The sequence below is a fragment of the Thamnophis sirtalis genome, unplaced genomic scaffold (genome assembly GCF_051295495.1).
Source record: "Thamnophis sirtalis isolate CommonGarterSnake01/CBP01778 unplaced genomic scaffold, rThaSir2_p1.2 scaffold_1, whole genome shotgun sequence".
Classification (NCBI taxonomy): Eukaryota; Metazoa; Chordata; class Lepidosauria; order Squamata; family Natricidae; genus Thamnophis; species Thamnophis sirtalis.
The window spans coordinates 35,968,605-36,112,783 of record NW_028261381.1 but is presented as its reverse complement, the minus strand read 5'-3'; the positions used below and the strand labels follow the sequence as shown (position 1 = coordinate 36,112,783).

Below are 144,179 nucleotides of genomic sequence, written 5' to 3'. Positions count from 1 at the left end.
TGTGCATGTGCAGAAGCATTCCACGCGTGAGTGCACACAGCGCACCTAAACCAATAGTAAAAATATTTACAACCCACCACTGGTAAAGAAGTTTGAATAGTGTAATGTTTGATTTAGTATGATACATGGAGTTTTTCTAGAACTATACTGTGACCCAAAGGTGTTTTTTCAAGAGGTAACTGGACTTTCTGGCTTTTCTTTGAAGACATTTCTCATCCCCCACCATCCTGACTGGAAGTTTAATTGGGATCTGATTGCCAAGAACAGAATGCTCTGAAATCCTCCTAAGGTATAAGCACACTACAATGGCATTTGCTTTACTAGCAATGAGGAAACCTTCTTTCTTTTTTCTTTTTCCTCCCATAGAGTCAATTATTATGCAAGGATTTTCTAATACCCAAGACTGTCAAGCAGAGCAGGTATAATTTGCACATTCCTATTTTGGCAGGTTTTCTTTTCCCTTGCTAGTATCTCATTTTCAAAATATACCCTTCCTCACTTCACCAGAACTTATTGCAACTATTTGGAATGTTTCATTTCTTCCACCCAAATGATGTCACTGGAATGAATATTATTGTTTCTTTTTGCACGTGAAAGGAAGGACCGAACGAAGGCTGCTTTGCATCCAGAGTGTAATAATTCTTTAGCAGCCTGTTTCCTGCTTTCAGGTAGCTGTATGTTTTATTCTTATTTGCCTCTATGGAAATTATGCCCATGCTGGTAGGTGAGATGTAATTTCCCTGCTATAAAATTTCCAAAAGGGATTATGCATAAGATTTCATGGCAGCTAATTAAGCCGTGCTGTAGGTTACTGTGACTTCAATGTGATTATCATGTTGGTCTTTTTCACTAAGAGATTTCACTGAGAGTTGTTTTGGGTGTTATACATGACTTCAAATCAGGCTTGACTTTGGACTAGTCCCTGCAATTTTGGAGGAGGGTGGACACCTTTTCCGGAAGTGGTTTGCCTTTGTCTTCTTCCTATGGCTGAGAGAGAAACTGGCCCAAGATCACCCAAAGTCAGCCAGCTGGCTTTGTGCTTAAGATGGAACTAGAATTCACAACCTCCCAGTTTCTAGTCTGGGGTTTTAACCAGAGGGGGTATTCAGCAGGTTCTGACCAGTTCTGGAGAACCGGTAGTGGAAATTTTGAGTAGTTCGGAGAACTAGTAAATACCACCTCTGACTGGCCCCGCCCCCATCTATTCGCTGCCTCCCAAATCCCAGTTGATTGGGAGGAAATGGGGAGTTTGCAGTATCCTTCCTCTACGATGCCACGGCCATCAAGCCATGCTCACAGAACCAGTAGTAAACAAATTTGAATCCTACCACTGATTTTAACCACAATAACAAAGCAGCTCTCAAGAATATATTTATTAATTAAATTAAGTAATCTCTAACTGGTCTTTTTAATGTACTCTCTTCCTAAGTACCTTTTCATTCTGAAATTAGATCTTGAGACATGACTCTCTGGGTACCTGTGTACATTCTAGGCCCGGGGCTGGATCCGGCACATAGAATGCTTAGATCTGGCCTCCGAGACTTGAACTGCCAAATTGCAGTCTGCCAGCAGTCAGCAGAAGTAGCCTGCAGTACTGCACTCTAACCACTGCACCGCCACGGCTCATGAAGCCTGTTCCTTACTAGCATATCCTTTAGATGAGTTGAAACCTAATAAATAATTTCCATACAGGAAATGGCCCTGGTCTACGGATATAATCTGTTTTAAAAAATGGACTTTATTGGCAGTATTATTGGAATGCATGTCCCCTTCCTGATTCAAGAGAAGATGAAAATATGTTTTGCTCTTCTATAAATCAGGCATTGAAATTTTTGTCTATTTCCCAGTGGGATAGAATTTTAAAAATATTTGAAGATAATTTGGAAGAATTCCTTTGGATCTGAGAGAAGTGGGAGCACATCTCTTCTCCACTACTTTGTAAAGCAATTCATCTTTATTCAGGTTTCCCATAAGCCAGGCAGAATGATGCAGTGGAGAGGTAGATTCCTTTTAATTTCACCCCCCACCCACCCAGGCTTGGGTGCACATCTGAAAAAAAACCAGCTACTTGCTGCCTCAGTGTATATGAAAATACCTAAGGAAACTGCTTCAGATCTCCTTTGAAAACAACTTTCCTGTGGACAGATGATTGATGAATGGGCAAATAAATATTGTGCAATGTGGATTTTTAAAAAAAACCTTCATGTTTTCCGGTTGGCTAATCTTAGATCCTATGGTACTGTTCACAAATGGCAAAAACTTTTTTAAGAAGAATTGTCAATATATGAAAGTTCTTTTCTCCCCCAAGGATGGAATTCTCCTTCTGCTGAAATCTTCAGTTAATGGTTTAAATCAGGGGTGTCAAACTCGATTTCATTGAGGGCCGCATCAGGGTTGTGTTTGCCCTTGGGGGGGGGCATGGCCCAGGGGGAATGGCCAGCTCGACATCACTTGTGTTGGGGTGCCTATGGATGCACGAGCGCTCTGCCAGTGAAACGGGCTCCTGAGCTCTGTTTTTGGCTGCAACAGACTCCTGAAACCCCCTGCCAGCAAAATCAGAGGCTCAGGAAGGCCACACACGGGTTGGTCCTTTGCTGTTTCCAGGTTGCCCCGTTGGCCAGATCTAAGAACCCCTGCAGGCTGGAACCGGCCCTTGGGCCTTGAGTTTGACACCCCTGGTTTAAATCTCACCTTTAAAAGTATTTTGAAGTAATATTGTAATATCAGCTATATAGTGTAGTACATTACTATAATACAGTACAGTACTATCAGCTATATGGTATAGTACAATAATTATGTTCATTGCACTTTATGTACGTTTGTGTGGCACATACTGGTTACATGATTCAGATCTGGACTGCGGTATGCATATGTAGAATTTGAAGAGAGAGAAAAATAAACGCTGACCTTTTCAAATTCAGATCTTCATCTGACATGTATTTTTAAAGGAAGTTTATCAGAAGCCACATTTGAAGAAGGCAAACATGGTGGCCCACAAATCATAGCTAGCTGTACCAAGAGCCTTTACATCATTGCCTCAGAAGGATAAAACTCTGAATTTATACTTTATTGTTGATGTTTTATAGAGATCAATAAAAAAATCTTTAGAAGCTGAATTTTGAATAAATACTAATGCTATCAATAGAGTTCTGGGCATGGGGGCGCAATTTATACAGAAACGAACCAACACTGCAAAATGCAGCTTAGCAGAAAATTGATTTGAAATCATTGTTTCTGCATTGCTTTCAAGAACCTTCTTGTCTAACTTACTCCTTGATGGCAAGTCGGGGTGAAAGTAAGTGACTGAGTTCACAAATTATGCTAAACTGCTATGGGGCCCTGGTTTAACTTTGGCACAAACCTTTCATGCTTTCTCCCAGTATGTCAATCCTTAATTTCAGTCTTGCTACAATACCTCAATATTTCTACCAACAACGTTGAACAAAAGGTTATTCCTAGTTTCATGATAATTAATTTTGTAAGTACTTTATAGAGCTACTATAAGTTGGCACAGGAAAGAAAGAGTTTATACTTGATTAATGAGTTCATGCTGGCAGAGACTCAAGTTCATAGAAATAATTCTCATCAAGCAAGCATTTTACTAATGAGTGTTTACCCCCTATGAGGGCTCTTGTGTGAGAAGAAAATAGTGCATGAAATTTTGTCAACAATAAACATCAATTGACCTTCTCTTGGGATGGGTAATAAGGTTGCCTGGCCCACTTTTTTTCCAGAAATAAATGTGGGAATACATTTAATAGCAAATTGATGAAGTAATGGCAATATAAAACAAATTTATTATGTCCAATTTTCAGCAGAACTTGAATTAGATAATTCATATCCATTATACCAGTTTCACAGTATTATACTCCATTACAGTATGCAATTACACCCACAATGTGCTGTTGTGTGGATGCTACATGTAAACCTAAGACTGTACAGCCAATGGTTAGAGACTAAAACCTCTGGAATGTACCAATGGCTGTACAGTACCTGGTCAACAGGATTGCAGTAGGATCGTGTGCTTTTTTGGGAGAGAAAAAAAAAGGTTGACCAATGCTACACAAAATATTAACCTAATTTAGTAGAAAAGGGCATCGTTTTGGCCAAGGCTCCAGAAATAGTCATCCAGCCATCCCCGCAAAGCTGTTTGCAAGATTCTTAGAGACCTTACTAAAACTGCTGCCTTATTATCATTTAGTAAATGAGTAGGAAAATCTTTAGTAGATGAGTAACTCCTGTTTTAAGAATGCTGATTTCCCATGGCATTGCACAGGCAGGATCCAGTTTCTATCCAATTCATTTTAAATAAGTCAGTGGCCACAGGGTTTTCGGGGGGAGGGTTTCTAAGAGGCTAATTTCCCCCTTTCCTCCACTAATCCAACTTAATAGGAAACATATAACTCTCTAACGATGATCCAACAAAAATGTTACTGCTTGCATTAGAAAAACAATAACTTTGCAACTGTACAGGCAGTATAATACAGGTCCAGGAATAAAGGTGAATAACATTACAGGATGAATCTCTTTGTGTCCTAAGATATTTGCTCAAAGCAAGCAGTGTTTTATTGCACTCATTCCCATGCAAATAACAGGGTGTTCTCCTTAAAGATACGATATGGTTCAAAAGTACATTTCTTACTTAAATAAAACAATTATTCCCCCCCTCCCTTAGCAATGAAATACACTGCAATAATTGATTCTGCAGTTGTATGCCTTTTCATACCGTTTTCTGGATTGGATTTCCAATCTACTTTTCTTCTCACTCTAAAAATCTCAATCAAAATAATGGAGATTTCAGGCAAACTTTCTCCAAGCATGCCAATTAATGATGTGATCCAGAGGTGGGATTCTATCGGTTCGGACCAGTTCGCCTGAACCAGTAGCTCTGACTTCAAGTTGAGAGCGAACTGGTTCTCTGTTTCTCTGAAAGTGTGCTCATTCATCCGCCCCTGCATTATGCTAACCTTTATTTCTGCTTCTGAAGCCCAGCCGAGCAGGGGTGGCAGATGGATTTGCTGCTCCTCAACTGTTTTCCTTGCTCCCTTCCTTGTTTTCAATGCAAAACTTCAATTTTCTGTTAACTGCGCCAGTGGTGGGTTCCTACCGATTTGGACCGGTTTGGTTGAACCAGAGGTGGGTTTGGTGCCTGGGTTGCTGGAACCGGCAGTGACCCAGGCATGCCATGCCCCAAACCGGTTCTCTGAGCGGCGCCATAGGCATCACCATCTTGTTTTTTGCTTCTGCGCATGCACAGAACAATTTGTGTTGCACCGTGCATGCACGCACAGCACTCATCAAGTGCACACATACACACATGAAGCTTACATGAGTGAACTGGCAGTAGTGCCTGCTGGAAGCCACCCCTGAACTGCGCATGTGCGTGAAGCACGCGCTCAGCAAACTGGTAGTGAAGCCGGTAGGATCCCACCCCCGGTGTCATTCCAAGAACTTGCAACCCCAAGCTGAAGCTTGGTAGACTATCTTTCCACAGGACAGAGAAGCTGCCATTTCTAGCTGCCATGTGATCTTGAAAAAGACTAGGCTGGTGTAAAGAGTTTCACAGAGAAATCATACTTTATCCTTTGCCTGCTCTGAAACATATTTTTAGAATCAAATCTGAAGTGTTGCCCAGCACTAGATCACATCCATATTTTGAGGACAGCTCCACTTAAAGATAAGAATGACTTTTTATTGAAAGAGGCTGTGAAACCTCTTCTTGGGCATTTTTCAGGGAACTGGATGTCACAGGTGCAGCTCACATGTTGTATACACACACTCAGTATTCCTGTATTTGTTTCATCCTGACCCTAGCATGAGCCAAGCAAAAACACCATGGTGCTGTGAGGTCTTTTCAAAACTCAATCTTCTAATTTTCGTTTGTCAAAACAAGAATATAAAACTTCAATAAAGACAATCTCCCAATCATGCTTCAGACCAGGGGTGACATTCAGCAGGTTTCTGACAGGTTCTGGAGAACTGGTAGTGGAAATTTTGAGTAGTTCAGAGAACCGGCAAATACCATCTCTGGCTGGCCTCAGAGTGGGGTGGGAATGAGGATTTTGCAGTATCCTTTCCCTTCCACGCCCACCAAGTCACACCCACAGAACGGGTAGTAAAAAAATGAATTTCACTACTGCTTCAGACCTCCCCCCCCTTCCCCCCTCTCTCATATTTTTGAAGCATGCAAAGGGGGAGATGAGGAAAATATAATTCCATAGCACCATTCCCCCCTTCCCCCAAATGAGCAGTAACAAAAACCAAATGCTTATGATGGAACTAATTGCATCTCAGCCATGAAGCCACATTCTGCTCTTTTTATCAGTCAACAGGAATCCAGGCCTGGCTTGTTTGAACAAGCAGACTCGACACCCACCCCAGAACAGCAAAGTTTTATTGCAGGCTCCTTGGTTGCAAGGAAAGATGAAGCTTCCACCTTTTGGGGAGGGGCCTCTTTCCCTGCTGTGTGACTACTGTGCGACATAGCCCAAATGCTATGTGAAATATTGTACTTTATTTAGGGTTATGAATGACACATACCTATTGGTGATGTATATAAATCCAATAAACAAACAAACATGTACTGTATGAAATACTTATGAGAATAGCGAAAGAGATGCCGCACAGCATTAGATGGTGTTCCCAGAACTGTGCTGAGTCATTACAGGTTTGTCTTCTTTTCTGATGTGGTTACTACATAGTTTGAGTATTCTTCCAAATATGCAGGTACAATATCAGCAGTTTCCTAGAAGGCATCAAGCTATATATTAGCTCTGTAGGTTGAGGTATCTTCAGCTCAAGGTGAGCTCATGTGCTTAAAGTGAAAGAAAACAATGTTTTGTCTGCCATTTCTCACAGATACAAGGCTACCTTTCCTGAGAATTCCTTGGTGCTCTCTGAGCCTCAATGCTTTTTGGCAGACATTTTATTACCCAAACTAGGTAACATCATCAGTGCTAGTAGGGACTTGGGTTTGCTCTCAATATATTAGAATATAATCAAGAGCACCAAGAACACTTCATTTCAATCAGTGATGGGATTCAAAAAAAAATATTACCGGTTCTGTGGGTGTGGCTTGGTGGGCGTGGTATGGCTTGGTGGGCATGGCAGGGGAAGGACACTGTAAAATCTCCATTCCCTCCCCACTCCAGGGGAAGGGTACTGCAAAATCCCAATTTTCTCCCGATCAGCTGGGATCAGGAGGCAGAGAATAGATGGGGGTGGGGCCAGTCAGAGGTGGTATTTATTGGTTCTCCGAACTATTCAAAATTTCCGTTACTGGTTCTCCAGAACAGGTCAGAACCTGCTGAATACCACCTCTGATTTCAATCCTGAGCTACAAATATTTTTCTTTTTTGATACCTTTCCTGCTATCTTTCTCAAACACACACTTTTCCATTTGGGGGGGGGGGGATAGCCCTGCTTCAAAACCCCAGTTCTAAGCAATTAGTTCCCCTCAAAATATATTCCTTTGCAGATGATTCCTTAAACTAGTTAAGTACGGAGAGCATCTTGTGAACGGGTTTATTCCCACTGAAATAAAGCTGCTTTAGTAACATTAGCAACACACTATCTTCTTGTTAATGACTATTTCTTGTTCTAAATTTAAGGCTATTTAACGTGGGAGTGGTAATTATATATGAATTACTCCCTCTATGCTAATTGCTCCAGCATTCCAAAATGAAAACACAAATAAAGCTTTTACCCCGGGCTTTGAAGAGGCCTGTTTCATATTCAGAATATTTCCACTGTGTTTTACAAAATGCTATCCTTCTCCTCTGTTTTTCAAAACCTACAGTTCCTGCATGAGCGGCATTTCTCTAGAAAAGTCATAGGTTTGGTATTACGATGGAGTTGCTTCCTTGCAAGTAAAATACCTCCTCAGACTCCTCGTTACAGAAAAGTAGCATTAAGTAGGTATTTGTATTCATACAGCAAAAGACCCCTTTCTTTTCGGAATATGTAGGTGTGCCTTACATTTTTAAAGCATATTGTGGCTGTTCAAAGAAGATGGCTGAAATCCAAAATGGGCGACTTATTCACAAAGCTGTTGTTCCAGTGGGTATGTCACAAGACACTAATTTGCCAGGTACAACCCATTATACTTTCTAGGTCCTAAGTTACTCATGATCAGTCCCCAGTTTATCTACATCTGTGGTCTCTAGCTGGTGTTCCAGTCATCCCCCAACCCCAACGTCTGGTCTAGCAGATCTTAATTACAAAAATCCAGGCAGAATTTTCTATAGTTCCTTGCTTCCATCTAAGACATCTGGATTTTTGCCATCCTGTATCTCATAGCTCTAAGGAACATATATGTGACCTATCTAGAAATCAGGAATATTCTTGGATATTATGATGATTCATTATGACTGATGAAAGTTGGTGCTTTCCTGTTCAGCATGTTACTTCCCATGTAACTTTTGCTTTGAATTTTAAAGCATGTAAAGTTGTAAACATAGAGTGTCATTGCGCTGGTTAACCACAAGAAAGTTCCTAATGGACGGATTGCTGTTCATGTTGGGGCATCTTGCCACAGATAAGCCTTGTAGGGTGCAGTTTTTAAATATACATCCATATCAATGTTATAGAATTACTCATTAGTGTATGAAACCTGATATTTACAAGTTCAGCTTTATGTCACCAATCCCTGGAAAAATAGGCAATGACTACACAAGCTGGAAGAGAAAATTGCTTGTTTGCTTACTTGCCTATGATCCATCCATCCATCCATCCATCCATCCATCCATCCATCCATCCATCCATCCATCCATCCATCTTCTATCCATCTATCATCTATCTGTCTGTCTGTCTGTCTGCCTGTCTGCCTGCCTGCCTGCCTGCCTACCTACCTTCTATCTATCATCTCCCCTTTTTACAACCCTTAATCTAGATGCCCTTCCTGAAACCACATGGAGTTTGCAGCATCTGCCACTGCCTAGGATTGGAGAACTCTGGCTGGTGAACAAAATAAAAACACAGTTAAAACAACTTAAAACAATGCACAACCTTGAATGTGAGATTTACATTTCTCCACATTCCTCCCCCAACCATCCAATGCCAGAGCCATCAACATCTTGGCCTCAATGCTTTTGGCAAAAGCCAGAGGTTCACCACTTTTCTAAAATCTTTACTGTAATGTTGGAGCCATATCTCCAAATGGGAGACAGTACAGCTCACACAGCAGTGGTGGTACAGGAGTGGACTAAGTTGCATCTGCTATTGTCCTTGTGACGGCATGGTTCACCTCCAGCTTCTGCAGCTCTTCATGGGCACATCCACATAAATCACATTGCAACAGCCCAACTGGAAGGCAACTGGGGCCTGAGTGACCACTAGCATTAGCCCCTGATATAAGGAAAGGTGCAACTAGTGTGCAAGAAGTGCAAAGACCCTCCTGGTCATAGCTGCCATCTCTTCTTTGAGTAGAAACCATGAATGTGGGAAAACTCTTAGACTGCACACCAGTACTGACTAGGAGAGGAATGTCATGACTGACCAGAATTAAAGATGGCAAAGCAGTTATGGGGGATCCCAAAACCCCACAGTTACTTTGCCTTGTCGGAGTTTGACCCAAAACTGATTCTTCCCCATCCAAGTCCACATGGCCTCCAGGCATAATTTGGAGTCCCCCCCCCTTTCAAAAACTTTTATCTTTAGAATAGGAAGCGGTCTTAGGATTCTTAAGAATGTGATCTATTGCAGGAGGTAGGAGGTAGGCTAGTTTTTCCTGTCTATTTTTTCTCTTTTGTTTTACTCTGGAAAAGATCATTCAACTTCGAGGCTGTCTTTCTTTTGGTTAAATAGAAAAATGTCTTTTATTTGAGTGATTTTTGTCACAGGGCAACCAGGTTGTTTTACAACTGTTTTGATTTGCAAGAATGGCAGTTGACAAAGAGAAATAAGCCTGTGGAGGCTTTCATGTTTTTACTACATACAGTAAAACTATTTACAACAGGTATTTACATTAGGTATTTACAGCAAGATCCTGGCTTTTACCTAATCTTAGTCTCTCCCCCTCCCCCCAGACTTCCCCCTCTAACTCTCCTAACTTTTTCACTTTCTCCCCTTTGACTCCATCTCCCACCCTGTTCTGAGCTTATCAAGGCAGAATAAAAAGAAGGGAATGTGCTGGATTTATGAATGGATGCGCTTACCACTGCTCATCTCTTTTTCTTGGATCTGCTCACTGTCTGTGTCTTCTCTGTTGGGTAAGAAACATCTCTCTCCTTCCCCAGAGACCAGGGCTTTGCCAAAGACATACAGCTCCCTGCTTCCTACATTGAAGATGCCATCTTCTCTGGAACTTCTTGTCCTCTAGGGCAGCTACCCTAGAGGGCTGGTCTTCTCCCTCTCTGACCAGGAACCAACAACCGCTCCACATACTCACATAACTTTACTCTTCGACTTTTTTTCTCCAGCCATTCTCTTCTACAGTCTTTTCTTCTCTTCATTTCCTCATTATTTCTCCCTCTCTCTAATTTTGGGTCAAACCAGCAGCGTCAAACCACCCAGTAATTGAGGAACATCTAATCCAGGATTCTAGCTCCTACCTCTTATAGGCTGAGCTGGACCAAGTGAACTGTGGTGAATCTTCCCATATCAGCTCCAGTTAGCAGCTAAGTCAACTCATCAACCTTCATGAGAGCACATCTGTCCTTGAAGTCCAAAAGTCAGTTTCCACACTTTTCTCTCTCCATTTGCTGACCTGCAGCCATTCCAAGCCAATTAAAAAAAATCCCATATGCCACAGTTCTCTAGGAAATACCCTTACATATTATTTGGGACATGGTGGCTCAATGGCTAAGATTCTGAGCTTGTCGATCAGAAAGGTCGGCGGTTTGGTGGTTCAAATCCTAGTGCCATGTAACAGAGTGAGCTCCCATTACTTGTCCCAGCTTCTGCCAATCTAGCAGTTCGAAAGCAGGTAAAATGCAAGTAGAAAAATAGGGACCCCTTTGATGGAAAGGTAACAGCATTCTGTGCACCTTTGGCATTTAGTTATGCCGTCCACATGATCACAGAGATGTCTTTGGAAAGCGTTGGTTCTTCAGCTTTGAAGCGGAGATGAGCACCGTCCCTTAGAGTCGGGAGCGACTAGCACATTTGTGCAAGGCGAACCTTTACCTTAAGTTTTTTGGAGTTTGGTGGCATCAAAATGTAATAAAGAAATAATGTATAGAGGAACAAACTTCCTGACATCTTTTAACTATTATATTAACAAGTGTGGGGTGCTTAATTCAGATGTCTTGGTACACCAGAACAAGACTTTTGCTTACTTGTGAATAAATGGAATTGTTCCTAGGAGAAAAGAAGATTATCTACCAAGGGGATGTGGTGGCTCAGTCACTAAGATGCTGAGCTTGTCGATCAGAAAGGTCAGCAGTTCAGCGGTTTGAACCCAGTGATGGGTTTCCAATTTTTTTAATACTAGTTTGCTCGTGCACGCACGCTCGTACACATGCGCTTGCACGCACCGCTTTTGCGCATGCACAGAAGTGTCCAGAGGGTGGTCAGAGCTTCCCGCATTGCTACTACCGGGTCACCTGAACTGGGAGCAACCCACCTCTGTTCCAATCCCTAACGCTGCGTAACAGAGTGAGCTCCCGTTACTTGTCCCAGCTTCTGCCAACCTAGCAGTTCAAAAGCATGTAAAAATGCAAGTAGAAAAATAGGGACCACTTTTGGTGGGAAGGTAACAGTGTTCCATGTGCCTTTGGTGTTTAGTCATGCCAGCTACATGACCACCGAAACATCATTGGAGAGTGCTGGCTCTTTGACTTTGAAACAGAGATGAGAACCGCCCCCTAGAGTCGGGAACAACTAGCACACATGTGCAAGGGGAATCTTTACCTTTACCTTTACCTTATCCAATCTTGGCAGCTTTAAGACTTGTGGACTTCAACTTCCCCATGGCAGACGTGGGCTTCCACAAGTCTTAAGGTTGTCAAGGTTGGACACTCCTACTTTAAGTTGAAGAAGGAAAAACATTAAAAACAAACAAACCCCAATACACAAATTGGCTCTGCCCTACTTGCCTGGAGTATAGAAATGAGGAAAGGAAAAAGAAAGGCAGGCTTTTAAGACTGGTGTCAGCCTTTTGAGATAATCCAGGTTAGAAAGCAGACCATAAATCTGATTGGAGCTATGCTTTATTGATGTAGGCTGTAGTAACAGAATATTGACAGATTATAACAAAAAATGTTCGTTGTAAGGAAGGCAATACCTATAGAAGGAGAAGAAAAAGTGTGAAATTCCCTTATAGATTAATTCTAAACTAGACTCTTTCAGTGGACACCCTAACTTCCAAGTTTAACAAGTAGATTTTGGTCTGTCGTTTGTCCCTCATGTCCAATACATTTGAGTTCTAAAGTGTGATACAAATTTTACATCTAAAATATGGAAGGAACTACTTTATCGTAACTGCAAATTACCATTTACCTTTGAAATAATTTGAAATGGAATTTTAACTTTATTTTTCACGGCCAATTAAACAGGAGAAAAACCCCATAGGTAAGAGAAGTGTAAATATTTTGCATGTTGTATTTGCGCTGACCCAAAGTTCTCAGATTATTTCCATTTCTAGAAAGTGGTTTTCTTTACTTTCCATTTTGGCTAGGCTGGTTTAAGCAGCTGGCCCTCGTATGTCATTTATCAGCCCATATGTTTTATTCTTTTAAAAAGTACTTTAAAAATAAAATATTTGTAATGATATTTTAAGCAATTAAACAAGCTAGTCACCTGCACTTTTAAAGTGAAACTACTGCTTAAAAGTGGAGATAGGATGAAAGGGAGACAGCAAAGAATGTAGATCAATAGAAGACAAAGTTGAACATAAAACCCAGCTTCCTCTTCAGATGGTCCTCTAGGGAAATACGTCTGAGCATATCCCTAGCTGTTTTGAGTTCTTTACCCTCTCATTAATTTAATTCCACATACAATCTTATTATTCCACAAAGCTTTAAGAATGTTACTTCAAAAGGCTGCTGTTGTCATTCTGATCTGAAAAGCAGTGGGTTGGGTTTTGTGGTAGGCATTTTGTTTTTAATTCTAACATGAACCTTTATCTAAAGTTCATTGAATGCTGTTTTTTTTAACCTGTGGGTTGTTGAAAGGCAAGGCAAGTGTGAGGCCATCCCATGCTCTTCTCTGATCTTAAAGATGATAAAATATTTGGGTTCAGTTAATGAGCTGGTTACAGGTACTTAGTTCAGGTATAGAGATTTCAGGTAGAGTTCTAGCTGTAATTTACCCAATCACAACAATTAACAAAAAAGAGCAGGAAGATCTGGAGGGGCAGGGGACTTAAATGCATCATTAGCTTGGAATCATTTTGTTCCTGCAAGTGCTTCAAGTCCAACCCCTCCTGGATTCCATTGACACTTATCTGGGGCCAATTTAGTATTGATCTTTATTTGACCAGATCATGTGTGTAGGCTTGAATAAATCTATGCTGCAATCTTACAAATGGTCCCGATTCTTTGTGCCTGTTGTGATGTCATTGATTGTGCTGGTGCCAGTCTTATATGGGATTGAATACAAGAACAAATGAATGAATAAATAATGTAGGATGGACATTTAATAAATCTCTCCCTCTATAAAAATGGCACTCTGTGTCTGTGTGTGTTTCTGTGTGTGTGTGTGTGTGTGTGTGTGTGTTCCAGCATAACTCTGGAACACTTCGAGCAATTTTGAACAAACTTGGTACACAGATGACCTGCTCTCTGAAAACAAATTGTGTGAGGGTAAGACACCCCTAACACCCCTTGGGATGTGTGTTCTGTTAAGATACAGCCTATTGTGCCCGTAAAATGGCTTCTACTGTACAGTGCAGTGGAGTTGCCATGGTACCGGCTTCACAATACTCCACAAGTGTTAAGGGGGAAAATCCAACATTAGAAATTACATTTGGTCTGGACAGTTTCACTCTTTAAATAAATACCCGGGCAAAGCCAGGTTATCACCAAGTAAATAATAAAAATGATAGCAGATAGGTTGTCCAATCAGTTACTAAGCATGGTTTTTCCATCAATTCTATTAATGGAATTTCTATTATTATAATTAGAAATAATTATAATATTTAGAAATTATTAGAAATAATATTATTATTTCTATTATTACCTCAATCTTTCTTCTATCCTCCAATTTGTCATTGTACTTTTGTTCCTTTGAAAATGTATTATAACTGTCTTTCAACCCTATTTCAACCCTTTTTGAAATCTCAGGTTTGGATTTCAGTCAAGACTCTCATTTTGGCCCCTCTTACAAGAATGATTGCATCAAAAACACTATGACACATCCAGGGACCTTTTCATCTAAGGGCAAAAGACTCAGAGATGCAAAGGTCAAATAAAGCACAAAACCAGTGGAAGATCTGTCAAATCAGCCTCAACAAATCATAATCTGTGCCAGACTATTCTCTTATTTCAAAATTTACTGTTGGTGAGCTAAATTGCCTTGAAAACTTCAGAGGAGAGAAGAATGGGTGCTTTATTTAAATGGAAAGAGCCAATGCCAACTGTTCAGTCATAAAAGCAAAAGCCTAAGTCTAAATTTGCACAAACAGAAGAAGCATCTAAATGTTTGAGGGCAACCTCAATATTTCTCAGACTCTAGATGTATTGAACTTTGGCTTCAATATTTATCAGCCAAAGAAGCATGCTGGTTCTACACTCCGCTAATCGAACTTCAATACAACTGGTAGGATGACAAGAGGCTCTTTCGTATAGCAGAAATGGGCATCATGAACCAGTTACAACTTACTATGAAAAATGTTCTGAAACTTACATAACTTAGGTAAAGGTAAAAGTTCCCCTTGCACATATGTGCTAGTCATTCCCGACTCTAGGGGGTGGTGCACATCTCCATTTCAAAGCTGAAGAGCCAGCGATGTCTGAAGACGTCTCCGTAGCCATGTGGCTGGCATGACTAAATGCCGAAGTTGCACGGAATGCTGTTACCTTCCCACCAAAGATGGTTCCTATTTTTCTACTTGCATTTTTATGTGCTTTCGAACTGCTAGGTTGGCAGAAGCTGGGACAGCAGCACTAGGGATTCAAACCGCTGAACTGCCAACATTTCTGATTGGCAAGCTCAGCATCCTAGCCACTGAGCCACTGCATCCTTATTTATATAACTTAGATACTGTAGTTACATATATTCAAGAAAAATTTTTTTGGAATGACCTCAGTGAATATCAACATTTAAGCAATCACCCTGTTCTTCTAAGGGAATGACACCAAGGGACAATGCATACATGTGTGGCATTAAATCTGATGCATGTCTGTCTCATCAAGAGATATATTCTAGCCAGTGTAACCAGCTGCTGGCAAGGAATTACAGCTACAGTTTGAGCATGGACAATATAAGAGTGTCTCCTCATATCTGAAGCACTGGTGCTATTATACATCATCTGCCATGACCTGTAAGCATGGTGCTGACTTGAATCATTGCAATCCTATTTTCCCATTGATCTAAGCGAAGCCAGGAGCTTTATCTCTGAAATGTTTTGGTGCTGTTTTGTATATTTGATAACTGTGCCCATAGATCTTAGGATGTTCTTTCTTATATTTTCCAGGAAAATATCCCAGAGATCTGAGATAAAAGGATGCTATGAATCTGAGCGGGTCACATTTTTTTAGATCAATGTTCTGACTTGAAGGCAACTTCACAGAATGGAAGAGTTGGAAGGGACCTTGGAGATCATCTCTTTCAATGTACTCTACATTGAGGTCAACAGTAGTCTTGATAAATTTTTATGAAGTATAGTGCCTAAGAGAATTTCAGAGAAGAGAATAAGAATGCCCATCTAGGACAAGTTCCATTTCTTTGAAATCATAACAAATAAAGCTCTACCCACTCCTTCTAAATTCTGCATGTATGTTATACAAACATGACTCACTTGCCACAACTCATGATAATCCAATCTTGTGTATGTCTACATGGATGTAAATCCTACCTTTCAGGAGTTCATACTTGTTCTACAATAAGTGAAGTTATGATTGTAGGCTAAATCAGCCAGATTAAGTACAGTTGCTCCTTTCTTTTGTGAAGTATGGCCTAAATTGCTCAACAGATTATAAAAAATAAAAGTTCAAAACTCTGGTTCATTATATATGGAGGGGAAAAAAACCCTCATCATCTTTGAACAACCAGTTGCTGAAATATTATGCTACTCTTAAGATACAGCTCCACCTTAATTGTAGCTATTTTCTTTCATGTTTACTGTAGACAAAGAGCTTTATTGCTTTCCCCTTTGGTCCCTGGGTCAAATTCAGTAGGGTTGTTGTTGTGATGGTTTAGTCACTGGGTGGGCTGTCTCTCCATTGCATAAGGAGCTGTCACTTAGCTCATTTATCATTCCTTTCCTCTCCTGCGGTGGAGTCTCAGATGTTCCCGAATGTTGCCATCCTAGCCCCTTACGACAAGATCATTAGGTAGACATGTTGCACTCTTAATTGCCTCACATTTTACTTTGTCACAGTGCTTAAAACAAAGATTAAACATAAATCCTTAGGATAGCATTTGATGAATATCGAAGCAGGGGAAGAGAAAATGCAACACAGTGTTATTTTACTTTGCTTATGTTACCTTTCCACTGATGATAAATATTCGTGTCCAGCTCAGTTAAGTTTAGGAAAGCCTGTTCCTACATCTTGGGAATGCTGATTGCTCATAATTTCTCTGTGCAATTTAAACTGTTTCCGGATCTAGTCAGGTTCTCAGAGAGTAGCTGGAATTAGGCAAAGCCTTGTCTATAAGGCTAAAATTTCCTTCTGCTTTGGGGAGGAGACTTGAGAACAGTAGCTGGGATTTAAAGGGTGCAATCTGTTTTGCTCAACCACAGTGTGTTGTGTGGTTCCTACTTGCCTGTAATTTTTCCAATTCACCCAGCTACATGCGGCATTTTACAGTAATTAACATCTTACAGCTTGCTTGATTGGAATTCATGCATATGTGATTGCCACGAAGGCAATCCATTTGTGGCACAAACGCTATTTTCTAGAACAACTTGGTAGGCCCATTTGTCAGGATATTAAGGGGCAAGGAGTAGCTCTAGGAGCATCTGCACAGCAGTGGGAAAGTAGAGGTTGAAGGAAAAATAATATATTGCTAACTTGTATCTGCCAACACCTTCAATCTATGGTTGTGAGGCTGGTGTAAATCATAGGTCAGGTCCCAGTCCCCCACACATCTTCTATCATAGTTTAAATGAATGTTCACTCGAAAGTTTCTGTTTAGAGCGAGAGATAAGCCTCGATTGGTATTTATGGAAGATCCCCTCCCAGAGTGAATGCTGGCCTCAGATAGATCATTTCTGCCAGGATCACGAGGGTTAGAGAGGGAGGCATTAATGCTTTTTTGTCCCTATGGCTGATTTCCTGCACTTTACAATTCTGCACAGCGATTGCATTCCTGAATGACAAATTACAGCTCATTTGACCCTAACGCCTTTTTCACGAGTCCTGTTACAAGTGATGTGCTCCTTGTGACACTTAGGTGGGATTTCAATGCTGGAAGCTGGATCATGCAAGCAAAATGCAGAAACAAAAGCATAAGTAATAGCCCGTAAGGTGCAAGAGGGATTCATTTCAGGGAACAGGTATTAATATTTTATCCTGAACCAAAACATCACTGCATCGCTTAGGTTTTTTTTTTTTTTTGGCGCTTTTGTCTTTTGTTCTTCGTTCTGCTAGTCCTTTTCTTTGTCAGCCTGATTTTGCCTCTGGGATTCACGTCATCGCCTGCAATAAAGCGTGGGGCTGAATGCAATTTCAGAGGCACGTAATAGAAATCGGCGTGATGTCCTGGGACATGCAGGAATTGAAATTAGTTGGCATCTTTTCTGGAAGAAAGCAAACAGCCAACAAACGGTAATCACCAAGACTGGCAAACGTGCCATGGTTTCTACTGAGTCTCTAGTCCCCTTCCCACCATTTCTATGCAAGTGTTATGCACATCATGCTGCCTGTACATCAGTCAAAAATGTAAATGATCTTCAGCCAGATGGCTGATGTTCTGCGCATAGGATAATAACAAATTCCATGCCCATGTTGGGGCATAAAATTCTGCAAATGTGAATCCTATTGTTTCAAGTAGTATTCTGAACACATGGCACAAATTGAAATTGAAATTGGAAATCTTCAATGTACACAAATTATTACTGAATTTTCTTCTGTTTTCCCTTCTCTGGAGTTTGCTTGGAAAATTCAGATTCCTCACCCTTGCATATCCTTGACGTTAGGCTTTGCATTTCCCACATGTGGTTAATATGGAATGAAACCATTTTAATGGGAAAGAACTTGCACCTCTGTGGTCTTTTTTTTCTGATATATATATATATCAGAAAAATATATATATAACCGGGGTCATATAACATTAAACAATAAACACAGCCATTCCTCTTGTCAACAAAACCCCCCAAAATAGAGACCCAATGTACCTCTTCGACCCTCCATACACCCTTTCTTTCGCCCCCCTCCAACTTTCCATCTTCCCTCCATCATTCCCCTCTACCCTACTTCCCCTCCCCCTCTACCACTCCCCTCTCCCGGTACACTCCCTCCCTTCCTTCTCACCCTCCCTCCAGTCCTCTCTCCCACCCTCTCTACCCCTCTTTCTTCTATCCCTCTACTCCTCCCTTCGGTGTATTTCTACAATCTATTAATATATTCAGCTTATCCTATTTTTACCGTGGGTTTAAAGAGCAACAGTATACAAGTGCAGTCACGTTACTTTAAAATCTAACACATACTATATATCCCCCCTCCCCCCTCCCCCCTAATACCCCACCTCCCTTCCCCCCCACCCCGACTTCCCAGTGGTCTTGATTTTATTTTTTATATTCATTTTGTAGATTGATCTACCTTCACCTCTGGCTCAAAGCTACTATTGTTAGACAAGTCTCCTCAAAAGTAAATGTGCTTTTGTTCTATTGTACTAAACAAATAAATAAATAGAGGGTTTTTAAAAAAATCCTCATGATATTGTCTGAATCCTTGAACTGCCCAGTCGTAAGACTTGTTCTGCATCACACCTTATTCTGCAGACTCTTGATCAGGAAAAGAAATGAAATGAAAGTGTATACCAGTTTACAAATAAGACTCTTGCAAATGAAATGAAAGTGTACATCAGTTTATAAATAAGACTCTTGCAAGAGAGTCTTATTTTTTAACTGGTGTACATTTCCATTTCATTTCTTTTCCTGAAAGAGGCTACAGAATAAGGTGTGGTGCAAAGCCAGCCTTCCGATTGGGCAGTTCAAGGATTCAGACAGTATCATGAAGATTTTTTTTAAAAAAACAACTCTATTTATTTGTTTAGTAAACAAAACAAGATATAGAAAGTTCTCGATTTAGGACCACAATAGCACTTAGATTTATATACCACTTTATAGTGCTTTCCAGCCCTCTCTAAGTGGTTTAGAGAATCAACATATTGCTTCCAACAATTTTGGCCCTCATTTTACTGACCTCGGAAGGATGGAAGGCTGAGTTAAAATTTTTGAGCTCAAAATGTCCACTGCTAAGCAAAGAGTTGTTAAGTGAGCTTTGCCCCATTTCAAGACCTTTTTTGCCACATTGTTAAGTGAGTCACTGCAGTTTTTAAGTGAATCATGAGATCGTTAATGATATCTGGCTTTCCCTGTTGCCTTTGCTTGTTGGATGCTGGCTGAGAAGATTACAACTTGTGATCACATGACTCCAGGACAATGCAACTGTCATAAATACATGCCAGTTGCCAAGTGCCCCAATTTTGATCACATGATCAGGAGGAAGCTGCAACGGTCTTAAGTGTGAAAACTGGTCATGAGTTACCTTTTTTTAGAGCCATGGTGGTGCAGTGGTTAGAGTGTAGTACTGCACGCTACTTCTACTGACTGCTGAGATGGCAGTTCGAATCTCACCAGGCTCAAGGTTGACTCAGCCTTCCATCCTTCCGAGGTGGGTACAATGAGGACCCAGATTGTTGGGGGCAATATTGTGACCCTGCAAAACCTTTTAGAGAGGGCTGAAAAGCACTGTGAAGTGGTATATAAGTCTACGTGCTATTGCTGTTTAGTGCCATTGTAACTTTGAACAGTCATTAAACAAATGGTTGTAAATCGAGGACAATCTGTAAACATTTTACAGTCTGAGAGAGATCGTTGTGAGTGTGCCTGCTTAATGTGCTGAAACAACTTAGGGACTGGGTGAATTTATCATTATTGTTACCATGGATGTTGGTGGAGAGTGCCAGTTGCTTTTTTTGTTCCAGATGGCAAACGTCATGGTTACCTCTGACAGATGTGTGTGTCAAGGATTGGTATCCTTCCAGGTATTGTGGAAATCCAATTTCCATTAGTCCCAACCAGCATGAACAAATACTAGGACACAGTCTAAACTACAGTACATTTCACAAAGTTTTTTTCCCCTTTAAGGATAAAATTAATTCTAAACAGAAACGTACAAGGAATGAAAATGATGCTTTTTGAACTCTGATGTCCTGAGAATGTCTGATGCTGTGGTTATGAGTAGGAAGAAAATTAAGTTAGTCAGGCTGGGATCAAACAAACAAACAAACAGGGAAAGAAAAAAAAACCAATTAACAACAGGCAAATAGTTCCAGAAATATAAAAAGAGCTTTGAAACTTGTGTTTCTTGATCAGCAGCCCCTTCCATGCATATCACTTTAAAAAATATATATGAACCTGTCTTGTACTAAATCAAAAGACCTGTCTAGACAGACTGATATGATCTACTCTGACTTTGGTGCTCCAAGAGGAGATCATGTAGATTACCTGCTACCTGATGCCTTTAATTAGTACAAAGCGTCTGCTACAGAATTGTGTTAGCACAAATGAATGGGTGTCTGCTATTTCATGTTATATGTTGGTATGTGTATATATGTATATGTTGGTTTGTGTATATATATGTATGTATGTGTATATGCCTACACACACACCCATACTCACACATGAGAAACCCAAACCTCAAACGCTTAAAGGAGATCTTTGAAATTCACTCATAAAGTTCATATTAATATATAAGAGCTTGGTAAATTTGCTTTATTACTCCTAAAATAGACTTTAAGTTACAGATAATCCTGAACTTACGACCATTCATTTAACGCTGTTTGAAACTACAGTGGCACTGTGACTTGAGACCAGTCCTTACACTTACAACTCACACAGCATGCTCAGAGTTACAGTACATGATCAAAGTTTGGGTGTTGTTTGATCTAGGCTTCCCCAAAAAGCCCAGGCAGAGTCCTGGTCCCGACAAAACCCCTTTTATTAAACGAATGTGAATTCCTCTCATTCACATTCAGCAAGGCCTGGAAAACAGTCTTTCAAAGCAATATTTATGACTACAGACCAGAGGTGGGTTCCTACCAGTTCGCACCAGTTCGGTAGAACCGGTTCGTCAAATCTTCTGAACCAGTTAGAAGAGGTTCCCCCAGTGGACCCGGAAAGCAGGTCACACCTACAGAAGAGGTTCCAAAAAATTTTGAAACCCACCACACACACACACACACACACACACACACACACACAGACTCACACAGAGAGGGAAAGAGAAAGAAAGGAAGAAAGGAAGAAAGAAAGAAAGAAAGAAAGAAAAAAAGAAAAAAAGAAAGAAAAAGTGAGAGATGAAAGAAAAAAAGGAAAAAGGGACAGAGACAAAAGGAAGGAGAGAGAGAGAGAGAGAGAGAGAGAAAGAGAGAGAGAGAGAGAGAGAGAGAGAGAGAGAGAGAGAGAGAGAGAGAGAGAGAGAGAGAGAAAACACATGGCCGGTAAGCCACTCCCACCAGGTCACATGGCCAGCAAGCCACTCCCACAAAGGAGGCCACACCCACAGAGTAGGTTCAAAAATTTTTTGAAACCCACCACTGCTACAGACCTTATCTACCTTGGAAAGCTGCTATGTAAATATTTTCCCAAATGAAGTACTGAGCAAGGAAACACTGGGCACAGAGTCTCTGAGATTCACGGACAGATCTTCACACTCCTGAAATGAATCCAATGACTGAACGAACAAATAGTTTCCTGCAAAAGCCCACTCCCCTTTTGCTCCTCTTTTATTTCTATGGGAGAAGCCAATCACCTTCTACCTGTGACTTTACTCCCAAGTCTACCCTGATTTCTGAGTCATTCTTTTCTTCTGGCAGCTCTGTGCATGCGCACACTGCCCAGCCTCCAGGACTGGCCCATGCTCCTCCCCAACCTCCTCACTGTCCAACTCTGCTGCCAGCTCTGCTGGCTGCTGGCAGGCCACAACAAGCGTTTGGCAACTGGCACGTATTTATGAGGTTTGCAACCTCCAGGAATTGTATGATTACCATTTGTGACCATTCCAGCCAGTTTTCAACAAGTCAGTGGAGAAAGCTGGATTTGCTTAATGTCTGTGCTATCCACTTAACAACTGGAGTTCCGCTTTACAAATGTGGCAAAAAAAAATTATGTAAACTGGATGCGATTCTGGCAACAACTGTGTTGCTTAGCAACAGAAATTCTGGCCCCAATTGTTGTCATAAATCAAGGACTGCCTGTAATGAGCTTAAAATGCTTTTCCAATATTTAATAATATGCCCCTTAGTATAAATAGGCAACAAACATACAATCAACCTTTCAGAGCAGGTAAACGGTATTTTGCTTAAACCATTAAAATGCAAACACGGTGACGTCTTTTAATAAAAGAGCAGAGATTTTGTAAAAAGATTGAAGACTTTAAATAGATTTCCACTATATAAGTCCTAGAAGACTTGAGATTCAGTGCTGCATCAGCTTTTACGTAGAAAGGATGGTACCACTGGGAGTCCTTGTTCATTCAAGGATGGACTCATTAAGAAACGGCTTCTCTAGGCACCTTGATTCAGGCAGATTCATGAGAGAGATACAGTTTCCATTCTCACTTGTAAATACGGCTTACTGACTTTAAAAACTTTCTTAAAGGAAACATCCTTGATTTCTGTGTGCACACTTTTCTAACCATAAGCAGCAATTTGATACCAATGTTGAACTTAATTTCCATATTTGGGCTTTGTTATCAAAATATTCAACCCCCCCCCCCCTTTAGGTGCATAGTACAGGTAATCCTCGACTTGCAACCATTCCTTTAGTGACGGCTTGATGTTACAGTGGCAGTAAAAAAAAAGTGAACTACAACTGGTCCTCGCACTTACAACCATCAGAGTCTCCCCATGATAACATCATCACAATTTAGAAGCTTGGCAACTGGCCTGTATTTATGACAGTCACAGTGTCCTGGGCTCACTTCATTGCTATATGTGCCGTAGTGGTTAGAGTGTAGTACTGCAGGCTATTCTGCTGCCTGCTGGCTGTCTGTAATTTGGCAGTTTGAATCTCACCAGGCTCAAGGTTGACTTAGCCTTCCGTCCTTTTGAGGTGGGTAAAATGAGGACCCAGATTGTTGGGGACAATATGCTGACTCTGTAAAATGCTTAGAGAGGGCTATAAAGCACTGTGAAGTGGTATAAAAATAAATTTTTCTATTTGCAAATTTCCCAGTCAGCCTCTGGCATAGGAAAAAGGGCTCAACATCATGTGTGATTCACTTAACCATCACCTTGTTTAGCAACCGAAATTCTGGTCCCGATTGTGCTCTTGAGGACTACCTGTACAGCATATTTCAATTTTTTTCAACACTATGAACTACATTAATTTATCTTTAAATAATTTCCGCCACTGTGATGTTGAAATCACCTGTTTGAGTATAGGTTATCATTTACAAGAGTAAAGGCTTATCATTTACAAATAAAAAGCAAGCCATACTGCCAGTTGACATTCTTCCTTTCCTTTCCTTTCCTTTCCTTTCCTTTCTTTTCCTTTCCTTTCCTTTCCTTTCTTATCCTTTCCTTTCCTTCTTTCTTTTCCCTTCCTTTCCCTTCCCCTTTCTTCCCCTCGCCTCCCAGCTGAGAAATTTGAAGGCACTGTATCCCTCCATTGTGCCCCTTACTGTGAGGGGGATTCTAGCACTCAACAATGGACCATTTTTGGCACCAAATTTAGGATATGCAAAAATGCATCCTTTGAGTTGGAAAAAATAGATTTAGAGGCTGTGGATTGCCTACACACAGAAGCATCTGCAGGTTCTTGATGCTTTTATCATTCTGATAAATCCTTGTGGTACAAGATCTGTCTCTCTTGGGTGTGCATGGTGACACACATAAAAGAAGTAGGGATTACGTGGATAACAAATGCAGGAAGATACTGAAGTGCAGGTTTTGGAGATGGGAGCCACAGCCAAAGAGTGTGCTGGAGTGTTTGACTAATTATGGATTATAAATTTTCAACATGGAATATAAATGGAGCCAGTGTTCCTCAAAAAGAAAAAGGATCTTTCATTATTTGAGAGGGATTAAAATTCACTTCGAGTTAAAATGCGAAAGAATATGGTCCATCATTGGTATTTAACACCTGATAAATTGTCAAAGATGCATAATGGTATCTCAGACATATGTTGGAAACATAATTACTCTGAAGGCATCTTTTATTGCCTTTGGTGGACATGTAAGAAGGCTAAGAATTATTAGGAACAAATGTGTATTTTCATTCAGAAATTTTTTAAAAAACAAATGTACAATTGAAACTGGAGGTTTTTCTTTTTAGGTTAAATGGATAAGCAGTTGGAGAAAAACTATGGGACTTTGTTTACATATGATAACTCCAATAAGACTTTAATACGCCCAGTGATAGAAAGACTTACAGATTCCCACAATGGAAGAATGGATGGTGAATTGTCCAATTTTGATTAAAGAAAAGATTGTGTCTAGTTTTGTTTCTGCATGGAAACCACTTTTGGATTTCTTGCTAGAAACCAAAATAATTTCTAAATTAATTTTGGTAGTTGATGATTAGAATTATTAATGATTACATAAATGCTGTGTAATATTGGATTTCAGACAAAAACAATGTGTTTTTTATTTGTACTGTATTAAAATAAGTTGGAGGTTATCTTTTTCTCTTTTTTATTTCTTTGTGTCTTCCCTGTCCCTATTCTTTTCCTCCATCATTCCTATTTTTGCTTTTCATGTTTTATCTTTTGCAGAAATTTAATAGTGGTTTTTTTTAAAGAAATGGATACTGTAATGTTGCTTTCATCAGTCTGATCTCCTTCCCCACCCCATCCTCCATGGATGCCACTGTCCGGATCAGATTTAAGCAATTGTTGCTGAACAAAGTAGAGTAACCCTTAAATATCATTTATATTAATTGTTCAGTTATATTGTTTTTATATGTCCTCATACAAGAATCCATGCCAAAAAAATAAAAACATTTTTTAAAAAAATTAAAAGGAAACCAAGTATAATGATAGATTTTATACAACTACCGGTTCACAAAGATAGACCAGGAAATTGTTCACTATCTTCCATATAAACTGGATAAAATGGCTGTACAGCATTATGTGAAGCAACTCCATGGTACATAATTATGTACTAACTCCATGGTACATAATATTTCCTGATTTTTGTTGTTTCTTTTTCCCTCCCTGTTCATTTTTTTAAATAGCCAAGTAACAGATGGCCTTAGGTTTTACTAGATAGTGATTAATGAAGGGCTCACTGCTTGCTTGTTTCATCTCTCGTACAATGAGTACATTGAAACATAGTTTCTTTTTTTAAAAAAACTTTTAAGTGCATCACAATTATGTTAAATTTGCTTGGCTCTACCAGGATCCTTTGAAATGAAAATGAAAAAGACGGCAGTAGACACTGGAGTTGATAGGATCTGTGATAGACTGGACAGTTCAATAGCTCTGTGTTCTCTTTGGGATGGCTTCAATATTCTCATTGTTGGTTATTGTCTGTCAGTGCAGGGAGAGGATACAAAATTGAAGAGCATGTCTTTTTACAAATTGGAGAAAGATATTGCATATCTGACTACTAACAAATTCAAAAACCACAATTTTGAGTGCTAAATAATGGAATGATTTCTTTCCTTCTTCTATATCAGAGATTTATCATAATAGGTATAAGTATGAATGATAATGTATAACACTGCTGAAAGAAAAGGATAAAAGTATAGTATTAAAAGAAAAGGATAACAGCCTAAATTGGCTGGATTCACACATGATTTAGATGGTTTATTGGATTTTGAGCTAGAGTGATATGTGAACAAAGCCATTGTGTTTAAGTGTGTTCAGAGATGCTATTCAGTAGATTCTGACCAGTTCTGGAGAACCAGTAGTGGAAATTTTGAGTAGTTTGGAGAACCGGTAAGTACAACCTCTCACTGACCCCACCTCCATCTATCCTCTGCCTCTCAAGTCCCACCTGATCAGGAGGAAATGGGGATTTTGCAGTATCCTTCCCCTGTCACGCCCACCAAGCCAAGCCACGCCCACTGAGCAACATCCACAGAACTGGTAGTGAAAATTTTTGAATCCCACCACTGAGTGTGATGTATTTGCCAGATCATCTTGGGCTAATTGCCCAGTTGCCAACTAAGCCACTGAGAAGCATTCAAAGCTTGCTTTAAAACACTCAATAACTCCATTAGTTTCGCTCTGTGTCGCCACTTCCACAACACACCAAGCCACGATTTCATGAACAAACAAGAGTGGATGGATTCACACATTATAATAAAGCATGGCTTATAAACACACTTACTATGTTTATAGAACATACTACTTTAAGTCCAAAACAAATAACAATGTGCCTTATCATATCTGAATGCAATACTTGCAGACAAACACACACTACCATCAGTGGCACCACTTGGGAATTTTAAATCCTTATCTTAATTGTCTTGGGGGGTGGGATGTATTGTAAACTTTAAACAATGATATACACTATTTGGAAAATAACTACCAATTTGCTGCAAAAAAATGTCTTTAACGGAAAAAGTCCCTATAATTATGAAGACATCCAATTACTGTCACTATATTCCCACTAGCAACATGAACTTAATCAAATGAGCCTTGGTAACTCTGCAGGTGCCCAGTTCCCATGATTACAAAGTGTTGTTTCACAACTAAGGAGAAAGTAAGGATCTTGCTCTAGGGAACAATATTAGTCTTAAAAACCATTCAAAATACTATGCAATGGATTTCACCAGCATGTTTTCAACTTCTCATTTCCCATTCAGTGGGAGTCCACACGATGTTTTCTCCAAGCTGTGAATATTCCACGTTATTTAACCTTGTGATGACACTTCCCTAACTCATGACTCTCATTCAGTATTCCTTGCCTAAATTATTAACCCATATAATTTGTACATGTTTCTAGTGGTTTGTCTTTTCAAAAGCAATTAATGAGGATGCATCCATGCCAGGCAAGCAACCTGGTTCCTGGCTCTGCAAATATCTAAGCATATGGGTGCATTGAAACATGAGTTAGCACAGCCAACAACTGATGAGAAAAGAGCAACTACTTGTGGAACATAACTATGGATTCAACAACAGCAGTTTTTCATTCCTCACCTTCCCAAAGCATGAGACATGTTTGCTTCACTTAGAATTGCCTAAAACAACTTTTAAATGCCGATACTCTTTGGTTGTGAGTGATACTCTAGAAGTGAAAACTCTATGGAATTCCCAACTAGGAGAAGAGAAAATGAATGACAGCCTGCTGTCAACCGTATTATGTCAATGAAGAGGTCTTTTATTTATTGTGCGGCCTGATGAAATGAAGACTATAAAGAGCAGGAAAGCTGTGGTATAAAAGAAAAGTGAAACATTGCTTTCCTTTAAAGTAATAAATCTTTCAGAACATGTTTCAGGTAAAAGGAGATTAAAGGTAAATAGGTTGCTTAGTCACCTTAGTGTGTTCTCTTGAAGCGTGGAAAAGCAAAATATATCTATCATAAGTGTGCTTCACACTCAAATTCCATCATTGGTAAACCGAAGAAAAGAGACCAAATCAAAAACAAATTAAGATGTTAATTAACAAAATTCTGCATTTCTCTGCTTTCTTTTCAGGGGTTTTCATTCCAGCATGTCTTCCCTGCATATTAAGAAATTCATGACCCATTTGAACACAGTTCATATAATGAGTTGAAATTCAGTAAACCTAGGGATATAATATATATTCATTGTTTTCCAGGAGACTTTGCTCATGATTGTGATTTTGAACTTTCTTTGCATGCACACTTATATGACAGTGAGTTATAAAAATGACAATAACATTCATAAATGATGCCACATTTTTAATGACTGTCCTTGGCAAAATTATAATCAATACTTAAGGTTTTCTTTGTAGAAAAAAAAACCCCTATCCTTCCTCTGTGTATATTTTATACATCCAGGTCAATCAAATTTCTAACCTGACTTTGTTGGAATATTGCTTCTATTAATTTCAGCCATTATGACCAGACGCTAAGGTTGATGGTAATCATAGTCCAACAAAATTAGGGACCCAAAGTTAGATAAAGCCATTTTACGGTTATGAATATTACTGACCTTGATTGCTTCTGAGTTACTGAGTTAGAGTGTGTGTGCGTGTGTGTGCGTGCGTGCGTGCGTGCGTGCTGAGATTTGCTAGGCAAAAAAAAGGTAAAACTGTTGCATATTATATTTAGTTTGGTAGTAACTGAAGCCATTTTGTAATAACCTATTGAAAATGTGAGTTGCGTTGCAGAAGTCCCTGTTAGAAAATATCCTCCTGAACATAAGCAGAGTGCTGAAGGAATGCCGAGTAATTAAGTAGCAGAAGATCCCTCTGGGACAAAAAATAAAATAAAATAAAAGGCTCATAATATACTTGTGTTGAAAGTGGCATATGGCTATAGCCAGCTATTAATGAATGCTAACAGATGTTCATTAGAGTTACTAAGATATAAAAAAGTCTCTTCGCCATCTGAACTGCATCCTGAGGAGAGGAAATCACAAAACAAGAGAGAGAGGAACAGGCGATTCTGTTTTTTCCCCTCATAAATCGAGATGCGGGTAACTAACATTAAACCAGGGGAGAAACAGATATGAAATCCAAAGATCTTTCCTTTTATCGATCCCTCTCCAAACAGCTCACCTATACAAGGAGGTGATGGTATCTCTATAGAACTTCAGCATGATCCTTCTGTTTGCAATTAGCATGGTTAACTAATGCTCACTGGTAGATACTTCAGTATGCTTTCTAGGCATTCAGATAGCATCCAGTTCATGCAGGCTTGTACAATGCTTTGCTTAACACATTAAGACCTCTTGATATTCATTCTAGGGGTTGGTTTTTTGAGGAGGGGGTCAGGAATCTCTCTTACACCTCTCCCTATGCGGAATAGTTTCTTTATTCTGCTCATTCAGGCAGGTTCCCAGTGTGCGGTGATTCAGCTGGTAATTAAAGATTAAATCCACGCAAGATACAAGATGGCCTGTGTATTTGACGTCATGGGTTGAACAAAACGGAACCACTGTGGATTCTAAATTATGAATATCGGATTAGCACAAAGTGGTTAACCTGGAGCTCCCAGCGCCCATTTGCAATCCCCACTAAACCCCTTGCTGGAATTCTGTGGCAAAATAGCTGATTTCAATCAGCACGATTTTGGTTTGGGAATGCATCTGTAATGAGATTTTTGGAGTTCTTTCTGAAGCTATTCATTTGTTATAATTAGCGATAACAGTATGAAAAGCTTTACTTTAGCAGACTGCAGTTATGTCCTTAGGCATTTTTTTTGCTTCAGTGTTTCCTGGTATGTCCCTCTCCTTTTGCTTATCTCAGTTAATACATAGTAAAAATTGGAAAGAATTTATATACATTTTCTCCAAATGGATCAAATAACTCTTATCTGGACATCTAGACTTGCTCATAAAATCAACAACCTTTATATATAAACATAACTCAGAAGGTAAATTAAACAACCAATGTCAATCTGGTAGTATTCAATATTGACAGTAGACTTTATTCCACTATCATGAATAGCAGTTAGCAGTTAGACTTATATACCGCTTCATAGGGCTTTCAGCCCTCTCTAAGCGGTTTACAGAGTCAGCATATTGCCCCCAACAATCCGGGTCCTCATTTTACCCACCTCGGAAGGAGGGAAGGCTGAGTCAACCCTGAGCCGGTGAGATTTGAACTGCCGAACTGCCGAACTAGCAGTCAACTGAAGTAGCCTGCATTACTGCACTCTAACCACTGCGCCACCTCGGCTCTGAATAATACAGAGATGAAAATAAAGATAAATCTTAGATAACTAGGGTTCTTTTTTCACATTTCTCAATCATCCCTCAATGAAGGTTTCATGGATTATCTTTGCATTTTATTAATGAATATTTTATTCTTTATTTATTTATGTATGTGTATCCCGCCTCTATTATTTTTATAAATAACTCAAGGCGGAAAACATGTCTAATACTCCTTCCCCCTCACATTTTCCCCCACAACAACAATCCTGTGAGATAACTTTGGCTGAGAGTGAATGGTTGGTCCAAAGTCACCCAGTTGGCTTTTGTGCTTAAGGTAGGCCTAGAACTCACAGTCTCTAGCCTAGCCTGATTCTATGATCTCATTAAATATTTTTTCTTGACATTCAAGAAATATAATACAACCTAATTTCATTTTTAAGTTTGTTTGGAAGCTCTACTGAAAAATAGACCTCTGAAGTCATGGCTTTTTGACCAAAAGGAAACATAGAGGGGACCCATTATAACAAGTCTACATCTTTAAATATTTGGAGGTAATTGTAGAGGGCAAAGAGAATTGTCTTGGAAGATAGAGGACAGTGCCACTACCAAGGCAACAAACAGATAAGTGGAGCTTGAGCCCATTCCAAGAAACTAGTTTGAGTAAACTTCTCAGGCAAGCCCCTCCCTAGTTTATACCAAGATAAAATGAGGCTGTGGAGGAAAGCACATTCAGAATTTGCAAGATTTTGTTACAATAAAAATAGCTTTGACTGGCATTGGTTTCCTAGACTGGTCTATCTTATAGATCTGGCATTAGTTTTCTATCCCAGGAAAACTGGATGGCTCACCATGATTATGTCTTCCTGTTGGCATCAAGATCTGCAATAGCTGTCAAATGATTCATTTTTTTTACATAGTTTGAACTAGTACTGGTTGCCTTACAAACACTTCCAAGATAAAGTCTTGGCTCAAATGGGTCTCTCTGTTGGAAAGAACTCTCAAGAAATGGTTCAGACCAAGCCAGAAATGTGGGGGTAGTGGGGGTTGTGAATCCCTTCTTGAATGAGAAACAGAGATGCATAGAATAGTATGGAATAGAATAGAATAGAATAGAATAGAATAGAATAGCAGAGTTGGACAGGACTTTGGAGGTCTTCTAGTCCAACCCCTGCTCAGGCAGGAAACCCTATACCTGTGATGGCAAACCTATGGCACGTGTGTCACAGGTGGCACGCGGAGCCATTTGTCAGGGCATGTGAAGCGTTGCCCTGTCAGCTGGCCAGCATGCATGCATGCACTGGCCAGCAGACTTTGGCCTTCTTTTGAGGCCATTTTTTGCCCTCCAGAGGCTTCCTTGAAGCCTCTGGAGTGCGAAAAACCGGCCCTATGGGCAAACCAGAAGTTCATTCCCGAACTGCCGGTTTGCTCGTAGGGCCGGTTTTTCATACTCCGTAGGGTTCAGGAAACCTCCTGAAGCCTCCGGAGGGCCTGGGGGGGGGGAGGCTGTTTTTGCCCTACCCAGGCTCCTATAAAGCCTCTGGAGCCTGGGGAGGGCAAAAAAGCATGCCAAAAATGGGGAGGAACACTGGTCATGCGCGCATGCATGCTGGGGTAATGCACCTACCATTATGGGTGTGGCACGCTCGCAGACGAGCCCCCTATGCTCCCCCCGCTTTTGGCACGTGAGCCACAAAAGGTTCGCCCATACCATTTCAGACAAATGGTTGTCCAACATCTTCTTAAAAACTTGGAGCATTCACAACTTCTGGAGGCAAGTTGTTTCACTAGTTAATTGTTCCAACTATCAGGAAATTTCTCCTTGGTTCTAAGTTGCTTCTCTCCTTAATTAGCTTCCACCCATTGCTTCATGTCCTGCCCTCAGGTGCTTTGAAGAATAGCTTGACTCCCTCTTCTTTGTGGCAGCTCCTGAGATATTGGAACACTGCTATCATGTCTCCCCTGGTCCTTCTTTTCATTAAACTAGACATACCCAATTCCAATTCGTGGACTAGGGCATGGAGGCTGAAGTTGAGCTACTGATGAGACTCGAGTTTTACTCCTCAGATTCACTTCCACGAATAATGGTTGATGATTTTCTTTCTAGTTGGAATGTCATCAAAAACTAATGATATAGGGCAGGGGTGTCCAACCTTGGCAATGTTATGACATGTGGACTTCAATTCCCAATAACAGTATTCTGTGCACCTTAGTTATGCCGGCCACATGACCATGGAGACATTTTTGGACAGCGCTGGTTCTTCAGCTTTGAAACGGAGATGAGCACCGCCCCCTAGAGTCGGGAATGACTAGTACATATGTATGAGGGGGAATCATTAAAGTCACCAAGGTTGGACACCCCTGATATAAGAGTTTTCAGCAGCATTCATATAATCCTTGGGGTATAACTGTTGCCAAAGATATAGTTCTGCAAAGAATAAATAATATCAGGTTGCAGACAGAAGTAAAAAATTGAAGGAAAAACCCTTTTTGCACATGAAAGTAGGGCCTGCATGATAAGGGGGTTTGGGGAAACAGCCAGCTATCTCTGTCTCTTTTTTATATTTCCAAAAGTAAGGAAATGGCTAGTTATAATATTCTGCTCTCTGAATTATTACAGGGAAGGTATTCCGAGATCCTATCTGAGAAACTTATTTGCCTACCAGGAACTGGAAATATCAAAATGGTAACACATCTTATCTCTGCTCCCTCAGTGCTCTGGAGAAACAGAAAAATTTTATGTGGTTTTACTTTTCTTAGATTTCAAACTATAGCAAAATACGGTGCAGCAGAAATGAAAATTAGGCAAGGTCACCCAGAATTATAATTCTGACAATCTAGAAGTTATTCAATATTTTACTTAATTGCCCTTCACAGTATCTTCTGTTTTTGGTCTTTAGTCACAGGGGAAGTGTAAGCATCCAGGTCTCAAATCATATCTTCCATTAGCCTTTGCCTTGATTTTAATGATAAATTATCCAGTTGCCCTTTTTGTAGTCTATGAAGCTGCATGTGGGAGAGAAACATTTCGTTCATAATGAAAATGCCTTTATAGCAGTGCCCGGTGATCCAGAAATACACGTTTTGTCTCTTTTCATGACCTGTATTCTATTTTGAGAATAGTATACCTCTGCCTCCTGCTTTATCCCCTTCCTTTTTGGAGTTGAAATTGGCTAGTGACTGAAGAATGGACATACATCAATTGTTGATTCAATATCTGTCAGTAGATGGAGCAGTAATTTATTAAAGCTGAAGTATGCTGTTTAAGCTATAATTCACCAGAGGGTTTTCAGCAGTTACCGAAATGACCATAAACTTTATCCTCAGATTGAAAGAAGAGTAAGACTATAAGGTAAAGGTTCCCCTTGCACAGATGTACTAGTCGTACACAACTCTAGAGGGGGTGCTCATATCCATTTCAAAGCCGAAGAGCCAGCTCTGTCCAAAGATGTCTCCATGGTCATGTGACCACTGAAGGCACACGGAGTGTTGTTTTCTTCCTACCAAAGTGGTCCCTATTTTTCTATTTGCATTTGAACTGCTAGATTGGCAGAAGCTTGGAAAAGTAACGGTAGCTCACTCTATTACTTGGCTCTAGGGATTCGAACTGCCAAACTGCCGATCTTTCTGATCAACAAGCTCAGCATCTTAGCCACTGAGCCATTGCATCCCCTGAGTAAGACTATAGGTCTGGTTTATTTTTAATTTCTATTTTTTCCCCTTACTGTTGAGAACCAATGGCAAAAAAAATTGGAAGTAGAACCTACATTTAATTGATATTATTTGATATGATTAAACTTTATTGAATTTGGCAAGGAGCAGAAGGAGAGAAAGATAATGTGGAAAGAAAGCAAGAAGATCATAGTAGCAAAAAGAGATGAAATAATGGGAAAAATCTAAGAGCCCAAAGCCCAGGGAATTAAAACAAAGGGGCATGACTTAAGGCAGGGGTGTCAAACTCAATTTCATTGAGGGCCGGATCAGGGTTGTGTTTAACCTGGAGGGCGAGTAGTGTGTGTGTGGCCAGGGTGGGTATGGTCAGCTCAACATCACGCGTGTGGGGGGCCCTGTGGGGGCCCAAGCACTCTGCCCATGAAAATGGGCTCCTGGGGTCCGTTTTCACCTATGACAGCCTCTGTAACCCTCTGCCAGTGAAAATGAAGTTCGGCCCTCCTGAGCTCTGGCTTTACTGGCAGAGGCACCATGGACCAATCCTTTGCTGTTTCCAGGGTGGCCTCACGGGCCAGATCTAAGCACCCTGTGGGCTGGATCCAGCTCCCAGGCCTTGCGTTTGATACCCCTGATTTAAGGAAACAAACCAGACTTCAGGAGAGAACTAGGTCCAGACTTAGCATCAATTACAGATAGAAATGAAGCAAGGCAAAATAACCTAGAATTGGCCATCCAACATGGAGAGAAGCTTCATTTTCACTATTGAGACAGATAGTCCTTGACTTCCAACCATTCATTTACCGACTGTTGCAGTGAAAATAGTGACTTACAACCGGTCCTCAAGTGACAGTTGCAACGTCCCCACGATCTGATATTCAAGTTTGAGGTTCTTGGCGACTGGCATCATGGTTGCCGTGTCCCAGAGTCATTATCACCATTTGCAACCTTCCCAGTCAGCTCCTGAGAAGCAAAAACAATTGGGATTCACTTTTAACAACCACATTATTCACTTAACAACTGCAGTGACTCCCTGAACAATCACAGCAAAAAAGGTTGCAAAATCCCATGACAACCAATTGAATGGAAATCCTGTTCCCAACTGTGATCGTGAGATAAGGATTACCTGTATCTTCTATCTGATAGTGATCTGAACACAAAGGAATATTTCTGAATTAAACATACATTACACTGGGCTAGTTCAAGTCTGAATGTGCACATTTGTATGAAAAACAACAATCCAATAATTACCTGAATAAATTGAAGAACTTCTTGGATGAGAAGCAAAACATTTTCAAGAAAAAATATAAGGAAGTCCACTTGCCTTTTGGGACAGCAGCTTTGGGACAACCACGACCTGGATGACTGAGAAACTCCATAGATGTATAATTACTTTTTTCTAACTAATCTGCAATATGCAGGAAAAAGTCCTCACCTTACTCTTGGAGTAAATCTGGAGACGAGCCCCACGTTTTCATACAACCATCAAACCGCTGATAATAAAAATCTGTGCCCTAGAACTCGTTGACATGACTTGCTAGCCAAGGCCTAGTAGTGAATTTAGCAAATGGATATAGAGGATGTGAGCCCTTCTCAGCCCAACCTCTGCCCCAATGTTTTATAAAAGAAAATAGGAGGAAGGAGCACTGCTGGGTATGCTGCTTTGAGCTCCTGAATGAAAATGTGGAATATAATTATAACAAATAATTAAATCTTCTACTTGTCTTGATAATCCATGGTTAGCAAAAAGAAGGAAACAGATCTTTGCAATGCCTGTGGCATCCTGCATTCCCCTCCCAGCTTCCCAGTGCTCAGAGGTGGTATTCAGCAGGATCTGACCAGTTTTGGAGAACCGGTAGTGGAAATTTGAGTAGTTCGGAGAACTGGTAAATACCACCTCTGATTGGCCCCACCCCCACCTATTCTCTGCCTCCCTGAGGCAGGAGAGAAAGATAGTATAAAAGAAAGGAATACAATATTTTGATAAACATATAAAAGAGAGGTCAAGTGGCTGAGCTAATGGAAATTTACTTTTTAAAAAGAGAACGTGCTTAAATGTTGCTTACAGAAATAACTTGTTTAATGTAACCTAGAGTTGAATGGCCTATGTCTAAAATAATTCCTGTAACTGACCATAAGACTTGTGCAAGGGATGTGGACCAAAAGTAGCAGATGGTATAAGGTAAGACCCACCCATGTAACCCACCCACATATAGAAGTATAGCAAATTCATCATTTATTGAATTTCCTCTTTTTAGTTACGCTTCTCCTTTCTTGTGTTTTGTATTGATAAAGAAGGTAGCCTAGCCTAACGCCCGGGCAGTGCCGGGTTTGAGAAATATATAAAAGTAACATCCTGGGCATAACCCGGGGTTCAGAATTTGTCACGTTAATGCTCTGAACCGTTGCGCAAATAAACCTGAGTTCTCCAAATCTTCGTGGTCTTGTGTCCTGAATTGGTGACAAGATTAGCTGCAACATCCCGAGTCCCAGCTGATCTGGAGAAAATAGGGATTTTGCAGTATCCTTCCCCTGCCACGCCCACCAAGCCATACCACACATCAAGCCATGTCACGCCCACCAAGTCACACCCACAGAACTGGTAGTAAAAAATGTTGAATCCCACCATTGACAGTGCTGTTTATGTAGTATATTCACACAGAAAACCAAACAAATGCTTTACACTCTTGCTAATAAGGAGAAGCTAAAAGTAGATAATTTCTTGGAGAGGAATATTATTAACTTAACGGGATTTTTTTAAAAAAAGCTTCACTTCAGCCCTGCCTGCCTGTCGCTAGCATGGTCATGGAGAAGTGAAGGCATTCTGATGCAGAAATGTTTTACTTTAAAGATAGAATTGCTTTATGCCTAATGGGACCTAATAAATGTTCTCACAAGATGAAGCCTTTATAGTTTAAAGTATTTCATCTGTTGCATATTTTAGAAAGTGCTTTGAGAAGAAATATACTTTAAAATGGCACCATGTGGGAAATACTCTGAAAAGTAATCAACTATTGAGTGAAATATGATTTACAGCACAGCTAATTCATCATTTCAGTTTCATGGAAATTAAAGCTCAAAATGATTTTACAGAGAGCGAAAAATTCCTCTTGGATAGCTAGTGTTTAGTGGGAGTGTGAAAATCAAATGCTTTCAATTATGAGCCAAAAAGTTCAAATGATGGTTGCACTCTCGCAAGTTTTCTTCCCTTATTCATTATTATTATTATTTCTTTTATTCATTAAACATTAAATTCAGTCAACTGAACATTTAAAGATGTTCTGGTGCTAATGGTTCATACGTATTGGTGCCAGCATCCTAGGTATCAAGCAAGTATCTTCTTAAAATATACAATGTTACTAAGTAGCGGAGATTTATGCAGTTCCGCTGGTGTTATTGTAGGAAGCTGCAATGTCTTGATGTGTTCTGTAAAATTCTTGGACATGGTACCAAGTGCTTTGATGACAACGGGTATCATTGTTACATGTTTCATCCATAGCCGTGTAGTTTTGATGGCCAGGTTGTGTGATATTTCGTGATTTTTTCCAGTTCTTTTTCTTTGACTCTGGCATTTCCTGGTAAAGTGAAGTCAATAAACTGTACACTTCGGCCCTCAACAGCCGTGATATATTATTATTATATACTTTATTCATTAAATATGAAGCTCAGCCAACTGAACATTCAAAAATGCATTACAAATACCAGTGACTGGTGCTAATGGTTGATATGGTTTGTTGTTGTTGTTGTTGTTGTTGTTATTTGGTTAATATTTGGTGAGATTCCCAGCCTTTGGGGCTGGTTGGTAGCTCAACAGCTTGAGTCCTAACCAAGGACCTAGGAACTGTTAAGGTAACGTCGGAGGATATAAGCTGTTCCAAGTAGGATGGTTTTTTGTAGAGTCAGAATGTTCAAGTCTGATAAATTTAGAATTTCCAAATAGCAAGATAGCTCTTTAGGTATTGCTCCAATATTATTATTATTATTATTTCTTTTATTCATTAAGCATTAAACTCAGTCAAGGGAACATATAAAGATGTGTCACAAATATCATTGACTGGTGCTAATGGTTGATATGGGTTGCTGCCAGCGTCCTAGGTATCAACCAAGTATCTTCTTAAAATACCGTATTGTTCAGAGTATAAGATGTACTTTCCCTCCTCCCAAAAGAGGATGAAAATTTTGGTGCATCTTATACACTGAATGTAGCCCCATACACACACTGGCCCCCACCCTTTGGCCTCTGCCTCCCAGCAATTTACCTCCTTGCAGCAAATGGGGAAAATGGGGCTTGTGGACGTGACAATAGGCTATGGCAATCCCTACAGCCTGAAACAGCTGATGATCGGGAGGCCCATGCTGAAATTGAAAGTGAAACTTGCTGTTTGCTGCACAAGGCAAATTGCTGGAAGGCAGAGGCAGATTTTTTTTCTTGTGCTAATCAGGCTGTTTGCTGTTTGCTGCAAGGAGGTAAGTCAATAACTATGAATGCCTATAGACTTATTTTTTAAAGACTGCTTTATTATTGTTCTAGACAACTTAACAAAATGAAGAAGCTTTTTAAAATAAATGCTTGATCTGAAGAGGCCCAGTGCTATTGTATCTTCTTTTAAATAGCAGAGAATAACTATACTTCCAGAAAGCCACATCAATTTTAACAGCATCTGTACAAGTATAGTCTGAAATGTAACACCACAAACAGTGTATATCATCTATACTGTTTGTTCTTTGCTGCAAGGAGGCAGCTTGCTGGGAGGTAGAAGCAGATTTCCCCCCCTTGTTTTCCTCCCCAAAAGCTAGGTGCATCTTATATTCCAAATATGGGCGACGCCCATAGAACCAGTAGTAAAAACAATAATTTCACCACTGAGATAGGCCCTAGGTCATATCTGCATTTACCATTTAAGCTGTGTTTTATTATTGGTGGACTTTTTCTAGTTTTTTCTTTATACACTTCCCCAAGTTGTTTTATTTTTGTTTAGAGGCTGGCCATGTCAGATGCCTACATAAATAAATAAATAGTTCCTGTCTCGTGCTGACTTGACTCTAAGTTAGCTTAAGAATATCCTATCTGGGCTAAGACACTATGGCAATGAGGTACTATTTCATTAGTTTCCAAATTATTTTTTTCATTAAATCTATATGCCTTCCATCTCATTCTGAAAAGCAATTCTAAAATTATCTTTGTCTTTAGCTGTTGTACAGAACTGAGATGAAACCCTTCTATCTCAAAGGATAAAGGATGAAACAATGCATCCCATTTTATTTATTTAGAGTAAAAAGCTAGCCAGGAACAAGTAGGACACTCAAGGGTTGGAGAAGGGATTAAAGAACATTTTAATTGGGTTCTAAACCAACAATTGTCTATACACAAGTGTTGTAACCATTATTATACTATTGCAACCATCATGATCAAGGTAGTTTTATTAGAGATTGTGGGAAGTATCCACTCTGTTGAAGGGGCATTGGAAACAGCCAATGAAATGTGGGGGTAAACTTGCAACAAAATGAAACTTGCTATCCAAAATGGTTATGTGCACTGAAGGTGACATAATGTGGAAAAGTGTTCTTTGGAAGTAGAGCAGAAAAAAACTGTCCCGAGGTCATTTTATTGGTGTGTGTGTGCGTGTGTGTGTGTGTGATTGTGTGTGTGTGTATTAATAGAGAACAGACGGTGAAAGCCAAGTTGGGTAATGCAGCTACAGCAAGTCCTTAAATTACTCAGGGTTACCTATCATTGTTTATTTCCAAAAACAAAACTTACCTTAGTTTGCTTTCATGCAAGCATCAAGAACACTTTCTTAAAAAATTTATATTCCTACCTTAAGTTTTCTCTCTCAGCAAATTCTTTCTTCTATGTAAAATTCTCTTCTCCCCAATACCTCATAATCGAATTGGTGCAGGAATGCCGCACTCTGCTTATCAGAATTTCACCGACATTCTCCCCTTTGGATTGAACATTTAAAAGCAATTTTTCTTTTATCATCTTGAATAAGAAATAAAGTGGTGGTGGGGAGAGAACTGCAGAATTTTCTGCATCACAGCAACACACACATACACAACACCACACAGTGCTGTATGAATTGTGACCAGTGAACAAATTGCTTTCTTGGGCATTTTGCAAAAGTGAATATTTATAAAAGAAGAAAGCACTAAGAGGAAGATAAATATCAAATTAAGTAGACAAAAGTAGGCAAGGCTCTAATAATGAGGAGTGCTGGACAAGTGGATAGTTTTCTACATTAAATTGTGTAAGGATTTCTATTTAAGGATTTCAGCTGAAGTTGCTGCACGTCTATAAAATACAAAAGAGAAACAAACTTGGAGGGGCAGTCTCAGTCCTTGCTTTCTTTATGTTGTCACTACAAAGGCATATTTCTTTACCAGCTGCTGCCTGAATTGATTTAAACTATTTTTGTTTAACCACAGCTGTCATGCAAATCTGAAAAAAATAAATGAGCAGGGTTTCAGTTCTTAGCCAGTAAGGGGGGGGGGGGGAATCAGCGTGAGCAACATTGGTGTCAGGGCCCAGTGTAGTGAGAAATTAACGCAAGTCCTTACTTGCAATGTAAACATTTTGAAATGTTGGATGTTTTGAGCCAAGTCCAAATTGCTAGCATGGACTACGAAAGAATTTGAAATGGGCCACTAAGACGATACAGGCAGCCCTCGACTTACGACAGTAATTGAGCCCTAAATTTATGTGGCTGAGCAAGACAGTTGTTAAGTGGATTTTGTTCCATTTTATGATCTTTCTTGCCACACTTGTTAAGCGAATCACTGCAGTTGTTCAGTTAGAAACATGGATGTTGAGTGAATCTGGCTTCCCCATTGACTTTGCTTGTTAGAAAGTCACAAAAGGCGATCACATGATCCTAGGGACACTGTAACCATCATAAATATGAATCCCTTGCCAACCATTCGAATTTTGATCATGTGACCATGGGGATGCTGCAACGGTCCTAAGTGTGAAGAATGGTCATAAGTCACATTTTTCCAGCGGTTTTAACTTTGAATGGTCACTAAATGAACTGTTGTAAGTTGAGGACTACCTCTAATTCCCCCTGAAGCCCAATGGCTGTACAAGATCTCTAAATGCTCTGGATCAGCCCTCAGGGAAGCCTAAAGAGGCCTGTGACATGTAGCTTTTGATATAAGGAACAATCATAATAAATATACATTGCTAAGCTTAATTTAGAATAGAATAGAATTCTTTATTGACCAAGTATGATTGGACACACAAGGAATTTGTCTTTGGTGCATATGCTCTCAGTGTACATAAAAAGACAAGATACATTTGTCAAGAATCTTAAGGTACAACACTTAATGATAGTCAAAGGGTACAAATAAGCAATCAGGAAACAATATCAATATAAATGATAAGGATACAAGCAACAAAGTTACAGTCATACAGTCATAAGTGGGAGGAGATGGGTGATAGGAACGATGAGAAGACTAATAATAATACAGCCTTAGTGAATAATTTGACAGTGTTGAGGGAATTATTTGTTTAGCAGAGTGGTGGGGTTCGGGAAAAAAACTGTTCTTGTGTCTAGTTTAGTAGCATTAAATCTGATTTTCTTTTTAGGATGAGGCACCATCACTCCATTCTGAGGCCAATGGAAGCTTCCAGCTTGAACAAAGTTGCACACCTCTGCAGAAAGAGAAATATTAAACTTGATGGAACAGTAATTGCTGTTATAATGAATCCTCCGAGATGCAAGTGGACATTTGCTTGTGCAATGAAGCTTTTCTTCCTTGGTTTGTGTGTGTGAGAGAGAGAGGGGGGGAGGGAGAGAAAGGGGGAGGGAGAGAGGGAGAGAGAGAATGTATCAGGAAGCTTGAAGCATGATTGGGAGAACTATCTTGAGAAAACATTTGCTCAATGTTCATACAAGTCTAAAATATTTCTCTTTCATCAGTCTGAAATAGCGTAGCAGTAGAATGGCACAAATCACCACATGTAGTAAAGAAGGTTCAGAGGTACAAATCATAAATAACAGATTTTATACTTGAATAGTAGCAGCTAAAGGGAGAAAATATCACTTTAATCCCTTTACAGCTAAGGACGACTTAAGCCTGTCTCACTCATGGGATGGAGATACAACAAAGCAATGTATATTGGCAATATGGCAGAAAATTAAGATGTTGCCAATGGAGTTTATGCCACTGTTAGGTGAAAGTAGGGACATGGCCTGTGGGTAATTTAAGCCTAAAGCAAAACAGCACATTTTTCCCCAGACAAAATGCAGCTGAACATTATTGGGCCATTTTTCAATTAGTCGCTGATCGGAGAGTCCCTAAACATAAATTTAGAAGCAGGGGATGGTTCACTTTTGGTTTAAAGACTGAAATGAGGCCCAAGGCATTTTGAAAGTTGAATCCAAATGCTCACCCTCTGAAGATGATAAAAAAAATATTATGCTAAGCCATCCCAGTTGAATGCTGGTTAATGTGACACTAAGATCTGCTTCAAGCAGGCTAACTTAATCAGCTTTACGAGGCACAGCTTCGTAGTACACACTTGCATCAGAGGGCCACAGGTTTGATGCTTGGCATCCTCGGGGGTGGGTGGGTGTTATGGGTGCACTTTTGTGTCAATGTTTTCTGGTGGCAACTACCTGGATGAATTCCTGAAGGTTTCTTGGCAAGATCTTGGAAGTGAATTGCCCTTGGTCGATCCTAGGACTGAGAGAAAGTGGTCACCAAGCTTCCTTTGTGCCTAATGCAGGGTTAGAACTCACCATCTCCCATTTTCTCCAGGTGTAGCTAGGGAACATTATTTAGCTTTAGATCACTGTCCATCTCACTCAAGCTACTGTGACCAACTAACAGGAATTAAAATACATTACAAGTACACAGGACACACACACACACACACACACCTTTAAATAAACTACACTATTCCATAGTTGTCAAAACTCAACCAAATTTGGGTTGCAGGGTTCTTAGATCTGGCCCATGGGGCAGCCCTAGAAACAGGGAAGGACCGGCCCATGGTGCCTCTGTCAGCGAAAATGGAGCTTGTTTTCAGCTGCGACAGCCTCCTGCAACCCTCTGCCCACAAAAACAGAACTCGGGAGGGCCGCAGGAGTTCCGTTTTTGCTGGCAGAGCACTCAGGCCACCACAGGTGCCCCTAGCACAAGTGACGTCGAGCTGGCCACAACCTCCCCAGCCGCCCCAAGAAGTCAAGCACAGCCCTGATGTGGCCCTCAATGAAATCGAGTTTGACACCCCTGCACTATTCCAACCAGATAACACAAAGTGGCTCCTAACGACAGCACTCTCCAGTAGCATGGGCTTGGTTATTCTCCCATGTCTCCTTTGACGTCCGCATGTCTGGGTTGGATGAAAAAGTGGTTGGATTTGTCAGCTTCCTAGAATTCTAATAGATGCAGTAGCCATGAAGGCTACCTTTTCAAAGCTACCAGTAGGCCTGTGAGTGGTAGAGACTTGTCTAGATCATCATGGAAGAGGGAGAGAAAAAGATTAAATCAGTCTCTTAATGTTCCAGCAAAAATCAGATCTCTCTGCCTTTGTTAATAAAGGGGAAAAAAACATGTCCAGTAATAAGCAAGACATATCTAACCAGCCAATTTAATACAGCAGAAGGTGGTGGACCATGCTGGCTTTGAAATATGGGATTTAGTTAGTGCTTGGAGAAGATATCACCAAGCAATCCCAGAGTTCTAAGTCAGACTGGAACGCTAGAAAGAAGTCAATAGTAAATCGTGTCTGTAATGGACTCAAAGGAGACTTTATTATTTATTTAATAGATTTATACAGCCATCCATCTCAAACACATGATTCTGGACTCCCCTACACATACATCCAGGGTTCCCAGGTTCTAGCACAGATCCAAGCCTTTTGGCCCTTGGGAAAGACCAGCCAGGACATCTGACCTGCCTTGGGATGTTATTCCAGAGGGAAGTGGATTGCCATGACAGGAAAGATTATCCTAACTGTTGGATAGACTTGGAACATGCACGCCTCTTCTGCCTGACCAGTTTTATTTTATTTATTTATTTTATTTAGTTTGTCAAACACGTAAAAGATAACAGGTATAAGTATAAACATAAATATGAACACAGTAAATGGGTACAAATAAATGGAGACAGTAGGTCAGGGACAGTAGGCACACTGGTGAGCTTATGCACACTCCTTACAAACCTCTTAGGAATGAAGTGAGGTCAACAGTAGACTATCTTAGGTTTAAATTATGGGGGTTTGAGGATGTAACAACAGAGTCAGGTAGAGCATTCCAGGCATTGACCCCTCTGTTGCTGAAGTTGTATTTTCTGCAATTGAGTTTGCAGTGGTTTACCCTGAGTTTGTATCTATTGTTTGCTCGTTCATTATTGTGATTGAAGCTGAAGTAGTCATTGACAGGTAGGACATTGTAGCGGATAATTTTGTGGTTCCAAACCACAGGGTGGTCCTGTAAGCAAACAGACTTTAAGCCATGATACTTAAGCTGGGCAAAGGGAAAAGTGGCCCCTTTCGAAGCAGAAAGTTCCATATTCTTGATGGCCCAATCCTTTACCTTTGTGTCCCCTGCACCACAAATCCAGGCCTAACCTGTACAGATGCAAACTTTGTGTGTGTGTGCGTGTGTTTCCCCGCCTTTTTAAAAAAAATCCTTCCTCTCTGCACTATCTATTCTAGAAGAAAAAAGAGATACAGAATGGAGCAGGAAGGTTCTTTCTACCCTAGTCCTGACCGATGGAAACAGGAAGCAAAATGAATTTTAAAAGGCAGCTGACCACCAACCAAACAGCACCATCAGCTGCAAGCTGTGTGTCCAGAAGGGAGATGGCTATTGGAGACAACCATCAGCTGCTCTGTTTGCTCACCTGCTTGCTATTCCAGAAGGCAAGGGGCCCTTTTACCAATGATGGCCGCTTGCTGGCTTTCCAAGCAGCAGCAAGTAGGGTCACTACAACAGGACTGTCCCAAGGCAGATGCTTGCAGATGTGCTAAGCAGAGTTTAAAGATCAGCAGTCTTCCTTCCTTCCTTCCTTCCTTCCTTCCTTCCTTCCTTCCTTCCTTCCTTCCTTCCTTCCTTCCTTCCTAATTAGCTCTGTCCTAGTGTTTCTTTTTATTCACATCCATTTCAGGTATCCAAAACCAAGTTTATACCTATGTATGTTATCTAATACATGCTTGATAAAATAAAAATAAAATAAAATATGCTAGTGTTCTTCAGGGTTTATCCCACCCAACATCTATTTATCCCATGGTTCCTTTTTCGGGAGAAGCGACACGGTACAAAGAGGAGTAAGGAAGCAAAAAATAATAACTTTAGGGTTGCTTCAATTCAAGATCAGCTCTCCATATTTTTCTCTTGCGCATATTTTTGTCTTCCAAGACCGATGGGTTTAGGGGGGGGGGACGAGGGGTTCCCTTCCGCCCACCCCCCCAGCCCTATGCAAGGCTCCAAGAAACCCCATCTCGTCGACCAGAGATCGTTTGGGTCGTGTAGTCTTGGACAAGCCTCCACCCCCAACGCCCTCCCACCCTCTGCGCGGGAGATTGGTCTCGTTCCAGATACTAAAATATGGATGGTAATAACGGCGGGGGTGATTCGCGCACTGTAGGCTGGGCATGGGATGCCAAGGTCTGAATTAGACTCCCTTTCCGCCCTCCTTATAGACGGCCAAGGAACCTTTCCAGAGAGTCGGAGCCGTGGCACCAGGCGTCAGAGGGGGTTATGCTTCCCCACCCCTCGCGTCTCCGGGCTGACCAACACTCACCGGCCGCCCGGCAGAGCCGAGACCCTCGCCTCACTCCTCGGCCGTCCTCAACTCGAGGAGCGTCGAGCCCCACCGCGGCTCCTCTCAGAGCTCTTCGCCTCCGCCGAGCCTGGCTTAATTGGCTGGCCAATGGCAAAGCAGCCCAAGAATTTAGCGTGGAGTCGGGCCTTCCCGATTGGCTGGCCGGGAAGTGTCTGGGAGGCTGAGCGTTCCCGGGCAGGACTGCAGTGCACGCCGCCAGCCTCGCTGCATTGTACGCTCGTGGGAAAGGGTGGCAGGCGGGCTGGCTGGCGGGCGGCCCGGCCGGCCGGAGGCGAAGGGGTCTGGGCGTTGAGCCGGTGAGTAAAAAGGGCTGCTGTCCGGCACGTTCTTTCTCGTCGCTCCTCTTTTCGTCTTTTTCTAAAAACCAGCCTGAGAGCAGAGGAAGGTGAAGGATGTGAGGGCGCTCGGCGTTGAACCCCGGACTTAGGCTTTGTTGAGCGCTGCGTTCCCAGCGCGATCTGCAGCAACAGATGAATTTTTAAAAAAAATATTTCTATTTTTGCCTTCGGGGGCATAGTTGGCACGTCCAAAGGCGCTGCTCAAGAGCGGGGCGCTTCCCTCCTCCTGCTGGGCATTGGATTCCTGCTTGTAATAGTGTCCGTGGCAAGGGAGGGTGGCCCAAGGGCTCTGCCCCCGGGCGAGGTTTGAAGGGTCGGGAAAGAGAAAAGGCTCGCTTGCTCGGGGCAAGTTTGAGACGCTGCCGATCACAGCAGCGAGATGCGTTCACGCGAGGAATTCTCTCTCCTCTTTTCCTTTTTTTAAAAAACCGATCGGCGATTTAAAAGTTAAAAAAGAAAAAAAAACTTTTCTTTTCTCCGTGGCTGCAGAACATTATCCAAAGCCCGGATAAGGAATTAGCGTGGGTCTGAGAAGTAAAAAAAAAAAAAGATCCAGAGGTTTAAAGTTTAAAAGGGTGGATCTTTAACACGCGGCTGTATTCCTGTATGTGGCCAGCCTTTATTGATATTAGTGCGTCGGAAATCGCTAGAGACGAACGATCGGGTTTTACTGTTCGCGTGTATGAGAGCACAGATGAAGAACTTGGGTTTAAGCCAGTTTTGGGTCAATGGTGCAAGCTTTGCATTACGTTAAGGCTGCGGAACCTTGTTAAACTTATTTTAACTGGGCGGTTCATCTGTCGGGTGAATGTAAACGTAGATCCCATATTAATATGTTTTGTTTCAAATATTTGAATGGGTGTTAATTCCCCCTCCCCCTAGTAATTCCATCCCTTCTTTCTAGAGTTTAATGGAGGGGGATTTAATTTTTGAAAGCGAACATATATTTGTACTCTGTGAGAAACAAATGCATTCAAAATGTTTTTACCTTAAGCAGTGTTTCATGCAGTAAAGATCATTTCAGGTATCAGTTCCCAGTTTTTATGTAGAGCACAACACCATCAGACCCCCTTTGAGATCCACTACCAGGTAGCAGCTGGCAGTGCAAATAACGCCCACTTGGAGGTGATATCTAAAAAAAAAATCAATTTTAAAAACGTTTACTAAAAAGTTCATTACCCTAAATTCCATGAGATTTTTGTGTTTCTGCTTGTGAAGTGTATGTGAAACGTTGAGTGTAGATATTGAAATCTTGTATGGTGTGAAAGGCTGACACCCAATAATCTAAATTGGAAGATTATATTTATTATATTGAGCGTTTTCATGAGAAAATTTCTGCTGTATAAATGTGGACTATTAACTGCTCTTGAACCATGAGCTGAGAATGGTGATATAAGGAAAAATAAAACACAACATTCACAGCAGAGTCATATATTGTACAGGTAGATTTTTTTTGCACATTTATGTGAGGGTGAGCACCTTTGATGCTATGAATACACCTGCATAAACCTGAACTACTAGTCTTCATTTACATGCACATTTCCTCATAGAGGCCTACCCTAATGATTTAAACAGATGCTAATTGCCATAAAAATTACACATGTAATTAATCAAGGTAAAGCTGCATATTCCATCCCGAATTCCATTTTGCCATGTTTAAATATCAGCATTGGATGTGAAGTTTTATCAAACATCAAAGCTGTATGCTTTCAGTAAATGAACAATTCCTTATATAGGATTATCCAAGAATAATTGGATGACTTCATATCAGCCTGGGAAAGGCAGTTCCTCTTGGAATCTGACAGTAACCCCCCCCCCAAAAGAACGAATCATAGTAGGATGAATCTTTGTTTTTAAAGATTAATCCTTGAAAATACAAGAATTGATGCTTATTCACAATCATAGCTTAGTATCTGATGGAATGTGCACCTGCAGCATCAAAAGGGGATTTGGCCAACTCAAAGCTTTCCCAGAAAGAGATTTGGATCAAGAGACTGCGCAGTTCCAGGCTGGAGTGGAGGAGAAGAGTTTTGGGGTAGCCCCGCCCTAGAATTTCTGAGGATGTATCCAGTAGGTTACAGTTTTAGTATTTGAAAGATTCTATCTAGTAGCTATAAGCAAATAAAGGATTGAACTCGATTGGTTCTCACTATCTCATCTCTAGGCTTGAGCCTGGCAGTATCTTTTGGATTGCCTTGGGTAATGCTTGTGTGTTTGTTTATTTATTTAGCTTTACAATTTTATCGCTTGTGTTTTCTTACATTGGAAGCCTATTTACAGAAATCAGAATTTCAACTTGCAGCAGTCCAAATGACCTGCAAATGATAGCATCGGTGAATTAGTTTCACAGGAATAGCCGTCTGCATGTTAGTCTTCCAGAAAGGTTTTTTTTTTTTTTTAAAGTCAATTTGGACCAAAAATTGAACCCAGATTCATATGAAAATGTCTTTCTCGAAGTTAAATGGCCATGAAGACTCAATGTTCAGTGACTGTACAGGGGGGAATCATCCCATAGTGGTTCCGCCAGACCAAATGGAGCCAAGGTAGCCTCAACCTTGACCCCATAACCTCAAGGCTCCTCCTCCATCTCCTTTACATTGTCTTTGGGGAAGACCTGCATTAGGATAGGAGGGGAAATACCCCTTCCTTCCAGAACACATGAAGCTGACTTCAGCTGCCGCAACGATGAAATGAAAGCAGTGGGAAGTCATATCTTTTTTGAGCGGCTAGCACAACCACTTTGTGACACGGGAGCTGAGGATGAGCCATTAAAATAAAAACATTTTGAGGATATATTTTCAAGCCCTATTTCTCAAAAACTCTTTCTGCTTTACCATCTCTCCTATGACAGATTTAAGGGAGCTATTATAAAACTGGCATCACACCACCTGTTCGGTACCATCTGACAGCATATATAAAAAAGGCTCCATTCAGTGCAGGTGATTCATATTTTGAAGTCAAATGAAGTAATTCAGATGCTTGCAGTCAGTACATCTACTTGATTAGCTTGGAAGGTTTGTGGGTAGTAGCATAATGGTTAAGAGCAATGTGTGCTGAGTATATATCAGATTTGGACAGGTCGTGGGTTTGCAGGATCTGCTTCAATCGTGTAAACAGTCAGAATGAGGTACAGAATTGGGGGGCGAACTCTGGCTAAGGGGGTGAACTCATTCATTGATTGCATTCCATTTAATATACACTGTGCCAAGTTACGTATGAGTTACTGCAGATCAAGGACATTAACAATTACTGTCTATCTGAGGAGGGGGCAGACAACTGAGGGACCTTTGATGATTAGCATTTGAGCATAAGAAACCCTGCCAATATGTTACAAAACATCCAGTGATCCATTTCTAATTCATTTTTTAGAACAGCTTTGGAATTGATTATCATGCTGGTGGAACACCATTAATTGGATTCATCAGGAGCTTGGAAACTGAATTTATGTTTGCAGAATCATGTCTGAGGATGTGCTTCCGTGATTTGCAGTCTTGCTGGAAATGTCCGGCATTATTGAATGTTGTACAAGAATATAATGTTTTCGATAAAACAAGTCTATAAAAATATAGAGTGGTGACTGCAGCACCATAGCTTTACAGAGTTTATGGTGCCGTTGTTGATATAATGTCTCATTTATCAAAAAGATTAGAACTTTTATGAATGAAGGTCTGGGTTGAGGAATATAAAATGACCCTTAGGAGTTTAGATATGCTCCAGGGCTTGTATACCTGGGAGCGCGTACGTTTTTACATCTTTTTTGTGTGTGTATTTTTGTGCTAATAACAAATCATTTACACTTCAGCAGGTTATCAGCTACCTACTCACTGCGGCTTTATTGGTTCCCCCAAATCTATCCTAAATTCTGGGTAATCTCTAGAATATTATGCAATTTAGGCAGGCATAAATGCGCTCTCCTAATCCCTGGACATCATTGGATGCAATCTAAAGTTTACACAATTGAAATTAGAGAGAATTATTCAATTGGCTTTGAAAGACAGTAGGATGTTAATGCTGTCACAGTTTGAATGGGTACAATTTAGTGTTATAATGTAATCTGACACATGTTGAGACTCTATTAACATCCAATTTTTTCATTCAGCCTTTTCTAATTCATCCATTTTTGTATGAATTTCAAGTTGAATTTTCGTTCTGTGGAATAAATATGTTCTCATCACATACTAGCTTATGAGTTGCAAAAATAGGTATTTTATTTAAAAATATGGACCAAATAAAATTATCCATCCTGAGTGTTGACAGCCTTTTAAGCTAGCAGAGGGCACCAAGCTTCAGAAATTGACTTGACAAAGAGATAAAAAACAGATGTTATTGTAGGTTTCAAAAATCCTGAAGGTATTTATTCAAAAAATAATTACTGTACTGCTTTCCTCTTCATGCTGAAGTTTATTTGTTGTGGTTTTGCACCAGTTGTATATCTGTTAATTGAACTTAATTATTCAATGTACAAGGAGCATTTAATGGTTAACACAGCCTTTATATTGTATTGTTTGAACAAGACTTATAAGCATGAATTCTTTCTGTGAGATCAAACAATAAAAATAAAGGGAAGAGAAAAGAACATAACTTTCCTTTTGTTTCCTAGATATGTTTCTGCTACTCATATGGTATCATTGAAACTGCGTCCAACCAGCTACACAAATAGATTTTCTTTAGGACATTCTCTCCCAGTCTAGTCCTTTATGAACGTTATATGTTTTTATGGTGAAGTTTGAAAAACTCGCTATTGTCTATTTTGTGTTATTGCTAGCATATAGTCTTAAAATTAAAAATGTGTTGGAAAAATATTGTGATTGAAAAATGAAGTTTTTCTGCTACTGGAAAACGTAATTTCAGGAAACTGTAATCATTATTTTGCTTCATTTCTGTTTCTTAGACTGTACATTCCAAGTTTGTTTTCCTACTTAACATTTTCAACTGTGGTATTCTTCAAGCCTGAGCAGCAAATCAACATGTTGTGTTGATTTCAGATTCAACTTGACCAGAAAAAATTCATCCTCCTCCTACTTTTCTCTATTAATCTTTGGAGGATAAACTTAGATAATCATGATATTAAAAGGTTGACACTGAAGTCTGATATTATTGTCAAGTACTGTCCTTGCTATATCCATTCTGACTAGGGAAACAATATGGTAGCTTCCTTATTTTTTATGTGCTGAGTAATCACTATGTTCTTCCAACCAAGAATGTTCAAGTCCAGTCCATTGTGCAACTGATGTTTACCTTTTCTTGTCTTGAGTTTTCCCCTATTCATGTTTTTTTACATTCTGTGTTCTCATTGTAATTCTTCAGCTTTGCATTTTTAGACATCTGGAAGGTTTTAATTTAATCAGTGCTAAACACCAATAATGCTTTGAAACATCCTCAACTCTTCCTCAACTACAGTTTAAATGACATCCTAACTGAGTATCATCAGGCACTATATTGTCGGGTATTTCATATTGTCTAGCCTTATAGTTTCCATGGTAAAATACAGGAGTTGTTTATTACTGCTTTCTACTCAGTATGAAATCATGCCTTTGCTGTTGTCTCTAAAGTGATCATTTGCCTCCAGCGTCTTTCTGAATCACTGCTGCTGAATATCATGCCTACTTGCTTTAACTGGGTTTCATGGCATTGGTGACTTGATTAGGATTATACAATGTATATACAATATATGATATACATGTCATATACTCTCAGGTTCCTTTATTCATCCCACCTAGGAAGAACTACAGTACCTCTCCACAATCAATGATGAGGCAACCCTAGAGAAGATTGAAACTGTATACATTATTCCATATGGTGGGTTTGCCGTAAATAATTTCATTATGCATTTACATTGTCATTGGACAATGGATAAGGAGCCATGGTGACCCAATGGTTAGAATTGCAGGCTAACTCTGCAGTTTGAGCCTGACAGGCTCAAGATTGATTCAGCTTTCTATCCTTCCGAGGATGGAAAGGAAGACCCAGATTGTTGGGGGCAATATGTTGACTCTAAACGGCTTAGAGAGGGCTGTAAAACATTGTGAAGCGGTATAGAATCTAAGTGCTGTTGCTAAGTGCAATTGTTACATCCAGTTTGTTTAAGTGCAAATTTGTGTACACTTTCACACTTTTTACACCCTGTATACTTACACGTACTTTACCAGGCAGATCTCTCATGATGGCAGTTGATACCGTGGATATACTTTTTATCCACAACATACAATCTGTAATGCAATTGGCAAATGTTTCATTTGGCATTAGCATTAGAAAATTGTTCTAGTATCTCCAGCATATAAACCAAGTCATTTGGCATAATATTATGTACATTTTAATTTTTTTTCATGAAATAAATCCTCTAGGCATTCTTAAAAATGAGTTCTGAAGTTTTAGAGTATTTCTGTATTTTATGAGGACTGCGGTTAGAATGTTAAATTCTTGTAAACCTTGTTTATTTGCTGGGTGTGTTGAGTGCCATGCAAAGTGGCCTAAAGGTATTAAAAAGTATTTAAATGCTCAGTTGTTCCTATACTCAGCCTAAGGTACTGGACCCATCACTATGCTAGTAAGCTTCCTGAAGGCTCACCTTCAGGAATATATTTAACAATCAGCAAACAAAATATTTGTTTTGACTAGCAGCTAAAAGGAAACGAAGAGAGAAATGATTACTAAGCCCCTGAAAAGGTCCACAGATGAGGAACATGGAGCAAATTAAATTAATGTGCAAAACATTTTGTCCCATTTCTACCTACTCTCTGCTTCTTCAGCTATGGCAGTCTATAGAATTATTTGATTCTTACTGATCAAAACCCAAACAACATTGTTTTTAAATTAATTGGATAAGAATGTTAGTTCCTTCTTAGCCCAAATAAGCCTTCTAAGGGTAGGTAAGGGTAAAGGTTCCCCTTGCACATATGTGCTAGTCATTCCTGACTCTAGGAGGCGGTGCTCATCTCTGTTTCAAAGCCGAAGAGTCAGCGCTGTCTGAAGAAGTCTCTGTGATCATGTGGCCAGCATGACTAAACACCGAAGGCTCATGGAACGCTGTTACCTTCCCACCAAAGGTGATTCCTATTTTTCTACTTGCATTTTTTACCTGCTTTCAAACTGCTGTGTAAGGTTCTTCTAAGGTTACATACAGATTAAAATATATTGAAGAATCTTGCTTCAAATAACATGATAAAAAAGTAGTAAAAACCAGTATGAAACATTATTCAAGTATGAAACAGAATATTAATGGCTCGCCTCAAGCTAAACAAGGAAGGACCAATATAGTTTCTCTAGGGAAGAAATCCAATGATCAGGGTTTGGCCATAGTAGAGGCCTGGTCCTATTTTCCAATCAACCCACCCTTCTCTGGTAGTAAGATGGAACCAATAAAACAAGTTTTAAATTACAGGCAATATTTTCTACATAGTTACCAGAATATTGAAAGAAATATTCTGTAGTTGATTGGTGGCATGAAATTTCGACAAGGCTGTATCCAATTAATGTTTACTGTGAAAAGTTTGTGCATCTCTATTGTGCTGCTCTTTTCTCTATCCAATTTCATACTTGAACAGTACATAATTCATAGAGTTATGCACAATTATAGATTATATAACAAGAAAGGCACAAATGACCAAAATATACAAGCTTAAAAGAAATAGTCTCTTTGCAAGTACTTAATCTGACTGCAGTGGCTTCTAAGAATAGTTTTCTTTAAGATTCCTGAAACTGTCAAAATGAATCTTCTTCCACCGTAGTTAGAAGCTTGAAATCATTTTCAGGTAGTCCTTGACTTGTGACTGGTTATTTGGCAATTGTCCAAAGTTATGATGGTCTTCCCCAGGGGTGCTTGGTTCTGAAGGTCTGATGGCCACCTCCACTCCCTGCAGTGATGTGACCTCATTTTGGACACTTGGCAACTAGCCTGCATTTACGATCATTTGCAGAATCCCACAGTCATGTGACTGTGTTTTATGATGTTTTTGCCAAAACCTGGCATCTACTTCCATTTTTTTGGGAAAAATCAATCTCTTGTGAACAATTGTCTTCTTTAACCAATGTGGAGTTTGCTTAACAATTGCTGTAAAAAAATTCATAAAATGAAGTCAGTCATAAGGGTAACTTGCTGCATGACTGTCACAATTTACAATAATTCGCAATTCACAATTTAATAGGTTTATATGCCACCCAATCTCGGGGGACTCAGGGCGGCTTACAAATATGAATGAATAAAATAACACACAGGGGAAGATATAAACAATACAAACAGTTTAAAAACCCAACATGCATTCGGTTTAATTGGGGGTTGAACCTGATTTGAGTCAGCAACCCCAGGCCTGCCAGAACAGCCAGCTCTTGGTGGCTTTTTGGAAGGCCGCAAGGGTGGGAAGGGTCCGGATCTCTGCTGGTAACTCATTCCGCAGAGCCAGAGCAGCTACAGAAAAGGCTCTCCCCTGAGTGGTCGCCAGCCGGCATTGTCTGGCCGACGGCACCCGGAGGAGGCCTATTTTTGTATCTTGGAGCGAAGGGAAGGACGCGACAAGAAAGTATGAGGAAGTGACTTTATTCAGCTCATAGTAAACTGCGATTCAACGTGGCGTGGTTCGCGCCAAACATTTATACCCCCGGGTTTGAACGAGGAGCCAATGGGGCGTCGAGTAGCTCGACCAATCAGGGTGAAGATTGAACCGGCTCCGCCCGGGAACCAATCAGGAAAGGAGTCCTTTATACACGCGTTCATATTTCCCGCGCTAGTATTCAACACCCCTCCCCCCCCAGTCAAAGAGTTCCTTTAGGAAGGGCAAACATAGTCTTGTAGGTAGGCGGGACGGTGGCGTTCTCGTCCCGATCTTCGTGGCTCCCCGGCGGCCGTCGGCGGGGGGGGGCCCGCCGGCGGAGGCGTGTCTGTGGTGGGGCGGTGAACCTGCGGTGCGGTCCCGTGAGAGAGTGCTGGCCCCGGGTCCCGTGCCCGAAGTTCGTCTGTCCGGGGCCGTGTTTCTGTGGTGGCCGGAGTGTCCGGTAACGGCTCCGTGCAGTCCGGTAGGGGTGTAGGTTCAGAGTCTCGATAAGAGGTTCGAGGAATGGAATAGCCGGGTGAGGTGCGCCTGTTCGGAAAGTTCGCATCGGCTTGTCTCCCGTTCCCCGGTTGGAAACGGTCCGTGGGGAAAAGAGTCAACGAAGGTGGCTCCGGCTGAGAGCGGGTGTCAGAGGAACTTGGGCCGTCTGTTTCCGCGGGAAGACGACGCCTTAATTGGTCCACGTGGCGCCTCCATTGTATTCCGTCGGCCAGGCCGACCCTGAAGGAACAGGGGCCAGTCAGGGCTGTGATGGTTGCAGGAACCCACCGTGGATCCCCAGAAAAGGAGCGGGCCCATACAGGATCCCCTAACTTAAACGCGTGGGAAGGGAGGGCCCCCAGGTTGCTCGGCAGATCCCCTGCGTAAAGTGGATGGAGTCTGTCTAGGGGTGTTCGCAATCTCCTACCCATCAAGAGCTCCGCGGGACTTTTATTAGTCGTTGGGCAGGGTATGGAGTGCTGGCTCAAAAGGTAAGCCGCCACTCTCTCTTGCCAGTCGCCCTGGCCCATGCGGCCCAAGGCTTCTTTCGCTGAGCGAACTGCGCGCTCCGCCCGGCCGTTACTAGCTGGGTGATAGGGGGCTGTGGCCGCGTGTCTGATTCCTTGCTGGGCCAGGAATTCTTGGAACGTGGTGGAGGTAAACTGGGGCCCATTATCGGACACTATCACATCTGGTAACCCATGGGTAGCGAACATCTTACGCAGGGCCCTCACTGTACTCTCCGCTGTGGTGGAGGTCATGATTACCAGCTCCACCCACTTAGAGTAAGCGTCTACCACTATCATAAAGTTTCGGCCGTGAAAGGGACCGGCGAAATCAATATGTAAACGGGACCATGGGCCTCTAGGGATTTCCCACTCACGAGGAGCGGCTGTGGGGGAATTCGGCCTAGAATTTTGGCATATTCTACATCGACCTACATAATCTGCGATTTCGGAATCTAGCAAGGGCCACCACACATAGCTACGGGCTAAAGCTTTCATTCGCGCTATGCCTGGGTGGTTTTTATGGAGTGCAGGCAGGATTCGTGCCCGCAGGGCTGTGGGGATCACTACCCTATCCCCCCAGACAAGACACCCCCCGTGAAGGGCGAGTTCGGCTTGTCGCACTTTAAATGGGCGGAATTCTTCCGCTACCTTTTCCGTGGGCCACCCCCTCAAAACCCATGAAGCAACCTGAGATAGGACGGGGTCAGCCTTTGTGTAGGCTGCAACGTCCGCGGCCGAGACGGGGAGGTCGGATTCGGCGATGGACAGAACAGAGAGCGCGGGCACGTGGGCTGTGTCCGTCTCTGGCAGAGGGCAACGGCTTAGAGCGTCTGCGTGCCCTAGCTGTTTGCCCGGACGGTATAACAGCGTATACGAATACGCTGCTAGGAACTCCGTCCACCGAGTCATGCGGGGGGACAAAATGGGGGGAGTTGGCTTGTCGCCCGCCAGCAGCCCCAGGAGAGGCTTGTGATCCGTGACCAGGGTGAAATTCCTACCGTAGAGGTAGTCATGGAACCGCTTAATGCCGGAGACTGCAGCCAGGGCCTCTTTATCGATTTGGCTGTAGTTCTGCTCCGTGGAGGAGAGTGTCCGGGAATAGAAAGCTATGGGGGCTTCTGAGCCGTTCGGGAGGATGTGGCTCAGAACCGCCCCTACGCCATAGGGGGAGGCGTCGCAAGTCAGGGTTAGAGGCATCCTATCGCTGTACTGGATTAGGACTGCCGATGAAGTTAAAATATCCTTTATAGCCGCGAACGCGTGTGCTTCACGGCTACCCCATTTCCAGGCCGCTGACCGGTCCAGTAGTCGGTGTAGCGGCTCAGCTAGTGACGCCTTGTGGGGGATAAAAGGGGCGTAGAAGTTTAAAAGCCCCAGGAAGGCCTGTACTTCCGCCCTAGAGGTGGGTGCGGGTGCGTTTTTGATGGCGGCAACTTTGGAAGGAGTGGGGTGGATGCCTTGTGCATCAATGAGGAACCCCAAGAATTCGACTTTAGGAACAGCAATTTCGCATTTGCTGCGCTTTAATTTCAGTCCTGCCTCCCTAAAACGTGTGAGGACCTCCCGCAGTGTTTTCAGGAGTTCCGAGTGACTGGGGGCTGCGACCAGGACGTCGTCGAAGTAAGGAACGACGCCTGGGAGCCCGTGGAGCAGCCGCTCCATGAGGCTCTGGAAAATCCCAGGGGCGACCGAGACGCCGAATTGTAGGCGGCGGCAACGGAAGGCCCCGCGGTGGGTGACGATGGTCTGGGCTGTAGCCGCATCGTCGTCTACGGGAAGCTGCTGGTAGGCCTGAGCCATGTCTAGCTTGGCGAAAATGCGGCCCTGTCCTAACGAGTGGAGTAGGTGCTGCACTACGGGAACCGGATACGGGTTTGCCTGCAGGGCCAAATTGATGGTCGACTTGTAGTCGGCACATATCCTCACCGATCCGTCGGGTTTGACCGGGAGGACTATGGGGGTTTCCCAACGGGCGTGATCTACGGGCTCGAGTACCCCTTGCTCAATAAGCTTATCAAGTTCCGCGTCTACCTTTGCTCTCAATGCGAAAGGGACCCTGCGTGCCTTTAGTCTAACGGGAGCGACCTGGGGATCGAGGCAGAGGGAAATGGGGGTACCCTTGTAACAACCCAATTTCCCATCGAACACGTCTGAGAACTCGTCTAGGACGCTATCTACGGGGAGGGGAACTACCCTGTGTACCCCTTCTATGGTGAGGCCCAAGGCGGGGAACCATTCCAACCCCAGGAGAGCGGGCAGGTTGTTCCTAACGACTAAAACTGGGAGTTTCCCTTTAAAATTCCCGTATTCCACCCGGATGTGGTATATCCCAGCTGTGGGGATCCCATTCCCCTGGTAGTCTAGGAGGGAGACCCCGGCGGGGCGCAGCTTTCTCTGGGGAACCCCGGGGCAAAGGCGGGAGAACAAAGCCCAAGATAGGAGAGAACGGGATGAACCGGAGTCCACCTCCATTTGGCAAAGCTGACCTTCGAGCCGGACGGCGGTGCTTATTTTCCGGTGGCCAGCGGGAACGTGGGATGCCTGGTAGACCACGCAGTCGGCGCTGGAGGGCTGGTAGGTTGAGTAGCAGTCCTCGGTGCGCCTCACGGGACGCGGTTGCTGGCGGCGTTGCGGCGCCGGGCGCTGGTTGCTGGGCTGCATGAACGACGGGGCTGGCAGGGGAGCCCGGCATACTCTGGCGAGGTGCCCTTCTCCTCGGCAGCGGCGGCAAACGGCAGAGCGGTACGGGCAGGCTGCGCGGCTGTGGCGGCCGCCACATCCGCGGCAAGGTGCGTTTGAGGCTGGCTGAACGGGCGCCGGCGGTTGCTGGGGTGGCCTCTGCTTCGGCTGCATCCTCATCTGGCCGACGATTTCCTCCTCCTCCTCCTCCTCGTCTTCGGCAGGGGAGAGATCGTCGACGAGGTTCGTCTGGGTGGGTGGCCCCGCGGCGGTTTGTGCGGGGGGGTTTAGCTGGAGGCGTTCCATGTCGGCCGTGGATTGTTCGGAGAGTTCGGCTGCCCGCGCTATCTCCACGGCTTGCATCAGGGTAATCTTGTGATTCCGGAGTAATCGGCCGCGTAAATGTGCGTCGCGGACCCCGCACACAAACTGTTCCGCAAGGTTCTCCTCCAGGTCTGCGAAATCACACTGGGCGGCCACGGTGCGTAAAGCCTCTAGGAAATGGCTAATGGATTCGTTGGCCCTTTGCACTCGGCGGCGGAAAGCGAAACGGCGTGCAAACAGAGAGGGTGAAGGAGCGTAGTGGTTCCTCAGCCTGGACATCAGCTCGGCCCACCCAAGTTTGTAGGCTGGCCTCGGGGCGGCCAGGGCTCTCGCAGAGGCGAACATGGACGGCTCACAGCAGGACAGGAAGAAACTGCATTTCTCCTCGTCGGTCTGAGCCTGGTTTTTCGAGGCGATCAGGTAGCACTCGAACCGCTCCATGAACCCGTCCCATGATTCTCCGGTGGCTCCGCCGAATGGCGCGAAAGGAGGAAGCGATGACGCCATCGTGGTGTGGAGCCGGAGAAAGAGAGAGGAAGGACGGAGAAAACTTCGCGTTCGCTGCCGGCGTTCTCAGCCTGAAGATAGCGTGCTAGCTGGTTCAGACGCGGTGGCAGCTGGCTGTTCTTCTCCGTGGTCGCGGGAATCGGAATCCCATCCTCGTCGCCAGTTTTGTATCTTGGAGCGAAGGGAAGGACGCGACAAGAAAGTATGAGGAAGTGACTTTATTCAGCTCATAGTAAACTGCGATTCAACGTGGCGTGGTTCGCGCCAAACATTTATACCCCCGGGTTTGAACGAGGAGCCAATGGGGCGTCGAGTAGCTCGACCAATCAGGGTGAAGATTGAACCGGCTCCGCCCGGGAACCAATCAGGAAAGGAGTCCTTTATACACGCGTTCATATTTCCCGCGCTAGTATTCTTATCGTACGTTGGGAGGTGTGTAGCAGGAGACGGTCTCTCAGATATCCAGGTCCAGTGCCATGTAGGGCTTTAAAGGTAATCACCAGCACTTTGTAGTGTGTCCGGAGACTAATAGGGAGCCAGTGCAGCTCGCAGAGGATAGGTGTAACACGGGTGTACCGAGGTACACCTGATATCACTTGCGCGGCTGCATTCTGGACCAACTGCAGTCTCCGAACACTCTTCAAGGGCAGCCCAGTGCTATTAGGATTGCAATTCAAGGACTATGAATAGTTAAAAACTCAATGAATTGTTTATAGCTCCATTGAACAATCTGTCTTTGAATAGTTGTCTACAATTGTTTCATTACATGGCAAAAAGTTTCAAAGTTTGTAAGTGAGTCCTTGACTGAAAACAACGCTGGATACAATCCTACTATTTCTCTAGTAGAATTTAGATTCCTTATCCTTTCTGGAGTTTCAAGTTTCCCCTGGATTTTATTTTTTTTCTGACAGTTCTAGATTGTATGGTGCATATTTCATGATGACCTGAAGACCATTTGTTTTAACATTTCTATATTTATGTTCTGCTGCTTCTGAAGCTTTTTAAATTATGTTTAATAATTCTACCTCATAGCTGCCCATACCATCATCACATTTTCTTTAACAAGTGGGAATTACCATAAACTAGGGATGTGTTTGGGATCCAGTAGCACCAAGCATACAGATGTGAAAAAAGTTATTGCTTCAGCTAAAGCATCCTTACCTTTGTACAAAAGTATTTCCCTTTTTCCATTTACCTGTTGCCCCTCTGAAATCCAGTGCAAAATGAATGTTGTGCAAACAGGTTACAAGTGTGGGCATAGTTGGATTCTTTAAAAAGATGACTTTAATCCCTCCTTTATTAGTTTTATAAATAGCTCAAGGTGGCAAACATACCTAATACTCCTTCCTCCTCCTACTTTTTTTAGTTGTCATACATATTCTCTTATTACATCAACAGTGTTGGCAGAAACCAGAAATACATGGCTGGTCTTCTTCTATAGTGCTTCTCATATCAATAGCCTAATTCTTGATGCTACTCATACTGACCTCTTATTTCCAATATATGTAGTATTTGGGAAACAGAGTGGGAGGAATTTTGTTCTTAGAACTACATTGTTAATAGCAATAGTCACACAGACAGACATGTGCCTGCCAAATTAAACAACAACAGAGGTGTATCAAATAATAGATCAGTTTTCTATAATTAGCTAATTTAAAAAAAATATTGTATCATGATGTAATGGATTGTTGAATTTCATATTCAGCATTGATCGATGATTGGGGATGCAAGATATCTGCAGACATAGCTAAGATACTTTCACATAAGATTTCCTGCTTAGTTTATAGCTGTGATGGCTTATCTTTTCCGAACCGAATGCCCAAAGCGCACATGTGAACCCCCCAAATGCAATATGCCCTCCTGCATGTGTAGCAGAGACCTAAAGACCAGCTGGCTGGCAGGAGGTGTGCGCATGCACGGTGGATCTGAACTGGGGCGACAACTTGCGTGCCCACAGAGAGGGCGCTGCATGCCACCTCTTGCATGCGTGCCATAGGTTCGCCATCATGGGTCTATAGCTTTGCACCATATTAGCTGTTTCTTTTGATGTCTAAGATGCACAGAAATGTCCACATGGATCATAACATTTCTAAAGGATCCTCAAACAAGATAACAATCCTTTTTTGTTTTGTTTTTGGATTTACCTAATCTAGTGAACGTTTATCTGCAATTTATTTTTCTTTACTATTAACTGTTTAATAAATGGGAATTCAAGTAAGACAGACTGCAAAGTAAAAGTCTTAATGATAAGCATTCAAGAAAACTCTTGATTATTCAGATACAAAGGTACTGGAATTCTAGGGAAACAGAAAATAATCCTTAGTAATAAGCATACATTAATGCAAGAGAATCTATGTAGTCCAGGGTTGAACTGTAGAGTCCTTGGTACCCATGGAGTTTTGTTGTTTGTTGCAGACATTTCATTACTTGACTAGGTAACATAATCAGTACTAGTGAGTGTGATGTTCGGTCCCTATTTATATACAGTAGCTTGCCTTGCCAGTTTTAGTGGGGGTGTGGGGAAATGGTTTAACATTCAGAGGAGGAAACTTAGGAAGGACCCACTCTAATTAATTGGGAGATTAAAAGTGGTAGCAAAAAATTTGCCTCTTAGACATGCAAGATTCTGTTCATGTAATCTTAAAATAAAATACAATTAGCTCATCTGTTTGTGTTTCCTATCTGGTTTGCCCGAGAGGACTGACACATTGGCAAAGCAGCCTACTGCATATAATGAGGGAGCAAACCGCACCTTCATTAGCACGGATGATGTTACCTGGTTGGGTAATGAAATGTCTGCAAGCAAACTCCCAAGCTCAGAGAGCACCAGGCACGCCACAATAAAGGTACATTGACATTGTACATTGATCAAAGTCCAATTTAGTTAGAAATACAAGTTAATTCCCTATAGGCTCATTGATTATACTTCATATCTTAGTGAAATTAGATTGTGTCAGGAATGTTGATTGGCAAACCATTCAATGATTTAAGAGACTTGTGGTTTGCTGCCATGGATACATCATGTAATTTTTATTAATTACATATTAGTTATGTGCAATGAAGGAGAGTTACTCACTCTTCCCCAGTGTATAAAAATGGCTAAAAGCTTTATGATGTAATCAGCCCCAATCAATTAGCATAACTTTGGAGTGTATTTCTGCAGCCCTCCCACATTTCAAGGGAATATATGATAGACATGCACACATGTGTGTGCGCGCACACAATTACTGGTGTATCTTAAAGTTTTAGGACAGCTTTTATCAAGATATATAGAAATATATAAAAATATAAAATATTCTCTTGTATGTTTATACTTTTATAAAATGCCAAGAGCAATTGGGATTAAGTGCACATAAAATCCACAAAATGAAAATTGTTTTGACTTCAACTATGAATAAATAATCTTAAAATACTAAAATATGTACATTTTAGTGCTGTTGAATCAGTTCAACAGGGAGCTTTTAAAGGAGGCTAAATAAAATAGAGTTAATACAAGTGTACCCTAATTGTTCTGTTCTAAATACATCTGTGTATATTCTTGTCAAAGTCCATGGCATGGGTAAAGATTAAAGTAGTGGATGTACTTAAGAGGTTGACCTACATCATTTCTTTTGATGTGACAAACATTTAATGAATACACACTGCAAACACTTTGAAACAAATGCTGTTTTAGAGCTCCTGAAACAATGGCTATTGCTGATAATGCATTGCATCCTGTTGAAAAAAAATGGACATGTATAATGGTTGCACAAATATTCTACATTTTTGCTTCATCACCTTGCTCACATAAAGGTGTTCTGAAGCTTTAAAGTACAATTGTGTACACACCAGTGTTGAAGTCAGACTGAACTCTCTTAGCAAACATGTACACAATTCCCCAGCTTTGGCGACCGCAAAGGGTTGGTGAACCTAGAAGCAAACTTGCAGTTTGAGACTATTCGAAAAGATATTGAGTGTGCTTGGTGGTGAAAAAAGTAAAGAAGAATTTGTACTGGGAACTGTTAATGCAATTTGCCTCCCTTCTATCCTTAAGCTATTGACAGAAAGAGTAACTTATCCCAGGGTGCCTTTATATGAAACCTGGACTAAAACCCAAGATATGGAGATGAAAGTTCTGCATATTTCCTAATTCCAGAGTTGCCAGCAAAGAGAACAGAGGCTTATTTATGAGAAGTGTATATAAGATACTGAATCAGTATACAAAAAAACACTAGTTTTCTCACATTCCAGGAAAAGGATTGTATTGTTAATTTGGCTTTCTTATGAACTCCATTCAAAAATACAGGGTTAGGTTGGGCCAATTTCTTTTTCTACTTTTCCTTTGTTCATCTTCTTTTTCCATCTTCAGCTGTAAAGGACACTTATTTTGATAAACATTTTTAAAAAAAGATTTTAGTTTGCACTTGATTAGCTTTCCGAAGCATCCAATTACTTAACAAGCATTGTTAAGGCCTCTTTATTTCGCTTAGTTAATTGTGTTGCTTAATATGTTTATGTTAAATGGCACCACTTTTGTCTAGCTGAAAAACTGTTCAACAAGGAATAGACTTCCTTGCTAAATTCCTAGGTTCCCTGGCTAGGAAGCATGACTCCTTCATCACTGAAGTAATGCTTGATGGGTAAATAATGCCTCTATGCCAGAGGCTCCAATTACAGCTCTAAAGATTGTTCTGGATAGAAATCCATTTGATAGTGTTCTGTGGGCTGTACAGCTTGAATAGGAAATGACTTTGGTGGGCCTGGAACTTTTGATCTAAAGATCATTCTATTACGTGGTGAAGCTCTAGAACAGCCCCCCCCCCCTGCATGTCAGAACTGGGCTGCGCAAACAAGTGAGGCTCCATCCGTGGGATGCAAGCAGCACACGAAATCACATCCCCTCTTGTCTGAAAACCCTTTTCCCAAGGAACCGGTCCCTGCTTCCCAAAAGGTTGGACGCCACTGCTCTAGAACCAAGCTGTTGTTGGCACTTACACATTGACTGAGGCATGGTTTATTTAAACCAATGGCTTAGATCAGTATATGGATCACACAGGGGCTTAGCAGTGAAAATTGCCTCTAGAGGTAGTCCTTGACTTATGATCAAATTAGAGCCTAAAATTTCTGTCCCTTCTCTGTACAATACAGGTACAACCATTTAGTGCAGGCGTGTTAAACTCAAGGCCTGGGGGTCTGATCCGGCCCGGGGGGAGGGTACTTAGATCTGACCTGCAGGGCCACCCTGGAAACAGTCCAGTTTTGTTGGCAGAGCTCTGGGGCCACCACAGGCACCCATGACACAAGTGACATATAGCTGGCTACCCCCCCACCTCCCGAGGTCAAACACAATGCTGATGTGGCCCTCAATGTAATCGAGTTTGACACCCCTGGTTTAGTGACTGTTCGGAGTTACAACAGCACTGAAAAAAAGTGACTTATGACCACATTTCACTTACGGCCATTACAGCATCCCCATGGTCTCATGAGATCAAAATTCAGACACTTGGCAATTGATTCATATTTATGATGTTCACAGTGTCCTGGAGTCACGTGATCCCCTTTTGTGACTTTCTTACAAGGAAAGTCAATGAGGAAGCCACATTTTCCAGAGTGGGAGGAGGGAATGGTCACACGTGGGCTTTATCACAGCCTGATTGGTCCAAGACTGAGAGGAAGTCTATAAATACCGGTGCCTGTCCATTGCTAGCCCAGATTCTCTCTCAGTCTGGTCCAAGTTCTGTAGAGTAGTTTGTTAGGATTCTGTTTCGTTTTCTCCTTTTGGGTGAGTTCTATGCAATCTGATTCCTATTTGGATAATTGGGCACTTTAAATCCCTTTAAATTCTAAATTGATCTGCTGTGGCCCCAAGGGACAGATCTCTGCCTCGGGCGGCTGGGGGAGGGCCCAGTGGGGCACTAGTCTTCCCCCCCCGCAGGCCAGGAGCCTTCGCCTGTCCCCGGGTACGGGGGTGCGGCTCCTTTAAGCTGCTTAAAAGCAGCCTTTTTTTGCAGCAGAAAAGTTACAAGTGGCTTCGAGCCTCGAGGAGCGAGCGGCCCGCCTTACAGCTGATTGCTCCGTAGGGGGCCTCGCTGCAGGCTCCTTTGTTTGTGTTGCCTGGGGACAAAAGAGCAGGGGGAGGAGAGCGTGTGTGTGTGCCGTGTGGCTCTCCCTGCTAATTTTAAAGTGAAGCCGGCTAGAAGCCTGGCTGGGCTGCTGGTGATTATTTCCAGCCCTTTTCTCCCGCGCACGGAGTTCCGGTGGCCATTTTGGAGGCTGCCACGTGCGTGAGGCCTTGCCTTTATCAAGGGGCCTAGTGTGGCCTAGTGAGAGGCCTTGAGCCTAGGTCTCCCCACAGGCTTCTGGCCCTGGTCTCAGGTGGGATTTTGGAGGCCGATTCCTGCTCCTTTCGTCAGACACGTGAGTGGGGCATGGACGAGGGAGCGGAGATTCCCCAGGGACAAGGGGCAGGCCCTACTGGGAGTGAGGAGGCCTTGGATCAGGAGGTGGGGAGGGGGGCTCCCTCTCGAAGATCCCTTTCTTCAAGGCGCCCCTCCAGTTCTGTCTCCAGGGATGAGGCAGCTCGCCATAGGGCGCTGGAAAGGACCTTTGCCAGGGCAGAAAGGCAGGCCCAGTCCTCCAAGCCTTTATCTAGGGACAGATCCAGGTCCCCTGTTAGGCCCATTTCAGAAAGGTCTCTACTTAGGGGTTTTAGCCCGGCTTCATCATGCAGCTCCCCTGGTAGGTCGCAGGCCTTCTCCAGGAGGGGGCGTTCTCCATCCCCCATAGATGATCCTCTGGAGGGCACGTCCAGAGGCCCCTGTTCCCCCCAAAGGTTGGCCCCTCAGGGCCCGGCTTCCACTTTTGGGGATGTGGAGGATCTGGATAATCTCCCTGAAGGGATTAAGAGGCTTATTTCTGCAGCCATCACTCGGGGCATTGCCCAGCGGGACAAAGGCTCCCTTTATTCTAGGCATGGGGGGCTCGGCAGGGCTCAGTGTCGGGCTTCTTCCCCTTCCATGATCAGTGAGGCTTCTTTCCTGGGTGGGGGGGAGTTACCCCAGGAGATGGGATTCTCAGATGATGAGAATACCACTGTTTCGGAGGAGCCGGCTTCCAAGGTCCTATTTATGCCCGCCTTGTTTAAAGTTCTCTTGGATAAGGCGAGGCACACCACCAAGGTCGGAACTGGGGATCCCTCTGTGCCCCCCCCCAAGGGATCCCGACATGGTCATGTTCTCTGCCACGGCCACCAACAAGGAAGAGATCCCTGCCCCTCCCTTGTTCCTAGAGGTTCTGACCGACCAGTGGGCTAAACCTTCCAATTTCTCTTCTCCAGGTAGTACCGACCGTTGGCATTACAATGTGGAGCAGACCTTTGCTCAGGCCATTCAGCTCCCGACGGTTGACAACCCTGTGGCCGCATTGGTGTCCTCCTCCCCGGTGGTGTCGGGCGATGCGGCAGATAAGATGAAGCCGGAGGATAAGCGCGCGGAGCTTACTTTGCGGAAGAACTTCAACGCCACAGCGTGGGCCATTAAGGCGGCGGCCTCAGCTTCGTACTTTAATCGTGCCACGGTCATGTGGCTCAAAAAGCTGCAGGCACGCATTCCCATACAGGAGGACCGGATCCATCAGGATCTGGTCAAGATTCTGGCAGCGTGTCAGTTCTCAGCTGACGCGACCTTGGACACGGTCAAGTTTGCTTCTAGCGCCCTGGCCACCTCGGTCACCTCCCGTAGGCTCCTGTGGTTGCGCCATTGGCAAATGGACAACAAAGCGAAATGGGATTTGGCGGCTGCCCCCTTCAAGGGGCCCGATCTCTTCGGGGAGGCTCTTACTCGCATCCTCGTGGAGGATAAGGACAAGAAGAAGGTCCTCCCCTCCACGGCTAAGAAGGCCGAGGGCAAGTCGCGTCCCTTCCGTAGGCAACGGTATAGGGCCCCTAACTTCGGCTATAACCAGCGCTTCTCTTCTTTCTCTTCTGACAGGCAGTTCTTGGGGCAGCCCTTCCAGGACAGGAGCCGTTTCCAGGGCCAGGCTCGGCGGCCCTTTCGTGGGGGAGGCGGCCGTCCCTTCCGCAGGGGGAAGTGACTCGAACCCGAGTCATCCCATCGGCGGCCGCCTCGCTCTTTATGCGGACCGGTGGGACGAGATCACGTCGGATGCCTGGGTCCGAGCCACGGTTCGTTACGGGCTCAGGTTAGAATTTCTCTCCACTCCTCCAAATCTCTTTCGGTCGTTCCCTCCATCCCGGAGTCGAGAGCGCCGCCGCCTGATGAGTCAGGCGATCGCCCACCTCCTCGAAATCCAAGCGGTGGAGGCGGTTCCCGCAGGGGAACGGGGCCTGGGCCACTACTCAAATCTCTTCGTGGTCCCGAAGAGCACGGGGGGTTGGAGAGCAATTCTAGACCTCAAGCGCCTGAACAGGTTTCTGGTCTACAGGCGGTTCAAAATGTCATCGCTCAAGTCCATCCTTCAGGGCATCAGGAAAGGCGATTTCCTGGCCTCCGTGGATCTCACGGAGGCCTATCTTCACATTCCCATCCTGCCCGCTCATCGCCGGTTCTTGAGGTTCTCCCACGGGTCCTACCATTACCAGTACAGGGCTCTTCCCTTCGGCCTGGCCTCGGCCCCGCGGACCTTCACAAAGGTCCTGGCTGCTCTGGCGGCCCATCTGAGATCAGTCCCAGTCCGCCTCCAATGTTATTTAGACGATGTCTTGCTTCAGGCGGGCTCCCGGTCTCAGGCCGTTTCAGATCTTCGGCTTACCATTCGGAGCCTCCAGGCCCTGGGGTTCTCGGTAAACTTCGAAAAGAGCCATCTCACTCCTTCCACTCGCATTCTGCATCTGGGGACAGTCATAGATTCCAAGTTGGGGGAGGTGCGTCTGTCTCAGGAGAGGCAGGTAAGCCTTCGTCGGCTGGCGGAGAGCGTTCGCACAAAGAGCTCCGTTTCCATCCTCTCTCTGTCGCAGTTATTGGGCAAGATGGTCTCTTGCATAGGGATTGTCCCGTGGGCCAGGCTCCATCTTCGGCCCCTTCAATGGGAGCTTATCCCCTATCAGAGGGGACGAATGAGCAATTCCCTTCAGACTCTCCGCATCTCGGCGGGAGTCCGTGCATCCCTGGCGTGGTGGCTCTCCCCGGCCATCTGGCGGGGGTGTTTGTTCTGGGAGCCGAGCAGGGTGACCGTCACCACGGACGCGAGTCTGTTCGGGTGGGGGGCCCTGGTGGGCTCTCGGATGGCTCAGGGCAGATGGACGGCCTCGGACCTCCGTCACAACATCAATTGGCTGGAGCTGAAGGCCGCACGTCTGGCACTGAGTCACTTTCGCTCCTCGGTGGAAGGGAGTCATGTTCTCCTCCTGACGGACAATGTGGCCACCAAGGCGCACATCAATCGTCAGGGCGGGACCCACTCGAGAGCCCTCTGGCTGGAGGCTCTGCGATTGGGGTCATGGGCGGAGAAGCACCTGCAGTCTCTGGTGGCGGAGCACATTTCGGGACTCTCCAACGTCCAGGCGGACTGGCTCAGTCGAGCAACTCTGGACAACGGCGAGTGGCAACTCCACCCGTCGCTGTTCCGGGAGATCTGTCGTCGGTTCGGGTCCCCCCGGGTGGACCTGTTTGCGTCTCCCGAGAACACACAACTCCCGCGTTTCTTCTCCCGTTTCCAGTCCAGCTCGGCGGAGGGCACGGATGCCCTCAGGAGCCAGTGGCCCCCGGGCCTTCTCTATGCCTTTCCCCCCATTCCGCTCATCCCGGGGACCGTCAGGAAGGTGGTGACGGAAAGGGCCTTGGTCATTCTGGTGGCCCCGTTTTGGCCCAGGAGACCCTGGTTTGCGGACCTGGTTCAGCTGTCGGTGACTTCCCCGTGGAGGATCCCGCAAGGGGAGGTGGTCTTACGGCAGGGGGCCCTGATTCACCCAGAGCCTCAGTGGCTTCAGCTGACCGTTTGGCTCTTGAACGGCGGCTTCTAAGGGGGGCTCATCTGTCTTCTGGGGTCATTCGCACCATCGAGGCGGCCCGTCGTCCCTCGACGACCCGCATTTATAACTCCACCTGGGCAGCGTTCGTCCGCTGGTGCTCCCCCAAGGGCATCTCTCCCGACAGAGCCACCATCCCCAACGTCTTGGATTTCCTTCAGAAGGGCCTGGAGGACGGGCTCTCGCAAAACACCTTGCGACGCCAAGTGGCGGCTCTGTCCTCGGTCTTGGGGGGGGCGGGGTCTTCTTCTCTTTCCCAGTCTCCTCTGGTCAAGCTGTTCCTCAAGGGGGCGGCAAATCTCAGGCCTCCCCCCGTTCATAGATTCCCCACGTGGGATCTTCCGCTTGTCCTCAAGGCCTTAACGGGAGCCCCGTTTGAACCTCTCCGCTCGGTGCACTTGCGCTTCTTATCCCTGAAGGTGGTCTTCCTGGTGGCCATCACTTCCGCCCGGCGTATATCCGAGCTGGGCGCCCTGTCTTGTAAGGACGACCTCTGTCATTTTCACCAGGACAGAGTGGTCCTTCGCCTTGACCCGGCATTCGTCCCCAAAGTAAATACCCCCTTTCACAGGGCTCAGGAGATCGTCCTGCCCGACTTCTGCCCAAGTCCGTCCACGGACAGGGAGCGTCTTTGGCATCGGCTGGATGTCCGCCGTGCCTTGCGGATCTACCTCCGGCGGACCAAGGATTTCCGCAAGTCGGAGGCCTTGTTCATCTCCTTCCTGCCTGGAGCTCTGGGTTCGAGGGTGTCCTCGGCTACCATCGGCCGTTGGCTGCGTCAGGCCATCTCAGAGGCCTACGTGGCCTCAGGGCGGCCAGTTCCGTCGGGCATCACGGCGCATTCTACCAGGAGCGCGGCGACCTCGGCTGCGTGGGCCACGAGGGCCCCGTTTGAAGACATCTGCCGGGCGGCTACCTGGGCCTCTCCGACCTCGTTCATCCGACATTATCGTCTGGATGCTTTTGCGTCCGCGGACGCGTCTTTCGGTCGTAGGGTACTACAGGGGGTGGCAGCGGAGGCTCCCCTTGGGCCCTAGAGTTTCTGTTCTCCCTCCCTGGGACCTTAGCTTGGGTATGTCCCACGTGTGACCATTCCCTCCTCCCACTCTGGAAAAAGGACGTTGGTCTTACCTGAACGTCTATTTTCTGATGGGAGGAGGGAATGGTCACAACCCGCCCTGAGTTCTGTCTGTTGGGGCCAGGGGGAGGACCCGGGGGGGGTGTTTCCCGGGGTTGTTGTGTTGTTGTTTCTTGTTTTCAGTTGTACCGTTCCTGTTCGAGAATCTGGGCTAGCAATGGACAGGCACCGGTATTTATAGACTTCCTCTCAGTCTTGGACCAATCAGGCTGTGATAAAGCCCACGTGTGACCATTCCCTCCTCCCATCAGAAAATAGACGTTCAGGTAAGACCAACGTCCTTTCACTTAACATCAGTTTGTCTAATTTAACAACTACAGTGATGCACTTAACTCTGGCAAGAAAGGTTGTAAAATGGGGAAAACTCACTTAACAAATGTTTCACTTAGTAACAGGGGTTTGGGGTGGGGTCAGCTGCTGGAGGCCCGTCTTGGGGGGGGGGGCTGACCCCTGCTTTGGTTGCCTGACTTCTTCAACCGCTGGTGTGCTGTTGCGGGGTTAGGGCTAGGGACAGTGTTAGGGCTAGGGTTAGGATTAGTTAGGGTTAGGGCTAGGTTAGGATTAGGGTTAGGATTAGGGTTGGGGCTGGTTAGGTTTAGGGTTAGTGCTAGGGTTAGGGTTAGGGTGAGGGGTGGGGGTGGGGTTACTAGCCTGATGGCCTGCTGGCTTGCTGTTGCCGCTTGAGAGCGTCGCGGCTCAGCTTTGAGAGGGGTCCCCCCCTCCTCCATCGTGGTTGCAGTCTTTTTGTCCGGTGTGGAGGCAGTCCTTTGGCTTCTCCTGTCTGCGGGGGAGACCGTGCTCTGATCATTGTCATCCCGGCTAGCCGTTGACCATGACCGGCTTTGTGACTCTCGTTCTTATATCTGCTGCCACCCACGGCTTGCTAGCCTTCCAGTCATCCCTCCCCCTGCCTTTGTCCTCCGGATCCTCATCGGGAGTGAACTGAGACTTTCGATCTTATCTCCGGCTCCTTTGGGACCCCCGTCTGTGCCCCTGCCGATCATTCTACGTTTCCTTCTCTGTGGCTGCTCTGGCCCTCTGGAACGATCTCCCCGTGGAGATCCGGACCCTCACCACCCTTCTGGCTTTCCACAAAGCCACTAAGACCTGACTGTTCCGGCAGGCCTGGGGCTGATGAGTTCCTGGCTCCACTTAAACTGTTATGACTGTTGTTTTGTTTTAACTTGCTTGTCTTGTATTCTGTTTGTATTCCCCTTCCCTTTGGTTTGTTAGCCTCCCTGAGTCCCTCGGGAATAGGGCGGCATACAAGTTGAATAAACAAACAAACAAACAAACAAACAATTGTGGTTGTAAGTCGAGGACTACCTTTAGTGCAGTTTCAGAACAATTTCAGATCAGTTCATTAACTAAACAACCTTTTATTTTACTATTCCCATGAAAAATTGTATCTGGAAAAAAAAGAATTATACTTAATGAGAGCATCAGATCCAGTTTAATATCACACTGGCAATCTTTCAGGTTAGATTATATAATTTATGTGTGTCTGATGCCTGTTCTTAATTTTTTGCCTTTATTTTCATTTTTCCTAACAATATCCTGTTGGACATTATTTGTTTAAGGGAGTACACCGGAGGATTAGTTTTGAGAGGTTTGTGGTGTTCCTTCCTCCCCCCTCCCTTTCTCATCATCCTTTTGAAGAACAGAGATGATTCTGTAGCAGCAAGACAATTATCACTCAAAGGCGTAGAGTGGGATTTCTAATACGCTTCACAGCTTCTTCTGCACATTTGATACTTGTACTGACTTCAAGGCAGGTCCTTTAACTAGGGAATAGGAAGCACTGTATAACATGAGTTTGCGTGGTTGAAACTGGCACAACATTTGTATGATCTCATATAATTGGGAAGATTGCTCTCTGCTCCAGGCTTTATGGAAACCAAAACTAGGAGGAATCTAAATGAGTTGTTTTGAGTGGAAGAAGAGAGAATATTTATTATTATTAAAGAACTTTAGGTAGGGGTTTTTTTATGAGGTGGGTATCAGGATGCATTTTCTTCCTGTACTGCCTCTCCTCCCCCCCTGTTTTTTGAAGCAAAACCTTTTCCTTCAAAACAAATGATAAGATTTCCAGATATTTTGATGCCATTTCATTCTAACTGGGATTGGGGATGAAGGGGAAGGTATATTGAACAAATATGATGAAGTTTTAAATTCCCTTATGAAACTTTACTAACGTCTAACCTAACCCTAAAATAAAATGCATCATGTATGAAAGCATTACAAGCATTCCGTTTGGAATAATTTCCAGTAGTCAGAGAGCAAATCGTTCAAATGTTTTAGGACCACTTGCACAAAAGTCTCCTCTTTTGTTTAAAAATGTTGTGTGTGTTTACTCAGAAATATGATATTTAACAAAGATTCATCCAGCCAATCGTGCTTTAGATCATTGTTATCCAAGCTTGTCAACTTTAAGATGTGTGGTTTCAACTCCCAAAATACTCTAGCCAGGCATAGGGAATTCTGGAACTTAAAGTCTACACCAGAGGTGGTATTCAGCAGGGTCTGACCAGTTCTGGAGAACCGGTAGCGGAAATTTTGAGTAGTTCGGAGAACCAGTAAATACCACCTCTGACTGGCCCTGCCCCCATCTATTCTCTGCCTCCTGAGTCTCAGATGATCGGGAAGAAATGGGGATTTTACAGTAACCTTCCCCTGGAGTGGGGAGGGAATGGAGGCTTTACAGTATCCTTCCTCTACCATGCCCACCAAGCCACGCCCACCAAGCCAAGCCCACAGAACCGGGAGTAAAAAAAAAATGGAATCCTACCACTGGTCTACACATTTTAAAGTTGGCAGGTTTGACAAACAATACTTCAGAGTGGACCCACAAAAATTATGTGCAAGTCAAGCGGAAAGTAGGAATATGTTTCAATACCACTGCTTTGTACTACTGAGACACATGAACCTTCATTTTTGCCATCTGGAAAGAGAGAAAAAAAATCCAATCACTAAAATTGACATTACATTTTTTAATCCGTGAAAGTCAACTGATTTGAGAAGTAGTTTTGTACAGTCTAAGTACAAAAGTGTATAAGCATATTCACGTTTTTTAATTACAACTTTGGTTACTATTGTCCTGCTGCAGATTTCTTTCTCCACCTCCCCAAATCATAACATATATGCTTAGTGACTAAACACTTGACTTTATAAACATTTTTCTTATTCTAAAATAAACTGCTTTCCATGGAGGAAATTTATGTTAACATTTTGCTTGCTCTCCCAATTTCTCCTGAAAAAATTAAACAAAATCTTCTGAAATCTTCTCCTTCCCCCCCCCCCGGGTTCCCTCCCCCTTATTTTAATTTTTCTCCCCTGGAGTACAATGCGAATAGGTTTTGAGAACCATTGCAACCTGTAACCCTTTCAGATAATAACACATGCTTAGAATGGGCACAAATATGTAAGGAGGAAATTGTAGCATTATCTCTAACTAACATTTGTGTATTTCAGGACTTGAAACGTGTCTTCAGCAAACCAACAGACAGATTCCAACGATCACAACTTGTGAAGAACCATAAATTGGATTGTCAGTGTGTTAGTTATTTCCTCGCAGACAGAACATGTCTCCTCTTTCCCAGAAAAGACAACAAGGGATAGGAAGCAGGTGGGACCCTGGTCTTCAGTGATAGTGCTAAAAGGAGATTTATGAAGTGGCCAGTGTTAATGCATGGCTTTGTCTTTCAGTTTCCTACGTTAAACCTCAATATTGCTTTGTGTTGTTGTCTTGCACTGTATTGTTAGCTCCCAGGGCAATGTAGTCTTATTAATATCTTGCTGCAAATGATGTCTCTGTCAGGAAATCTGGCTCCATATACAGGTAGTCCTTGACTTACAACAGTTGGTTTAGTGACCATTCAAAATTACAATGGCACTGAAAAAAGTGCTGTCATAAGATTTTCACAGTTACGACTGCTGAAGCATCCTCATGATCAAAATTCAGATGCTTGGCAACTGGTTCAGATTTATGACCATTGCTGTGATTACCTTTTGCGACCTTCTGACAAGCAGTCAATGGGGAAGGCAGATTCACTTAACAAGTGGATTACTAACTTGTCAACTGCAACAATTCACTTAACAACTGTGGCAAACAAGGTTGTATAATGGAGCAAAACTCACTTAACAAATGTCTCAACAATAGAAATGTTGGGCTCAATTGTGGTTGGAAGTCAAGGACTACCTGTACATATAATAAATCAGTATTAGGAATTATATTCATTGGTTGAACTTGGCCAGTCACCAGTGGGTCTATAAGTAAGGTTTGAGATCATGGATCCAAGCTTTCTTTACTTACCAGTGAATGAGGTATCAAAGAGATCACAATCTGATGTGAGTGACATAATAAATCATCCTGAGAAGAAGGACCCCTGCAGAGGCAAAGTCAAAAATTACAAAGTTCTTCATCACAGTTTAACTGCATTCTCTATTTCACAGACTGTTGAGTTTGAGATAGCAGATATCCCAACCAAAAATGCATTTTCCACCTACATCATTCCTTGTGTAAACTGGAAATCACATTAACACACTGCATTGTTTCTTATTTTTACTATCACCTGTGTTATCCTCCATTTGTGGCATTCTTCTTGTTCACTGAAAGAGTGGTCATCATTATCCTTTGAACAATTGCACTGGAATCTAACCTCTCATTAAACCTAGGGATTAACTCACATCTCCCCTAGTCCTTCCTTTCAGTAAACTAGACCTACCCAATTCCTGCAACCGTTCTTCATAGGCTTTAGCCTCCAGTCCCCTGAACCCCTCTGTTGCTCTTCTCTGCACTCTCCCTAGAGTCTCCACATCCTTTTTACATCATGGTGACCAAACTGAATGCAGAATTCCAAGTGTGGCCTTACCAAGGCCTTATAAAGTGGGATGAACACTTCACAGGGAGCTTGATTCTATTCCTCTGTTTATGCAGCCAAAAACTGTGTTGGGCTTTCTGGCAGCTGTTGCACACTGCAGGCTCATATTAAAGAGTTGTCCACTAGGACTCCAAGATCCCCTTCACAGTTACTACTGTGGAGCAAGGTATTCTGTATCTGTGCACTTCATTTTCGTTGCCTAAAGATAGAACCTTACTTCATTGAATCTCATTTTCTTAGACAGTGCCCAATGTTCATGCGTATCAGGCTCCTTCTGTATCTTTAGTCTGTATTCTGGTGTGTTCGCTATTCCTGCCAGCTTGGGGTCATCTGCAAATCTGATGAGTCCCCCCCACCGATCAGCATTTATCAAACAGAGAGCTAACAGTCATTCTGGCTCCTTCTTATGACCGCTTGAGATAACAGCAGTACTTAAAGAAACAGTACTACTATCATGGCATATATATTGCTAACCCAACTGTTAGCTTACACACCTGACACCCTCATTCAAATCACTGATGAAGATGTTGAAGAGTACTGGGCCCAACACAGAGCCTTGGGGTACTCCACTGCATTCTTCCCTCCATGAAGAGGCAGTTCCATCAAGAAGTACAGGTGTGTGCGGTTGGTCAACCAGTTACAAAGCCATCTGGTGTGACAATGTCTAACCCACATTCTTCTACTTTATCTAGTAGTAGGTTATGGTCTACCTTATCAGGACTTGCTGAAGTCCAAGTTAATTATATCAATGGCATTCCTATAGTCCACTAGGGTTGTCACTGTATCTAAGAAGGCAATGTGACTAGTCTGGCATGATCCACTTTGACAAACCCAGGTTGGCTTTGGGCCCTTGATCTGTTTTTCTCCCTTTCTGAAGAGCGGAACCACATAAGCAACCCTTTAGGAGTTCTCCGGTACTCCAGGATCTCTGATAGATATAGTTCACTTGTTTGGAGATCTTGTCTGCCAGTTCCTTCAGATCCCTGGGATGTAACCCATCCAGTCCTGGGAATTGGACTTTGGCTAAGGTAGACAGGTGCTCACTTACCATTTCTTCCCTATCTCATCTGGGGTTCCTAATCTGATTTTTGGGGTGCTGTTCTTGATAGGTTGGACTGTTTTACCCCTTTGGGTAAAGACAGATGCCATACATGAGTTAAATAGTTCTGCCTTACCCCTGCTGCTTGTCACCCTCTGGCCACTCTCTCCCAGCAAGGAACCAACTGTTTCCTTAAACTTCTTGTCTTTAACATGCGGGAAGATGCCCCCTTTTGTATTTTATTTTGTTGTTGTTGTTGTTGTTGTTGTTGTTATTATTATTATTATTATTATTATTATTATTATTTTACCTTCTTCCCCCCCAGAGTGATGCAGACTATCCAGACTGCCCGCGCACCCTCCACAGAGCGTATCTATGGCTCCATGTGGCGGGCCTTTGCCTCATGGTGTAACTTCCTGGGATACAACCCTATCCAGGCCTCAGTGCCTCATATTCTGGGCTTCCTCCAGGCAGGCCAGGACAGAGGGTTAGCTCCTAACACGATTAGGAGACAGGTTTCAGCCATCTCATCAGTTCTCCCGCGTGGCAGGAGCCAGAGCTTGACTCACCATCCTATGGTCAGGCAATTCCTCAAGGGGGGCTTCCAACCCCAAACCACACACGGTGTTCAGATACACTGCCTGGGACTTACACAGGGTAGGGGTCGCTCCAACAGGCGCTCCATTTGAGCCTTTACGAACATTTTCCCTTAAGTGCCTGGTTCTTATGGTGGCCTTTCTGGTGGCCATCTCCGCTGCCAGGCGGATATACGAACTGCAAGCCCTGTCCATCAGGGAGGACCTCTGCGTCTTCCACCAAGACAGGGTGTGGTTATGACTGGATTCATCCTTCATCCCCAGGGTGGACCCCTGCTTCCATCGAGCCCAGGAACTGATTTGCCCAACTTCTGTCCAGACCCTTCTCACCCGTCGGAGAAGTGGCACACTCTGGGCGTAAGGAGGGCTCTGTGGATTACCGCAGGAGAACCAGGCCAAACAGGAAATCCGAAGCTTTGTTTGTCTCCTTCCAACCAGGTCCTGGGTAACGAGATGACTTCCACCACAATAGGCAGGTGGTTGCGAACCTGCATTGCCACTGCATACCAATCGCAAGGCTTACAGACACCAATCATATCACAGCCCACTCCATGTTGAGCGCAGCCACATCCACGGCCTGGGCCACGCAGACATCCCTGGCCGAAATCTGCAGGGCAGCCACGTGGGCCTTCCCCTCTCCCTTGCTAGGAACTATACACTGGACTCTTTTGCCTCGGCAGAAGCCTCTTTGGCCGCAGGGCATTGCAGGTGGTTCACAGGGCGGGCCCCACGCCTCCACTGGCATGAGGGGGGACATGGGGCCTCAGGTGTCTCCCTCCCTAGGGACGTGCAGGCTTTGGTATGTTCCACTCTGGATACTCCTCCCCCCTCACTATGGAGAAAGGGCATTGGTACTTACCTGATACGCCTCTTCTCATAGTGGGGGGAGGAGTATCCAGTCCCTCCCTGACTATGTTTGTATGACTAAGTGTTATGTTCATTGTTTTATGAAGTTATATAAATATTGATGTCGAAGACGATAAAGCTAAGAACTGAATTAAGAGTCTGGAGTGAATAGTGCAACGAGTCGGATGGAGCTCTTCGTCAAATAATGGGGAAGTCCTGCTGGCCAGGGGGCATTGCCCAAAGAGCTTATTTGACTCATTCAATCATGAGAGGACAAGGTCAACCCCACTCTGGATACTCCTCCCCCCACTATGAGAAGAGGCGTATCAGATAAGTACCAGCGCCCTTTTCCCCATAGGCTTGTGGGCAGTGAACGTACAATATATCCCAGTTCATATCCTTAAAATTTCCAACGAAGACTTGACTTTATACCAACAAATTCTAGAAACCCATTTTATATCACTTATTTAAAGATCAAGAGCCAGCGATTTTCATAAAGTTGTCTATAAAAATTGCTGTCTCTTGATCTTCAAATAAATGATATAAGGTGGGTTTTTAGAGCTTGTTGGCATATAAAAGAGAGTCTGAATTATAGAAAAGGTGTAGATACTTTAAGGCATTGCAGACAAGTGCTAAATTTGCATGTCTGTGCCCTGCAAAGTATCTTGCCTTTGAATCCCAGATGCTACACAGAGGGGTTATTAACACTTAAAGCATGTTTCAGTCCTCATTTGGACTACTAGTATTGATTTAGCAAGAGCCAGCGTGGTGCTTAGATTGTTGTTTTTATGATTTGGAGACATTTCAGATAAAAAAGGCCTTCTCAGCCACAAATATTACAAGTGCTCAGACTGGGAGCTTAAGCTTTCTGGGAGCACATTTAAAGGTGAACAGAAATTTAGAGGAACTTGGGGTATTTTGGGCAGAATTTATTTCTACTTTGTCTTGACAGGAGCTTGGGCAGAATGGATGTCCACAGTGCATGTGCTCAACCAGGGTGGCAGAGGGAGGTAATCTCTTTCTTTTCATTTCATCTACCACATTGGGTTGCTGAATGGACAAAAAGTCTGTGTGCATCCTTCTGTGTGAGGTAGGTGAGGTAATGCAACAAATAAATAATGATCGTAGGCTCCATTGTAGATACATTTTCTAAAGAAGAAACATTTAAGAAAGATGTTTTGTGATATTGTTATAACCAGGGATGGGCTTCAAAAATTGCAGCAATGGGTTCACTGCCCTGTTTCTGGGTTATGGTGGACATGGCCTAGTCAGCCTCCTGCACCATGGGGGGTGGATTTTTCACCCTTCCCAAGTTCTGGAGAACTTCCTCAAGCTTCTGGGAGGGTGAAAACTACTTTCCCCAGGCTCCAGAGGCTCTCCGGAGGCCGGAAACAGGCCTGTTTCTGGACTTCTGGAACTTTTAGTCGTCCTGTTTTTCACCTTCCCCAGGCTCCGGAGGCTTTTGGCGAGCCTCCGGAAGGTCAAAAACTGCTTCCCCTTGGCTCCGCAGGCCCTCTGGAGGCAGGAAACAGGGCCATTTCCGGACCACAGGAACTTCTGATAGGCCTGTTTTTCACCCTCCCCAGACTCTGGAGGCTTTCCTTGAGCCTTCAGGAGGGCGAAAAATGCTTCCCCAGGCTTTGGCAGCCGGAAACAGGACCATGTCTGCACTTCCGGAATCTCTGGTAGGCCCATTTTCCCACTCTCCCCGAGCATCTGTCTAAGCCCTGCACTTACCTGGCATGGAGACTCTTGGGTGGGGTGGGAGGGGTGGGGTGGGACAGGGTGGGCGTGACCAACCAGGTGTGGTATTTGGGGGTTCACTGAACTGGGCAGAATCCTAGCTAGAGAATCACCCAAACCTGTGTGAACCCCCAGCAGTCCACCCTAGTTATAACTTATTTGATTCCAAGTTAAAACTCTTCTATTCTGAGGGACTTTTAACTGATTTTAAGCCAGTATAAATTTCAATTCTAGGTGAAGTTGCAAAATATGCCTGTATTGTTATTGCTGTGTAAATGTTCTGGGTTTAGGCCCTTTCTGTGTTGTTGAGTGTTTGTCCTTTTTAAATGCTACTGTTGTTCCATCTTTGTGTACTTGCCGATAGAAAAGTGTAGTTGAGCTTCCATAAATAAACCAGTAGCTCTTTTCTTCCCTAGCAGTATTTTTATAAATGTGGGGAACCTGTAGCTGCATCTGAAGAAGCTAGAGCATTGCTGATATTTTCACAAGTAAGGGAAACTGGATCAACTGGCCCATAATTTTTTTTTCTTTTATTGGCCATTAATCTGACATTCCATTGAAGCGTCAGCCTCTTGAGCCAGACCTGTTCTAACACCCCAAGTGTTCTGCTTGCTGCTCTAATTTTACAGGAAAAGAAATATACAGTGGAAGTGGGATACACCAGTCATTCTAGATTCTGTTGAATTTCAGCTTCCCACCAGTATTGCTACTTTTGAGAGGTGCTTGAATTTCAGTAACAGTTTCTATTTCTTATTACTGCTGTAAGGATTATCCTATGCCTCTTTGAATGTTTGTGTGCATATATGTGGCCTCATCAGGGCTGTTCAGTGGGTAGTTAGGGATCTAGAAAAAACAATTGCAACCAACCTGCCTTTGACTGAGGACCTATACATTTGCACAAACCAGAAAGAGGGCTGAGAAAATGTCTATAGACCCTTCACATCCTGGACATAAACTGTTTTAGCTTCTCTCCTCAGGCTACTTCTATAGGGCATTGCATGCCCAAACAACTAGACACAAAGATAGTTTTTCATCCCGTGGCATCACCCTGCTTAAACATCTAACTCCCACAGCATTGTCTTATGCCTAAAGATATTTACCCATGTAGTAGGCTGTACTGCTATTATCCTTCTCATCTTTCCCATCTAATCTTCTCATCTTTCTCACCTTCTCATCTTTCCTATTACCTTCCCCTCTTGGTATCTTATGATTTATCATTTATTGTTTGCATCTTATGATTATGATTGTATTTTATGATTTATGATCTATGACTTATCACTTTTGTTGTTTGTATATACACACTGAAAGCTTATGCACCAGAGACAAATTCCCAGTGTGTGGAATCACACTTGGCCAATAAAGAATTCTACTAACATGTGTTTCATAGATTATAACTGGAAGTTATTCTGGCTACCTTGGATGCCACCTGTGAATTAGGTTCATTTCCCCCAAAAATAAAAAGTAAACTTGACAGGATTTCTTTCAGTCTGTAAATTTTTCAATCCTAGGGTTCTTTGGATGAGCAGGAGAACATTCATTTCTAAACAGATGTTCTTGGTGTTTCACTTTCCATGAAACTACCCAGCGGATAATGTTGCTCTTCTTAACCTAGGGAGTGTAGTTGCCTCCAGGGGATGATTTACCATATATTTGCTGAGACCTTAGGATTTGAGCCAAAAAAATGCACATGCTTAATTACAGTACTTCTTGGCACTGTTTGTCTTCAAGCAGCCTATATGAATGTTAATTAATAATCACAAAATCCCTGAGGAGCAGGTGAATATTTATTATTGCCACATAACAGGGATTAGGAGGAAGAGATGGAAGAAGAAACTAGATTGTCAACGATAATCAAAATTAGTTTCGGGACAAAAATGTCTCTCTTGCCCTCCTCCTCCTCCTCCTCCTCCTCCTCCTCTTCCCCCTCCTCCTCCTCCTCCTCCTCTCTTTCTCTTCTTAGTTAAAGACTTGGCTGCATTGCCTTGCTTTGCACTTGGCTCCCGTTGGCTCCTTGTCTCATTGAAGATTCACTCTTGTGAAGGATGGAACTGTAAATTATCTCTTGGCTCAAATTTATGGATTAATGACTTGAGTTGGAAAAGAATAAAGTCCAATTAAGTGTAGACCTTCACAGTGGTTGAGGCTCGCTGGATGTCTTTTTCTCTTGCCTGTAAGAAAAGCAACTAGAGGTGAGGGCAGGTCTAGAAGAAATGAGGGTAAAAATCCTTTCAATCGTATGGTGGCTTCATGAATACTTGCTCTTCTGGATAGTGAAGAACCATCTCAGGTTTTTGGTTTGTTTTCATTTGATTACACTGGTAATAGATAATAAAAATAATTGAATCTGAAGATAAATTAATTTAAAGGAAGTTCATAGTTTCTTCATTTCCCTTCGAGGTGCACCTTCTTACCAAATAAGGACCCTTCTCAATGAAGTAGGATGGAGAAGAAAAATGCCAATAAACAAGGACATTTTCTTCCATTGATTTTATTGAGTTAACATACCGTTGTACATTCTGCAATTTTATCCTGGCCTTTAAATAGAAGTGTGAGGAGTCTTCTGATTTAGCTCTGCTCCATCATGCCTCATAATAGGATTAGAATTCTTTTGCCTGGAGAAAGTTCTTGCAGTTAAATGGTTTGAGACACAAGCTTCCTCTTGCTGTATTCAGGCATATTTCTGCCATCAACTCTGTTCTGGCTTGATATATTGCCTTGTGGAACAGATATCAGGTCATGGTGCATTTCAGAATAGTAAAAATGGAGATTATGAATTTGAAGAATGGTAGAGAAGAGATGGCTAGCCTATTCCTTGCACTGTGAAGCCTGCCTTCCTTCCTTCCTTCCTTCCTTCCTTCCTTCCTTCCTTCCTTCCTTCCTTCCTTCCTTCCTCTCTCCCTCCCTCCCTCCCTCCCTCCCTTCCTTCCCTCCCTCCCTCCCTCCCCCCTCCCTCCCTCTCAATGTGAAGCTGGATTTCTTCAGTTTCTTCCTTCATCAGTCTCTTCAGATTACTAGGACTACAACAACATTGTCATTGTTACACTTTAAACCAGAAGTGGGAAATCTATGACCCACCTGCAGCTCCTGAATAAAAATTGTGTGCATATTGGTGTAATAGCAAAAAAAAAGTGTTATTTTTCATTCTGGCTAAGGCTGCTGGCAGTTCAGCAAGAGTCTTAGGTTCCCATGCGTGCTGTAAAAACTTAACATTAATACGCAGGACTCTGTAAACTCCATAACATTCTATTGCATTCTGTTTTAGCTGGCATAAAATGTCAATATTCTACTATAAACTTTAATGATTTTTGTAGGTGGAAGGCTGGATATGTTAATGTTTGTGCTTAGATTCTGTTCTTTGGGGTTTCTTTATCATGTAAAGAGCGTCCCGTAGTTGGCCTTCCCTTTCATCTAGTTCAGGCCACAATGACTTTTTTTTTTGCCAGCCATTCAGATACCTATAGAAAGATGCTCAGTTGCAGCCTGGTTTATTTAGGCCTCTGTGTTGAGTCCAGCTGTTGTACTTTTGGAATATCATCAACTGTATTTCAACTGGCTTCATGTTGACCACAACTATACTCAACAAATACCTTTTCCTCATCTGAATGGTGCAAGCTAGATTTGTTGCAGACAGGATGCGGATCATCTTGATTTTATTACTGGGTCATGAAAAGAGGCTGCGCTGTTGTCATAGAGGGAGGCAATGCCCTTTGAGGGAACATATATATGAAAAAAGGGGACACGGTGGCTCAGCAGCTAAGACTCTGAGCTTATCGGTCAGAAAGGTCAGCAGTTCAGCAGTTCGACTCCCTAGAGCTGCATAATGGAGTGAGTTCCCATTACTTGTCCCAGCTTCTGTCAACCTAGCAGTTTGAAAGCATGTAAAAAATGCAAGTAGAAAAATAAGAACCACCTTTGGTGGGAAGGTAACAGCGTTCTGTGTGCCTTTGGTGTTTAGTCATGGCGGCCACATGACCATGGAGACGTCTTCGGACAGCTCTGGCTCTTCGGCTTTGAAACGTAGATGAGCACTACCCCCTAGAGTCGGGAACGACTAACACATAGAACCTTTACCTTTATGTATGAAAAAAACAGAAGGGAGAAATTAGGCTTTTGTGCACCAGAGTGCAGGTCACGTAAGCTCAATTCCTCTGTTCTATCATTTGGGCATCCTTTTGATGTTGAAAAGTTAATAGGGTACAAGCCTTCATCTCAGTCTTCATGACAGCCTACAAAATCACATTATCTGGCCATATCTTGTTGGTTTATGGAGGCTGGACAGCCAGTTGATGGGGATATTTTTAATTTCATATCCTGTATTGAATAAGAGGTTTCTATGTTTCTGTGAGGGTGGGAGGAAAAAATGCTTTCCTTTTGACAATAAACTGCCATTTTACCCCAAATCTAGCTTTGATCATAAAGCGTTTAAAATAGACAAATCTCTCCAGAGGTGAATAAAATGACGCTATTTAAAAAGAAGAAAGTACATGAAAATTTTGGGGAGGGGTGTTAAGCAATGACAAAGGGAATAGTGAGAAGGAGAGACTTTTCATGGTAGACATAGGGCTAATAGTTCTCTACTTTTTGTAGAGAGAGTCTCACCTATTCGGTAGGACCAATTACTTCCCATTTTAATAAAGGAGAATACTTGTAGCTCAGAATTGACTCTTGCAAGACGTTTTATTACCCAAACTAAGTAACGTCATCAGTGCTAATCATTCTTTAAGTTGTCTGCAAGAAAACAAGCAAGCTCAGAGGGCACCAAGGATCCCTTTCTTCTCATTTTTCTGGGGCATAATAGATTATGATAAATTTGACTTTGTAATATAGTATATGGAATCCTTTTCTTGGCTTTCTCAAAGATGAAAACCCTAATTATAAATGTTCTACATTTATAAAGTGAGTAATTCTTTAAAGAATATGAGTTTTTTTAAAAAAAAAGAAATAGTGTTTTGCTGCTAATTTTAACACTTAAAAAGAAAAATATTGGTAAAATGATGTTTTCAATAGCAATGTCTCAAAGTTCTAAAATATTTCCTATGCATGTTGAATTTTACTATATTAATATTTGTTTATGAGAAGGTCAGAATGCTCTGTTCTGATTGTTTCCAAGTTTCTATGTTGAAATATATTGTACACTTGGTTGAATTTCTGCTTGAAGTTTCAACCTGATCGGATTCTAATTATTTTCAATTGGATCAGCTTCAAGCATTTATTTTGTGATGCTCAAAAAGTTTTATTTCTTTCAGGGTGCTTGTAAGCAGTGTGCCGAACAGCAGTAATTATACCATGGAGGTTTCTTGGCAAATCAGTTTATATTTATGTGGATTATGCTGGCAGAGGGAACCCATCAGCCTCTTTCTTATGTGTGACTATGAAGAGGATCCCCATTGGCTTATAATTAAAATTTCACCACTTTGTTTGGAATTATTGTATTGTTGGTTATTCTGGAAAATGTTGAGTTGGAGACAATATTTTATGTTTTATATAAAGTACAGTAGTAAAATTTAGGCTGTATAATTTATGACAAATTCTGATGATATTATTTAGTTTGGATAATGAAATGTCTGCAAAAAAACAACCAAGCTTAGATAGATAGATACAGTAGATAGATGATAGATGATAGATAGATAGATAGATAGATAGATAGATAGATAGATAGATAGATAGATAGATAGATAGATAGATATAATCATTTAGCCTTGAAACGGCAATTAAGTTAAGTATGGTTGCATTATCATGATTGTTACTGTTCAACACACAGCCAGAAGTTTATACTGGATTTGGCATTTTTATCCACCTGTTGAGTCCTTCCCAGAAACCTGGGATAGGCAGATGTTATTGTTTGATGGTGTTAAGAGATATTGTCAAAAGGATGTAAGCTGTTCCAAGTAAAGCTGCTTTTTATTGTTCTTTTCATCTTTTATATATTTTTGTTAACTGAAGGCGATGAACATGCTTAATACTCCTGCCTCCTATTTTCCCACAGCTTTTGTTTTCTAATTTCAGAAACTGTCTTTCGAAAGTACTCTTTTTAATTGGAAGCTGAACTATGAACGATCATGGATTGCATAGCACAACTTTCCACTTTTGCTATCTATACAAGTAATATTTGTCAAGGAGCCAATATTTTAAATGTTACATGGTGACATTTTTTTGACCACAATGTCTTCTTGGACATAATAACACCTAATGTTAAGGCAGTTGTAGTCCAAGGATGAGGTTGTAAGGTGGGAGGCTCAATCCTCCTTTTCCAGAAGTCCTCTGGATTTTCACATACTGGCCTTGCCTCTTGCTTTAAGGTAGCAGCCTGTAGTTCCCATTCTTACCATGTCTTCTGAGAGAGGCTTTACCTGACTCCAGTGTGTGTGAAAAAGAGTGTAGTAACACCCTGTATATTCTTACTTGTTATTAAAAGGCAAAAAAATTGCAAAAAGTTAAATAATTTCAATAGCGTGCCTCCTGATTCTATAACATTGAAATGAGTAGATGATTCACTCTTCCCTTTCCTCTTCGGGAACTAGACAAATTTCATCAAAGATAAATAAAATGTAACTTTATTTTTAAAAAAAATAAGATACAACATAACACCCCTTTGCTCATTTTAAAATTTAAAAATACAAGAATTCATTTCTGAAAAAGAGAAATTACCGATATCCAGATTGCAGTAAAGTATTTGTTTAAGAGTAGTGTACAAAGGAAAAACAGAGTGCTTCTGGCATAACCATAACTTGCTTGTTTTTTGGCCCAATCTTAAAAAAAATGTCAGATTGCTTAGATGTTTCAGATTAATACTACAGAGTATAACAACATTCTAGAGAAAAATGAATCTCCTCATACATGATCATTCTAATGGATAGAAGACAAAGATTACTCATTTAATTTATGTTAAAGCATAGGCTATTTTCTGTTTATGACGGAACATGTATATATATTTGAAGAAATGTCAAGTTTTAGATCAAGGCGCATAGATAGATTTCTAGAACACAATTTCTTTTGCTGATTGCAATTAAGTCTTTAAAAATATACAAATATCTGATAAATGTGACAGGAAAGCATATGTGAATAACCATTAGTCTAAAAAACATATAGTGCAATCCTCTACTTATGATCTAATATGGGTGTCAGCAACCTGTGGCTCCAGAGCGACATGCAGCTCTTTCGTCCCTCTGTTGTGGCTCCCTGTCGGGTGACCCAACCACGTTTCCCACAGAAAAGAAAACACCAGGAGCCACAAGACCTAGGTAGGCCTGACTTGGGGTGTGTGTCATGTGACTGGTGGGAGTGAGTTATATCGAGTTGGCCACGCCCACCTAGGTTTTGTGCTCCCTGTATTTTCTTTTCTGTGGGAAATGGGTCCAAATGGCTCTTCGAGTGTTTAAGGTTGCAGACCGCTGATCTAATAGAACTCAGAATTATAGTTGTGTGGTGGTCAACATGCGATGACTGGGCCTGGTTTTTACAAGCTTTTATGCGGCAATCTTTAAGCAAACATCATGGTTATTAAATGAACATCTCAGTTGTTAAATAAACCATTATACCCAATGGGCATTTTTTTTGCTTGGAAATTGGGGATAAATACCAATTTCCAGTAAAAAAAGTATGCCATAAATTATAGTCACATGACCATAGGATGCAGCATACAATCATAAATGAAAGAATGTTGTCAAATGCCCATAATGTGATTAGGTGACTGGGGTGGGGGCAGCCATTCAAACTTTGAAACTGGGTTATAAGCAGCTCAGGGGATGTCCATTGCAATTTCAAACTGTTGCTAAACATCTGTAGAGCAGACACTGTAACAATATGATTTATCTTCTTTTTTTAAGTGTTGCATTTTTAATTTAAAGAATTTGCACGTCTTAATAGCATGCTTTTCATTACCAAATGTTTTTAGAAAATAACATTGATGAACATAAGGCAAAACTACCCCTCAGTACAGTAAAGAAAACTCTAAAGTCATCAGAGCCTTTGTCTCTCTGCGCTTGTCACTCTTAATGTGTGCTGCCTAGATGTGCCTGAGCTGATTGCCACTACAGCACTCGTGGGGTTGCATTCTGCACCAGCTGAAATACTCCAATGTGGTGAATAGAAGTCTGTGCTGAAGTCTCTAGCAGCCTCTTCCAACTGATTTTGCTACGGAAATGGCATGTAGTCACACAACTTTCCGTTCTGGTGTAGCATGCTTGTACTTGCACCAGTTAAATTACTATCACCCACACATGCTCAACGGGTCACTGGTATGTATAAAGATTCTCTCACCATTTGCTGATCAGCCTTCTGCAGAAGCAGTTAGTAGTGAGCATTTCAGCACAGATGGTGCAGTTTGGGGATATGAAGAAGTTGCTAACATAGAGTGATTGGCAGTTGTGTGCTGCAGGAGGAACGATTCAAAACGCCTCCTAAACACATTGGCTGCACTGTGTATGTTCCATTTCAATGGATTTGTCCTACAGCATGTACAAGAAACAGCTTATAGTTGAAATTTGAGCCTGGAGCCCAGTTTCTTGGTATGGTTGACTGCAAAAATAATCTTGGTGGAAGTTAATAAATTGTAGGCTTAGATCTCTCATGGGTTTCATTTTGTCCTCAGCTCTTTTTGAGTGGAATTGTTGCACTGATACATCTCCAGCTAGACCTAGGAAACCCTATGTTAATAAACCACAGGAAGCTTTATTAGAGATGTAATGATGATCAGAGTGAGATTTGCCTGTAGTCATCTAGATCAGTTAGGATCACCAATGCTTTTATTTCTAAGTACATAGTAATCTGATGGCAGTATGGCTATCACCAGCCTGATTTGGAGAGGCAGAAAGTGGCTAGCACAAAGATGTTTTGATGGAATGATGGTTCTCTTGTCTCTCATCTCAGCCAAACTGTGGTAATGCCAGGAGAAAGATAAATGTCAAGTAAAGAAGGGGTGTTGGACACACAATTTCTCTCCTCAGTTTTGCTGCTTTCCCCTTACTTAGCTCAGAATGCTGAACACTTTTCTGCTAGGTGGGATTTAAATAACTGTTGGAGATGCTCAGTTTTTCATCTAGCAAAACATCCTTTAAAAGTGCTGTTGAGCAAAGGCAGCATATATTTATGAAGGATATTACAAAAATATATATTTCAAGCCACATTTGCATGCTTATTGTGGTTTCATTTGATAGATTTTTGAGTAAAACCCTGTATCAAACTGCTTATGCAGGCCCTGAAGGGATTAGACCTTCTCTTGACAAGTAATGTGGATTCAGATTTAACTGGTGTTGCAGTCAAAGTGATCATGTTTAATATTTCAGTCACTTGATCTAGTTTGAAGGAATGTCAGCATAAACCTGTTCTCCCACATGTCTAAAAGCTGTGCTTGAAAGAGGAGGTGAAATTGTGTTACTTGCTGGCTGCATAAGGACATGGTTTTAGTAGGTATAGCTTTCCATCTTTAGTTCCCTGAGGCTGGGTTCACAAATATAAAGTATTCATTTCATTCTTGTTTTCTGAAAAGCACCTGAAGACAGAACAAGAAGCGATGGATGGAAGCTAATCAAGGAGAGAGCCAACCTAGAAATAGGGAGAAATTTCCCGACAGTTAGAACAATTAATCAGTGGAACGACTTGCCTCCAGAAGCTGTGGTGCTTCATCACTGGAGGTCTTTAAAAAGAGATTGAGCAACCATTTTTCTGAAATGGTATCTTGTCTCCTGCTTGAACAAGGGATTGGACTGGAAGACCTCTAAGGTCCTTTCCAACTCTAAAAAAAGGGAATCACCCAATTATTAAAATTATAAGATCATAGGGCACCTGGAGGGCTAGGTTTGGAAGACAGACCAATATTTAATTGCCATTTTGTCTTGTAAAATGCCTTTTTTTAAAAGTAAATTAGAATAAAGCCAAATATTTGAAGAGGTGGCTCAGTGGTTAGGGTGCAGTACTGCAGGCCACTTCAGCTGACTGTTATCTGCAGTTCAGCGGTTCTAATCTCTCCGGCTCAAGGTTGACTCAGCCTTCCATCCTTCCGAGGTGGGTGAAATGAGGACCCAGACTGTGGGGGCGATATGCTGACTCTGTAAACCGCTTAGAGAGGGCTAAAAGCCCTTTGAAGCGGTATATAAGTCTAACTGTTATTGCTATTGCTATTTGATGTTGATCTGGACTTTGATCTGTAAAACTACATGTTCATATTTAAATCTTACACATCTTTAGTTTATGCTTTTTCTGACCTGTGAAGGGCAGGAGTGGTTTTAAGTACTTTGCACTTTGCTGCACCCCCAACTTTGTATTTTGAAATTCTTTAATGACTGATAAGCTTTACTGGATTGTTTTATCTCCAATATATCCTCTCTATGCAGGAGGTATCATATTATGTTTTTGTGCTAAATACAACTTAGAATATTTCAGTATTAATCTGAACAATGTTATTTTGCATAGTTGGCAAAGAGGCTACAGTTCAATTCAATTACTACTTTTAATAGAAAACTAGCTGATAACCCGGCATTGCCCAGGTATTTATTTATAGGGGGGAAATGTCCGGACCAAACGTAATTTCTAATGTTGGATTTTCTCCCTTACCAGAGAGAGCCCCCTTGTGGAGTACTGTGAAGCCGTTATCATGGCAATTCCACTGCGCTGTATAGGAGAAGCCATTTAACAGAAGTACAACAGAAGCCATTTTAAGGCACAACAGGCTGTATCTTAACAGAACAACCCCCCCCCCCCGGGGTGTTAGAGGTGTCTTACCCCCACATTATTTTTTTTCCAGAGAGTAAGTTATCTGTGTACCAAGTTTGGCTGAAATTGCTCAAGGCGTTCCAGAGTTATGCTGGAACACACACACACACACACACACACACACACACACACACACACACACACACAGAATTTTGTCTTAGTACAGTTTGGATATGGGAATGACTTTCAAGTGACAGGGTGGCTGTTTTTCAATGCAGCTGCTTCTTTTTAAATACTTGTGTCCTGCCTTCTCCATACTTGATGGGATTACATTTCCCGGAATTTCAAGCCAAGTAGGATTTGTGGAATTCTAGGAAGTACAGTCTTAAAACGTTTGGAGAAAGCTGCTTGTGATTACATGCCTGGTTTAACACATATAATGGCCCCTTGATTGTAATCTTGCTGCTATCATTCTAACCCTTCCATAGTGTAAAAAAATAATAATTCCCTGGTTTGAATATCCATCTGTTCCAAGCACTTTTGCATTACACGGAAAGACTTTTTCTTATTCCAAACCTATTTCAGATCATGAGTATTTGATAACATGATAAGAATACCAGCAGGTTGTTGAAACTATGTGTGTGGTTTCTTATTTGCTGCCAAGTAGATCAAAGTTTAGCAACACTTCAAGATGCCACCAGATCTGGAAGATTAATTTAAAATCTTCATAGTTTTCAGGAGATTTTGATGGTTTTGTGTGACATCTAGGTGGTCTTGCAAGATTCCAATGTGTTGGGTATGTGAGGTGAACTTGAGTCAGATTGCAAAGATAAATGGGAACAAAGCAGGTTGTTGAACCTTGAAAAGGAAAGCAATGCTATTATCAAGTATAGTCACTAATTCAAACACATGGCATATGCCTGATGCAGTCAAGAGCTCAAATGGAATATGCCTCTCTTATTATTATTTCTTGTGCTTCTGAATTTTTGGAATCTAATGAAAAGCTATCCTGGAAGACAGATAGCAAATGGCTTAGAGAGACTTGTGCTCTCTGTATTTAGAATAAAGCTTGTACTTCAAACTTTCTTTTTTACTTCTAATATATTTGGTCGCTGTTTCAACATAAGGAGCTAATATAGACAACACCACAAAATCTTGATTGGAAAAAATCATTCATCTCTTTAGCGCAAAGTCTCCTAAACTGTCAGGTATTATTACCCTCCTTGCTGCAGAGTCCAGGGAAGGTGTGAGTAATGTTTTAGTTGTACATTGTTGTACATATTGCACCAAACAATACACTCTTCTTAAAATACTACTTTCAAAGTGAGTATCATGGTGGAGGAGTCGCAAATGTCTCTTTTTTAACGTCTTTATTAAAAATACATTTTTTTTCTGTATTGTTTTCATTGTTTATTTATATTCATTTTGATATTTGGATCTTCAGGGGAGGTGTGTGTACATTAGTAAAGGGAGGATTATGGCAAAGAGTTTAGGAGCCCCCTGGTTTAGCAAATGAAATTTGGAATAGAGATGTTTTGATGATGCCACCATATTTTTTGAAAGCATTTTTTTTAGAAACGCCAGCTGAGATTTACTTTAGGGACAAATACAGTAGAACCTCTAGTCACGAGCGCTTCTGACCATGACCAAATTGGGTTCTGACCAAAAAAAAATCAATTTTTTGGTTTGTTTTCGCGGCTGATTTCTCCTTCCATGCCATTTCTTTTTTGTAACTGCCAAATTTCCAAAATTAGATTCGGGTCACAACCAAATCGATGTGCGACCAAAGTTATGGAATGAATTATGGTCCAGAGGTTCCATAGAGTAGACCAGAGGTTCTACTGTAATGGCCAGCTGGGATTGTGGAAGGAGATATTTTAAAGCAATCTTCAGAACTTGCATTATTTTGACTATTTGTTGCTTTGCTATAGATTTTTTTTGGTGCCTAATCTTATTTTAAAATGCATTACATTTTATATACACTGGCGATTCATTGTAAAAGAAAAAGAAAACATGAGATATACAGATACTTCTGGAAAAGGCCAGGCAAGTGAAGAAGAACATTGTTTAAAATAATGCGGTTTTTGCAGCCCTGAACCTTGTTTGCCACTTGTAATTAGCAGCAAAGCCAGATGAGTCATTTTTCAGAGAGTAATTAGTACACTAATTGTGTTTGACTGTGGCCATGCTTGCATGCTGTAATTGAGGTGGAATGGTGAACTCCTTCATTGGGTCTGTTCAGGGTCTTACTGGTGATAGCACAATATAATGAAGCTTGTCCAGACTTCAGAATGGATGGAACGTGTCTGACCTTTTCCCAAGGCTCAGAAGCAAAATGGGAAAGTAAAAAATGAAAGGAGGGGACCCAGTCAGAGATGACAGAACACTTGAAGCAGAGAACAAACACTGTCTTTTCACAAAATGTCACAACAACCGGCTGAAGAGATAGCATAATTGTAGTAAGAAGGATAAACTGACAAATTGCAAAGATAAATGTTTAAGAAGGAAGGGGAAAAAAAGAAAAGAAATGGGAACTATTTAATATAACTAATGAGATCATTTGTCAGTCAACTGGAGGGATCTCAAACCTTTTCCCCAGAGGCCCAATTGAAAATCATGGAGGAAGCCATGTTGAAGTAGTGGCAGTGTGGGGACAGAAAAGCTCAGAAAAATTACCTGTGGAAGAAACACAAACTTGGGATCTTGGGAACTGGGATATTGAAAAGGAAAGTAAATTCTTACTCATACTTTATTGAAAACATCAACCATTTAAACACTTTTATTTCATCCGTGTACCTTGAGATCAATGGTTATATCCAGTGGCAGACTATTAGGGAAAAGCAAGCGAGTTCCATGAATTGTCCATCTAAAGCTAGGTCTATTTCAGAAGTGGTATTCAGCAGGTTCTGACCAGTTCTGGAGAACCGTTAGCAGAAATTTTGAGTAGTTAGGAGAACTGGTAAATACCACCTCTGACTGGCCCTGCCCCCATCTATTCTCTGCCTCCCAAGTCCCAGCTGATCGGGAGGGAATGGGGATTTTGCAGTAACCTTCCCCTGCCACGCCCACCAAGCCATGCCACACTCACCAAGCTGCACCCACAGAACCGGTAGTAAATGTTTTTGAATTCCACCATTAGTCTATTCCTACAGTTTCAGAAATGCTGAGTTAATATATTGATTTTTAACTCAGATATTGTTGAATCCACAACTGCATTCAGTCAGAATGGTGGCAGCTTTTTAAATTTAATACAAGGATGGCGAACTAATGGTCTTCAAATATTGGATTGCACTTCACATCAATCCTGCCATTAGTCATAGCAGGTGGATTTGATGGTAGTAGAAGCCTAACCGTATCTGGAGGACTACTGGTTATCCATTCCTGGTCTGAGGGAAAGGCAGAGAAAGGATGTCTAAGGGCAAAGTCTTTTTTAAAATAAGTATATAGAAATGGGAATTTCAGTAGACCTGACCCTTATCTCACTCCTGTATGACCAATTACATCTATCAAGAATTCTGTCCTGGGAACAATTATTTATAGAGCAGTTATTACATTTGGTCATCTTTAAAAAAAGAAGCATTATAAAAACAGATCCAAATATGTTGGCGGCGGTTTGTTTTCCGAGCTTGTTTAGTTTCTGAATATTTTATCACCAGACTAGGTAACATCATCATAGAAACTTCTTGTTTCAGTTCTCTTCTGCTGTTATAGGTCTTACATGGTCAGTTGCTCATGATGATGTTACCTAGCCTGATGATGAAATGTTCAGAAACTAAACAACAAGCTTGGAGAACAAACTACCACTAACATCTACCAAGTGAGCTACAAATATTCTCCACCATTTCTAGATCGAATAAGTTCTCCAGCTGAATTAATGGGTTATCTGTTACTGACGCTAAATTGAAATAGCTCTTGGAATATTTCTATTTTATACTACATTATAAACCTCTGGCAAAGCTTTCACGTTTGATGAGTTATCTGCCCTGACCGTTCACATCCTCCTCTGCACCTCTACCTAGTAATTGGACATTTCTCAGGAGTAGCACAGAAGTTGTTGCTTGTGCAGATGTGGGGTCTTGCCCTTTGTGAAGTTTCACCCAGTATGTTCCTGCCTGTTTCTCTGAATTTGTTGTGCTTGTCCTTACTTTGGTGGAAATCAAATGAAATGCTTCCAAATATAACAGTAGCAGGAAAAGATTCTGTGTTGTGAAACTGGTCGTGTATTTTTTCTCATTAATACTGTTATAAAACAGAATAAGTGTACACGAAAGGGGAAGCTGTGAGAAGTGATGGGACAAAAACAAGACTTATTGCCAGGACTCATTTTGAGCAGAATTTACATTACAGCATTTTAGAGATGTAATGACCTAATCAATTTTGTACAGCAAACTGTGTGTTAAAAATGAAGTTGCCAGTTGCTTGATTCTTGGTAGCAGAGATGGGGGAACACAACCCTGAAGTCATTGGGGTAATCAGGATCCTCTTAAAGACCACATCATTCACTTAACAACGGCAGTGATTTGCTTGAAACCCCTTGGAAAAAAGATGGTAAAATAGGCTGAAATTTATTTAACAACCACCCAGCTCAGCAACAAAAATGTATCGTAAGTTGAGGACTACCTGTAACCTTAAGACTGCCTAGGGTTTGCATAATATATGCTACATTTGAACCTCTGATGCTTATTAGGAATCATAAGATAAAGGGAACATTTTTACCTTGTTTAGGTTATATTATTATGACTTCATAATATAGTTCAGGCATGATTCACACAAAATGTATATGTAACCCAACAATATGGCTGAATATTGAAATTTAGCCTGTGTGGAGACTATATAGCAGAACAAATTATACACAGTGCAACTTGTCCAAGCAATTTCCAGAGCTTTTATCATCCCCAGGTGTTAAAAATAATGAATTATGATGTGTTTATGGTAGCATTTCTGGAAACTATTATATTTTAAACAGCTTAGCTGCAAATATTTGAGGTAAATTTGAATGCTGAGTGGAAACATGATTGGGAATTTGGAAGAAAATGCAAATTAACCTTACAAGAGGAGAAGTATCAGTGATGGGATTCAGCCGGTTCACACCTATTTGGGAGAACCAGTTCGTAACTTTCTAAGCAGTTCGAGAACCGGTTGTTGGAAGAAATCTTATTTTATTTTTTTCCAACTTTACAGGGCTAATCCTGTAAGGAAGGCAGGAAGGAAAAATTCTGGTGTTGTTTCTAGCCTCATCTTTATTGCCCTGCTTACAGAAACTGCCTCTCCTGTTAACCCTTATTACATTGTAACAACTAAGGAGAAGCGCCCATCGACGTGAGTTGGCCATGGCCACATTGTCACATGACCACCGAGCTATGCCTACCCAGCTGGTCATTATGGCAGAGAACTGGTTTTTAAATTATTTGAATCCCACCACTGAGAAGTATCCACTATGGTTTTAAATTTGCTATTTGTGAATAATATAATTGATTTAGAGGTCATAAAGAAAAAAAAATCTAGCTTTATACTACCAGATTTGTGGTGCCAAACTGTGTCCCAGTTGTCCCTTTTCATCCGTTTTTTAAAGACTGATGCTTTGTGAAAGGCTGTGTGAAAAGTTATACAGTGAAAGGAAAAACAATCCTGAACTTTAAGTTACACAAGAAATTTTTATTTTAAAAAATGTTTGCTTGAATGAATTGTTCAAAGGATTTGTTTTCCAATCCATATAGGTTTAGACCTTTTGAAAATACTTTTCTGAAATTCTTTTATCACATGAATGTAGAGTTCTCCACATGAAATCAAATAAAATAGAAAATAACGGGGAAATTCAATTCTCATTTTCATTATTTTTTTTGAAGACCCTTTTCCCTCACTAAACTGCAACAATTTTTCAAGGGTTTAAAAGGTGAGCTGGAGACTTACTTGAAACTTTATTTTTGCCCGAGTGCCTTTGCATGTGACGCTCAGTTGTGGTTTAGCATTATAGATGATCCTGTGTGAGTTTTGGGCCTGTCCTGTGGTGAACTGCCGTGTCTTTTGGAAGACTTCTGTCTTGAACCATTTAGAGCAGGGGTAGTCAACCTTTTTATACCTATCACCCACTTTTGTATCTCTATTAGTAGTAAAATTTTCTAACCGCCCACTGGTTCCACAGTAATGGTGAGTTATAAAGTAGGGAAGTAACTTTACTTTATAAAATGTATAAAGCAGAGTTATAGCAAACTCCTACTGTCCACCATGAAAGCTGGAATGCCCACTAGTGGGCGGTAGGGACCAGGTTGACTACCAATGATTTAGAGTTTGGATCCTTACCTTCTTCAGAAAAGAAGGTTGTTGGTTTTAGTTATTCATGTTAAATTCAAACTGATTTTGAATGTATGATGTTTACTTATTTTAAATTAGATTGAAATGTAACATTGCATTCAGGGATGGGCTTAAAAAAAATTCAGCAATGGGTTCTCTGGCCGGTTGCTGGGTGGGCGTGGCCATTATGGGTATGGCCTAGTCAGCCTCCTGCACCAGGGAGGGGGCATTTTCGTTTTCCCCAGGACCCAGAAGCTAGGGTTGTGATTTGGAGATTCTCTGAACTGGCCATAATGTTAGAGAGAGGGAGGGAGGGAGGGAGAGGAAGAGAGAGAGGGAGGGAGGGAGGGAGGGAGGGAGGGAGAGAGAGAGAGAGAGAGAGAGAGAGAGAGAGAGAGAGAGAGAGAGAGAGAGAGAGAGAAGGCAAAAGTATTCCATAGTAATTTGACTTTTGGGAAAGGAAAGATTTGGAGGATGAGAATAAGTCATATTTTTTTACATCTTTTACGATTGTACTTGAAGCTACTTTTTTCCTTCTTCCCGAGTAGGATTTGAAAAGCAGGTTAATCAACAAAAAGAGCACTTCCATCAGAGTGGAATTACGTGTTTTTCTGGATCTGCCACTATAATCACTTAGCAATTCTAGAAAATCCAAGAAATTTTCATTAAACAGCTAAAGACGAAAAGAATAAACCATAAGAAGAACCTTGGCACAAGAATTTTTATTTATTACATTTTTCCCTGCCTTTCAGTTGTGTTGCTACGTAGTGAATTAACTAGCTAATTTCAGATTTGTTAAAGAACAAGACAAGTGAGAGCCATCTTTTCGCAAGGAGAGATGAAGGAAAACGTGTAGTGTGTTAATGCTCTGAGCTAGGCTTTTAGGAATAGTAGGCTTGTAATCTAAACTCACATAAAAATGCAAGTAGAAAAATAAGGACTACCTTGGTGGGAAGGTAACAGCATTCCATGTGCCTTCGGCATTGAGTCATGCCGGCCACATGACTATGGAGATATCTTCGGACAGCGCTGGCTCTTTGGCTTAGAAACGGAAGATGAGCACTGCCCCCTAGAGTCGGGAACAACTAGCACATATATGTGTGGGGATCTTTACCTTTAATCAGTATTGTTTAATTGATCTTTAAATAATACCTGAAGACCCAAACTATAGGATGTTTTGGATTTTTTCTGCAACATCACTTGCTAGAACGAGTGATTCTCATTCATTCTCTTTTTCTCTCTGCCAGCATGTGTGTATGTAGTGATTAAGCACCAGGCTGGAAACCAGGAAACTGTGAGTTCTAGTCCCACATTAGGCATGAAGGCCAGCTTGGTGACTTTGAGCAAGACACAATCTTTCATCCCAGCCCCCTCACAAGTGGGGAAAATAGGAGGACAAAGGAGCTTGTTGCCTTGAGTTATTTATCAAAATAATAAAAATGGGACATAAATAAAAACAGTAAAAATGTATCGGTTTCCCCATTTTTTATTAAATGTATATTTGAGTATCATGAGGAGAGAGGATGAGCATATTTTGTCTGTTTCTAATGTGCAAAATAATCTTTATCTCCAATGATGTTTTGAAGCCATATACTGTATTAAAGTCTTCCAGGTGTATACATTCACAACATAGGATATCTGAAAGCTCTTTTCTCATTACAAGCAAAGGCAGGATCTACAAGCTGACCTCATATATTAAGGGACAGTGATTTTGGGAGTGTTGGTGGATCCCTGTTTCAAAATACACCCTTGACCTGAAGCAAAAAAGCTGTAAAAAATAAAAATGATGGAATTTATGCAAAGGAAATAAAGTGCTGTATTTTGAGAGGAGAGAAAAGAATGAATTAACTTAGGAAGGGGGGAAAGGATGCATTTAAAGAGATGCTTGAATGTAGCAATGTTGGGTGATAGGAAATTCTAGAGAAAATAGGTGCATACAACGCGTAAATCATGGCATATGACAGCTCCTGGCCAATCTTGTCTGGGCTCAGAAACTTTCAGTAGCTATGATTAGGTCTAGTTAATACTTTGATGGGAAACTATCAAAGTTTCCAGGCACTGCAATATAAGCTAGATTGGGAAATTGAAAAAAACATTCCAGATGAAAACAGTGGCAAATGAGTTGTGCATCTTGTACCTCTCAATATCGAACATCTAGTAAAATAATTTAAAGATTTGGACAACTGATATTCAATTCCCTTTTTCATTTACTAATTACGGAGAAGGTTTGGAACTTTTGAACTCGTGTTTACAGACTGTTTGGTGATGGCTGAGTTGAAATTTAATCAAAACAAGTCTCGATTCTTTGAAGGGAAGTAAAATTTACTTTTGAATGTTTTGAAGGTGGTCCAAAAATAGGGTTATGTATATTTCATAGTGGTCCAGATATGACCTAAAAATATTGGGACTATAGACTGTTTCCTCTGTTGTTTTCTAAGGTTTTATTCCTGGTACATTTCCTAGTACAAATAAATGTTTATTTAAAAAAAATTCTGAGTGTCGGCTATATTTTAGAGTGTTTCTTGATTAAGAATTGACATCCAAAGTAGATAGAAAATGACAGATTTGGAAATGATGTAGTGGCTTTGTTTTTGGGGGGGATTCTTTCAAGTAATTCTTGAATTACTTTTGTAATTCTTTGAATTACTTGAATTACTTTCAAGTAATTCTTGCATTACTTTCTCAAGTAATTGAGAAAGCTGAAATTACAATTGTAGCATAGTTGCTTTTAAGCAGCTCACCTTGACCTTCCAGCTGTACCCAATATGGAGCATTGTCACTGTAAGTCTGCTATCCACACTATATATCTAGGGTGGCAGTATAATGTTTTTTGAAAAGGTTTCTGGAACATGGATTTGTGACACACATATTGCACCAGCTAAATGGGTTGCCCTTGGGTCCCCTGACTCAATTTAAAAAGCCAGTTTGAAATAGAAAAAAACCAATTATTTTAAACCCACTTGCTTGAGAGAAAACTTCTACCTGTTTCAATGTCCACTTGTGAGAACAGGCTGGTTTGACAGGTTGGTTGGAAGGGCTGAAGAACAGATGTAGTAGCTGTACTGAAAGTAATAGAACCTTATACAAATTTGGCCTAATGGGAAAAAAAGAATTAAGTGATAATTGAAAGTGTATTAGAGCAATCTCAAATGGCTGAAAAAGAAAAATACAATGGAAAAGATCAAAAGTAGGGAAAGAAAGTAAGATTCAGAACACAATATGCAGTGAATATAAATGGGGAACTAGCATAATAAACATTTGAGTTCTAAAGAGTTGATTCTCTCCCTTCAGTCTGGAGGGTTATAATTACTGGGTTTCTTTTAAAATCCAGTGTGAATTGATATTCATGGTGGACGTCATTCAGGGATTAAAATAGGATAGACGGTTCTCAGCAATTTTTGATTCTGTCATCCCTCTAGTGATTCAACTATAGTTTAATAATCAGTATTCTTCTGATAGTTCATTTTTCTTCTCTTGTATCTTTAGGTTTTTCATCCTCTTGGCATTGAAAAGAAACCACGCACCTGGTGGTCCCAAAGGTGCTTTTTCAATATTTCAACCATTCCCCACCATCCTGTCAGAGGTGAAGAAGCTTCTTGGATGAGAAGCAAAGTCTTCAAAGAAAAACCAGAAAGTCCAGTTGCCTCTTGAAAAAGAACCTTTGGGACAAATCATGACCTAAGAATCTCAATAGACATGCACCTGGTCACCACGTATGGCCAGAATAAAATATAGTTATCATAAGGAATAAGGGCTGGCATCTCCTATCCTTCTATTTTATTCCTCCCCATCTGTTCTTGCTTTGTTGACTTCATAAAAGGAACATATAAGTCCAATAAACCTCAACCTATTTTGCAGATATCAGTTTCAAATAGTTAAGTATGTCAATGTGTCTTCATTGTGATAGCAGCTGTGGATTAAGCCCAGATGGCTTGACTTTCTAGGCTGTGGGAGTTGGTGGTAGCATTCATGGGATTTGTTCTAAAAGATTTGCCCTGTGGCAATGTTAGTACACTCACTTGTTCTCTTTTCTCTCTCGAGCGAGCCTTCTGCTTGGTCTTTTGATCTCCCTTTTAATGCAGGTTTCTGGCTTTTTGTTACTTGGAACTTTTACAATACAACTGTCAGTAGAGCCTTGGCAGCTAGGTTGCTAATTAGAGCTACTTCTGTGATTTACTTTGGGCTTTAGTAAGTGTAGAGGCATAAGCTCAGTGGATTAGACAATAACTCAGAAATGGGTTTAATTCACAAGGTTGTGCACCCTTACTGTAGCACATTTCCCTAGAGTATGATTCTATTCTTCTCTTTTTATAGAAAACCTGTGTCGGAACCATATTTGCACCTTTTATATGATTATCAACAATTTGAAGTTACAGCATCACTTACAATTGGTCTTTGTACATATTGTTTGACTACTGCAGCATACTCATGCTCACATGATCAAAATTTGGATCCTTAGCAACTGGCATGTATTTAACGTTACAAGGTCATGTGATCACCATATGCAACCTTCCCAGCTGGCTAAAGTTAATAGATTCGTTTAACAACTATAAGTTTTACTTAACAGCTACAGTGGTTCAACCATGGCAAAAAAAGTTATAAAATTGGGTACGATTCAGTTAGTAACCACGTTGCTTAGCAATGGAAATTCTGATCCCAATTGTGATCGTAAGTCGAGGACTACCTGTGTTGTATCCCTGGAACCATATCTAGAACTTGTTGACATGTTTTTGTGACACTAGTGGTGCTATAAGCCTGAACAGATCCCTTCCTAGAGCCGAGGTGGCACAGTGGTTAGAGTGCAGTACTCCAGGCTACTTCAGCTGACTGCTAGCTGCAGTTTGGCAGTTCAAATCTCACTGGCTCAAGATTCACTCAGCCTTCCATCCTTCTGAGGTGGGTTAAATGAGGACCCAGATTGTTGGGGGCAATAGTCTGACTCTAAACCACTTAGAGAGGGCTGTAAAAGCACTATGAAGTGGTATATAAGTCTATGTGCTATTGCTATTGCTGTTCCTCAGAAAGACTTTGATCCATCAGTCTTTCCAGTGTTCTCTGAAGACTTGGCCCTTCAGAAAGATTTTAGATGTGTCTGGGATCAGTTTCTGAGAACTTGTGCTTTGGTTTTGCACTGTATTTTTTGAGCATGCTAGTTGAGGTGGGAACATAATTATGGCAGAATTAATAACAGGTAATTTAATAATGTCGTGCTTAAATTTAATATGCAGTGGTTCTTAGACAAAGTAAGACGACTCAAAATTGCCTCAGAGAAAAATGCCTGAAAAATATCTTTGTTATTAGAGCAACACCAATTGTGGGATAATAAATAGCTTGCTCTGAGAATTGTGTGTCTGCCTCACACATTGCTTCATTCTCTTTAGATATAAAAATGCAGAGAAGGATTGGGAATGGTAGAGGAATTCCATTATCAGCATGATCGTAATTTAGAGCAATCATTTTTACAGCCGAGATATTGTGGTGGGTCAGGCTTACAAGTGATAACATCCCGTCTGATTAGAATTTAATTTTCTTTCTTTCTTTTTGTAGCGAAGGGCAAACCGAAAGTACTAAACAAGCCCTTCCATCCTATTATTAAACATTTAACCAAAATACCATCGGGAAAAAAATGTGCCAGCTGCAGAAAATCCAGTCATGAAACCTAAAATGTACAACATTTTGAGAGTCAGCTTATCAGTGGGTGGTGCATTTTTCATACTATTTTTGTTTATAATTTGACGGTGGTCTTATCTGTGGACAGGCTTAGAGGCATGTATATGTGGTACTCTACTAAATATAACTTTGATGTGGTAAACCAGAGTGTTTAAAGTAAAAGAAATCACCTCTTTTGTGGCTAAGACTACTCGCACAGTTTATGAGAGCACTAAAACTTCCTCCTCTTTGTCTTTCATTGCCAACCAACCACTAATCTCTTTAGATTAAAAACAACTCAGATAAGCAAAATTGCCAGCATTTTTAAAACAATAGCCCACAGTGGACTGTAGGATTCTAACTACTAAATAAAAGATTGGGTAAAATTGGCCAGCAGTGTGAGCATACATGTCTGAGACTTGGATTTTGGCTTCAGTTCGAAGGGCTCATACGACTTTTATGATGTGTGGATTTTGAAATGCAGCAGAAAGAATGGAGAAAGCAAAACTAGCCAGAGCTGCAACCTTGCTGTGCGAAAAAAAGAATGTGCCACTTCAGTTGAAGTTGAGTTAAGCTTCCCATTCATGTTGCATTTGGGAAAGCTTCAAACGGGAGGATTAGATGCGCATGAATAATGAACAGGGAAAACTGTACATTGCAGGCACATATGTGCGCACTGGGAACTTGTTACCAATGGCTACTTCTGGTGAATTGCCATGGTGTAAAGTTGTTCTGCTGAATCATTGTGGGGAAATATTGTGTGTGTGTACCTGTGTGTGTGTGTGTGTGCAGGGAGAAATACACTGTGTGGCCAATTTAGGTTAGATACTGGTTTTGGCCTTTCTGCAGAGCTGCTGAAGATCTAGAGGGAATACCTATTGTAGCCTTGCAATTCAATATTTTTTTAAATTGGAGAGGTAAGATGCTTTTCAAAAAAAGAAATGGAAAGAAAAAAAAACCCAATGGGAACAAAGCAATTGTTTTCTGTAAGGGGAAAAATAGAAGAGATCTGACATGCTTGGTGTCCAAGCTTGGTTGAACCGATGTCTGAGGATCAATGTTGGTTTTCAGTCTTACTATACCACCTGAATTGTGCAGGTATGGGGTTACCTGTTGATTTACCTTACCTGTTTTTCTTTCCTTGTGTGTTTCTTAGATTCCTGGGCCTTCTGGTGACAAGGAGAACTTGATTTCAAGCCATCTGCATGTTTGATGCTCCCTCTCTGCTATGGAATCCTGGCCTACGCTGGGCTGGCTCCTCTTCCTTAGCTTAATTGCTGACTGCCTGAAGGGAACGCGGGCGCGGGACTTTACAGTGAAAGATATTGTGTACCTTCATCCTTCAAGTAAGATTTGTGAAGCAGGCCATAACCTATACAATTACTATGGAAAGCTCAAAAAATAGAACCTGTAGATAGCACAAATAGGATAGCACAAATGCCCTCAGATTGCTAGCACATAGCAAAGAGATGTTGCAAGTTGTATCTATGAAGTACTGGGTTTTGCATCAAAGCTTCTTTCTGTCTGTGGCCTGTCCATTGGAGAAGCCAAAGGAGCTTCTGTCCCATTATTGCTCTTGGACAGAAGCTCCTTCGGGCTATTTTATGGGTAATGTTCTCTGGTTTGACTTGCCAAAATGTATTCTCGGCCACACTTGCTAATAAGGACTTTGATCAATCATCTTGATGAGGCAAATGGTACATTCTCTGCAGCAATTGCTATATTTTTGCAAGCAATCTAGAGGAATCTCCTCGTGTAACAGCTTTTGTGAGAGGTCTGAGAAACAGTGGCTGGATTTCATTGACAAAGAGCTTGTTGAAATTCAGCAATTTCCTTCAGCATCTTTGGACAAAGTTTGCCCTATGTTGTTGAGAAAGTCCAAAATGCTGCAAAACTGTGTGACGTAAACAACCTGGACACTGAGGTAAGTGAGGTGGTCACATATCTTTGGAAGAAACTTTGAGACAGCATCTCGTATGTATGTATGTATGTATGAGTGGTGGGATGCAGGCAGTACGCCCCGGTATGGGTGTACCGGTGCCTGCACGGAGCACCGAGTACCGTTCTGTTCCGGTGCTCTGAATGGCTCGCCTGTCCACCCAAGCTCCCTACCTGTATTTGAGCTCTTCAGCGTTTCTGCGCATGCACACGGAGCACATGGCGCTTGCGCGATGCTCTGCCGAGCAGCTGGAGCATTGCGGAGCCTTGCGGAGGCGTTGCAAGAGGTAAGGATGCATGCGTGTGATGCGCGCGTTCATGTGGTGGATGCCGGAACCCACCACTGGTATGTATGTATGTGTGTATACACACGCACACACACACACGCACAATTTAAAACAGTGCAGCACAGCGAAGTCTTAATGACCATACAATCACATTATATACAAGTAATCTCGTCCAGTAGCTATTAGTCTACTTAATACATTATCTATCCTTCTAGCCAATCACATTATTTATAATTTTTTCCAGTCTTGTCACCTTGTCTTATACCAATAATAAAATCTATTCCAAACTTCATAATATTCTGATTTCCTTTTATTTTTTAATTTGAGGGTGAGCCTATCTGCTTCCGCACAGGCCAGAATTTTCTTGGAGCGCCACTTTTGTTGAAGCAAAGCAGAATGCTCTGAAAAACAGGCTAGTCTATGTAGAAAGTAAACATTGTAGCTTCCTAAAATATTAAAGAAGAGTATAATTAGGGGATGTACTTTGCGCTATGTCACTTCTTCCCAAGTGCTGTTTAGAGCTGTTGTATTGATGGTGGCCTTGGGCAGAAGAAATTTTGCAGGAATTTTTGCAGGAAAACCCTATCTTAATAGCTAGATAGGGTTCTTGATGTTAGTTAAATTGAATTTATAACAGAATAACAGAGTTGGAAGGGACCTTGGAGGTTTTCTAGTTCAAGCCACTGCCCAATTAGGAAACCCATTTTAGACAAATAGCTGTCCAATCTCTTCTGAAAAAACTCCAGTGTTGGAGTACCCACAACTTCTGAAAGCAAGCCATTCCACTGATTAATTGTTTTAACTGTCAGGAATTTTTCCTTAGTTCTAAGTAGGTTCTTTCTTTGATTAGTTTCCTTTCATTGTTTCTTGTCCTGCCTTAGAGATATGTTAAGACTATAAATACTTGTTAATTTAAACAACTTTTATTCAGGTTGGTTTCAACTTGTTTAAGTATACTACTGTTTAAACTAACCACATTTTACTGCTCTTACAGTGAAGAAATAGTAAACTCTTTAATAAAACTTAGATAGCAAATCTCACTAAGCACCTTCCTCTCGCCCCTACAGAAAAAAAGGTACAAAAAGAGAAAATCCCAAAGGTACTTTTTTAATAGACAAAAAGGGGAAATATTCACAGTTCAGTCTCATTGATGTTATGCTGAATTATGATTTAGCCCTGTGTTTAAACCTGGCTTTTTATTGCAGAGGAAACTTTGTAGAAAAGATAAATATAAGAAACCTAAGATGCGTATATTTGACTATGAACTCTAAGCTGTGCTGTTCATTTTCTGCATGGAATTTGTACCTAATTCTAAATTTAGTGCATGGACTCAGTACTCTGATGATGGATAGGAGAATTTAGAAAAGTCAGGAAATGCTTATTTAAAAGGAGGAATTATTAGGAGATAGAAATATATAATGTGTGTAGAAGGAAACATGGTAGAAGGAAAGCGAATAAACAAGAAACCAGGTATTCTTTCTTATATCCAAAATATTCTTTATAATGTATAGAGCTCACCTGTATCCTCCTCCCCCCCCCCCTTAATCAGAAAGGGTTGGCTAAAAACTTGGTATTTTCTTTTTGGGTGGGGGAGGTTCTGTTTAGCTGAAGTTTTTCTTTTCTGCAATGCAGATCACAGGTAGGGAAACTTAATTCATACTGTATAGAGCAAGGGTGTCAAACTGGATTTCTTCGAGGGCCGAATCAGCATTGTAGTTCTCTTCCACAGGCGGGGTGTGTGTGCATTGGAGGGGGGAGACGGGATGGCTGCCTCCTGCAGCACCCTGACAGCCAAAAGGAGGCATGGGGGGGGGGTCCACGGACAGCCTCCCTGTGCCTCATTTTCACCTTCCATGGCCTCCTGCAGCACTTTGCCGGCCAAAAATGGCCCCTTTTTGGCCCTGTTTTTGCCCTGTTTTCGGCCGGCAGAGTGCTGCAGGAGGCCATGGAGGGTGAAAAAGAGGCCTGGGGGCCCCTTGCATGTGGCCCGTTTCAGCCGCCAGAGGCACTGCGGGATGGTCCTTTGATATTTCCAGGCCGGCCCGGTGGGCTGGATTTAAGCACTCATGGACCTAGAGTTTGACACCCCTGATATAGAGGCACAGGAGGGAATAAACAATTCATTCCAGGTTGGAGTTGATCCTGCATGTTATTTGGGGGTATGGAAAGGCACAGAAGTAGATACAAGCTATACAGGTGGCTCTTGACTTGCATATGTTTGTTTAGTGGCCATTTGAAGTTGCAGCTGGTCTTCACACTTACAACTGTCGCAGCATCCCCACAATCACTTGATCAGAATCCAGGAGCCGGGCAACCAGCATATATTTATAATGGTTGCAGTATCTGAGGGTCACATCTTCGCTATTTGCAACCTTCCAAGCCAAAGTCAGTAGGGGAAGCCCGATTTGCTTAATGACCACACAGTTCATTTAACAACTGCAATTCAAGGACTGCCTGCAAATACAGCATGCAGTTTGGCCCTTAGTCTGGGATTGGCAAAATTCTTTTTCCAGGTCCTCCAATTGGGCAGAAGAAAGAAGGGACACGGTGGCTAAGACTCTGAGCTTGTCGATCAGAAATGTCGGCAGTTCGGTGATTTGAACCCTTAGTGCTGCAGCTCCCGTTACTTGTTCCAGTGTCTGCCAACTTAGCAGTTTGAAAGCATATAAAAATGCAAAGAGAAAAATAGGGATCACTTTGGTGGGAAGGTAACAGTGTTCCGTGCTCCTTCAGTGTTTAGTCATTCCGGCCACGTGGCTATGGAGACGTCTTCAGACAGCGCTGGCTCTTTGGCTTTGAAACGGAGATGAACATCGCTTCCTAGAGTCGGGAATGACTAGCACATATGTGCGAAGGGAACCTTTACCTTTAAAGAAGGGACAGGAAACAAATATTATTGCCATGCAGATCTACTCTAAGTTGTGCACATAATATTCATGCCATCTACTTGGCTATTAACTATAATTTCTATCTTCTTTAGTTATCATGACTCTATTTGTCTCATTTTCCCTCATGGTTTTGTTGATATCCTTAATTCTCCCACATGATGCCAAACAAGGTTAAGGCCAGTTTTCATAGACAAGTCAAATATCTACAACTTTCTTTTCTTTTCTTCTTTCTCTCTCTCCCCTTCCCTCCCTCCCTCCCTCCCTCTCTCTCTCTCTTCTCTTCTGTCTTCTTTACAAATTGGTTTGTAAGGTGCATTGCTGTTCATCAGTGGAGTTAATAGCCAGATATAGTTACAGGCAATTTCTGACTAAAGGGCAGTTTCTTTTTCTTCCTTTAGAATAGCCCTTTTACAGGAGTGTGCCCTTTTGCCCCAAACCACAGTCTATCAGGCTTATTAAATTCTCTAATCAGGAGCCAAACAAGAGTCTCTCACAGCTGTACCCTTCTTAAAAAACTTTCTTTCAGTATAAGTCTTTCTTTCTTTCTTTTTTTCTGTTTTTATCTTAGCAGGGACAAAAAGTACAAAGCATTCAGGAGCTTTCATAGTCTCTTTGTCTCTAGGCATACACTTTTGTACATGTAGGTACAAGGCGGAACATCAGGCAGGTGTAATTGTGGCACTATCTCCCTCCATTCAAAAGAGTAGCTATGATACCTCTGTATATGCGGACTTAATTCAAAAGCTCTGAATGAACAAAAAGCTAGGGCAGCCATATTATCCGTCAAGATGTTCTATTTCCTGGAATATGATTTCTCCATGCCTCTGAGACACATAACCAAAGCTGTTTATTTGTGCTACAGTGTGTGCATTTGTATAGTGCCTTCAAGTAATTGTCTCCTAGCAACTGCAATTTGCTTAGCAGGGTTTTTCAGAAGTAGCTTGCCACTGTCACCTTCTCATCTGAGAGAGAGTCGCTGGCCCATGGTCACCCAGTTGACCCAGTTGACTTCACCCAGTTGACTTCCTGCCTAAAGTTGAGACTAGAACACATTATTTCCTGGTTTCTAGTCTGGTGCCTATACCAGAGGGGTTCTTCTTTAAAGTATTTACATTTCATTTATGGGTTTCCTTAAATGCAACACAGAGTTACCAAATTGATCATTTGTCAAACTAGCATCAGGATAAGTGGAATAATCAAGAACAGTAAACATATAAAATAATTCAGCTTCTTATGATCAATTTGGTTTTTCTTAAATGTTTCTGGTGCAGTTCAGTGGTTTGAATCCATGGTGTCACATAATGGAGTGAACTCCCGTTACTTGTCCCAGCTTCTGCCAACCGAGCAGTTTGAAAGCATGTAAAAATGCAACTAGAAAAATAGGAACCACTTTTGGTGAGAAGGTAACAGCATTCTGTGCCCCTTCAACATTTAGTCAGGCTGGCCACATGACCACAGAGATGTCTTCAAACAGGCTGGGTCTTTGGCTTTAAAATGGAGGTGAGCACTGCCCACTAGAGTCGGGAACGACTAGCACATATGTGCAAGGAGAACCTTTACCTTTACCTTTAATTATTCTGAATCACCATTTTCCAAAATTTTATTTTCACATAATGGATCCCTAGGCAAACTTTTTTAAAGGAGACACATTGTATGGTTCTGTATATAGCAATCTCTACAGCATTTCACAACTTGGAATTTATTAGCTATAGGTCCTGTCATTCCATAAATGGTGAACAGTTTTGTCCAACAGTGGCTATCTATCAGTAGAATAGATGGAAAGATGTGTTGGAAAGATTCTTCCTTCTTTTGCAGCTCCATTAAATAATTTCTGAAGACTAAAGGGCCTCCTTAATAGCAATACCAATAGCGCTTAGATTTATGTACTGCTTCATAGTGCTTTACAGGCCTCGCTGTGTGGTTTATAGAGTCAACATATTGCCCCCAACAATCTGGGTCCTCATTTTACTGACCTTGAAAGATCAAACTTGAGCCAGTCAGGATCGAACTGCTGGCAGTCAACAGAGTTAGCCTGCAATATTGCCATGTTTCGCCAAACTGGGCAGCTTGAAGGTGAGTGGACTTCAACTCCCAGAATTCCTTAGTCAGCCATGGCTGGCTGGGGAATTCTGGGAGTTGAAGTCTACTCACCTTCAAGTTGCCAAGGTCGAGAAACATTGCATACTGCATTCTCACCACTGTGCCACCACGGCTCTGTCAATGGCAATGGTTTCTTAAACACTATTCTCAAGAGTCATGTGAGTATTTTCTTTATTTTTGTAAATATATATTGACAGTATCAAAATGGAGCAATTAATATATCCAGTCACTTCATTTACATAGATTTTCCTTTCCCTCCGGAACCTCCTCTAGCTTTTATCCCCATATGACTAACACTCATAGTGTTTAGATCACTCTGGGAAGTGCTGACACTAGTTAGCACCAAACCCATACTAGCTTTCTCCCAATCTCATTCAAAAATCAGCCTTAAAATAAAAGAATTTAAGCTTAGTGTTGGCAAAAATTATAAGATAGATGGAAGCGTGGTATTCTTGTTACAGATGAAATGGAAGGAAAGACATGGGTATTTGTGCTATCATGTTTTCCCATATCTCCATAAAATTCCAATGCAATCCCTTGGGCTATAAAAAAAAAATAACTGAAGCCTCTGTCACCTGTTTCTACCTGTTGTTCCTGTTTAAAATTATAGTTCTTGGTGATGATGTTCCTTCATCGTGTTCGAAGAGGACCTTGACATCTATCAGATTGTGGGCTGTCCACCAGAGGTGGTATTCAGCAGGTTCTGACCAGTTCTGGGAGCCGGGAGCAGAAATTTTGAGTAGTTCAGAGAACCGGTAAATACCACCTCTGACTGGCCCTGCCCCCATCTATTCTCTGCCTCCCGAATCCCAGCTAATTGGAAGGGAATGGAGATTTTGCCCTGGAATGGGATGGGAATGAAGATTTTACAGTATCCTTCCCCTGCCACATCCACCAAGTGATGCCCACAGAACCGGTAGTAAAAAATTTTGAATCCCACCACTGCTGTCCACGATGTGTCCACAGGTGGCTGGTAAGGCCTATATGGGCATGAAATGTTCTGCCACATGTCGAGCAGACATGTGTGGGCACCATTGTTGCAGCATTTGCAGCTCTGGCTTTGCAGAGTGCTCGTTTCTCTTGTGCTATGGTTGTTCTTCTGTCCTCAGATGCCTGGCAGCCTTGGTGGACCAGCATGCGCCACATTGATCGATCTTGTGCCAGGGTTTTCCAGGAGGTGGTGTCAATTTGCAGGACTTGAAAGAGGCTTTCAACATGTCTTTATATCGCTTCCTTTGTCCTCCATGCGATTGCTTTCCTTGAGACAGCTCACCATAGAGGAGCTGTTTGGGGAAGCAATGGTCTGGCATCCTTGCAACCTGGCCTGCCCAGTGTGTCTGGGCTTTCATCAGCAGGGTGTGAACAGATGGCATGCCTGCTCTGGAGAGGACTTCTGTGTCTGGCACCTTGTCCTGCCACCAGATCCTCAGTATTCTACGGAGGCAGGTCATGTGGAAGTGGTTCAGTTGCCTCGTGTGCCTCCTGTATACAGTCCAAGTCTCACTGGCATACATCAGGGTTGTTAGCACTATTGCTCGGTAGACTTTGAGCTTTGTAGCCAAATGCAGCGCTTGCCTCAACTGCGATTCTGCAGTTGACCTCAATGTCAGTTGTCACTGCACGGGAGAGGGTGCTGCCCAGTTATGTAAATTATAGTTCTTGGTAGTGAGGCAGAATATACCTTCTTCTTACAACATTATTTACCTGGGAAGAAGTGCAATTCACAGATGGTCCTCAGTTTATCACCACAATTCGGATAGCAACTTACATCACTGAGCGATGTATCATTGTGTTGTAACTTTTTTTGTGAAAGTCATTAAGCAAATCAAGCTTCCCTCATTGGCTTCACTTGGCAGAAGTCAATTGGGAAGGTCTCAATGGTAATCGTGACCTCAGCATGTTGTAAGCCTTGTAAATACATGCTGATTTCCAAGTGCCCGGATTGCGATCACATAACCGCAGTGACACTGTGATGGACCCAAGTGTGGGACCCAGTTTTAAGTTACTTCTTTTCAGGGCTGTCGTAACTTTGAATGGCCGTAAGTCGAGGACTACTTATAGATCCATGATGACGAACCTATGGCACGCATGGCATGCAGAGACATTTGTCCAGGCACGTGAGGCGTTGCCCTGTCAGCTGGCCAGCGCACATGCATGCGCTGGCCAGCAGACTTCGGCCTTCTTTTGAGGCCATTTTTCGCCCTCCGGATGCTTCAGGAGCTTCCCTGAAGGCTCCGGAGCGTGAAAAACTGGCCTTATGGGCAAACCGGAAGTTCAGGAATGTACTTCCGGTTTGCTCGTAGGGCTGGTTTTAGCCCTCCGGTGCCTTCGGAGAAGCCTCCTGAAGGCTCTTGAACACTCCAGAGGGCAAAAAATGACCCTACAAGCAACCTGGAAGTCACTCCGGGGGGTGACTCCGGAAGTCACACCCTCTGGAGTGTTCAAGAGCCTTCAGGAGGCTTTCCTGAAGGTACCAGAGGGCAAAAAAATGACTCTAAGAGCAAACTGGAAGTCAATTCCGGGTTGCTTGTAGAGTCATTTTTTGCCCTTCCCTGAAGGCTCTGGAGGCTCTGGATGAAAAAAGGCCCTATGGACAAACTGGAAGTGACTTCCGGTTTGCTTGTAGGATCGTTTTGCCCTCTGGAGCCTGCTGAAGGCCCCTGAAGGCTCCGGAGGGCTAAAACCGGCCCTGTGAGCAAACTGGATGTCCGTTCCCAAACTTCTGGTTTGCCCATAGGGCCGGTTTTTCGCACTCCGGAGCCTTCAGGGAAGCTCCTGAATCCTCCAGATGGCCTCCGGGGGGCAGGGAGGCTGTTTTCGCCCTCCCCAGACTCCTATAAAGCCTCTGGAGCCTGGGGAAGACGAATAAAGCACACCAAAAATGGGGGGGGGAGCGTGGGTCGTGCACGCATGCATGCTGGGGTCGTGCACATAGCATTGTGGGTGTGGCATGCCGGTGCACGACTCACCTGCGCTCCCCCCGTTTTTGGCCTGTGAGCCACAAAAGGTTCACCATCACTGCTATAGATAAAGACGTGGAGAATTGCTAGCAGAGGGAATGGGAAAAAATGTTCAAAGACTTTGGCATTGGAATCAATCTCCTTACCTGTATATTCATAAATATTGGAGGTTCCCCCTCCCCCTCCCCATCACTTTAAGGATACTGCTCAAAGATGTACATCTTATTTTCATCTGTTTGGGAGATAGTGGTTCATTCTTAGTAAGATAGTAAGAGCCGAGGTGGCGCAGTGGTTAGGGTGCAGTACTGCAGGCCACTTCAGCTGACTGTTATCTGCAGTTCAGCGGTTCTAATCTCACTGGCTCAAGGTTGACTCAGCCTTCCATCCTTCCGAGGTGGGTGAAATGAGGACCCAGACTGTGGGGGCAATATGCTGACTCTGTAAACCGCTTAGAGAGGGCTGAAAGCCCTATGAAGCGGTATATAAGTCTAACTGCTATTGCTAGTCTTAGATTATAGTACTAATTATGGAAGTGTTCCAAGATCCAAGACACCCTTTGTCTACTAAGAATATGTGAAGTTGATATAGGCTGCTTGCCACTGTACAATCATTTTTCTCGTGAGGAAAAATGAAGTCAGACTGATGATGCTTTTGTGGAATACAATAGCCAATGTCCATACAAAAAGCCAATTATTTTTGAAATAAAAACATAAAACAAGCCCAGCTAAATCTGGCAATTGCTGTATTCAGTTAACACATCCGGTTTTATATATAGAAATATACTGCTTATGTTGACCAAATGTTTGGGGATCTTAGTAATAGTTTATGAATCAGTATCTTTCCATATCGCATCTTCAATCCCAGTATTCAAACATTCTTCCTCTTCATGTAAAACAAAACATTTTGCCCTTTTCTATAGCTTTGCTTCCATTGAGCTATAGCTAGGATTAACATAATGGGTAAAATTAGCACAAGACTTTGTAGATGTATCTCTAACCCTGGGGCCTCTTAATCTTCAAATGTTGTTGATTTAATTGCTGATACTTTAATGAATTTTGTTTGTGTAATTAATTACCACTTGGTACTCTTTAAAATGAGAATGGAAAGAATTTAGGGAGCTGAAGTTGCTGAGGGGACAGTGCACAATAAATTCATAGTGCATACTTAATACTTGTGCTATTGCTTTTCCCTCTCTTTTTTAATAAAAAATGTGGTTCTAATGTTATGTATATCCATGTTTCTACTTCATTCAGGTTTGCTTGCATTTGACTAGATGTGCATAGGATGCAAGCTATATCTGTAGAAGAGCAGGCACAGCTGGGGGCAGAGTTAGAGGTACCCTCAATTTAGAACAGTGGCGGGATTCAAATAATTTATCAACTGGTTCGCTGCCCTAATGACCAGCTAAGTAGGCAGGGTCGGTGGTCATGTGACTGAGTGGGCATGGACAACTCAATGTCACTCACATCGATGGGCACTTTGCCTTAGCTGTTACAATGTAATAAGGGTTAACCAGAGAGGCAGTTTTTGTAAACAGGGCAATAAAGATTAGGCTAGAAACAATGCCTGAATGTTTCCTTCCTGCCTTCCTTACAGGATTAGCCCTATAAAATGGAAAACAACAAAATGAGATTTCATCCAACAACCGGTTCTCCGAACTGCTTAGAAAGTTAACAATCAGTTCTCCCAAATAGGTGCGAACTGGTTAAATCTCACCACTGGTTTAGAATCATTGCATTGCCACAAAAGAGCCAAGTCTACCCTCCCTTGAATTTTATTATCTAGCACCAATTTTGTGCTACTCATGAGATGAGTAGATTCTTATGTATAAGCTTGAATCAATATTCTATGCAGCAATCTTAGAAATGGTCCTGATTCATTGCATCTGACAACATCTGTAGTAAAAGTATGCCCTGAGTTAGAAATGTCATCTGTTGTGAAGATAGCAATATCTCTTTCTTGCTCTTGTACATTAACAGTATCAAGACCTCAAATGAACAGAGAGAGTTCATTTTCTCTCTCAACCCATTGACTCTGATTGAGCAATTGGTCCATTTGGAATCTTCAAAGTATTCCGTAGCTGTTCTCTCTAAATGACCCTGATAGCCATTGGAGCTTTTCACAAAGCAGCCATTTAGCAGAAGGTAAATAGATTGAGATTATCTATTATCTCCTCTTCACTCTCTCTCTCAACTCCCAGCATGCTCATTACCACTCACATTTTATGTTAACCTTCCCCCCATCCTGCCATCAAAACAAGTGGAGATGCTATTAAATAACTGGCCTGCAGCCACCCATCATTTGTTAAAAAACATTTCTAAGAATGCTTACACAAGCTATATGGGTCATACGGTCAAAATAGCTTGGAAAAAAAACCCAGAATAAAAAGGGTACCACATTGTTTTGCCCTGCAGTGGCAGTAAAGTTCTGTTGCGTAGATTACTAGGATTGGTTTGTAGCCAAGGGCTTTTTTGGGGGGTGGGTGGGTGCCAGTCCTAGTTACCTGATAGCAAGAAGTTTATGTAGGCAGGTGGGATCAAGCAGAGGCAATCTGTAGGTTAAGACTTGAATAGAGGTGTTGACGAAAACTGGGGATGCATAGCCAGGAAAAGATTAGAGAGGAGACATATTAGAAGCTCTCAGAGATATCTAGGACTCATATTTGGAAGAATCTGAATAGATTTTTGCAGGGTACATAAGATACAGAAGTATAGGTGTTGTATGAATGTTAAGATAAACCACTCAATAGCAGGATGTTATTTGTTTCTAGTGGAGCTTCTGTGCCAGTTGTCTAGTTGTGCTCATTAATACAGGTAGTCCTCGACTTACAACCACAATTGAGCCCAAAATGCCTGTTGTTAAGTGAGACATTTGTTACGTGAGTTTTGCCCCATTTTACGACCTTTCTTACGGCAGTTGTTAAGCAAATCACTGCAATTGATAAGTTAGTACTCCGGTTGTTAAGTGAATCTGGCTTCCTCATTGATTTTGCTCGTCAAAAGATTACACATGACCTCGGGACACAGCAACAGTCATAAGTGTGAACCAGTTGTCAAGCATCTGAATTTTGATCACATAATCGTGGGCCTGCAACAAAGATCGTGTAAAAAATGGTCATAAGTCACTTTTTTCAGTGTCAGTGTAACTCTCAATGGTCACTAAATGAACTGCTGTAGGTCGAGGACTACCTGTATTTTAAAAATTTCTAGGTGAGAGTGGAAACGAAGTCCCGGATTTGCTGTGAACTAGTTTAAGCTATTATTGACTGACCATTAGACCAACATTTTGGAGCCAGTGTGATATAGTGGTTAATATGTTGGATTACAGTTTTAGTCCAACTTGCATCATAAGACATCTTGGGATAAAATAAGATCACTGTGTAAGCTGTCCTGAGATTCTATAGAGAAAGCAAACTATGTTAACACATTTATTTTTCACAACCTATCCTGTTCCTTTCTATTATTTTTTCCAAACAATGGTGAAAGATGTAGTATCCAAATCTACTTCATTGACTTCTTCAGAATCTTGATTTAAATGTTAAACGTTTTACTTATCTCAATGAGAGTCTTGTTAAGATAATATAACCACAGATATGTATATACACACGCACGTACATACATACATACAAAGACTTTTGGTAAAAAAATGTGCTGAATCAACATTTCAGGTTCTTCTGCCAATAAGGCTGAACTTGTTTTTAAATATGTGAAAAGTCTATGCAGTGAGCTTTATTTCTGTAATATATGTGTCCTTTGATATATTTTTTTGAAAAATGTTCCAGTTAACCTTGTAACTGATGTTATGGTCACATCTGCATTTTTCAGCAACTCCGTACCCTGGTGGATTCAAATGTTTTACCTGTGAACAAGCAGTAGATAACTACGAATGCAACCAATGGGCTCCAGATGTATACTGTCCAAGAGGTAAATCAGCTTTATGTTGCCAGGAAAGTAGTGAATATGGATCTCTTCTGATGATGATTTAAATGTCTCATGTAGACTCTTAGCATCAGTCTAGTTTTTCCTCAACCACTTTGGAAAGTTGTGTGACCTAGAGGTGGTATTCAGCAGGTTCTGACCCGTTCTGGAGAACTGATGGCGGAAATTTTGAGTAGTTCGGAGAACCAGTAAATTCCACCTTTGACTGGCCCCGCCCCCATCTATTCTCTCCCTCCAGAGTCCCAGCTGATCGGGAAAGAATGGGGATTTTACAGTAACCTTCCCCTGGAGTGGGGAGGGAATGAAGATTTTACAGTATCCTTCCCATCCCACGCCCACCAAGCCAAGCCACACCCACAGAACCGGTAGTAAAAAAAAAATTAATCCCACCACTGACCTGACCCTGCCAATATAGACTTCCTTATGCTTGTAGACATTGTTGTCTAGGCAGATGAGGGGCTATAATCACTAGATATGAAGAAGACTCTCCGGACATGTATCAGACTGTTGATATGTTCCTATACTCTGCATAGTCAGGGAATTGTAGTGGGAGTTTTTAAAGAATTTCAGCAGCTTTTTCGATGCAAGTCAATGTAAACCTTTAGAGTATAATATGGGAAAAAATCTTTCTTGCATCTAATGCTAGAATATCTTGCTGTAATTGCAAAACTTTCCTACATACAGTACAGAATGAACTTAGTTGAAGCTGTTTTTAAAAGAGAGATGGAAAAAATCTTCTACCCTTACAAACAAATATATACATATGAAATGTTTATAATGCGCTCTCTCTCTCTCTCTCTCTCTCTCTCCCTCCCTCCCTCCCTCCCTCCCTCCCTCCCTCCCCCCCTCGCTTTCTCTCCCCTCAACTTGCTGTACAAATAAAACAATTTACCACTGGGGTGGATTTGACTTTCTCTCTTCTAGCCTATAGCCTTGAAGTTTCTTAGTGGCTTCCCAGCTAAATTGATCAAATCCTGTTCAGTAATTTTTAAAGTTCATCCATGAGCTGGATGCTGGTACTTATTGTGATATCTTTTGTAAAGATAGCCAAGTTTGATTTCTGGTGGTTTTCTTGATAACAGCATGACTTGTTATCGCTGCTTTGGGCATTGTTTTCTCACCTAGTTTGTACCCCTGGTACATCTGTACACAACTAATTACACTAGAAACAAAACTTCCTATTTCTCTTGCTAGCAACAAGATACTGCTATTCTCAACATACCCTGGAATCCAATGGAAAGAGTGTATCAGTCACCAAGCGATGCGTGCCACTGGAGGATTGTTTGACTACGGGATGCATTGCTCTCCAGCATAAAGGACTCAAGGTTAGGAGAAGAGCTGAAATAAATTGGTGCATTGGCTCTTTTTCATACATTGTGAGAGGCCGTTTCATGGCCATAATTTGGTTGCTTTGTTTGACATTGCAATTATCTTTGCTACGTAGACCTTTTTGGAATTCTCAAAATGAGAAAGATTTAAATGAAAGAAATTGTTGAAGTTAAGAACATGACCAATGCTGATGGCTTGTAGTAGAGAAGATAGGTTTACTAGAAACCCTGGGTGAATGCTGATGATTACTAAGAGGCATCAATCGGAGAGGTGAGAAAATGGAGGTTCTCAACTCAAAAGGGTTGCAGCCAATATATGTTACTCGGGATGTTACTAACAATGGCCTGGACATACAGCAGAGCAATAGCAATAGCACTTAGACTTATACACCGCTTCACAATGTTTTACAGCCCTCACTAAGCGGTTTACAGAGTTCCCCCAACAATCTGGGTACTACATTCTAACCACTGCGCCACCATGGCAATAAGTTCCTGTTTTCAGATGGTCACCTGAACTAATTCATGCGGGTAGACTGTTCCACATAAAATATTCCAAACCAGGGGTGAAATCAACTTACCTTCGCTACCAATTTGCAAATGTGAGTGCATGTGCAGAGCATAAAAAATGGGACATGATGACATCCGGGTGGGTGGCAGAGCCTCCCGCTGCCACCACTACCATTTCGCCTGAACTGGATAGAACTGGCTGAATAGCCCCACTGTTCCCCACACTCAACATTGCTATCAGAGCAACTTTCCTGGAGTTCTTGAAGGTTTCTCTAAAGTTCATTTTAAGGAACGCTTGTCCCCCTTTGTAAAATGGAAATGCATATTTCTGAATTTCATAATTGGGTCCCACTGCAGCAGTAACAAGGATTTCCAGCCAATGTTAGAAAATTGATAGAAGAACATTTATATTAAATCTGAATGTAACTTTCTTTCATTTTGTATGATGCTTCCACAGTTACCATATTTTTCGGAATATAAGATGCAACGGAGTATAAGACGCACCAAGGTTTTGAAAAGGCAAATTAAAAAAAAGTAGGTAGGTAGATAGAGGGAGAGAAAGAGAGAGAAATACAGTAGGTAGGTAGGGAGAGAGAGAGGGTAGTTAGGGAGGGAGGGAGGTAGATAAAGGGATAGAGAGAAATAGAGAGATAGAGAAATACAGAAGGGAGGGAGGGAGGGAGAGAGGATAGGTAGGTAGGTGGGTAGGTAGGTAGAGGGATAGAGAGAGAGAAATAGGAAGAGATAGAGAGAGAAATACAGTAGGTAGATAGGGAGAGAGAGTAGGTAGGTAGATGTTTCCAGGCATATTTATCCATGTGCTGGAGAAGGAAATAGCTGACAATCTGCAGCACCTAAGACTTTGTTTCTGCTGGCACAGCACTTGATCAATGTAATTCTCATCAATCAGTTAAAGAGCTTTCCAAAAGGGAGAAAAAAGTTTTTGCACTCTGCAAACCTCCCAAAAACAGCCCGTTTTTCTTTCTTTCTTTTTTTTAAAAAAAGGCATAAATAGCCCCTCGGGGGTGTGTGTGTGAAAAGAGCAAAAAATGACTTGTTTTTCATCAAAAAAATTGCATGCATAGCCTTGTGGAGGCTTATAGAGTGCTGCTGGGGGCTGGGGGGGGCAAAAATGGTCTGTTTTTTGCTCATTTCTGCCCTCCCCAGCCCCCAGGAGCTCTCTGAAAGCCTCCATAAGGGTATGCATGGCAATTTTGGTGAAGGGGCGGGGCTTTGGGATATAAAATATGATGTATTCAGTGTATAAGACGCACCCAGATTTTCAGCCTCTTTTTTGAGGAAAAAAAGAGGTCTTATACTCCGAAAAATACAGTAAGTCTTTTTTCTTCTTCTTTCCTTCCTGTGATTTAGAAGTTGATAATAATAGGAGAAAAGTCCCTTCTTCTTCCAAGAATATAAATGACGATTAATAGATGGAGGTGGTTTTATGGTATGCTTAATGCTTTGGGGGAAGACATTCTGTCAGAATTTAAAGTAGCTTCTCTGGTATCATATCATAAATGTATTACCTTTTTTCACCCATCAAGTTTTAAAATATATAAAATCTGTAATTCATGATTTGATGATATGAAATAGGAGGGTAATTGCCCATCCTTGCTTGGTAGCCAATTGCAAAGGATAGTTCACCAAAGATCTATCAGTTAAAAGTTAACTGCACCTTCTAATCAAACATGTAGCCAAGCTGTTTTCCTCCCAATTAAAACTGTTTCTGGTTGGTTAAGCAAATTTTAATTATAGCTATAATATGAAGAAGGGCCTTGATATTTTTTTTAAAAAAATTCATCAATTACCCTTTAGAATGTCCTTCATCATTACAGCAACTATGCTTTTGGAGCTATGTGGTATATATAAAAAGGGGGCACTTCTCTGCGTCAGAGCAGTTTTAAAAAGCAATAGCAGCAAATTTTAGGGCAGTGTTGGCGAAACTTTTCAGCACTAAGTGTTGAAACGGGAGCACCGCGCATATGTCCCTGCATGCCAGAAACCAGAAGAACAGATGATCTTCTCTTCTGGTTTCCGACACGCGCCTGCGCCTGCAAAGATCAGCTGTCCAGTGCACATGCGCCGGGATCCTCACGCCTCGCTGCATGCCCCTGTGGTCCCTGACAACCGGTTCCGCAGCCCCGGACATGGAGAGAAAGTTGGGCGGAGAATGCAGCCTCCCTTTGCTGGAAAGCCAGAGCCCCTTCCCAGCCTCGGAGGGAAGGGGCATCAGCATTCCTGGGGTTTGGGTTGGGGGAGAAGGAGGTGGGAGCGCTTTGCTCCAACTCTGGCTGGGATGAAGCACCTCCCCCCCCCCCCAGCTTGCCACCGAGAACAAGCCAGCACAACCCTCCCCTTCTCGGCCGCTTCCCTGTTGGCGCACCTCTTACCCCTCAGCTGTGTCTCCATGCGTGAGGAGCTGCGCACTGGACAGCTGTTCTTTTGGTTTCTGGCGCTCCCACATGCGTGAAGACCAGTTGGCTGGCACGCTGGAACCAGGAAGAGCAAAGGGCGGTGGCTTGCATGGCTGGAGAGATGGCTCTGCGTGCCACTTCCGGCACGCGTGCCATAGGTTCGCCATCACAGCTTTAGGGTATAATGTGTAACTTGCCTCTGATAATGACATTTCTATCAATTGTGAGAAAAATGATTTAAGTGTTTTTTTTCTTTTTTCCAGGTATGCACTTCTTGTTGTGAAGGAAACATCTGCAACTTGACATTACCTAGGAATTCAAGCGATGCCGTATTTTCAACAACAACACCTATAAATCATACCCAGAGACATTGGCAAGATGCATCCATAATAATGTTAGGTCTCCTGTCTCTCTTTGCTACGTAGACCTTTTTGGATAAATTACCAACTAAACATCAAGAAAATCCAATGGGATGAAAATATTTATGCACACAAATATGATCTTAATTTAATATATGTTTTTCAATGCTTTCTTTTTTTTAAGTGACATTTTAAAACAATCCTTTGAATTCCTTTTGGCCTTGGCTGACTCAAAAGCCATACTTTCTGATATGTGTCTTTAAAAAAGGAGGGACTTTTGTTATAAGTTGAATGTTCTGAACGAAAACTTTTGTATAGCCATTAAAAATGGGTGTATTTTTTTTTAAACCATTCTTTAGTCTAGTGAAAGGAGTATTTCTAGAAATTGCATACTTTGAATAATATCAATTGAAAACCAGGGTTTCAAAATAACACTATTCTGCTATGCAAGAAAGGATTCTAGATAATTGTTTTACAGCATCAAACCAATCCTAGCTTAATCATTGTATTGTATTTGATTTCGATTGAGTAGTCTGTATTGGTATATCGCTAGATGAGTGGTGCGACGGCCTAAAGGTGGAGCTCTCACCTCACAATCAGGAGGCTGTGAGTTCGATCCTAGGTAGATATTTCTCTCTCTGTGCACAATGAGAATACATCTGCTGAACAAAACTCCGCATTGGCAACAGGAAGGGCATCCACCCAGTAAACACTCAGCTCCATTCAGTTGCCCATACTCACCCCACAAGGGATTATGGCATCATTAAAAGGAGATGATGGTTAATATATCGCTACACATAGTGAAATCACAGCTAAAGTCTCCATGATATTAATAGGACCTATGCTATGACTAGATTTAATCCATATTTTTAAATCAACTATAGGAGATCAAGACTCATTTTAGAAAAATCATGGTCATGAGTGTTAAGCAGGCATGTGGTTATTCCCCTAGATGTACGAAGATGGCAAATGATTTTTTTCTAAAATGTTCTTTAATCTGGTAAGAATTTTTATTTCTAAAATGCCTACAGAGATTTCGAATAGTCTATTCAAATAGCCATGTTGATTATTACAAAGTATTAAATTTTTATTTAACCTAACCAATTAGTTAATAATAAGACTAATTCTGTGCCCAGTTGCTGAGAGTAAAGCCCATTGCACTCATTCTGTGAGATTGCCAAATTATTCCTATGTACTTGGAAGTAAAAACTATAGGAATCCCTGCCATTTACTGTTGAACAAACATGCCAAGGAGAGTGCTGTGCATGTCTGATGTGCTTATTGGAGCTTGCCTTTAATTATTTGCTCTGCATGTACGCCATCTTCATTTCCTTTGTGAAGCTCTAGGTATGCATCAGAACCTTGATGGGATCTCTGGGCTATAATAAAAATAGGCACATTTCAATAAGAGATTCCTGCAACAACTGTAATAAGGATTTCAACTTGATCAGAGCTTTCGGTATAGAGCAGGGGTGTCAAACTCACATCGTCATGGCGACATCATGTGATGTATTGGGACTTCCCCCCCCCCTTCGCTAAACCAGGGCAGCAGGTGACACATCCAGCCTGCCTGCCGGGAGTTTGACAGGCCTAGTATAGAGATGTATGGTGGGTGAATGGCTTGCACTGAAGAACTATTTCAAATTCCATACTCCATTTGTGTCATTCAACATGGTTTATTTTACATAGTGCAGTAGGTTGCAATATTTGTATTGGTATAATATAGGGGTGTCAAATTTGTATAATACAGCAGGCCACGGCTACCCCAGCTCCATGAATGGGAAAAACATTGCAATGTCACATCACGGCAATGTCATGCACCGAGTTTAATACCCGTGGTATAATAGAATTAGAATTGCTACCATGTCGTATAAAGTGGCGGTCTTAAGTTACTACAGATAGTCCTCAACCTATTGCTGTAATGGAGCCTGCTCATCACGATTATAAGTTGTGATAGTTGTAAAGCAGAAACCCCCCCCCCCCCCCCAACATACCGGACCCAATTTTTATGACCTTTTTTTGTGGTGGATATTCAGCGAATCACCCATGGTCATTAAGCAAATCTGCAATTGTCAAGCAATCACTTCAATTGTTAAGCAAACCCATTATTCGCTATGGGGCATTTTTGCCAAAAACCGGAAGCAAAGTGGAAGTAAAGCTCGGTTTTCAGCCAAAAAAATAAATAAATAAATAGTGCAAAAACAATTCTCAAAGCAGGCTGGTTGCTGAGCCCCCGAAATACAGTCGGGGCAGCCATCTTTGGAACCAGGTCGTAAGTATCTTTTGGGGGAATCTATCATAACTTTGAATGGTCTTTAAGTAACCAGTCATAAGTCAAGGACTACACCGATGAGCATTATTGCTGTTCCTGTGATGACCGGTCTGCTTTCTGATCAGCTCACATCTGTGTTGCAAAGTGGAGGAAAGGGGAAGAAAACAAAAAAAGGAGAATAAAATTTAGCTTTACATGGTCTGGACAGACTTTTTTTTTTTTTTTTTTTTAAACCCATTCATTCATTAAATCCTAAAAGTTATGTAGACCAGCCATTTTGGGTTAATGTGAATGAAATGATTATTGAAGCTTCACAGATTACTGCCTTTATTAAAACAAACCATCTTTTTCATGTTTTTTGCAAGAGCCTGAAAAAAGATCTGGCTGCTTTTAAGAAATCCACTCACTAAACTCAATGGAGCTTTTAAGCAGCTGCATCTATTTTCAGCTTTGTGTGGAAGCTTGAAGAAAATCTGATTCCTTTAATGAAGAGCTGCGAAGTGCCATGCTAGCACAAGGTCCAAAGCACTTCATTTTAAAATCTTGCACAGCCCCATTATCAGTGGTGGGATTCAGCCAATTCGGCCTGGTTCAAGCAAACCAGTTGTTAAATTGCTGCCTCGCTCCACCCCTTCCTGCCCCGCCCCTTCCAGGAGTCCCACCCATGCCCCGTTTTGTCTGCAAGATAAGTGTAGGGAGGCCTATCAGTCCCAAAATGGAGTATGGGGTGACACTCCCCTGCAACCCGTTTTTGCTCCCAGGAGGCTGCTGGGAGGCCTACTAGGCCCAAAACAGGGCATGTGGTGGTGCAGCTCCCCTATGGCCGGTTTTTGCTCTGGGGGGGAGTGCAGGAGGCTGAGTGCTGCCTGTCACATTCCTGGCCATGCCCACCCAGCTGGTTATTAGGGCAAAGAACCAGTTGTTAAATTATTTGAATCCTACCACTGCCTGTTATATAATATCGTTCTATTAAATATCTGACCTGCCACCCCAACTAAAAGCAAAGGGATGTCTCAAAGATATCTGGGCTTTTCACATAAATGTCAGCGTTCCAAGTATCATGTAGAATTAAATTAGAGTCCAAGGCAAAACAATCCTTAAAGTTCCAATTTAATAAAGCAGACATCTTAGCACATCTGTATTAATCCCAATTCTGGAAATGATATCAGAATTCCACCCCGTTAAAAGTTCATGATCTTGTTCCCACACCCACAATCCATCACTTGGTCCAATCTACTTCTTCCACGCTGGCATCTCCACCCAGCTGCTTCCGGTCACATGTAAAAGTGCGGAAACAAAAGATGACCTTGGTCTTCTAGAAAAGAATGATAATACATTCCACAATCCTACTCCTGTCTCTTCCACCCCCCCAATCCACTATACTAATGAAACAGCATAATGAAATAAGAGAAAGTGTGGCAGGCCAAAATTCTAAAAAGAGTATAATTGCAGGCTTGACAGTAAGGTCTGATAAAATAAAAGGCTTTCCAAATGGGAGGAGAATGATTTTTTCAAACCAGTTTGAGAACCCAAAGATAGCTCTGTCTGATGGGATCAGGACCATCTTAGACCAGCTCTTAGTTTCTCAAGGTTACTACAGATGCCTCTGGGGTGCTCAAAAATAGAAGAGATGGAAATAGATCCTTCTCCCACCTTTGTTTTGTTTTTTTTAAATATTTATTTATGCAGCTAATAATTTAATTCCATAAAATGGGGAACACCTTTTGAAGACTCAAGCCTACTGTAGGGTTAAGAAGTCATTGAACTTAAATATTCTGTCCCCTATGGACTAATTTCTTCCCCTGGATTCCTTTCCAAGGTTTTTGGCTTCTGCATGTTTCTTTGCACTCATAGATTTCTAGGCTCAAGCGTATTGATGGCTTCTTGGAAAGGCGCATTACTTTTAACAACGCTGACAAGGAATCCTAAGACGTATTAAATATTGAATGACTCTACTCTCATCACATTAAACCTATTAGAATTCTTTCTTGAGATCTGACATACAGGCTAATTTGTAGAATAATCTCAGGTTGCAAAGGGAAGCAAAAACTGGAACAGTCCATGTAACATTGTAGGATATTTAGAACAATAGAAGTCTGGCTGAAAAGAAGTCAAGTTCATCTATTGAAAGCTGTTGCATTAGACCTGTTTCCGAGCCTGCCCCTCAATTTACCAAAGCAATTATAAGTGTATGACCACAACTCTATGTGCCAAAAGTGAAAAATATGTTCAATATCCGTGTTTAAAATCATGCTAACTCCGAAATCTAGATACTGTAGTATGTTTTCCCTTCTCATTTATTGAAGAAAGAGGTTTGTTGGAAGAAGTTATAAACAGCATCTGGATACCGTTCCCACCATGTGGCTGTGACTTCTCATGTAGTGATTTTGGATTGTGTGAGAGATCTATGGAGATGCTCGGTCATCCAGGTCATGGTTGTCCCAAAGGTGCTTTTTCAAAAGGCAACTGGTCTTACATTTTTTCCTTGAAGACATTTCGCATCTCATCCAAGAAACTTCCCCAGAACTGAAGAAGCTTCTCGGAGGAGAAGTGAAACATCTTCAAGCAAAAGCCAAGTCAGTCCAGTTGCCTTTTGAAGATGCACCTTTGGGATAGCCATGACGAGCATCTCCATAGACGTCTTCAAGGAAAAACAAAGTTCAGTTGCCTTTTGAAAAAGCACCTTTGAGGTTGTGTGAGATGTTTCCATGACTGCAACATCCATTTTTGGAGAAATGGCTGGCATTGTAATGAGGGGAAAAACAAATTGTGATTACCTCTGCTACAAGTTATACATGAAAGATGATGTCGTGTGGTCAAGATTACTGACTTAACTAGTACATATGTGAAGATCTGCCCTAAGTAGAATTCTTTGCAGTAACTGTTCGTCATAAAACAACAAGCTGTGTTTAGTGTTGTACAATCAGGCTTCCATTTGTGCAGTGGAATTAAACTTCATTCATCTTCCCCCTTGCACATACCTCAAAGCCTGCTCCGAGGAGAGGGTGTGTCCCAACCTCTGGAACAGATTTGATGGATGCACACCCCTGGAGGAAGTGTCTGTCCTGTTTGGGACCCCATTGGATGCAGTCCTTTGTATTGTATATCTTGTGAATGCTCTGAAAGGTGGTGGGTATTTCTTGCATGATAATAGTCATCTATTAACATATTTGGGTGACTCAAGACCTCGGTTTGGATGGATGCTTCTTGTTTAGAAGTGAACACGATAGAATTAACCTATCTGTAAAACCTGCAGCTCTATGAATGTAGCAAATGTTGCCCAGGTTGTTACTCGTTTGAATTCCAACATATGGTACTGTACTTCTTAATCTTAATTTGGATTTTTTTTACAGTTCAAGCGTGATGATGTTGTAATTTGTAAATCGAGCGTTTGTGCTCCATTTTAAATTTAGATGTTTATAATGGGGAAAAAAATATTTCTCCCTTCTCCATTCCATTTAATTGTCAAGGGGAGAATACCATAAGGGCATGATAACCTGAAGCCAAATGTGTGCCAAATTTCCTGGTTATTCTGCTATCTTTGTCTTTGGTTTTGTTTTGGTTTCTTTCTGTTTGTTTGTTTGTTTGTTGGTATTCTTGTGAATGTTTCCTGTGTAAATAGCAATCCCAGCTTGTTAATGTTGTTGTAAATTTTGTACATTCTATAAATGACTTAAAATTTTCGTGGTTTGATTTCTTTTAATTAAAGCCATATTATAACACATCACAAAGGAGCCTAAGGATTACTTCAGAAGTGGTATTCAGCAGATTGTGACCAGTTCTGGAGAACTGGTAGAGGAAATTTTGAGTAGTTTGGAGAACTGGTAAATGCCATCTCTGACTGGCCCCACTCCCATCTATTCTCTGTCTCCTGAGTCCCAGCTGATCGGGAGGGAATGGGGATTTTGCAGTATCCTTCCTCTGCCATGCCCACCAAGCCATAGGACACCTACCAAGCCATGCCCACAGAACTGGTAGTAAAAATTTTTTTGAATCCCACCACTGGATTACTTCAAAGATGTAAATTAGTTTGAAAGACAAATACACAAGAAAAGGAAAAGTTGATTTATATAATTCGATTATGAGAATGAGTAAGCGCTATAAGATAATCAGCTACAGGCAAAGCTAACCGGTGGGCAAGGGCATTTGGGATGTGGATGGTGGTTAAAGTGCCCTATAAATGTGAAAGGGAATATAAAAGTGTGGTCTAATATTTGAAATTATCAGACTGAGTTATGCTTCTCCTTAGTGGCAGTTAATCAAAGTCCCAATTAAATAAATAATTTACACTGCCTGACCAGAGGTGGTATTCAGCAGGTTCTGACCAGTTCTGGAGAACCGGTAGTGGAAATTTTGAGTAGTTCAGAGAACTGGTAAATACCACCTCTGACTGCCCCCACCCCCATCTATTCTCTGCCTCTTGAGCTCCAGCTGATCAGGAGGGAATGGGGATTTTGCAGTAATCTTCTCTCGGAGTGAGGAGGGAATGGACATTTTACAGAATCCTTCCCCTGCCACGCCCACCAAGCCATGCCCACAGAACCGGTAGTAAAAAAAATTGAATCCCACCACTGTGCCTGATCCTTGGGGACTCTGGTTAATGCTTTCAATCTGCAAAAAGCAAAAGGGAAAAAAATAATTTCAATGCAGAATATGGGGCAGGGGGAAACAGAGGGGACTCTAATGTTTAGCTGCTTTTAGTTAAAAATGGGAGGCAATTTTGGGAACAGCATTGAAAGTCTCCTTTTCTGGGAGAAGAGCTCCCAGGTTTTGCGTTGCAAGGGGGTGTTAATAAATGTTGGACTCTATCCAGAGCAGGACTTTATCAACTTTTTCAAAAACAACTCATGCAACTTAAAATGTTCACTGCCAAACTGCCGCCACCCTTCACTTGTAAAGTTAATGCATAACACATAGAAAAATGCCCCAAAGCAAGCAGATGTGAAATGGATTATTCTCCTGCCCTTGGCTGCTCCGCAGGTCGGCATTAATTCAGCATTGCAATACTAAGCTCGTAAAAAGCAGAGAGCTGGTCTGTTGCAGAGTCTAAAAGAATGGGCAATTAATGGTGTGCCAGAGTCAAGATTGACAAATTGTTAAATAACCACAAATTGAAAGGAAATTGTTGATCCGTGCATCTGCAAACCTCTCTCCCCCCCCCACCAACACAGAACACACCCTATAAAATCAAACACGTGCCTTATCTTTGGCATTCCTACCTTCCCAATATTGACAGGTAGGATTTGTGGCTGTTTATCTGAGCTATCAAATCTGGACTGCAAGAATTCCAGACTGCTCGATGGCATTTCTTTGCCCAAGTTTTTGGGGAGGGTGATCAAAGGCCCTTTTGAGTGATTTTGCTTTTGTTCCTGTTCTGGTTTGCTTGCTTTTATTCTTTGTTCTTGCTTAAAAGGTAAAGGTTCCCCTCACACATAGTACTAGTCGTTCCTGACTCTACGGGGCGATGCTCATCTCTGTTTCAAAGCCGAAGAGCCACCGCTGTCCGAAGACGTCTCGGTGGTCATGTGGCCGGCATGACTAAATGCTAAAGGCGCAAAGAACACTGTTACCTTCCCACCAAAGGTGGTTCCTATTTTTCTACTTGCATTTTTACATGCTTTCGAACTGCTAGGTTGGCAGAAGCTGGGACAAGTAACGGGCGCTCACTCCGTTATGCGGCACTAGGGTTTCGAACCACCAAATTGCCAACCTTTCTGATCAACAAGCTCAGCATCTTAGCCACTGAGCCACCCTTGTTCTTGCTTACTATCACATTGTTTTATTCTTTTGAATGTTGTTTACTTGTGAACCACCCAGAATTGTTGGGAGTTGGGTGATATGCAAATTTAAATCCTAATCCTCCTCCTCCTTTTCCTTTTCCTCCTCCTCCTCCTCCTCTTCATATCTCCTTCTCCTCCTCAACATCATATCACCACCTCCTCCTCCTCCTCCTCCTCCTCCTTTTCCTCCTCCTCCTCCTCCTCCTCTCTTTGCTCATTGCCAGTTAGTGGCCATCTGGATTTTTGTAGACTAAAATAGGTGTAGCTTTTATAGGATGTGACTATTTTTCAAGGCTACAGATCTAGCCATTACAGTTGACACATATTTTTAATACTTTTGCTTCCTAATTGGCCTGTAAAATATTTCCAATTGCAAAGTATGAGCCACACAGTTTAAATCTGTTCTACAACATCTGCTTCATGCAAATAATCAGAGTGCAGGAGTTCTACAAACTGCAAGCATTTCTAAGAAAGTTCTGATTACTGATTCTGTAAATGATGCTGATCTTCAGACAGGTTTGTGAGGGTGGGGGCAGTCCAAACTCCTGGCTCTGAACACTTAACATATGAAACTTAGCTGGGACATCAACAGGCGCTCATTACTGTAGATGTGAGATGGGTGAAATGTGGAGTTCACCCAAGCCTTTGTGCTAAATTACTGTATTTTGTTATCATACCTCATATGGTCAAGAATAAGACCTAATTTTTCTACAACAAAATAAAAATTGTAATAAAAGCAGGAACAAAATGATTTAAAACTCTTTAGGTTGAAAATTGGAACAACAAATCATTGAAACATGAACAACAATGAACCCCAGAGACAAATCTCCACAAGTCATACCCTTGTGTCTACAAAGGAAAATGTTAAAGGAGCAGTATCAGACTTCTTCAAGCCATATCTACTAAAAAGGAATGTAGATATGGTAACACAACATGATTGGCACCAGGCATAGTTCCTCACCATCTTCCTACCGTTAAAAACATCTGAGACATGGGGGATGCATTTCTTTTGTCCTTTGATCTTTTCCACATTCACTTTCAATGTATGAGCCTCCAAAATTCATGATAGTTTTCTCTTTACCCTATTTTTTATTTGGGTGCATAATTTTGCATATGTCTGACATAGTCCCTCACCTTACCTGCCTTTGCTCACAAGTCAAAAACAATATCATCTCAGTTTATTTTGTGTTCTAACTTTATCCCTAGAAAACTCTGGCACTTGAAAATTGTTGGCCTCCCATTGTTGCATCACTTGCCCTGACTTTGTGAATTTTCTTCCTCGGGTACCAAAAACACTCAATTTTTAAAAACAGTAAGCAGCACCATTTTAAACTATGAAATGCCACTCTCAATCTTGGGCATCAAAACCAATTAATGAAAAGGTGATGAGCTCTCAGAAATGTGCAGATTGAAAAGTGCCCCTTTTCTTGCCTGTCATTTTTGTTTCCATTTTAAACAAATGTCTTTAAAAAATAAATTCCAGTCATTGTTACTTACTCCAGGTAAAGCTGAGTAAGATGTCATCCAAGAGGTCAATGGGAACTGCAGTGTGCAAAAACAGACAAACGTTTTCCTTTGGCCATGTGTTGAATGAATCAAAATTAGCTTTTTGAAAATCAATAAGAGATTTTAGATTTCTTTCCAGTGGAAATGAGATATGAGGTGGTCAGGTTTGACATCTGAGAATATGCTCCAATTTCAGAAGCTTGAGAGCCAGTCTAGAAGCTAGGCAGACTGAATTAGAAAAGGGCTGGGTAAATAAGGATCACTTCACTCTAATGCCTTGGGCAAGAGAAAAGAGTTTGATGCAGAAGAGTAAAAATGTTTTGGTTTCTCAGGAGCACTGAACCTTAACATATCGTGCACCCACACCATTTTCTTTTTGATCCGGTGGCATTTGATGCAGAAAATAAGGCCAGGTCTGATGAGCAACCTTTTGGCCTCAAGAGTAATATGCCTGCATCTTTCCCCCAGGAACAAAGCTCTTTGGAGAAGCCAAATACGAACTGAAGAACAAAACTCCATCTTGCATGGTATGCCGTTTGTACCACAATGCATAAGTAAAGAACTCAAAAGCAGGCTTGAAGGCAACATCCCCAAATCCTAGTCTTATTCCTCCACCACTAATGCTGGAGTTAACTGAGAACTGACATCTTTATTATCAACCTTTAAATCCTGTTGGAAAAGCTTTAGAAATTGGTTGATGTTAATAGCTGCCAGGCTGTAGGACGGAGCAGGAAGAGCCTGGGGTGGAGTCAAGAGTCATCAGCCTAGAGTCATTACATTCCCACAAACAGTGTAAGTCCAATCGCTCTTGAATTCTATTGACTCTTATCTAGCACCAATTTAGTGCTGACCATTATTCAGCTGGATTTTTGTGTATAGGAGTGAGTAATAAATCATCTTAACTGGAACTTAATATGTGGGCCCGGTTCTTTGTGCCGGACACTGGGACCAGAAAATATTGTCCCCTTATCATTATCTCCAAATTACTGTACCTTATTGGCATCTGATTTTTATTGTCTTGGGACCCCACCTTGAGAAAGCTTGGGAGAGAAATTAATGAGAACATATCCAGTTTAATTAATGAGAACATATCCAGTTTATAGTTTACAAATTCACTATATGAATTTGAGCAGATAGATAGGCAAAACATTGTTTCTCTCCTCCTGACCTAATTTGGCAAGGCAGTTTGCAACTTAGAGAAATGTGTGCATTAGATAGATTTAATTGAATTTAAAAGTATACTTATATTGATTTTTGAAAATGATAGGTTAAAGTTGATTGCATATGGAGTAAATCCCTGAAAAAGTATACATTAGAACCATAATGGCGAACCTATGGCATGCGTGCCACAGGTGGCACATGGAGCCATTTCTGAGGGCACATGAGGCGTTGCCCTGTCAGCTCCAGCATGCTGGCCAGCTGATTTTCAGCCTTGATTTTGGCTGTGTTTCACCCTCCGGAGGCTTAAAACGGCCCAACAGGCAATCCAGAAGTCTGTTACCGAACTTCCGGTTTGCATGTTGGGCTATTTTTTGCCCTTCCCAGGCTCCTACAAAGCCTCCTGATCCTGGGGAGGGTGAAAAATGGACCTACAGGGCCCACTGGAAGTCAGAAAATGGGCTGCTTCCGGCCTCCAGGGGGCGGGGGAGGCCGTTTTCACCCTCCCCAGGCTCCAAGAAAGCTGTGCGTGCATGCGTGGGGCAGCGGGGGAGGTCACACGCACATGCGCAGGGGGCACAGCGTGGGGGGCATAAAATTATGGGGCTGCTTTTGGCACCCGAGGTGAAAAAGGTTCGCCATCACTGCATTAGAACAAATGTGTACCAAAGTACATAACTTGGGAGAAAAGCACAAGATAAATGCCTGTGATTTATTTTGAAAATAGTTTTCATTTTTATTGATCAGGATATAAAATACAAAAAACAAAAAAAAAGAAAATTGTTGGACAAAGTGGAAAACAGAAAAAGAGGAAAAAGAGAAGGGGAAAAGTGTAGATAAAAGGGGGGAGGGGAAGAAAGAAAATATTGACCCAACTCTTTTTAGTGCAGTAAAATAGGATAATAGCATCAACGTTTTACTTTACATGGAAATATATAAGTTTCTCTCCCCCACCCAATCTCAAGCATAAATCCAGAAGTGGTTTCCAAGTAAATGCCGAGTTGGATATGTTCTCTTCTTTGATTAATTTAGCCACCTCTGCTAGTTCCATCAGTTTTCCCAACCAATCATCCATCGTAGGGATTAATTTTGAAAATAAATCTGAGAAAATACTTGATGTTCAGTTTCTAAAATTAAAATATGGGATATTAATATTGCTTTAAAATACATCTTCAGAGGTATTTTGGCTCTGAACATCCTCCAATTCTCTGTAAGTATCATTAATCTTCCATTAAAATGAACGAAAACGATGGCCATGGCATGAAATAACAAACAATTGAATTCTGGTCCCAGTCCAACTGGATTTAGTCATGCCTAAAAACACCAAACCAAACACACAACCTCAAGTTTGCTCTAGGTTTCCAGATGTCAGAGTGACATGCCTAGTTATGAGTGATCACCCATCACCACATCAGCTCACTACTGAGGCTCGAGTGGGAGGCTTTGGTGAGGTAGAATTTCTCCCGTGATGCTCAGCTGCTGCCTGCTCTCTTGCTGAAGAATTAGAAAAATAAATTATGGAAAGGCAAAGATGTTTTCGCTCCCACTCTTGCTGGGACCTTCCTGCTGCTTTCTTTTCCTTTCCAAATTTGTATTTTGTGCTGTACTTTGAATCTGATGTATTCTCAGGCCAGACCGATTAAACCCAAATAAATGGAATGGTAATGAGAATGGCTCTAAAAAAGAATAATGCTAGAAACACAGCTTAATGGTTTTATTGATTATTGTTAAAAGGAAAATAAATAAAACTGATAGGCATGCACATTTTAAAAGAATATATCAAATATAGTAAGGAATGGGGGGGGGAAACTTGTTTGCAACAAGTGCAGTGGAGTATGAAGCTGCAGTAGCAACTTCTCTCCCACTAACATAGTGGGTGGGTGCCACAATCATTGCGAGCTTCAGTTTTCAAGTTGTTTTCAAAGATCCAGTACAATAGTCTAGTTGTGTACAGGGAATCCTCAACTTATGATCACAATTGATCCCAAAATTTCTGTTGCACAGTGAGACATTTGTTCAGTGAGTTTTGTCCCATTTTATGACTTTTTTTGACGCAGTTGTTAAATGGATCACTGCAATTGTTAAGTTAGTAACAATTCGTTAAGTGAATATGGTGTTTTCCCATTGACTTTAACACAATAACAGAGTTGGAAGGGACCTCGGAGGTCTTCCAGCCCAACCCGATGCTCAGGCAGGAAGCCCTATATCAGTGATGGCGAACCTTTTTGGCACTAAGTGCCAAAGCGCTTGTTGAGGCTGCAACGTGGAAGAGGAGCTGCCCAGGGTGCATGCACACACTGGAAAATGAACTTCCGGTTTCCGGCACACACATGTGCACCGGCCGGCAAGTCTTCCAGGTACTGGTGTGCATGCATGCATGACAATCAGCTGGCCAGAGTGCATGCTCACACTGGAAAACAGAAGACCAGCTTTTCCAGTTTCTGGCACAGCCGCAGGCACAAAGGCCAGCTGATCATCATGCACGCATGCGCACCAGAAACTCGGAAGACAGCATGGTTTCGTGTGCCACTTTGGGCACCCATGCCAAAGATTTGCCATCATGGCCCTATACCATTTCAGACAAATGGTTGTCCATTCTCTTCTTCCAGTGTTGAAGCATCCACAACTTATGGAGGCACGTCATTCCATTGATTATTTGTGAGGAAATTTCTCCTTAGTTCTAGGTTGCTTCTCTCCTTGATTAGTTTTCATTCTTTAGTTTCTTGTCTTGCCTTTTGGTGCTTTGGAAAATGTCAGCCTGTGCTTCGCTTGATTGCTATTGGCTGCCAGAGAAACGGGGAGGGTGGGGGCATGGTATTGGGGAAGAGTTATGTACAAGGGAGTTCTGTTCTCACCATCTTCTGCACATGCTGATGGCTGATGTTTGGACTTGGTCACGGCCAACCATCTCGCATACCAACCTGATGAGACATTTTGAAGATGCACCCCACATGACACCTTAGGGAGTTGCAGATTGGACACTGGGCTGGGGTAACTGGAGGGAGGTGCTGGGCAATCATTTGATATGTACTTGTTTGTGCCTTTTTGGCTCAGATCTTGCTTTCCCTTTTGATGCTTTCAATTCATATCTAGTAAAAGTACTTTATCTCTATTCAAATGGAGTTGAGGTTTTTCTTTCTTGGATATTGAAGGAAGCATGCCTGACATTTGAGCCCATGATCTTTGTGGCAGCCCTTCAAATATCGGAACACTGCTATCATGTCCCTCCTAGTCCTTCTTTTCACTAGGCTAGACATACACAATACCTGCAACCATTCTTCCTAAGTTTTAGCCTCCAGCCCCCCTTGCTCTTCTCTGCACTCTTTCTAGAGTCTCAACATCTTTGTTATAATATGGTGACCAAAACTGGATGCAATATTCAAAACGTTTTGGTTGATCTAAATTTGTGTGTGATCCCACGCTTAATCATATTCATTTCTTTTGACATTGTTTCTCTAGGGGTCTCTTCAGTTGGTCCATTTCCCAGAGCTTCCCCATGAACCAAGAGTTTGTGATTCATATGTAGATGAAGAGCAGTTGTGACCAGCACCTGCGTGTTTCAACAATCCAGGAACGAATTTAATGTGAGACAGAACTGGCTGCAGTTTACAGGAAAAATCAGCAAGTTCCCTCGAAACAAATGGGACATGCCGTTTTAACAGAGGTCCAGGATACTAGCTTGAACTGAAAGTGATGGAATCATTCAAAAGGTTAGATAGCAACAACCTCCATTCTCTGAACACGAGGCATCTTTTTTGAGATGAATATAGTTGTAGCACGTGACTGCTCAGTTGAGGGATAAAATCATCTGGATCATCCAAAGGTGTCAAGGAAGCCATGAATTCCCAAGTTCACCTCCAAATCACGAAGGCTGAACTCTTCCAGCACTACAAGGCTAAGAAACTCTACTCCTCATAGTCCTCTACGAGATCCAGTTTTTTAGGAAAGTCTGAACAGCATAGATGGGTAGACAGAACATCAGCATCAGTTCTAACACATCCTTCTAGCCCAGCTTCATTCAAAAGCACAGCAGTTTGTGTCACAGACAGAACCTAACATGACATGGAAGTTCAGTTGTTATTGATAACAGGCTTTGTTGCAGTAGTGCTCCCTCATTATTTACCTGCCTTCCTCTTGCCAGAAATAAACATGTCTGAACTTTATTTCAGGCAGATGAACAACTTTTTAATTTGCTTTGGCATTTGACGTTTTAGTATGTTGCTCATGTACAATCTAAATTGGCTTTAAACATTATACTCTGTCTGTGTGTGTGTGTGTCTGTCTGTGTGTGCGTGCGTGCGTGCGTGTATTTTGGCATGTGCTATACATGTAGAGAAAGTGTAAATATTCTACAATTATTATTATTATTAATTTAAATCCAAAGATGTCCCTAAATTTCCCACTGATATTTTCCAATGTAGTGGTTTTTAAATCAATGGTTCATTCAGAGTGTCAGTATCAGAAATTAACTTTGCTAACCAGTCCCTGCCTCAAAATGAAATGAAAAGAGAAAAGAAAAGAAAGAGAAAGAAAGCTAGCAAGCTTAGATGACATGCAAGAGGCTTATATTTTGTCATCTTAAGCTTGAGTGTTTGTACCAGGATAAAAAGGGAAAAAAGAGTTTTTGCCCATTTTTTCATCGAGTGCCTTCCCTTCACATGGCCATAGTACGTGGAGTCCTGAAGATTTCCAGGATTTTCCCAAATTAAATATTTAAGAGTTGTAACCTGAACAGTCACTAGAAAGTAAGCACACGCATACACAATCGTCTAGATTCAACACAATTCCTTTCTTTATACAGGCACTCCTCAACTTACAAATTGTAAATTTCTAAAGTGAGTTTTGCCCCATTTTACAACATTTTTTGGCACAGTTTTTAAGTGAATCACAGCAGTCATTCAGTTAGGAACATGGTTGCTAAGTGAATCTAGCTTCCCCATGACTTTGCTTGTCAGAAGATCTGCAAAAGGGGACCATATGAGCCCAGGATACTGCAATTGTCATAAGTACATGTGAGTTGCCAAGCATCCAAATTTTGATTATGAGACCTCAAGAGTGCCGCAACTGCTATAAGTATGAAAAATGCTCATAGCTTACTTATTTTCAGTGCCATTGTAACTTTGAATGGTCACTAAATGAATGGCTGTAAGCCAAGGACTACCTGTAAAGTAGAGGTGGGTTGCTCCTGGTTTGGCCCAGATTGAGCGAACCATTAGTAGCGGTGGCTGGAGGCTCCGCCCACCGACCCAAACGCTTCTGTGCATGCATAGAAGCTTTGCATTCAGGTGCAGATATGAGTGAACTAGTAGTAAAAAAAATTAGAAACCCACCACTGCTGTAAAGCCAACATATATACTGGGTGTTCCTATATCTGACACGGATCTAATGAGAGGGTAGTCTATATTTCTCTGTTACCTTAAAGGAAAGGCAGATGTTATGACACCAGTAAGAATAAGAAGGGGGGACAGACCAAAATCCCACAGGAGGAAGATGTATGTTAAATGAAGTTTTAGCTGGGTCTTTGGATGATGCTATTTGTCTATCCTTGCATTTCCGTCCATTGCTTTTGTACCACAGATCATCCATTAAGGCAGAAGAGACTGAACAGCTATGCTAGATGTTAGACATCATCCATCTAGAGTATAAGTGAGCAGACCTTTGATAGATGATAACCACATTTTAAGTGGGAGTATAGAGTGGACAGGTGATGATAGAAGGGGGATCATGTTGTCCATATGAAAAGGGTTCTATAAAAAGAAAAAGGATGTCTAGTTAATACTCTTTGATGAGTTCTTAGCCCAAAGAACTTGCCACAAGTCTTCAGACTTTTGTTACGAAAACTGAGTAGAAGTGATGCTTGCTTTCATCTACATCAGGGGCGTCAAACTCAAGTTGTCATGGTGGCATCATGTGATGTATCAGGATTTCCCCCCCCCCTTTGTTAAACTGGGCATGAGCATGGCTAGCGCATGACCCATCTGGCCTGTGGGCTGGGAGTTTGACAGCTCTGATCTAAATCCAACCATGGCAACTTTAAGATCTGTAGACCTCACAAAAGGTACAAAATTTTGAAAAACCAATGATGTTGGATACATGGGAAAAGATATGGGTAAGAAATGTAAAATTCACGCAAGCCCAAAATTTGAGGGAGAATTTCTACAAGATGTTTTATAGATGGCATTTAGATCCCAAAAAAATGGCTTGTATGTACCCAAACCTACAACCTAAATACTGGAGATGTGATTGTGCTGATGCTACGTATTATCATATATGGTGGACTTGCAAAAAGGTTAAAGCATTTTGGATAAAAATATGGTGGATTATGCAAAATATCTTTAAAAAGAGGATAAAGTTTACCCCTCAGTTATTCTTGTTAGGTATAATTACTGATTGTACTGTTATAGAGACTAATTTGATTTTGAACCTAACAACGGCAGCAAGACTGTTGGTGGTGCAATACTGGAAGAAGGAAGATTTGCCTACTATTCAAGAATGGACATTAAAAGTAGCAAACTTAGTAGAGATGGCTAAAATATCAGCATATCTCAAGGATCACTCAGACAAGAAATATAAGCTGGAGTGGAGAAGATGGATTGATTATATTCAAAATAAATACGGGACTAAGAAACTCCAGATAGCTTATGATTGAAGAAACAAGGAATGATATACCGTATATACTCAAGTATAAGCCGAGTTTTTCAGCCCACTTTTTGGGCTGAAAAAAGCCGCCTCGGCTTATACTCGAGTCAGTGAAAAATTTGCCCGAAATGGAGGAGAAAAAGGGGCGGGGCCATGCTGCTGGGTGATGCTCGTGAATGGCCCGGCGCCCCTGTGAGTTTCCCCTCCCTCTGTGTCAGTTTGCCGCGCAGCGCGCACCGCACCATCCCCCCTCCTCACGTTCTAATGTAATGCAGGGCTGTCTTACGATTCCCCTTCCTCCCCCTCCTGCCGCTCTGCAACGATGTCCCACCTCCTCCTTGTTATGGCAAGCAGCCACATAGCGATGTCCCACCTCCTCTGGTACAGTGATCCAATGATAGGAATCACTGTGCCGTGTGTCATAGGAGGCGGGACATCGCTCCCGCGGCTGCACGGGACATCATCATCACAGTGGGACATCAGCATCATGAGGTGAGTGAAGTATTTCATTGAATACACCACTAGTTTACTGTTTTTCTTTGAAATAAATATTCAAAAACATTATTGGTATCTATTTTTATTTTTGAAATTTACCGGTAGCTGCTGCATTTCCCACCCTAGGCTTATACTCGAGTCAATAACGTTTTTGTGGTAAAATTAGGTGCCTCGGCTTATATTCGGGTCGGCCTATACTCGAGTATATACGGTAATTTGTTTAGAATTAGCTCAACAAAAGGGGAGTTAAAGTACAAGTGAAGGATGATGCTAAAGTCTGTTAGTTTACTTTAGAATATGATTGTTAAAGATCTATACCCTGTATTTGCTCTGGGAGGTTGGGGGGGGGGAGGTTGGGGGGAGAGGTTGGGGGGGAGATGGGTTCGGGTGGGGAGGTAAATATTTGTAAAAGCTTTTTAAATTTTAAATTAAAAAAAAAAGATCTGTAGACCTCAACTCCCAGGATCCTCCTGGGAATTTGAGGATAAATTGTATCTACATGTAACTACTGTAGCTGCACTTGTTGGCTGGGAAATTCTGGGAGTTGATGGCCACAGGTCTTAAATTGGTTGGTTGGGCACTCCTGATCTAGGCGTTTTGCAAAACAGCCTCAAAATCAGAATATTTGTGATGGGTTTGAAGATTTTTTTTCGCAAAGTGTTCCATACGATAATTTGGCGCCAGGGTGATTGACGGAAAACTTAAGACCTTTCTCCACTAAACTGCTTAAGAGGCCATGTCTTTCAAAGAAATTTTAAAAAGCTCTCTGTGCAGCTGGAGTGGTCACATATGGATACAATTTATCTTCAAATCTCCATTCTGGATTATACGCTATTCTAGTAAAGGGACCCTAATAACCCTAGTAGGAAATTGATTAAATAGCCCAGGCAGGCTAATCTCAAAATGCCCATACAGGCTGAGCACAGAGCATGTTATTCTTAGCTTTGTTGTTTCTGGCAGCTTTTCGGTGTGAGCTTTCCTCCCCACCCTTCATCTCCTTTTCAGTATACAGTCTTGAATTTCGACTAGGGTCAGCCTGTTATAATTGTGGTTTTGTTTGCTACAAAAGACAAAGGCAATGTAGCATTAAGGCAAGGCTGAAAAATTTCTCCAGGTGCTTAGAATCCTAATCTCATTCCACCACAGGTGTAGGGCATTCTTTAAGAAGATTAATATAAAGAGTCATGAGCTTGTGGCATGGTAACGATTGAAACTTTTGCCCTAGTGGACAAGTGTAATCCAATTCCTGAAAGACCACAAATCACCCGTAACATTAGATGAGAATGTCACCCAGGGAAAGGGAATTCAGCTAAATTCTTCTGTCTTCTCCAATCAATAGGGTTGCACTGTTTTCTAATGGAAGGATGTTCTAATCAGATATACTTGCAGGTTAGTGTGTTTTTACCTTCTGAGCAAAGAAATTGCTATTAACTTTTCCATCCCGAGCTCCGTTGTGATCAGTGAACTCCATTTGTGCTGTGTTGACTTTGCTATGCTACAGATATTCCACTGAAAGGAAATGCTGGAGAACTTGGACTTTGTTATAACAAGTCTCGTGATGAAGACCCAAGCTGGACAAGCTTTCTCAAGGGTAGCTAAGGGGAAAGAAAACTGACTTGGCTGGTTAAACTCATTGTTACCACAGGCAATGTGCCAAGCACCTCAATGGAAGGGAAATGGAGCATGGTGTGTTTTCAGGATATATGGGAAGAGCTCCAGAGAACTGTAGCAAGTAGCTTTCTCATAGTAGAAGGATTGGATTGTTGGCAATTAACATTAATAATACATTTTGGGATGTTGATCATAAGGTGTGAGTCAGAAATACTACAGCCTTCCATTTTCAATGGAGATCAAAGAAACAGATAGCATACTTGGGTTACTGTTTCTACTCAAGTTGGGTTTTCTGCCTTTTCTCTATAGAAGTCTGATATCGTATCAACTATTTTAGATCCAAGAGAATTTTTAGGCACAGAGAATTCTACATTAATGCAACAAAGTAAGGCTGATCAGACAGGAAGAACTTGCAGCCTTGGGAGGTTGATCAGCCACAAAAGCTCAAGTCAACAAGGCAGCAATGATGAAGACTGGGACATGCACTTCTACAACTTTTGAAAGGTCATAGGTCTTCTAGGGATGTGGTGGCTCAGTGGCAAAGATTCTGAGCTTGTCGATCAGAGAGGTCGGCAGTTCGGCGGTTTGAATTCCTAGCGCAGTGTAACGGAGTGAGCTCCTGTTACCTGTCCCAGCTTCTGCCAATCTAGCAGTTCAAACGCATGTAAAAATGCAAGTAGAAAAAATAGGGACCACCTTTGGTGGGAAGGTAACAGCGTTCCGTGCACCTTCGGCGTTTAGTCATGCCGGCCACATGACCATAGAGACGTCTTTGGACAGCACTGGCTCTTCGGCTTTGAAACGGAGGCAAGCACCACTCCCTAGAGTTGGGAACAACTAGCACATTTGTGTGAGGGGAACCTTTACCTTTATTTTAGGTCCTCTATTCCTTGGGCACAATCAGAGTTTCTTAGCTTTTTCCAGCCAAGACATAGAATGCATTCTTTATGACTCCTAACTCAATTAAAAACTAAGATATTAAAAAGCCAAAGTCTTGTCTGATTGATTTATAGGCCTATATAATCTTGTGTGTTACTGGACTCCATGAATGTTTCCCTCGGTTTGGTTTCAGCTTGATTGTACCGCGTATTTTAAGAGCCAACACACACACATTCTTCTCCACAAACTCCATCCTCTGTAGCCTCAAGCTATACCACCTCTGTGTTCAGCCTTTGACGGAAATCATATCAAAAGCAAACAAAAACCTGGTCAGGTTAGTACTTGGGAAAGAAATTTGGGGAAAGGGAGAAAGAAAATGTGTTGAATCAGGCTGACGTATCAGCGCTTAAATACACAGTATGTCATATTCATTACATTTTCTCAGAGACCATTCATGTCTTGGAATGGTACATTCAAACATGATGTTTTTACAACCCTGTTTTTGAATACTAAGTTGCAATATGCAGTAGTTTGACTGCAAAGCAGCATGGATGTTTTCTCCTTCAAATTAATCTTGACTCCTGGCAGCTACATGGGTGAATCCAAGTGGTTTTCTAAGCATGTTTTTGGAAGTAGATTGCCCTTGCCTTCTTCCTGGAGGTCAGCGGGGGTGACTGCAGTAGTGGGATTCAAATAATTTAACAACCGGTTCTCTGTGCTAATGACTGGCTGGGTAGGCATGTCTGGGAGGTCATGTGACTGGGTGGGCATGGCCAACTCGACATCACTCACGTCGAGGGGCATCTCTCCTCGCCCAGCCTCTCCTTGCCATGCCCGGCCATGTCTCATTCCCCCCCTCCCAGCCACTCCTTGTCACGCCCAGCTACTGGTCCTGCTGCCCAGCCGGGTGAGCAGCTGGGCAGTGAGGCGATTAGCGGCTGAGAAGGGAAGGGTGAGGTGGGGCCAGGCGTGTGGAGGCACGCTATTCAGCTGGATCACCAAACTGCACAAAAAGTTAGCTCCTCGTTCTACCGAATCTGTGCGAACTGGCTGAATCCCACCATTGGGGGACTGTCCCAAAATGATCCAATTGACTTGTGTGGCTAAAGCAGGACTAGAATTCAACTAGAATTTTCCTGTTCCTATTCCAGACTACAATGCCTTTCTTCTAAGGAAAATTAGTTCATGGGAGTATAGCAGGGCCACGCATCTTGAAAAAGGTATACAGAGGCCAGGGATGGGTTCTAGCTTCTTCTACTGTTGGTTCACTCAGGAACGTGCTTCGGGTACGTGCATGCATGCTTGATGCATGCTATGTGCACATGCACAGTATAAAACAATGTTCTGTGCATGCGTAGAAGCATAAAACAAGATGGAATTGGTTCAGGGGTGTGACTGGCCAAGTTACTATCTATTCGGCTGAACTGGTCCGAACCGGTAGGAACCCACCTCTGACAAAGGCATAATTATAGCCCTTGAGACCTATAATCTGGAAACCTCTAATAGATTTCAAAGAGATTCTCCAAAATAATGTGCAAATTAGATTAACAACCATGAGAACAGAAATGCCAATGAACTGTCACCCAGAATGAACCAAAAACACAGAATCAGTTATTTCACAACAATTGTTCTTTAGTGCAGCGCTTTGCATATAAAATATATTGGGCATGGCAAATGTCCTAATCTTATGAAACATTTGGAACATACAATTACTTTGCTTCTAGCAGAAAATATTAAAAAGCGGAAGCATGAAAAACTGGAAATATTTGAAAAAAGCTTCCTTTAGGGAATGTAGCAGTTATATCTTTTGAGGATAGGTTTCTCTTTTAAATGGTGCAGGGCCCATGGAGACCTAGATTTGTAGAGTATGTGAAAATTATAGCCTCAAATTATTTTCCCGTTATAATTCAGTTATTTTTGTAATATTTGGGGCACTAATTGTGCATAAGCTTCTCTTTTATTTTCTTTATGATATAAGCATTGAGTGATATTCAGTTTTTCCCTGTTCATAAAAGGCATCTATCATCATAGTGGAGTGGAGAAGAATTTCAACAATTCCTCTTTCCTGCTTTCAACCTTCTGTGTCTACAATCTATTCTTTCTCTCCCCGTTTCATATGCCTTATGTTGGCAGAGGGACAGTAGATATATACTACTGGTTTACTATTACTTTACATATGTATAAATTTAAAAATCATACCCCAATTTTTCTTCTTCTAACCTGGAATTATAAACTCCTTTGTACAGGTAGTCCTCAACTTACAACAGTTCATTTAGTGACTGTTCAAAGTTACCATGGGATTGAAAAAAGCGATATATGACCATTTTTCACATGTATGACTCATTGCAGCATCCGCATGGGCACGTGATCCAAATTCAGATATTTGACAACTGACTCACATTTATGACGATTGCAGTGTCCTGGGGTCAAGTGATCACCTTCTGTGGCCTTCTGACAAGCAAAGTCAATGGGGAAGCCAGATTCACTTAACAACCGTGTTACTAACTTAACAACTTCAGTGATTCACTTAACAATTATGGTAAGAAAAGTCATAAAATGGGGCAAAACTCACTTAAGAAACATTTCACACTTAACAACATAAATTTGGGGCTCAATTGTGGTCATAAGTGAAAGATTACCTGCATATAACCCAACCAACTTTAAATTTGGATTTTGAAATCTTCCATTTGGAGCCAATGGGTCTCAATTCCATTACATTCCTCCCAGTGGCGGGATTCACTTACCTTCTCTACTGGTTTGCAAATGTGAGCGCACTCGCTAATGTGCAGAAGGTTGCGCATTACGTCGGGGCAGGTAGGCGGAGCCTCCAGCCACCGCCGCTACCACTGGTTCCTTCCCCTCTCATTATACAGAGGCAGAACCTGTGCATAACAGTCGTTAATTCAGTGGAAACAGCAGAGAAAACAAGCTGTTGTCTTATTGTGATGAAATATAAGTAGCTCAATAAGGAATTGATCTTCATGTAAGGTGGGCTAGTGGCAGGTCCTCTGGAAATTAGTAAAAGACTTTCTGACTTTCAGATGCTGTCAAAAAGACATTTGATGGGTACCTGTCAGATTCCAAACTTGTCATGGCTATGAATCTCTTTTAGAAATTCAACGCTGCATTCAAGGATTAGGTAATGGCAGAATCTTCACAGGCTCAGCACAATGAGATGAATTGCAAGAAGAAAACCGTACATACACAGAATATCTGACCACTGCAGAAAATAGAATTTGTGCCCTATGTATGTATATGCCGGCCCTAGGTTTTAAATCTTAGGCTTTTTTCAAGTTAATGGTGATTTGTTTCCCAGCCTTGAAATAGAGGAGCAACTTTTCAGTGTCTGTACCAATGGTTCTGTCTGGTCTGAAATGTGCTGGTTCCTGCTTCACTGGCTTTAGCTCATAAGAGCAT

General features: G+C 42.0%; 1 protein-coding gene across 2 annotated transcripts; it reads left to right on the top strand.

The window, feature by feature from the left end:
* The first annotated feature begins 45,714 nt into the window (after positions 1-45,714).
* Positions 45,715-122,395, top strand: LYPD6 (LY6/PLAUR domain containing 6). 2 transcript variants are annotated; one of them, XM_087710635.1, is made up of 5 exons: positions 45,715-45,817; positions 102,857-103,046; positions 115,698-115,796; positions 117,006-117,136; positions 120,327-122,395. In XM_087710635.1, exons 2-5 carry the CDS (start codon positions 102,929-102,931, stop codon positions 120,486-120,488), a joined length of 510 nt encoding a protein of 169 aa, XP_087566761.1. In that variant the 5' UTR covers positions 45,715-45,817; positions 102,857-102,928; the 3' UTR covers positions 120,489-122,395. The 2 variants fall into 2 exon arrangements, with proteins under 2 accessions (XP_087566761.1, XP_013922319.1); XM_014066844.2 differs by lacking the exon at positions 45,715-45,817 and adding an exon at positions 73,495-73,631.
* Positions 122,396-144,179: the final 21,784 nt, after the last annotated feature.

Excerpts from the sequence above, each read along its gene's own strand:
- LYPD6 (XM_087710635.1), top strand. The coding sequence starts at position 102,929 with ATGGAATCCTGGCCTACGCTGGGCTGGCTCCTCTTCCTTAGCTTAATT. Across the intron at positions 115,797-117,005 it reads AGATGTATACTGTCCAAGAG|CAACAAGATACTGCTATTCT; the intron begins GTAAATCAGCTT and ends TTCTCTTGCTAG. Across the intron at positions 117,137-120,326 it reads TCCAGCATAAAGGACTCAAG|GTATGCACTTCTTGTTGTGA; the intron begins GTTAGGAGAAGA and ends TCTTTTTTCCAG.